This window comes from Erinaceus europaeus, chromosome 6 (genome assembly GCF_950295315.1).
Source record: "Erinaceus europaeus chromosome 6, mEriEur2.1, whole genome shotgun sequence".
In the NCBI taxonomy this organism is placed as follows: domain Eukaryota; kingdom Metazoa; phylum Chordata; class Mammalia; order Eulipotyphla; family Erinaceidae; genus Erinaceus; species Erinaceus europaeus.
In genome coordinates this window covers 27,963,957-28,108,135 of record NC_080167.1, presented here as the reverse complement: position 1 = coordinate 28,108,135, position 144,179 = coordinate 27,963,957, and the positions used below count along the sequence as shown (strand labels likewise).

General features: G+C 42.5%; 1 long non-coding RNA gene across 3 annotated transcripts; it reads right to left on the bottom strand.

Annotated features, from left to right (window-relative positions):
- Positions 1-42,699: 42,699 nt before the first annotated feature.
- Positions 42,700-138,142, bottom strand: LOC132538901 (uncharacterized). Of its 3 annotated transcripts, none has more exons than XR_009550205.1 (4): positions 137,372-138,142; positions 132,547-132,623; positions 58,986-59,098; positions 42,700-43,319 (listed from the first exon to the last, which is right to left on the bottom strand). It is a non-coding gene; the product is annotated as an uncharacterized LOC132538901 (long non-coding RNA). The 3 variants fall into 3 exon arrangements; XR_009550204.1 differs by lacking the exons at positions 42,700-43,319; positions 58,986-59,098 and adding exons at positions 119,090-119,294; positions 131,346-131,580; XR_009550206.1 differs by lacking the exon at positions 42,700-43,319 and having other exon boundaries at positions 58,029-59,098.
- Positions 138,143-144,179: the final 6,037 nt, after the last annotated feature.

Below are 144,179 nucleotides of genomic sequence, written 5' to 3'. Positions count from 1 at the left end.
CAAGCCATTACTACTTTGCTACTTCCAGCAATCTAATGCCAGTAAATAGTCACAAGTAAATTCAAAGTTTGAAAGTGAGACAAAATATGATCAAAGAAAATGAAAGCAACACTCACTCTTCATCAAAAATTTCCTACATATGGTTTTGTAATTAAATCAATTTTGTTTTCATTTTATCAATATAACTTCCTCTTTATTGAAGTATAATTGACGTAACACTATTTTATTGAATAGTTTCAGGGGCACAGCACAATGAGTCAACATTTGTATACGTTGCGAAATGGTCACCATAATAAGGCTAGCAAACACTCATCTCTAGTTACAAGTTTTTTTTCTTGCGATAAGGACTTTCATCTACTCTCTTAGCAAGTTTCAATGAGCAATTAAAAACATATAATGCAGCATTTATGGATCTGCCAACAGACAGGCACTGCTTACCACTGGCCAAGCTGTGAAAACCCACCTCTAGATTTTTCTTCCCACTAACATTGTCTTTATTTTTAATTCACTTTCAGCAGACATTCTTCCTCCTCTCCTCCTAGACACAGAGTCAGTATTTCTTTTCTTACTGTTGTTTTTAATTCCATACTAGTCCCATTACTGGCTTCCAGTCATATACCCAGCATCCTGCATGCATTCTATGGACTGTTATGTAGACGTAAAAGTGTAAGAAAGTCAGTAGTATCAGGGGACGGGATAGGATTCGGAGTTCTGGTGGTGTGGTTTTTGTCAGTGTTTGTCAGTTTTGTCCTATGGTTTCTGTCAGTGTTTCCTTTGTATAAATAATTTTTTTTTAATATCATTAAAAAAAACATCTTCCAGCAACACATTAGTGTCAGAATTATACGCCCTGTGGGCTGATACTAAAACGGCATTGCTGTCAAAGACATTTTGGTTAATTTATTTTTATTTGATAGGACAGAGAAAAGATGTGTGTGTGTGTGTGTATGTGTGTGTGTGTGTGTGTGTGTGTGTGTATGTGCACATGGTGGAGCACTGCTTCATTACTTGTAAAGCTGCCCCTCCACAAGTACAGGTAAAGGGCTTGATTCTAGGTCCTTGCACATGGTAATGTATGTTTTCAATTGCATGCACCACTGCTCAGCCACAAGACATTTGTTTTAAATGTGAGAACCAACCTGATTTGGAACAAGTTTATAAAGAACAAAGTTTCCTTAAAATATATAAATGAAATGAATAAATAACTAAAAACAGCAAAAGTGTTTGTCACCAGGAACCTTATTTTTGTACAATAAAATCATTTAAAGTTTTTTTTAAAAAAAGAAAGAAAGAAAAAAGTCATTGTTGTTACGTTATCACTGTGAGAACAAGGAGGAAACAGTGGCCCAGAGGATTAGTAATGTGCCAAAATCACATAGCTGCTCAGATAGGTTACCTGAATCTGTGTTCTGAATCGCTATCTACAATGACATGGTACCCTTCCTGCTCTAGAATGAATCGTCAGTTTCAGTACTTCCAAATGGAATGCTATTGGCAATACATATTGTTAGTTTTTACCTGAAAGAGATGTGAAGTGGGATTCTGAGCCAGGTTCAGAAATGCTGCATACACATTATCTCAAACTTTTTGGTCTCAACAATTCTTGAATATTTTTATTTATCTATTATTGGATAGAGAAAGAGAGAAATTGAAAGGAAAAGGGGAGATAGAGAAAAGGAAAGAGACACAGAGACCCCTTCAGTCCTGCTTCACCACTCGTGAAGCTATCCTCCCTGCAGATGAGGGCAGGGGCTTGAACCCGGATCCATGTGCATTGTAATGTGTGCGCTTAACCAGTTGCACCACTGCCTGGCCCCTCAACAATTCTTCATACCCTTAAAAATCTCTGTACCTGGGAGTCGGGCGGTAGTGCAGCGGGTTAAGCGCACGTGATGCAAAGTGCAAGGACCGGTGTAAGGATCCCGGTTGAGCCCCTGGTTCCTCACCTGCAGGGAAGTCGCTTCACAATGGGTTAAGCAGGTCTGCAGGTGTCTGTCTTTCTCTCCCCCTCTCTGTCTTCCCCTCCTCTCTCCATTTCTCTCTGTCCTATCCAACAACGATGACATCAATAACTACAACAATAAAACAAGGGCAACGAAAGGGAATAAATGAATATATAAAAATAATTTTTTAAATCTCTATTATTGATATCCCCTGAAAGCTTCAATTTATGTGGGCTATTCCTATAGATATTTAATGTCTTAGCAAGTGAATTTTTTACTATTTATTCACTAACAATCTCACAACAAGCTAACATAAAATTACCAAACATTTATGGAAAATTAACTATCCTCCAAAACAAGATAGAGAATGACTTTGCCTTACATCTTTTCTAAATCTCTTTCTGATTTGAGAGCTAAGTTCTCATTTTGGCTTCTGAATTTAGTCACGGCACTATCATGCAGCTTTTGTAAAATTTCACTCTGTAATTGTGAGTGTAAAAAAATTATGATAATAACATCATGGCATGCCCTAATATTGCCTTAACTTCACAGAGGCCACTGTAAACCATGCAGTGGGAAACCAAGGAAGGGACTGGACAGGTAGCGGCATGTTAGATGCAACTGTCACAACATCACATGGGTTCTGTATAGAGAAGAAATTGAAAAAGAACAAGTGTGGAAATGGAGGGACCAATTAGGAAACTCTGTTAATAGCTGGGACAAAGACAGTGGTGGTCTGAACAGAGAAACTGTTGAATTCCAGAGAACGTTAGATATGCAGCTTCACAGACCCAACGGGGAAAATGCAGAGGGCAGGGGAACCTCTGTTGTCACAGAGGGGCCTGTTACTGGCCCAGGACATGAGACAAAATGCTTTCCTAGGTGCATGGCCAGTCACGGCCAATATTCAGACAGCAGACAGACATGGGACAGGCAGAAGGACCTGGCCCACAGATGGTACCACCATTACCTGCTCTTGCCATGAGAAACCGCCTTCTGAACCAAAAAAAAATCCAAAACTATAGATTTTTCTGAGCCTAAAGATTTCTCTAAAACTGCTAAGCCAAGACATCAAAATACTCTCCAAACAGATCTATCCTTTCATCCATTTCTGGAACATTCTATAGAGAAGACCACCAGATAGCTCTTTGCCTGCAGGTAGGGGCAAACACCTGAAGTCAGCTGGAAGGAATAAAGAAAGACCCTCATCTATCAATGTAAGGAGGTCAGCCCTCCCTCACTATGGAACCTCTGCTGTTAAAGTGCCTTTTTTCAAACCCAGGACCTAAAATTAGTTAGTTCCATAGGCACGTTGAATTAAAGGTGGGGTACACACACACACACACACACACACACACACACACACACATACTCACGGTTGAGTCTTTTTCACTTGAGAAATACATCTGCATCAATGAAACTGATGGGGTGGGAGAGTGATCTGGTATCACAGGCTGGGGACTGAAAAGAACTTTAATAGAGCATCTAGAAAAAAAAAAAAAAAAAAAAGAGCATCTAGCCCCCAAAGGGCAAAATCCCTTAGGAAGGAAGGAAGCTGAGGCTTTCTCAAAGTCATAGCGTTAAAATTCAAGTTAATACCAGCCTGCCTTTTCCAAGCTCCAGGTTACAGCCTTCTTGTGGTCGAAGATAAGAAAAGCACATTCAGGACCAGGAAAATAGTTCACTTGGATAGTGCACATACTTTGCCATGTGTCTGACCCAGGTTGGAGCCTGACTTCAACCATAAGGAAGAAAGCTTCAATGAGATGGCATCTCTATCTATCTACCTATCTATCTCTATCTTGCTCCTTCTGTCTGAAAAAAAACCAGGCTACAGCCATAGCAACCATGAAACAATGAACTCTCTCAGGAGATATGGTGGTGTAGCACCAGGGTAGTAGCCATACTGCATCATCAGGCCAGCAAGGACTGGAGAGTTATATTGCAGTGCATGGCTGAAGGTGCCAGGGAGGACACGCGGGTGGAAGAGAACTGTGGTGAGGTGGAGCAGAGGCATGCACCCCGGAGAAGGCTGAATAGCATGAAGACCCACACAACTAGGTGGTCCCTCTACCTATAAAATGACTACCTGATCCCACTTACCTGGATCTCCAGCACAAGTCAAACAAGCTAAGGTGATCAAGTCAGGAAAATGAAAGCCTGTCATGCAGAGGGGCTGAACCCCAGGAAAGAGTAGCAAAAAAAAAAAATTGACAAGGAGGGTGAAATCATCTCAATTTTGATCTGGGAAGTGGTTTACACGGGTGGCTGCAAACATGAATGCTTCTTGAGTTGTGCATTTTAAATGGGCACGTTTTATGTGTATACACTGTGTTTCAGAAGAAATCCACTGGGAAAACAGAGGATGGATCAAATACATTGCTGTAAGAGGCAGAGGCTAGCCCATCCTTAGAAGCTCCAGACACAGGCTCTGACTGTTCAGCTGGATATTTAAAGCAGACATCTTCTCAAGTGAGGTCTCTCCCTGTGGTGTCTTGAGGACCAGGGTTTTGCTGTTGTCCTATGCAGAAGGCTCCCTCCCTGACTCCTTGCCTCCTAGTCAACCCCCTCTCCTTTGACACACACATATATATATATACACACAATTTGGCCTCAGGTGATGCCTCCAGCTTCTTTTCCTGCCCCTGCTCAGCCTCTTTAACTGTCTTCTCTTAGGTCTGCTGCAAGCCTTCTCAGCATTTCAGAACTCTCCTTGCTGCTTGGCTTTCCCTTGCCCAGGAAGGGATAGCTAGTTTCCAGCTCCAGACCCCACAACATGACCTGTCTTCACCCAGACAACAGCCCTTCTCCCCTGTATGGGGGGACTTCTAAAGCCCCCATTTGGACCTAAAAGTCCATGCTTTCTGTCTGGCCTGGCACGTCCTCACTGAGACTCTCAAGTATGTCCTGATAAGAACTCATACACTCAGCTCCATATCTACATGGCAAAAATCTGTGTATACATACTTATAGAATGAGGGTCAGGATCACATCACCTGGGACCCTAGTCAGGGAGTCCTGGGATTCCCACACAGACATGATAGGCCTAGACCTCTTAATAGATCCTTCTCTCCACTGCCACTGGTCATTCCTCTGTGGGCCCCCACAGCACCTTGCCCTTGATGTGGATCAACAATGGTAGGGAATGTTCTATTCTCTGAAGGGAAGGTGGGCAATATTCACCCAAAGAAGATAGGTCCTGAAATTAGTGCAGCCTGGAATGTTCCTAGCTATGACCACAGAATATAAGCTCAGACCTATAGGGATACAGAGGTTACATAGGTTCCTGTGCTGAATATGGACCCCAGATCAAATCAATAGGATTTATAGTTAACAATATTTATATATTTTTCCCATATTTGGCAGCTATTCTCTTCCCTGGTCCAGCTTTCTAGTGCTTTTTCTAACTATGACACCATCTCCCTAGACGATATCTTTGGTCCACCTGCATGTATGGCAGACTCAGGCAAAACCTAGTAAAGTCAGGGGCCCCATGGAGCATACCTAAAATAGACCTACTAGCTTTTTCCAAAACGGAGACCCCCCCAAATCTTCATCTCCAATATTCCAGCTTTTAGGTTCATGATCAGTCAGCAATTTGTTCTGCTTTATATCTTAACTTTTTTTCAGCCACCAGGCTCCAGATGCTACCATGATGCCAGCCTCACTTCCCCTGGACAGATGACTGCACCAGTGTGTCCTAGAGCCCCACCTCCCCAGATACCTGCCCCACTAGGGGAAGAGAAAGACAGGCTGGGAGTATGGATCGAACTACCAATGTCCATGTTCAACAGGGAAGCAATTCTAGAAGCCAGACCTTCCACCTTCTACACCCCCATAATGATCCTGGGTCCATATTCCCAGAGAGATGAAAAATAGGAAAGCTTTCAAGGGAGGGGAGGGGATGCAGAGTTCTGGTGTGGGGACTGTGTGGAACTATACCCCTCTTCTTCTATGGTCTTGCCAATATTTCTATTTTACAAATAAATAAAAAATATTAAGAAAAAAAGAATGAGGGCCAGTGGAAAAGCTCACTTGGATGGTGCACTATTTTGCCATGTAAGCAACCCAGGTTCAAGCCCAGCCTCCATCACATTGAAGGAAATTTCAACATTGTGATCTTTTTCATTCTCTGTCTCTCTGTCTCTATACAAAGCAAACAAACAAATAGGATGACATGACACTCACCCATCCCAATTTTTCACTGAAGTCAATTGGTCAAAAGTCCTCTCCCCTGAAAAAAATCCATAAACCTGTTGCTCAATTTCCTGACAGAAGTAAACATGAGTTCAAAGAGTTTAGCTCCAAGGTTACTCATTGGAGCATTTGAGTGTGATCAAGGATTTATCTGCAATGAAGCTGACGTGGAAAAGTTTGCAGAGAACAAACACATTGACAGTAGTAAATCAGGAACAAGAGAAGTAGCAGCCAACAGTAGTACCAGCTCTTTCTGAGGGCAGCTTTCCAGTACTGGCAGGAAGGACTCCAGAACCCCTTCTCTGAACATTTCCCAGGCCACAGGCAGCATTCCACCTGCTGTCCTCATTCCTTCTTCCTTCTCAGGGCAGCTCAGATTCCCATTCACCAGACAGAAAAGTAGCCTCATACAGCCAGTGAGTAGTGAATGGGGTGGCAAAGAACAACCAGTGTTAGAGGAATCCTAAGGATCACTGTGTACACCTGCCTTGCTGGAATCTACAGGAGAGACAATTAATCGAGCAATGCCATGTGCTAAGTGTAGGAGATCAGGGCAGGGCAGACTGGAGACCTTTGCCTAGGACCCACTTCAGTTCTGCTTACTACTGACTTCCCCCACCAAGTCCCCCACATGTCTCCCTGTCATTTTTTTCCACTTGGAAAATAATAATATTTGCAGGAGATAAATCACAATGAAAGGACCTGGATGTCTCCACTCCCATACAACCACCCTTCTGAGGGTCTTTGTCCCAGCCTCCTAGACCATGAAGAGCCTGCCTTGGGTAGGTGAAATAGCTCATTTGTTTCAGGCAGGCACTGCTTTGCCTTGTGTGTACTCCAGGTCTCTGCCATATTGAAGAAAGTTTTGATGTTGTGGTCTCTTTTTCTCTCTCCTTCTCTGTCTCTAAAAAATAAATAAAAATAGAGATCCCACTATATTTCATGAGAGAAATGCTTAATGATGCACGAATCACTTTCACATATGCTTTCTCAGTTGAGTCTTACAAACAGGCCAGATACAATAAACCCTGTCTTGTTGGGGGGGGAGGGGGAATAAAGGTGAAATGAATCAGCAGACACATGGTGAGTCAGCATAGAGGCTGAATGACCGGGTGTGTCATCCAGCAGGGCACCAAAGGCTAGAAATAAGCCAGTCTGCCTGCCACACATTCTAAGATTAACAGAACAGAGCCACTGAGGTGGAAGGACCTCCCTTCCCAGGGGGAGCTTTGTTGTTCAGTTTCTTTTAAATGTCCCCAGATTCCTCCTCTCTTCAGATTTTGGTGGTTTTCCACTGAAATTCCGGTTGGCCGCCGCCACCCTGAGGATTCTGAGGAAGTCTTGAGAATTTTCTCAGCAACAGAAAGCCTGTTTTCCTCCCGCTCAGTGCAGCAAAATCCCTGTAAATGGAGCAGCCCTCAATGCAGAAAGACACAGTGACGCACCAGACTTTTCCACAGCTGCATCAACAGAGCTGTGGCAAGGAATCAAAATGGTACAGGAGGCTTTGGCCCCAGCTCCCAGGTACCTAAGTCAGCCCCACTTTGGAAGGAAGCCACTTCAAGAGTTCATGTTAAAATAATGCTGCAATATTTCTTTTGTTTCCACAGAGGTTTCACTGAACAACAGCTGTCAACAAGTCAGGAAAGACAGTTCTCTGTTCCAAGGCTTTCTTCTTTGTGAGGGTTCTTCTGTAAACATTATATTGCTCTTTTTAGGCAAGGCAAAAGAAGCCATGTACAAGAATTTTTTTTTTTTTTTTATCCAGGATTATCTCTGGGGCTTAGTGCCTCCACTATGAATCCACTGCTCCTGGAGGCTATTTTTTTCCTTTTGTTGCCCTTGGTGTTTATCATTGTCATTGTTGTTACTATTGTTGTCATTGTTGGATAGGACAGAGAGAAATCAAGAAAGAAAGAGAAGACAGAGAAGGGGAGAGACAGACACCTGCAGATCTGCTTCACCACTTGTGAAGCAACTCCCCTGCAGGTGGGGAGCTGGAGCCGTGAACTGGAATCCTTACTTCTTACTCCAGTCTTTGTGCTATGTACCATGTGCGCTTAACCCACTGCACTACTGCCTGGCGCCCTGCACAAGAAATTCTTAAAGGGAAAATATATTTCTGCATATATTCAAATCCTGGGTTGGAGTCTACATCTGAGAGCCCAAAGGTTCTTTGTGAAGAAGACAGAGATCTTAAATATATTGTAGAAGGAGGTGTTTATTTGATACATTCTCTACTAGTTTCTAGAAGTTTCCCTTTGGTTTTTACAAAAGTTTCAGGAGACAAATGGCACTTCCCAAAGGTTGTGTAATTTTTCATTTGGGAAGATGAAACATTTCTGGTGACAATAGTTGCAAAACAATGTGAATACACTGAATGCCATTGAAACTTACACTCAAAAACTGGTAAAATGGCGACTAGCCTGGTAAGAGGATTCTAGCAAAATAAAAATCATGCTTCAAAAAAATGTTTCAGTGAAGTAAAACCCTATCACTATGATTCAAAGAATCTGAAAATATTTTTGTGAAGGTTTTGCAAAGATTGTGTGCTGTTTGGCTTCATGTTTTAAAATGTCCCAAAGATAATCACCATAGTTATCTTTGGGAGGTGGAGATTCAAAATTTTGGTGGTCAGTGTGGTGTGACATACTATTAATACCAAATAAAAAAATTTTTAAGTTCTCCCATTTGAGGGGGGGAACTTGCAGTGGAGTACCCAGTTTGTATGCATAGTACCATGCACAAAGACCCTGGTTTGAGCCCCTGCTCCCCACTTTCAGGGAGGAAGCTTCATAAGTGGAGAAGCAGGTCTCCCTCTCTCTCTTTCCCTCCCTCTCTCAATTTCTCTTGTTCTACCTAATAAAATGAAAGGGAGTGGGGAAGGGGGTGGCAACTAGAGTGATGAAGTTATCACACAGGCACCAAGCCCCAGTGATAACCTTGGCGGCAATAAAAATAAATAAATAAATAAAGCTAAAAGACTCTCCCATTTGATTGTATCTTCCTAATAGTTCTGCATTCAGAGCACCTGGTTGGTTGCATTTACTCCAAAATAACAAAAACCACCCCTCAGCCAGGCCTAAATCTGAGCTGTCTGCCTGGCCCAGTACTTGCCCTGCAGATTCCAGGGAGCTCTCTAGACACTGAGTCATTCATCTTTCAGTCAGGACAATGACATCTACCCTCAAGAGTGATCATGGCCTAACCTTGTGGTAACAAGGAAGAATTAAGGACCTGTTCTTTGATGTCTTTGCTCAGCTACCCAAAGCTTTTGCATTGTCTGCCAAGTGGTTCCAGAATAGCTGGCCAGCACCTTGATTCAGCTCCTCAATCTGATGACAGGCTGGGTGACGTCTCAATGGCCAATAGGCACACTTCCCTTCACTGGTGTCCAGAGAAGTATCAGAAGGGGAAATAATGAGACAAGAAAAGCAGAGCTGAAGAAATAGCTCACAAGACAGAGTGTATGCCCTGCCATGTGTGAGTCTTAGATCTGAGTTCCTACACCGTACCAGAAAAGGGTAGGAAGCTCTGGTGTGTGGTGTTTCTCCTTTTTGAATATCTGTTTTTTCCTTTCTTTCTTTTTCTTTTCTTTTCTCTCTTCTTAGAACAAAAAGAACACAGTACAGAAAGTTTTCTTTATCTCTGTTTCTGAATGGATAAGTGGCCTGGAGCAGTTAAATTAGGCATGAGCAAAGCCTCAGCTCGACAAGGTAAAGAGAGAGAGAGAGAGAAGAAAGGAAGGGAAAAAGAAAGAGAAAGAGGGAGAGAAGAAATATTGCTAGAAGAACTATCGCTCTTTAGTTCTAAAAACATTTTTCCCATCAAAATTTTGAAACCTACTTCAAAGTGATTTTCTTCCCAATGGCTGAGATATATTGTCTTCCCAGTGCTTTTCCAGAGGCAACCCCAAAATGATAAATAGTAGCATTTACAGATCACCCGCCAGGTATCTTACTCCACAGATCTCTTGTCATCTCCCCCACAAGGTCCCTGCAAGGATTTTTGTGTCCATTCAAATGATAATAGAACAGAAGCTCAGAGCTATTAAGGAATTTTCCTCAAGTCACACAACTAGTGACTAGCAGAGTTAGGATCCAATCTAGATCCTCCTCAATTCCAAACCAGACAATAACCAAAGTAAAAGGAGGAAATTAAAGACTCATGTTAAGACTCACTCACTTATGGCACCAAGAACCTGAATATTTGAGAAAGTCTTCATAGCTGCTTGAAGGTTACCCCAGACTCTATACCATTTAGTGTTCCTGTGGCATGACCAGCACCTAGTAGGCCTCCAGGAGTCACAGCTGGTCATTGGCCACCAGGCCAAGTGCCATTCATGTAAGCCACCTGGATGGAGCCTCATCCAATAATTCCATGAGCAAGATGATAACAGACCACATGAAAGAAGTCAGCACATCCTTGGGAAGACTGCTCAACAGAACAAGGCAACACTGAGGCATCAGGTTTCCCCTAAAATTAGAGGCTGCATATGGTACTAATATTGCTGTCTGGGCTTGGACAGAGTGAAGCTCTGGCCACACGGGTGGCTGCTATGCAAGGAGTCACTCCCATTGAGAACCTAGGTTATTGCATGCACCCTGCTGAGCTCAGACAGCCCCTCCACCTCAAGTAGAGCCAAAGCAAGAGGAAGATGCTTGCCTGAGTTGGAGAGCATCTTAAAACAGGGTGTGTGTGCTTCTGCTACTCTGCAAAAAAAGGGTAGCCCTTTAGAACAATGGAAGGTTGAAGAAGGAGGTAGGGGGTAAAAGGAAAGATGTAGTCGGTGATCCAAGATGAGAATAAGGTAGCATCACACATACCAAAGGGTTTCTCTCTATCTCTCTCTCTTCATATATATATATGAATATATATATGTATATATATATATATATATATATATATATATATATATATATATATATATATATATAAAATAAATCCTGGAGGGGCAGATGGTGGCACATTATAGTGAGCAAGGACCAGGTTCAAAGCCTCAGTTCCCACCTGCAAGCTTTAGGAGTGGTGAAACAATACTGATCTCTCTCTCTCTCTCTCTTCCTCCCTTTCTCCCTCCCTCTCCTTATCTTTCCCCTTCTCTCTCAGTGTCTCCCTGTCTCTTCCCAAAATAAATAAATAATATTTAAATAAATCTTTGAAAGAAGAACAAAGCATGTCTATGCTAGAAGGCAGATGGACTCAAAGATTGGGGGGAGGCAGGCAATATATCTCATGTGGGAGGCTGCTTTCCTTGCCACATTCATGACCCAGGTTCAAGCCCCTAGTACACTAACACTTTAGGGAAGCTTTGGCATAGTGGTGGCTCTCTCCCTCTCTATATATCACTCTTTCTACCCAGAAAACTAGGTGAAGTAGACATAGACCCAGAGCAGTGAAACAAAGGCAAAAAAAATTTTTTAAAAGATGGCAAGGGAGCTTGCCTCTTGCATCCAGGCAGGTGTTACCCAAGTAGCAGAGCCCTGACTTAATGGGTTCTCTAGTCTTTAATCCTTCCCAAATCATGTCTTATAGCAAGTGAGCATAACCAGAGAGAAGATAAGAGCAACTTTAAAAGATGATGTTTTCAATGTGCTCAATAATGGTTCAAGTTCCTAGAGAAGGTATCATAAATGGAGAGTTGGGTGGTAACACAGTGGGTTAAGTGCACGTGGCAAGAAGCGCAAGGACTGGCATAAAGATTCCTGTTTGGGAGTCAAGCGGTAGCACAGCAGGTTAAGTGCAGGTGGCTCAAAGCGCAAGGACCGGCTTAAGGATTCTGGTTCAAGCCCCTGGCTCCCCACCAGGAAGGGAGTCGCTTCACAAGCGGTGTCTGTCTTTCTCTCCTCCTCTCTGTCTTCCCCTCCTCTCTCCATTTCTCTCTGTCCTATCCAACAACAGTGACATCAATAATAACTACAACAATGAAACAAGGGCAACAAAAAAGGAATAAATAAATATAAAAAAATATAAAAAATTAAAAAAAAAAGATTCCTGTTCAAGCCCCCAGTTCCCCACCTGCAAGGGAGTCACTTCACAGGCAGTGAAGCTGGTCTGCAGGTGTCTGTCTTTCTCTCCCCCTCTCTGTCTTCCCCTGCTCTCTCCATTTCTCTCTGTCCTATCTAGCAACAACAACATCAATGACAACAACAATAATAACTACAACAACAATAAAAAACAAGGGCAACAAAAGGGAAAATAAATAAATAAATATTAAAAATATAAAAAGAAGACATCATAAATTCTCTAATTGATTAGATTTAGACCAAATTAGCAGGACAGCCTAGCAGAATGGCCCAAAGAAGAGAGCTCCCCAAAACCTAACTCTGGTTGGGTTCAACAAATGATACTCAATACCTAAACAACTGAGAGAAAATCTAAGAGAATCAGATAAAGAAAGGACCACAAAAATTGGATAAGAGCAAGAGACTGGCCCACTTAATGGCCTATTTGGTCAATATCACACGACCCAATCATCTGGGGCCCTAGTTAGGGAATCCTTGGATACTCATACACATATGATGGGCCTTGACCTCTAAAGGGTCCCTCTCTCCACTACCACTGGTCACTTCCATAAAGAACAGCATCTTGTGGGCCCTTGACCTTGCCTCTACCATAAAGCAATGACAGTAGGGATAGCCCCAGTCTCCAAAGGAAGAATGGGAATAGCCTGCCCTGCCACTTGAAAAAGACTGGTCCTGAAATGAGTGCATCCTGAAATGTTCCTCAGATGTGACCATGAGCTATAAGCTCAGACCAATAGGGACTCAGAAGTTACACAGGTTCTGGTACTAAATATAAATATGTATTTACATATGGGCCCTGGAGCAGGTGGGTGGAGGGAAATAGTTAATTTTAGCCACAGATTTTTTTCTATAAGAATGGGAGCTACTCCCTGCCCTAATCCAACTTTCCAGTCCTTTTCTCCACTCTGACACCATTCTCTCAGACAATATTCTCATCCAACCTCAGGCTAGCTACCAATCTCAAGCAAAACTAGTATAGCTGTATGCCCCCAGGAACACACCTAAAATGGTTCTCCTAGCTTTCTTCTACCCTAAAATCCCTAATCTCATCTGCTCTGATCCTACTTTTTGGTTCCTGTTCATTAATCATCTTGTCTCAACTTAGGTCATGCCACCTTCCAAACACCATGACTCTACCCTGACTTTTCTGGGCAGATGACCTCACCAATGTGTCCTGGACCCTCACACCTCCAGAGCTCTGGTCTACTAGGGAAAGATACAAACAGGCTGGGGGTATGGATAAGCTTGTCAATGCTCATGCTCGGGAGAAGCAGCTACAGAAGCCAGAACTCCTACCTTCTGCTCCCCATAAACAACCTTGATCCATACTCCCAAAAGGGGGGTAAATGATAGGATCATGATAAGAGAACTCTGCACTCCAGCTCCATCAGCACCCAGAGAGAGAGAAGGAAAAGGAGGACATACGGGGGTAGCTACAATGTTATGAGTGGTTTAGAGGGGAAGAGAAGACTGAATCAGAAAAAAAAGGGGGGCAACTATGTTTATATGTGGACAGATAGTTGTAGAGAAGATGGTTGGCCCATGTCTAAAACTTTAGGGGAACTGTGGTGGATTTCAGTGGGGAGAATGAAGATTCAGAACTCTGGTGGTAGGAATGGTGTGGATTCATATCCTTGTCAACATGTAATTCTGCAATATAAAAATATTTTTAAAAATAAAATAAAAATTTTTTAAAAGATGTTGTTTTTAAACTATTCTGAATTTCAATGCTCCCCAACATTACTGTCCATCAGAACCCCCTGGATGGCTTTGTGGGTACGCACTGCTGATTCCCAGGGCATGTGAATCTGTAGCCCTAGGTTGGATCCAAGAACATACATCTCTAACAAGTTCCAGGTGATGTTGATACTACTAGGTAGGAAAGGGGAAGGGGGGTTGTCACAGATTGAGAACCACTGTGCCCATGATTTAAAGCAAATGGTTTTGGGTATGAGAACATTGCTCTGAGTAACAAGGACATTATTATCTAATGCCTTCCCTGTGCCAGATACTTGACTGCCTTTGATATTTATAACACTCCTGCCAAAAAGGAATTAACATCCTGCTCTACAGACCAGAATTCTGGGACTAAGGACCTGCGTGACGTGCCTGACATTGGGAGGCTATTAATCAGCCAATCTGAGAGTGCAACAGAGGTAAGAGTGACTGGAAAGTCACTCTACTTTTTTCCCATCTTATCTGGAGACACTAGGCCAGGCTTTCATGGGGCAGGAGGAGTACACATGCAAAGCAGAAGCATCAGGGCCTCAGTTGGTGGTGCACCAGCTAGAGTACACACTTTGCCTGTGTGAGGACTCAAGTGTAATCCCAAGTACCACATGAGAGTGCCATGTGTGACAGTTGTGGCAGAGGAAGGCAGGAAAGCAACCACCATTACTCAGCATCTACATAACCTGGAGTAAGTCTCACATCAACCAGCCATTTTTAGGACAAGGAATGCTGGTTTAAGAGGTTAAGGGGAGACTTCCGAAGGCAGGGCACGACTTCAGGAATGCACCAAATCACCGGTGTGTGCAAATACATGTGGCTCCTGGACAGAGAGGAGCCTAGGGAGAGATTAAGTGGCTGGTAACAATCCAGCAGTTTACCAGTTGAGATACCACCTCAAGTCTGTTTCACCAACAAAAAGACTGCTGAAGGGAGGAGAGGACTCCCCTAAGACTCACCAAATGCAACTGTGAGTCTCCACTGCTACTGCCCTCAGAGGCTAGAGCAACAGGGGGAAGTCCCTGTGCTGACATTAGGGAAGAGAGAACTAACCAGGAAACTCAGGAGAAGAGCTACACCTTGGTGGTCTAACAGTGGGGCTGTGTGGTGGGAGCCTTTCTATGTTGTTGTTCTGATGTGAACATAGTGAATAGTTGCTTCAGACCTACAGACTTCAAACAGGACTTGTTTAGAAACTCACAGGGCCCAGCAGTGCTGCCCAGCTTAGCAGAGAAGCTGAATTGAGCCTGGAGCTTTGGATCCTTGGGGTGTGACAGTGCTAGCTCTTCCCCACCCTGCTTTATCTCTTGTCCAGGAGTGAGGGATTAAGCTAAGAAGCCTACTTATAGTTTAAAAGCTCTCACGCTCCCAAAGCCTACAGGGAAGAAAAAGAACAAATGAGGCTTTAAAAAGCACTGTGTCCAACTCAGGGATTAAAATAATATTGAAAAAACTGTTAATTTCCACAACTGTGAGCCCTTTAAATACCTTACCTAGACACAAGTCAATCCAGGTAAGAATGATCAGTAATTTGAAAAATACTGAGAGAGGGAACTCATAACATACTATACAGAATGGTTAAACCAACAAGAAGAAATATTGGAGAAATGAACCAGGACAAGAGTCCAGCTAAAAGCCCCCCAAAGGTTGAAGCACAAAATAATGACATCAACATCCAAATATTAGTTAAGGAAATAATAACAGGAATGAGTAAATAGTTTGAAAGAATTGTCATCATAAATGCAGAAACAACAAATGAGACTAATTATCACAAAGTTATTAGAAAGCTGAAAGCTGAAATAGCTAAGCTAAGAACACAACTAGCTGAACAAGCTAAAACAGTATCAGAATAGGGGAACAAAATAGATGAACTCCAGAAAACAGTAGAGGGGAGAGAGAATAGGATAAATGAAGCTGAAGACAGAATTAGCAAGATTGAGGACAAAATAGAGACAACTAAAAAAGAAGTAAGAGATCTCAAAAAGAGATTAAGACATATTGGAAACAGCAGAGACCTATGGGATGACTTCAAAAGAAATAATATAAGCATTATTGGCTTACCAGAGGAAGAAAGAGAGGGAGGGGAAGAAAGCATTCTTTAGGCCATAATAGCTGAGAACTTCTCTAGTCTAGACAACATCAAAGACATAAAGATTCAAGAAGCCCAGAGGGTCCCAAACAGAATTAACCCAGACTTAAAGACACCAAGACACATCATATTTAAGATGGAAAGGAATAAGGATAAAGAAAGGATCCTGAAGGTTGCAAGAGAAAAACAAAGAGACACCTACAGAGGAAAACCCGTAAGATTAGCAGCAGACTTCTCCACACAAACACTACAGGCCAGAAGAGAATGGCAAGATACCGAGTGCTCAATGAGAAAGGCTTTCAACCAAGACTACTGTATCCTGCTAGACTGTCATTCAGACTAGATGGAAGCATAAAAACCTTCCCAGACAAGCAACAGTTGAAGGAATCAACTATCACCAAGCCTTCCCTGAAAGAAGTTTTGAAAGTTCTCCTATAAACAGTCAGACCACCATAAATATGCCATATATCAGAACACTCTAAAACTCTACAATAATGTCGTTAAAATATCTTCAATCTATGATATAATTAAATGTCAATGGCCTGAATTCACCTATTAAAAGTCACAGAGTGGGAGGGCAGAGCCAAGATGGCAACTTTGGAGCCGCAGCTGCCGTGAGTTCCAAGAGGCAGCAGCTTGCAACCCAGGATTCTCTGGATAGGCCACCAGGTTCCAGATGCTAGCATGATGCCGACCAGACTTCCCTGGACACACGACCCCATCAGTGTGTCCTGGAGCTCTGCTTTCCTAGAGCCCTTCCCCACTAGGGAAAGAGAGAAACAGACTGGAAGCAAAGCCCATGTCCAGCAGGGTATTACAGCAGCCAGACCCTCAATCTTCTGCATCCCACAATGACCTTTGGTCCATACTCCCAGAAGGTTAAAGAATAGGAAAGTTATCAGGGGAGGGGATGGGATACGGAGAGCTGGTAGTAGGAATTGTAAGGTAGCTGGTGGTAGTAATTGTATAGCCCTCTTATCCTATGGTTTTGTCAATGTCTCCTTTTTATAAATTAAAAAATAAAAGGCACAGAGTAGGAAGATGGATCAGAAAACACAACCCAACAACATACTGTCTACAGGAAACCCACCTAACTCAACAAAAACTCAAAGTGAAAGGATGGAAAACTATCATACAAGCCAATGGCCCACAATAAAGGGCAGGAACAGCTATTCTCATATACAGCATAACCTGAGCTAGAAACCCACTATTAGCAGACTGGTTATATAATATAGTGGCTATTCAGAAAGGCCTTCTTGCCTGGGATACCAAAGGTTATAAGTTCAAATGACAATCCCATCAAAAGCCAGGTGGTTCAACTGATTGAGCACACATTATAGTGCACAAAGATCCAGGCTCAAGCGCCTAGTCCCCACCTGTGGGGTAGTGGGGAGAAGCTTCACATCTTTTCACAGTAAAGCAGGTGTCTTTCCTTCCCTCTATCTCACCCTTCTATCTCAGTTTATTTATTTATTTTTTATTTTTTGCCTCCAGGGTTATAGCTGGGGCTGGGGGCCTGCAATATGAGTCCACTGCTCCTGGAGACTGTTTTTCCCTTTTGTTGTTCATCATTGTTATTGCTACTATTGCTGTTATTTCTGTTTCACCACATGTGAAGCACACCTCCTAGCCCCCCACAAGTGGGGAGCTGGAGGTTGTAACCAGGATCCTTATGCCGGTCCTTGTGCTTTGTGCCAAGTACACTTAAAGTGCTGTGCTACCCCCCACACACACACACCTTCTCAGTTTATTTCTGTCTCTATCTAATAAATGAATGAATGAATGAATGAATGAATGAATGAATAAATACATAAATTTTTAAAAGAAACTCACTATTAATGGCTCTTTTGACAGGAAAGAGCTCCTCAGAGTCATAAAACACAGGTTCTGGTAGGGCAACAATACAAAACCATTCCTGCACCACAACATTCAACATGACTGAACATGAAAACAGCCCCCCAAGGAAAGCAGGTCATCAAGTACCTCACAGACACCTGTGAGCTCCTGGATGGCTTCTGTTGCACTGTCTCAGTCACTTCTTTTCACAGAAAGGTCTCCAAACTGTCCCCCAAATCTTACCTTACAAAGGTAAGATTTTAAACTAGAGAGGCCCTTAAGAGTACATTAGGCTCAGCTTGGTGACCTCCACCAGTGCCTGGAGAAACAATCTGTCCAGACAATGGGAGTCCAAATATTTTTCTTCTGTGGCATGCAGAGAGAGTCTCTTTACATCCTGCAACCGTTCACTCGCCCATGACATAGGCCTTGTCACATGTCCTCACAATGACCTTCTGCTCTGACTTTCTGCCAGACTAAACACCCAGCCCACAGCAGGTGGATGGAGAAGGCGCTGAGGCTCACAGGAGCTGCTATCTCCTACCGTTAAGTGTTGTGTCTTGCCTTATTTGATAACAAGATGGTGTGTGTCTCAATGTAAATATAATCAAAGGCAGCATATGGCTTGCAAAGCACCATTTACAACTACCCGAGTGAACCGGTTTTCGGTTTTGCAAAGCTTGCTACCCTGTGGTGCAGCAGTGGGGGTCTGCCTCCCCCTTGGCCTCCATCTGTCTGTTGAGGCTCCCACTGATGCTAATGGGAGGGAATGTGGGTCCCAGGGAAACTGATTCCAGCATGGGGTGTTAAACGAAGTCAAGCAATTGTCCAAAGTGAAATATTGAATTGAGATGAACCTGCTGTTCTGCAAGAATTCAGTTTTGACTGAGGCCATTGAAAAAAAAAATTTTAAATCCAACCAGAACAGCTGGAGAGTCATTGAAGTGGTCTCCTCAAGAACAACTGTCTTACAGTAAAACCACACTATGTTCTTCAGTATTTTCCAAATGTGTTGTTAAAAGTACCTAATTTTACCAAGTACAAGCCCCTGTTTATGAGGGAGACCAATGAATAGTAGACATTCTCACTGCCACATATTTTCCTCATGGAAGCCTGGAAAGAGCTTTTTACATTGTGAGACTCTGCCAGGGTAATCAGAGAGAAACTAGCACCACCCATACCCAGCAGGGCCAGTTGAGAAAGCCTACTACTCCTCTTCCTGGTAAGGCCCAAATGTTCTATGGACCTGATCATCAACTGGTGCGTTCTCCATTTTTTTCTTTTTTCTTTTTGCCTGTATACTCATTCTAGGTAGGAAGGTCTGCCTCGTGTTGTTAGACCTTCAAGAACTGGAAGATTTCTCCGCTTCTTTTGCTGCTAGGATGAGTGTGGTCAACTGGAAGGAAAATCTGGAGTTCAGTGAAGTATGGTTGTGGGGAATAAGTGATACATCTCAGGAGCGGGGGGGGGATGGAGACCTAGGAAATAAGAAAGAGAAATGAAGTCAGAGATGTACTTCAGACAACGGCATAAAGCACTGCTGAGCAGGTTCCCAGGATGGGATGAGGGGCAATTAGGTGGAGAGAAGGGCCTGCTGGTTTGTTGGTTTGTTTTGCCACTGAAAAAAAACCAAAGTTGTTTAAAGTATCTATACCAACCTCTCTTACATTTATTCTTATATATTTTTAATTTTTATAAATGATTTAATATTGATTTATAGAATTGTAACATAACAAGGGGATAATTCCACACCTTTCCCACCACCAGAGTTCTGTGTCCCAATTCCCTCCATTGGTAACTGCAGAGGTTCTCCCAAGATCACAGAAGACTATGGGTTGACTATATTTCTATAACTATCTATCTATATTAATATGTATTTTTCCCTCTTTTTCTATGATCTTGCCTTCTCTTCCTTTCTAAGTCACACCTACTACTTCTAAATGGCGTTCCTCCCCCTCCCCCGCCCCCTTCTCTCTCTGGGTCTTGATGGAATTGAAATTCAGACCCCCTCTGGTCATCTTCCCCTAACATTTACCTCTCTGGGAGTATGGAACAAAATTCTTTGGTGAGAGAAGAAGGTAGAAGGTCTGGTTTCTATAATTGTTTTTCCTCTGGACATGGGTGTTGGCAGGTCAGTCTGTACACTCAGCCTGTTTCTCTCTTTCCCTAGTGGGGTAGGGCACTGGAGAGGTGAGGTTCTGGGACACATCAGTCAGGTCATCTACCCAATGAGTTCAGGATGGAGTTGTAGTAACATCCACAACTTGGTGGCTGAAATGCAGTAATAGATAAAACAGGACAAGATGTTTAATAAACAGGAATCAGAAAGTATGCATAAAGCAAATGGGAATAGGAGCTAGGAAGCCTAGTTAGATCATAACCGTAGGGGCTCATGACTGGTAATTTTTTTTTTTCTGGAGCTTGATAGCTAACTTGCAGGTAGACTAAAAGTGTTGTCTGGAAAGATGGTGTCAGGGTTAAGAAAAGGTCTAGAAAGCTGGACTGGGGCAGACAGTAGCTCCCAAACCTGAAGAAAATATATAAATACAATTAACTATTTCCCACATCAATCATGCAGTCATCTGTCCAGTGTGGTCAGGATGGGGTCGTGGCAGCATCTGGAATTAGATGTCTGGAAGGTGGCAAGGCATGTAAATGTTTAATAAATGGAGAGCCAAAGAATAGGATTAAGATCAGTGAGAATAAGAAACTCAGGATGAGGGGGTTGGGCAGTAGCACAGCGGGTTAAGTGCACGTGGGGCAAAGCTCAAGGACCTGTGTGAGGATCCCTGTTGGAGCCTCCAGCTCCCCACCTGCAGGAGAGTCACTTCACAGGCAGTGAAGCAGGTCTGCAAGCATCTGTCTTTCTCTCCCCATCTCTGTCTTCCCCTCCTCTCTCCATTTCTCTCTGTCCTATCCAACAGCGAACTACATCAACAATAACAATAATAACCACAAAAGACTACAACAACAAGGGCGACAAAAGGGGGAAAAAATGGCCTCCAGGAGCAGTGGATTCATGGTGCAGGCACTGAGCCCCAGCAATAACCCTGGAGGCAAAAAGGAAGAAAGAAATAAAGGAAGGAAGGAAGAAAGGAAGGAAGGAAGGAAGGAAGGAAGGAAGGAAGGAAGGAAGGAAGGAAGGAAGGAAGGAAAGAAGGAGAAAGAAGGAAAGAAACTCAGGATGAGAGGTAGCTATGAAATCTATTTAAATATGAACACTTTTAGGATACTAGGACTCTACTGCCTTGCCATAAAGGCAGGACTGAGATATATCTAAGAGGATGACATTAGAGTAGAGTATGGGACTTGAGAACTGGATTAATGTAGAGAGTGGCTACCATACCCATGTCTATTAATATTTACCAAGGAGCCTATATGACCTCTGGGTCCCTGTCAAGGCCTGCTAGTTTTAAATATACCTTTTACACTGGGAGTATGGATCGACCTGCCAATGCCCATGTTCAATAGGGAAGCAATTACAGAAGCCAGACCTTCCACCTTCTGCACCCCATAATGACCCCGGGTCTATACTCCCACAGGGTTAAAGAATAGGAAAGCTATCAGGGGAGGGGATGGGATATGGAACCCTGGTGATGGGAACTGTATTCCTTTTATCCTATGCTCTTGTCAGTGTTTCCATTTTATAAATTAATTAATTAATTAAAAAATAAAATCATTAATAAATAAAATAAATAAATATACCTTTTACAACCTCTTGATGTAATCCTGGTAGATTGATTATCCCTGAGTGTCATACAACTACATTAAGGACAGCTGTCTACTATAACTATTATTTCCCTTTATTCCAGAAAGCATAACTTCTCCTTCAGAGGCATTGTGGAATATTCCAGTTCAGCTTTGAAATCAGCAGTGAACAGTTGAAAACAAACATGTCTGTAATTGAACTGCAAAAGCACCATTAAGATCCAGCACTGAGGTTATCAAAAAAGATTTCATACCTGAGGCTAGAATGTCCCAGGTTTAGTCCCCTGCACCACCACATACCAGAGCTAAACAGTGTTCTGATCTTTATCTATCTTTGTAGTTTTCTCTCTGTTCCTCTCTCTCACTTTAAGATAAAGCAAATAAAATATATTTAAAATGAGAGAAAGAACCAACACCATATACCCCATTTCCACTACAGGTCAGTGTTAGTCTGAGCAAAGGGTAAGGATCCAAACCAGAGTAAAGACAGATATCTGGCTCAGCCAGGAGGTCAATACCCCAAACTTTAAGATACCACCAAAAGTGGTATTGGTTTCCCAGAGAGAGTAGCATGTCTCTGCAGAAGTCCTGTGCATTCCATGATTTCATCAAAACTACATAAGAACCATCTTCTTCCAGATAAACCATTCAACTCCAACTTTGCACTGCTCCAAGGACCCACCCAGAGAGAATAAACCAAAAGGCAAGCCATACCTCTAAAAAGCACCTTGGAAAGAATAGGCCTGTCCAGCAGGATCAGACAGTAATGTACCTAGTTGCAGTGAGTACCCCCCAACACTTCATCTCCACTATTCCAACCTTTGGATCCATGATTGCTCAACAACTTGTTTGGCTTTGTATGTTAACTCTTTTCATCCACCAGGTTCCAGATGCCATCAGGATGCCGGCCAGGCTTCCCTGGACTAAAGACCCCACCAATGCGTCCTGGAGCTCCGCTTCCCCAGAGACTCACCCTTCTAGGGAAAGAGAGAGGCAGACTGGGAGTATGGATCGACCAGTCAACGCCCATGTTCAGCGGGGAAGCAATTACAGAAACCAGACCTCCCACCTTCTGCAACCCACAGCGACCCTGGGTCCATGTTCCCAGAGGGACAGAGAATGGGAAAGCTATTGGGAAGAGGATGGGATATGGAGATTGGGTGGCGGGAATTGTGTGGAGTTGTACCTCCCCATCCTATGATTTTGTTAATGTCTCTCCTTTCTTAAATAAATAAATAAATAAATAAATTTTTAAAAATAATAATGTGCCTAGTTGAGTGTACATATTACAATGCATAAGGACACAGGTTCAAGCCCCTGGTACTCACCTGCAGAGGGAGGGGTTCATAAGCTGTGAAGCAATATAAGTCCTTCAGGTCTCTCTCTTTCTCCCTTCCAACTCTATCTCCCCCCTCCCTCTCAAAAATTTCTCTCTGTCCCTACCAAATAAAAATAAAGGGTATAGTGGATTCCTTACTTTATCATCATTGGTCATTTCCATCAAGAATGTCCTCAATAGCCCTTTTGTGGGTCTCTCTAGGATGTTACTCTCACTATAAACTAGCTATGGTAAAAACTTCTCCACTTTCTGAAGGAAGGCTGGGTCCTATATAATGTGTGCAGCCTACAATGTTCCCAGCTGTCACCATGGACTGTGAGCTCAGACTGACAGGGACTCAGAGGTCATACAGATAAGTGTGCATGGGCCCCAGGTAAGATCTCTGCCCTAAACCAGCTGTTAAGTTCTATTCTACACTATGACAAAATCCTCCTAGACAATATTTCTAGTTTACCTCCGTTTTAGCTATCAAGCTCAAGCAAAGACTACTCAAGTTCTGGGATCCTAGGAACATGCCCAAAATAGATATCCTAGCTTCTTTTCACCTTAGGGTCCCTACTCTCATTGGTTCTATTTCTATTCCTTGGTCCCTGTTTATTAAACATTTTTTCCTGCTTTAAAACTTACTGCCTTTCAGTCATCAAGTTTTATATGATAATACAATCCCATCTTCACTTCCCTAAGAAGATACCCTTACCAACACATCCCAGAACCTCACCTCTTCAGATCCCTGCCCTATTAGGAAAAGATGGAGGCAAGTTTGGGGTTATTTATTGACTGGCCTACATCCTATCCAGTGGATAAGCAATTATAGAAGTCAGAACTCCTTTCTACACCCCAAAAAGAAGTTGGGTCCATACTCACAGAGCAGTAAATGTTAGGGAGAAGGGTCCAGAGGGCTTCAGATCCCAGTTCCACTGGAACTCGGAACTTTTGTGACATAGAACCTTTATTTTCACACCATCACTGAAAGAGAGAAGAGATTCTGAAGAACACCTAAGGAAGTCAGACACTATTTCTCTTCCCTGTGAGGGAAGAGGAAAAGGGAAGGACAACTATGGAATGACTTCACTTATAGGTGGTATGTGAAGAATGAAACACATGAACTTGAAAAAAGAAAAGAAAAAGAAAAAACATAAATATTCAACCCATAACTATGGTTTTGTTAGTTATGATAGTTACTGTTTGGCGACGGGTGGGGGAACACACAGAACTTTTGTGGTGGGAGTAAAGAGGAATTATACCCTTATTATCTTATTAATCAGTATTAAATCACTAATAAAACATTAAAATAAATTTTTAAAAAAGACAAGGGAGAAAAAATAATATGTCTGTCTCGAGGTTCACTCTACAAGTGGGCTAGGCTGATATGGGGGAGACAGTTATAGAAAGGTAAGAAGAACCACCACCACCCCCCAAAAAAGGGGGGGACATTTTCACTGGGATCTTGCTCTGTGAGTGATCAGCACCACCAGGAGAATCAAGAATAGGGACCCTGCCCTGAACCCTGTAACTTAGCTCCACATTTAAAATGTGTCATTTTATTATTACTCACACAAGGCCCTCAGTTGTTCAGCACCCCATGCCCAATGTAGGCAAAGCCTCATTCATAACCTGTAACTGACATCCACCCTTGTAACAAACACCGACCTGGCCTCAGAGAAATACTTCTCCATAGAGTAAAAGCGTGCTATACTCTATGTCCTTGGAGGGGAAACTCTACCTAAAAGTGCAAGAAGTCCTATGTGTTGTACTATGGCAGCTGCTATGAGGCAGGACAATATAGCAGAGAGCAGAAAAAACTGAGCAGCAGATGCATAGAGAAGAGAAAAGACAAATTAACACATCAACTCTTTCTCCTCAGATGGCATGAATGAACAGATTCTTGCATAACAAATTATCATTTCCCAGTAGACCTACTCATCCACTTCCTTGCTTCTCTTCTTGTTCCTAAAGATACTCAGGAGTCAACAATGTATTAGCACAATTGCACATGGCAGCTGAGAAGCAGGGTGCAGTGTCTCACAATTCCTGTTACACTTCAAGCAGCATCTCTGCAGGTTTACATGTAACATGTGTGATGCTAAAGCAAAAGCTTTATAATAGCAACTAGAAAAGAGGTGGAAGCTGAAATGCAAAGTATTATTTACAAGAATACTGAATGAGATCTGGCTTAGTTTTCTAAAATTCAAAATTCGGGATGACTTAAATATTTTTTAATATTTTACATCTATTAATTAGAATTTGATTTTTTGCCTTTTAATTTTGCAGTTTATGAAAAAACTTCTTTTAAAAATAAATAAAAATTTTAATTTATGATATTTTATGTACTTTTACTTTCTTGATGAAAATATATCCAAGTTTTGCATATTTAAACATAATCTACATTTTTTAATCCAAATTTTGTCATTAGGACAAAATTTTTGAAACCATTCACTAGAATGACAAAATTGTGATTGTGCTGAAGTGAAGGCAAAAAATTAAGGAAATAAATGTATAATACTATAAATTATATGTTTCTTCATTCCATTCAAGTAAAATGGAAGAGATAGCTGAGGGACTTCTGGCCAAAATGGCAGCAGACTAACAGATCTTGCTTTCTTTTGTCACCACCACTACACCATATATGGGGGGGGTGGGGAGCAAAAAAGGAGCTTGGAGCTCAGATAAGCTAACTACAAAAGAGAAAAGTCCCTAACCAAGGTAGAAAAAACAAAGAAACTTTTTTTTAAAAAAAATTTATTTATAAAAAGGAAACATTGACTAAACCATAGGATACAGGGGTACAAATTCACACAGTTCCCACCACCAGAACTCTGTCCTTATCCCATCCCTTCCCTTGATAGCTTTCCTATTCTTTAACCCTCTGAGAGTATGGATCCAAGGTCATTGTGGGGTGCAGAAGGTGGGAGGCCTGGCTTCTGTAATTGCTTCCCCGCTGAACATGGGCATTGACAGGTCGATCCATACTTCCAGCCTGTGTCTCTCTCTTTCCTTAGTGGGGTGGGTTCTGAGGAAGCAGAGCTCCAGGACACATTGGTGGGGTTGTCTGTCCAGGGAAGTCTAGTCGGCATCTGGAACCTGGTGGATGAAAAGAGAGTTAACATAAAGCCAAACAAGTTGTTGACTAATCATGAACCTAAAGGCTGGAGTAGTGCAGATGAAGAGTTGGGGCGGGGGGGGGGGGTGTCTCATTCTGTAGATAGCTAGCAGGCAATAACTAGGATCCACCTGCATATCAGATTTCAGGCTCAGGGGAAAAAAAAAACTAGTGTAGCCACAGATATAACTAAAATATGCCTACTAGCTATCTACAAAGAAACTTTAATAACATAGGTAAAGATGACTCCAATGTTCCAGCTCTTGCTGATTCCCACTCCCAGCTTGGATCCCAACTTCTTCCTAGCTCCTAGTCTCCACCAGCCACTACCATTCACTATTTCTTAGCTTACGAGATCGGTGTGTTCAGGGTGGTATGGCCGTAGACCCATTCACTATTTCTATACCATCATTGACATGGTCCCCTACACATACTACTGACCCTGGTCTTCATGGAGAACCAAACATAATGAGAAAAAAATAAAGGGCCAAAGAAATAGCTTGAAGCAAACTTCAGCTTCAATAGAGCCATATAAACCTCATTTTTTTTTAAAGATTTCAAAGTTATGGTCCTTGTGGTGCTCACCAAATTGAGAAGCTATGTGGAGGAAGACTACAGCAAACTCAGTACTATGGTAGCGAAATTATAGACACATTTATATCACTTGCCAGAGGAATAAAGAGTGCAGTGACTGAACTAAAAAGCAGGAATACCTGGAGGAAGAGAGATGCCAAGGACTAAAGAGGAGGGCAGGAAGATCAAGCAAAAACAGTCAAACAAACCAGCAAAAAGGGCTGGCAAGACAGCATAACGCTTATGCAAATGACTTTCATGCTGTAGCTCCAAAGACCTAGGTTCAATCCCCAGCACCACCATAAACCAAAACTGAGCAGTTCTCTGGTTTCTCTCTGTATTTCTCTCATTCGATAAATAAATAAATAAATAAAATATTTAAAAGAAAAAAATAAACCAAATGAAAATACATGAGAGTTCTGGGACAACATCCAGAGAAAAATTGTTTATATCATAGGAGTACAAGACAGAGAAGAAAGAGAAAAAGGGACCATATTCATAACTGAAGGAATAGTAACTGAAATTCCCCCAAAATTAAAGAATGAAATATACCTCAACACACACATGCAGGAAGTACTAAAAGCTCCAAGCTAGATAAATCCAAACCTAAATTCATCAAGGCACAAGATAATTAAAATAGAAAACATCAAAAACAAATCAAGGACTCTAATGGTTGCTAAAGAATAGCAAAGGATCACCTATAAGGGAAATTCTACATAACTATCAGCTGATTTCTCAAAAGAAACTCAAAAGTCCAGAAAGGATTGTCAGTTATGTTGAGCAATTTGAGTGGAAAAGCCCTCCACCTAAGAATAGTTTATTCAGCTAGGTTATCAATCAAGTTTGAAGGAGAATAAAGGGCTTTTCAAACAAGCAACAGCTTAAGTATTTTATTACCACTAAGCCAGACCTATGAGAAATACTAAAGTGACTTATATAAAATGAAAATATAGAAATAATTGACCTATGAGGTGCAAAAAATAAATAAATAAACAATATCTAGTGAAGACTATGGATTATACCAGCAGAACTGGGATTAGAAAAGGGATTGTGGGTGACTGATAGACTTTGGTGGAGAGATAGTGGTGCTTTGGTAAAGTAATGCATTTTGAGGCACAAGAAATTGTACTTCTAAAACATGTATAGGCTTGTAAACTAAGGCTTCTTCAAAAACAAATTAAAACTATCATTTTAAAAGTAGAGCAAAAGAGCAATTAAATATGTGGTAATAATTCAGTTATCATTGATAACCACCAACTTCTAACAATGTGAAAATTAAGCTTTTGGACTTCTGACAAGATGGCCATCTGGTATGCAGCATCACATCTGACTTACAGCAGAAACTTTGAAAAAATTACATGAAAAAGGATAACTCAGATGAGAGCTCCAATAGTAAGACAAATGAATAAGCTGTCATTCAAGAGAAAAGGAAACAGAAAAACAATCTACTAGCAGGTGAACATCAGAACCCATCCCAGTCAATAGCAACAGCTTTGCCTCCACAAACCATGCATACAGAGGATAACTTATTCTAAAGAGAACCTTCTCCTGCTAAGCCTCAGTCAAAGTAAGTGATCCAAGTACAGAAACACTGAAATATAGCAAACTTATTAAGAATACAAAACAAATAGCCTTCATAAAGAGGTAAAGTCAAGCACCCTAAAAAATCCCCTAAATACAAAGACTTCAAAACTAGTCCTCATGATACTCACTGAAATGAAGAAATCAATCAAGTAAAGTCCCTTTTCAATCACCAGGTTCCAGATGCCATCAGGATGCTAGCCAGGCTTCCCTGGATTGAAGACCCCACCAATGTGTCCTGGAGCTCTGCTTCCCCAGAGACACACCCTACTAGGGAAAGAGAGAGGCAGACTGGGAGCATGGACCGACCAGTCAACGCCCATGTTCAGCGGGGAAACAATTACAGAAGCCAGACCTTCTACCTTCTGCAACCCTCAATGACCCTGGGTCCATGCTCCCAGAGGGATAGAGAATGGGAAAGCTATCAGGGGAGGGGGTGGGATATGGAGATTGGGTGGTGGGAATTGTGTGGAGTTATACCCCTCCTACCCTATGGTTTTGTTAATTAATCCTTTCTTAAATAAAAAAAAAAAAATTAAAAAACATGTAAAAAAAAAGAAAGAAAAGTCCCAACAGAGACAAAGAAATGATGGGAAAAATTATGAGAGAAAGCAAGAGACAAATCCAACCAGAAAATAAAAGCTAAAGGACACAGTAGTTGAGCTAATAAGTTTAATTGAGGAACTCAACAACAGAAAAATGAGAGTTTGGGGTGAATAAGTAAACTTGAGAGTGAAAGAGAATACTAAAGCAAAGGTGAAAAACAAGAGGAGAGAACAAGAAAAAATAAAGATGACATAAAAAAATTATGGGATAAGATTAAAAGGAGAAACATTCAACATCACAGGTGTCCCAGAAGGAGAAGAAAGAACACTGAAAAAGAATACACATTAGATAATAGCTGAGGACAAAAAAAAAAAAAAAAGATTTCCAGGAGATCAGCTAGGACTGCAACAAGACAGGATTAGAACGACTTCAGGAACCCACCAAATAACTGGTGAGTGAAAATACATGTGACTCCTGGACATAGAGGAGCCTAAGGAGAGATTGAGTGGCTGCTAACAGTCCAGCAGTTTAACAGTTGAGACACCACCTCAAGACTGTTTCACCAACAAAAAGACTACTGAAGGGAGGAGAGGACTCCCCTAAGACTCATGAAATGCAACTGTGAGTCTCCATTGCTACTGCCATCAGAGTCTGGAGCAGAGGGAGGAGGTCCTGTGCTGACATCTGGGAACAGAGAACTGACCAGGAAACTCAGGAGAAGAGCTACACGTTTGTGGCCTAACAGTGAGGCCATATAGTGGAAGCCTGTCCACATTGTTCTGATAAGAGCATGGTGAATAATTGCCTAAGAACCTACAGACTATAATTGGGACTTGTTTAGGAACTCCCAGGGCCCAACAGTGTTTCCCACCTTAGCAGAGAAGCTGAATTGAGCATGGAGCTTTGGATCCTTGGGGTGTGAGAGTCTCTTTGCATAACAACAGGGCTAGCTCTTCCCCACCCTGCTTTATCTCTTGTCCAGGAGTGAGGGATTAAGCTAAGAAGCCTACTTATAGATTAAAAGCCCTCAGGCTCCCATAACCTACAGGGAAGAAAAAGAACAAAAGAGTCTTTAATAGTCAGTGTGATACAAATGAGGGATTGAAATAATATTGAAACAACTGTTAATATTCACAACTGTGAACTCTTTCAGTACCTTACTTAGACACAAGTCAATCCAGGCAAGAGTGATCAGTAATATGAAAAGTACTGAGAGAGGGACCTCATAACATACTATACAGAATGGTTAAACCAACAAGAAGAAATATTGGAGAAATGAACCAGGACAAAAGGCTACATAAAATCCCCCCCAAGGGTGAAATACAAAATAATAACATCAATATCCAAACACTAGTAAAGGAAATAATAAGGGCAAGAGACTGGCATACTTTAATGATGACTTTTTAGTCACTACCAAGCCATGCCATCACCTCAGACCCTATTCAGGAAGTCCTGGGATTCCCATACAGACATGATGGGCCTAGATCTCGAATAGATCCCTCTCGCCACTGCCACTGGTCATCTCCATCAAGAACAACCTAGTGGACCCCTTTGTGAGCCCCTACAGCACCTTACCCTGAATGTGGATCAACAATGAATGGTAGGGAATGCTCCATTCTCTAAAGGGAAGGTGGGCAACATAGTCTACCTACCACCCAAGGAAGATGGGTCCTGAAATTAGTGTAGCCTAGAATGTTCCTAGCCATGACCACAGAATATGAGCTCATACCTTCAGGGATGCAGAGGTTACATAGGCTCCTGTGCTGAATATGGACCCCAGATCAAATCAATGGGATTTACAGTTAACAATATTGATATACTTTTCCCATATTTGATAGCTATTCTCTTCCCTGATCCAGCTTTCTAGTGCTTTTTCCAACCATGACACCATCTCCCCAGACAATACCTTGGGTCCACCTGCATATTAGATGTAAGACTCAGGCAAAAACTAGTCAAGTCATGGATACCTTGGAATATACCTAAAATAGACCTACTAGCTTTTTCAAAAATGGAGACCCCAAATCTTTACCTGTAATATTCTTTACGTTCATGATTAGTCAACAACTTTTTCTGCTTGATATCTTAACTCTTTTTCAGCCACCAGGTTCCAAATGATACCAAGATGCCAACCAGATTCCTTGTGCCGCGGACCCCACCATGTGTCTTTGAGCCCTGCGTCTCCAGAGCCCTACCCCAGTAGGGAAACAGAAACAGGCTTGAAGTGTGGATCAAGCTGCCAACACCCATGTTCAGCAGGGAAGCTTTCCGAAAGTTCCATCTTAGTTTCTCCGAGCACAGAATCAGTGGGAGCTGGAGACCAATGTGGATGATAGCTGGGCAGTGATGACTGTGTGGGAAGATCTTGAGAACTTGTCTCGTAGCGGGAAAGGCTTGGCCGTTGACTGTGCTAATCCAGCACAGGTCGGGTGACAAGTCTTTATTCCATCTAGCACTGTGAAAAGAGCCTGGCTGTTTGGGATCATATAATAGGGAGAGGTCATTCGCTGAAGCCCAGTCGGCTAAGATAGAGCCGTCAGCACGAGTGGAGGAATATCCCCAGTCTTGGTGATGACTATTAAAGTCTCCAACATAAACGGCTGGGTGATTTGGGCTAGGCAGGATTCCGGGTACATCTGGGTGACAAGTCTAGCAGATGGAGACTTGTCTCAAGTGGCCTCCCCCAGGGCTCTGTTCTGGCTCCTACGCTATTTAATATTTACATCAATGACCTCCCAGAAACTTCTTCAAGGAAGTTCATCTACGCCGATGACATCTGCTGTGCAACTCAGGCATCAAAGGTCGACATCCTCGAGGAAACACTCACGAAAGACATGTCTCTGATATCTGATTACTGTAAAAAATGGCGACTAATCCCTAGCACTGCAAAAACGGTATCATCTGTTTTCCATCTACACCATGCCTCGGCCTCGCGTGAGCTTAATGTGCAGCTTGGTGATACGAGAATCCGGGATGAAGCCCAGCCAGCCCTTGGCGTTACTCTCAATCACACTCTGTCATTTCACAAACATCTCATAAAAACTGCAGCAAAGGTGGGCGTGAGGAATAACATCATTGCAAGACTGGCCAGCTCCTCATGGGGCGCGAGCGCTTCCACACTACGATCATCATCTCTGGCATTATGCTATTCCACTGCAGAATACTGTGCCCCAGTATGGTTCCATAGCCCCCATGTCCACCTGGTCAATTCCAAATTATATTCCTCCATGAGGATAATTTCTGGAACCATCCGTTCCACCCCGGTTCCATGGCTGCCAGTTCTTAGCAACATCACCCCGCCAGATATTCGTCGGGATGCGGCATCATCTAAGTTCATTTCCCACGTCTACGCTCAACCGGACCTGCCAATATACATGGATATCTTCGTCCACCCTGTCCAGCGCTTGACGTCTCATCACCCAATCTGGTCCCCTACGCCTACACTGAACTTCTCTGTTCCAGACTCTTGGAAACAGAGTTGGCAGTCAGCTGAGGTAAAGAACAAACACCTCATCACAGACCCCTGCAAGCGTCAACCCGGCTTTGACCTGGCATGTTATGATCGGGCCCTCCTCAATCGCTATCAAACAGGCCATGGCCGGTGCACCGCTATGTTCCACCGCTGGGGAGCCAGAGATGACCCGAACTGCCCCTGCGGCTACAGACAGACTATGACCCACATAGTCAATGACTGCCACCTCTCCAGATTCAAAGGAGGTCTCGAAACTTTACATCAGGCTCAACCTGATGCTGTTGACTGACTACGGAAGAAGGGCAAACGCTAGAAGAAGAAGAAGCAGGGAAGCAATTCCAGAAGCCAGACTTTCCACATTCTATACCCCCATAATGATCCTGGGTCCATACTCCCAGAGGGATAAAGAATAGGAAAGCTATTAAGGGAGGGGAGGGGAAATGGAGTTCTGGTGGTGGTAATTGTGTGGAATTGTACCCCTCTTATCCTATAGTCTTGTCAAAATTTCCATTTTATAAATAAAAATTTTAAAAATAGAAAGTCTCACTTTTTTACTTATAAAATGGAAGTATTGACAGACTATAGGATAAGAGGGGTACAATTCCATATAATTCCCACCACCAGAACAGGACTTCTTGATTCCAGTTCAGGTGGTACACTTCTTTAAAAACCTCAAAACCTATATATAGATCAGGGCCCATGAGATAGGGCATATGTACATGTACCCATAAGGAAAGTTTCACTTTTTAATGACAAGGAAGAACTGGGACTTATATAATCCTTTAACTGCTTTGACTCATTCAGTAAAAAAATGCTTAGTATGGCGCTCTGGAGTGGGCAATGTATGGAAATGTACCCCCTTTATCCTGTGGTCTTGATAATGTTGCCATTTTATAAATAAAAAAATTTTTTTAATAATTAGTAAAGAAAAAAATAGTAAAGTCATGGGCCCTTTGGAATATGCCTAAAATAGACTTCTAGCTCCTTCCAACATAAAGACCCCAAATTTCATCTACTATACTCTTACCTTTTGCTTCCTGGTTATTAAATAAATTGTTCTGCTTCCTATCTTAATGCTTTTTCAGCCACAATGTTGCAGATGCTACCATGATGCCACCCTGACTTCCCTGGGCAGACAACCTCACCAATGTGTCTTGGATTCCCATGTCCCCAGAGTCCTACCCTACTAGGGAAAGAGATAGGAACAGGCTGTGAGTATGGGTCAACCTGTCAATGCCAATGTCCAGCAGAGAACCAGTTACAAAAACCAGACCTTCGACCTTCTATATCCCATAAAGATCTTTGGTCCATACTCCCAGAGGGGATAAAGAATAGGGAAACTTCCAATGGAGGGGAGGGGATATGGAACTCTGGTGGTAGGAATTGTATGGAATTATACCCATCTTATCCCACAATCTGGTCCATCATTATTAAATCATTAAGAGAGAGAGAGAGAGGGAAAGAGAGAGAAAAGGGGGAGGAAGGAAGGAAGAAATGTGCTCCTGAAATCACTAAGGCTTTTGGAGTGGTCTCAATGGTCACCACCTTACAAGTCAGTTAATCAAATTGCTCCTCTGAACAAAGTTTGTGAGCATAAAATGAAAATGATAACTAAAAAGAGATTTTTTTATTTGCTTAGCTCTGATTAAGATGTAAAAGTACATAGCACATCAGACACCCAGAGAGAATTAAAAGAAAAAAGAAAAAAAACCTCTCACTACAATGGCCCACTTTGGCTGCAGGTGTGGTGTGGAAATATACAGTCCAGAAATTCTTCTCCCAGGTATCTATATAAAGACCAAAAAGGCACTTACTAAAACATATTTATGCACATCTATGTTCATCACAGTACTATATGCAATATAGACCATTTTAAAATTTTTTATTATCTTTATTTATTTTTGGATAGACACAGGCAAAAACTGAGAGGGAAAGGGGAGATAGAAAGGGAGAGAGACACCTAAAGCACTGCTTCACCACTTGTGAAGCTTTCCCCCTGCAGGTGGGGACTGGGGGCTTGAACCTGGGTCCTTGAGCACTGTAATATGTGCACTCAACCAGCTGTGCCACCACCCAGCCCTGATCATTTTTTTTTTTATTTAAGAAAGGATTAATTAACAAAACCATAGGGCAGGAGGGGTACAACTCCACACAACTCCCACCACCCAATCTCCATATCCCACCCCCTCCCCTGATAGCTTTCCCATTCTCCATCCCTCTGGGAGCATGGACCCAGGGTCATTGTGGGTTGCAGAAGGTAGAAGGTCTGGCTTCTGTAATTGCTTTCCCGCTGAACATAGGCGTTGACTGGTCGGTCCATACTCCCAGTCTGCCTCTCTCTTTCCCTAGTAGGGTATGTCTCTGGGAAGCTGAGCTCCAGGACACATTGGTGGGGTCTTCAATCCAGGGAAGCATCCTGATGGCATCTGGAACCTGGTGACTGAAAAGAGAGTTAACATACGAAGCCAAACAAATTGTTGAGCAATCATGGACCCAAAGCTTGGAATAGTGGATAGGAAGTGTTAGGGAGGTACTCACTGCAAACTCTAGTGTACTTCTGCTTTCAGGTATATATTTTGCAGTAGTTTATAGATACGTGTGAAGATATGCTCTCTCTCACAGAAACTGGTGTATATCTAGGTTTTGGGACTTTGTTAGAAAGTGAACAACCTGAGATGAAATTAGAGCCCAACCATTTTTTAAAGGAGTATGATTTAGCACAGGATTGGAGAGGTAAACTGCACCCAGAGTGAGCATGGATGGTTTGATTGCCATGAAATTACTTTTAAAGTGAACTGTGTAGCTGGGTAAGCATACACTGGGGGCCCAACTGCATACATCTGAAAGTTGTCCAAATCACTTTCCATCAAGAATACAGTGCTAATTAAAGGACAAGAAATACAACTAATAACAATATACTCGGATATTTACATATGTTTCATTAAAACTTAACAGCAATTGTACCAGTTGTTACAATTTGGATTAACAGATTTAAGATTTAAGTTTTTGTGAAGATGATAATTTTATCACAGATACTGTTTTAAATTGCTGCACATAAAGATAAAAGGTAGATCAGTTCAGGTTTCATTTTATTCTTATTTTTACTCTTTTGCTTACAACCAGAGAAATATCACTTCCACTACCCACTACCCCTCTCACTGTTCTGCTAACCGTTGCATTGCTGGAGACTGTTCTTGATTTCAATACAAACTCCAGCCCTATATTCATGAAACCTGTCAAGTAAACTTATTTTGAAATGAGACAACAAAAATGAGTGGCAGAGGCTTTTTCTCTAACAAATCCTCTACACCAACACCAGACAACTACCATAAAGGTTATAGACCCTGGAAGGCACAAGAGAAAGTCATACTTAAAAATTTCAAAATCCTCTCAGGTCCCCAGCACTGAAGAACTTACTGCAAGCCAACCACTGACCTAAGAACAACATGCTCCTCATTTAGTCAATTTGCCCCAGTCTCACAGCTAATAAAGCACAGAATCCTGGTGTCTACCCAGATGTATCAGCTCTGAATCTTCAACCCAGACCACGCAAGGTAGCGGTGAAGCATTAAATTCCCCAGATTATGGAATGAATATCTTTATCAGGGCTATTGGATTTTTCTCTCTAACTTGAGGGATAAGAACAGTAAAACTGTACTAAGACTCTGGCAAGGAAGCTGGGTTTTCAGTTATCTCTGAGTACAGCCAAGAATGAAGGATGAATACAGAACAAAGAAGCAGGGGTGCCAAGTGCCACTTTCCCTACACTGTTTGGAGAAGAGCATTATGAATATGCCCTTTTCACTGATATTTGCTAAGCTCCTTGTTTATACCAAGAGTCACTCCAGGTGCTAGAACAGAAGCTTTTTCAGTCCATCCAAAATGGGGCCACTCAAAGAAATTGTCACTCTGAGGGAATCTATGATTCAGTTTGGGTTTTAATGTACCTGCATTCTGTGTGAATAATGAGGAAAACATCAGCTGTTTCTACAAACTGGGAAACAAAAAGGAGCTTCACCTAGGTATGTGCTTCCTCCTTTAGAACTACTTTTCCGATAAAGATACACTTAGCTTTGGGATTGGCCAACCTCCTACAATGCTGGCCTAGGGATTTTGCATCAGGATATTCATTGGTCCAGATGTAACTCTTTTACTTCCTCAGCTGCTCTCACTCAACAGCTCAAATATTTCCAGAAAGCCTGGCAGTTTCCCAAATACAAAGTCCCTAGTTTCTAAGATTCTCTAGTGGGTCAGGCATTAAAATTTCCAATCCATGAACATCATCACAAGTTCCATGTTCCATGTATGTCTATGCATTGCTGAAATTAGGACCTTGAGCTTGGGGACATCAGATATATCCCCCAACTCAACTCAATTCCAGACTGACCTCTGGCACAGCCTTCTCTCACATTAACCTTGGTAGGAGAGGTCTAAGTGTTTTACAACTAAATGCTATGTGTGGAAATTTATGGAGAACATCAAGGTCATTACCTGGTTAGATATGAGCCAAAAAAAAAAAAAATACATTTACTCTGTGACACTGAAAAGCTGAGACCTTAAAGGTCTTTTCTTGCTTCTCCCCCCCACACACACTTGAAATGATCCACATGAGGGTCATGATTCCTCATTTTTCTCTGGACCACTAAAGTAACTTATGCCCCATCGACTCAAAATTCCTCACAGACCCCAGAGCCCTATGAAGGTACTTCTATGAGACAGAGTTAAAGCTGTGAGCATTTCTCTCCTACTTTCCTAGGTCCACTAATGCCTGTGCCCTCCCCACTATGCAGTGCTTGTTCAACCTCAGAATCTTCATATTCTGAAAAAAATCAACATTTCTCTGGCCAAATCTCTTGAATGGAAATCACCAATCACATATTTGAGGATTCTGCCACATCTAGTGACCCTAGAGGCTGTCAGAAATGGTTCATTAGTTTTTCACTGGGAGTTTGGCTCCTTTGAAGACACTGCTCTGGGCCCATTCAAGTAGGCTTTCCTGAAGAAACTGAGGCTTGAAGACTAGAAATGGCTTATCCAAAGGGGCTAAGAGGTGGCACACCAGGTTGAGTGTACACGTTGCCATGTTCAAGGACCTAGGTTCAAGCACCTGACCTCCATCTGCAGAGGGGAAGCTTCATGAGTGATAAAGCAGGTCTATAGGTGTCTATCTTTCTCACCTTCCCCCTCTCAATTTTTCTGTGTCCTATCTAATAAAAAAAAAAAAAAAGAAAGGAGAGGAAATAACAGTAATACTAGTAATAGAAAAAATGGCTACCAGGAGCAATGGATTTGTAGTGTTGGCACTGAGCCCCAGCAATAACACTGGTAGCAATAAAATAACAAATAAATAAAATGAAGACTTAACCAGAATCATCAGGCATGAGCAGAAAAATTCCCAGCTCCATGCCATGTTGTCTGCCCACCACAGTTGTGTCCTGATTTTGAGACATCATTTAGCTAAGGCTGGATTTTGGCCTCTACCTGAAGACTTCAATGAACCACAGAATGCATCTGAAACACACCTCCTCCTGAATGCATTTAATTAGTCTATGACTCTTTCTTTTCCCACAATAGTCTATCCACATCAGTCACTCAGCTAAGACTCACAGAGACATCGCCATCAGTACAATAGACATGTGGTCATCAATTTGAATGAGATTTCCACTGAGTAGAGATGCACCAAGAATGCCCCATATACTCAGAATTCTTCCTAGACTCCAGAGCCCCCTGAAGGTGACCTGATATGAAAATAAGTTGGTTGATGTAACCTGGGCCATGGCAGACCCAGTAAAGCACACACATTACCATGTGCAAGGACCCAGTTTCAAGCCCCCACTTGCAACCCAGAAAGCCTCAAAAGCAGTAAAGCAATGCTGCAAGTGTCTCTCACTCCTTCACTATTGCCCCTTTCCTGCTCAATTTCTCCTTGTCTCTATCCAGGAAAAAAAGAGAGGGGGGAGAGGAGGAAGAAGGAGGAGGAGGAGGAGAAGAAGAGGAGGAGGAGGAGGAGGAAGAGGGTGAGGAAGAAGAGGGAAGAGGGAGAAAGGGAAGGAAAGGAGGGAGTCCATTGGGAGCTGTGGATTTGTGGTATAGTCACCAAGCCCCAGCAATAACCCTGGTGAAAACTAGAAAAAAAAAAAAAAGAAAAGGAAAGGAAAAAAAAAAAAAAAGAAGAAAGGAAGAAAGAAAAGAAATCTGTATTGCACCAAAGTAAAAGACTCTGCAGTGGGGGATGGGGAGAATACAGGTCCAAAAAGGATGACAGAGGACCTAGGAGGGATTGTATTGTTATATGGAAAACTGGGAAATGTTATGCATGTACAAACTGTTGTATTTACTGTTGAATGTAAAACATTAATTCCCCAATAAAGAAATTTTAAAAAGAAACAAAAGAAATCTGTTGGTTGGGTTTATATGACCTTTCTAAGGAAGAGACTCAGTAGAAGCCAAACACTGCACTGGATACTTTCTACACATTGTCTCTTTTAATCTTCACAACAACCCCATGAAGCTGGGACTGCTATTTAGTTCCATTGGGGAGTCAGTAGAATTCTGAAATTGCCTTTGCTTTTCCTCTGGGTGCCAAATCACTGAACTGCTGAACAGGAACAGAGTAATCCTGGTATTTAGTCCTAGTGAATAACTTTGCCAAGGTATGTTTAAGCAGCTGGAAAAAGTGCTAGGAGAGACACAAGTACTTGCCAAGGAAAAACTCTTGTGGTTGGTAAATAATGCAGGATCTTTATGGTAGGTTCCAGACAGAAAGGAAGATTTAATTTCTCTTTGTGCATTTTTTATTAAAAAAAAAAAAAAAGGTTTCAGCACTGAGGGCTCCAATCACAGCATCATGGCATACGTGTTGTACCCACATCTGGAAATATTTAACAGTACTACAAACAAACAGTTAAGAACTTCACCCAGATCATCAACTAAAAATTTGATTCTAGCCCAGATTCATAGCAGCAAGATGGAAGGAACATAAAATGCCTGTCTCAGTTATCTTTTTCTCTAACAGGAACAGATAGGGTGGTTGTTTCCTCTACATAAATAATTTGGGGAAATGGTTTTCTGGTACGTACCCCAATGCCAGACTCTGGATTCCAGAAGGAATGAGGCGATCAGAATGGATGAGACCAGGAAGTGATCCAGACAGGCTAGCAGACATTCTTCCCAGGGTTCCAGAACAAATGGTGGATGGATGGGCACAGGATTAGCAAAGGTCAAGACTGAATGGGCAGCACCACACAAAAGATTTGAGAAGTGGGTGTCCAACCACAAATAGAGCCTAGCAGAGGCTCAGTGACTGGGCATTCAGGAGGTCAGGAGCACAGAAAAACACAAAATCCAAGCTAAGAAAGCAATACTAGAGCTAGGGACCTTCCTATTGGGTACTTAAGGAGTTGGACTGGGCTGATCCAGGTGGGGTTCACATTGGTGTGCGCACATACATGCACACGCACACGCACACGCACACACACACACACATGCATAGACTGCTGGGCCTTCTTCCCTTCTGGTCTGTTCCAGCACTTACCCGATCTCTCTAAAAACCAGTCTGCAGGCAGTCTCCTTTCTTCCTTCCAGAGGCCCAGGCTTCATTATCTCCTGGCTGTGATTCATCCAAAGAACTTTACCTCCGTTTCTAACGTGCCTGGATGGAGAAGGTGTCCAGGATCTTTTAAGCATTCCTGTTGCCTAAGAATCACCAAACTGTTTCACCAAGAAACATACCTACTTGACTGCAACATGAAGCACCCCCCTGCCCTGCTGGACCCCAGCAAAGCCCCAACTTGACCTTTTAGTGTCACAGAAAAGGAATGTTGAAAGATGACATGGGGTCACTGGACACAACATACTCACCCATGTCCCTTAGCTTTAAAACTAAACTATTACTCAACCCCAAACTTGCTTCATTTCACTTATTTATTCCAGACTCAGTGATTAGCATCACTTGTCCATTTACTGCTGGAAACCCAGCAACTAGCTCCAGATCCTTCCTTCTCCCTCATCTCCTCCCCTATCTATCCAAACAACAAACCCAAAGGGCTTTTGAATCTTAAAAATGTCTCACAGCTGTGCCTTCCAACCTATCAGACTTTACTATCTCTCAAGCAATTGTTACAGTAGCCTCCAGGTCAGACTTCTGACCTCTAGGGCTTCCAGAACAATCTTCCTAAAAGAGGTCATGAGTTTCTCCTCTTTGAAAAACTCCACCAACTCCCAGTAAGGAACAGATGCTCTTCTCTACTCATGAGAAAAATCAAGGTTCTAGGAGATACAGAATCCACCATCTCCTCCACTTCCTTTACCCCCCCACTCTTCTGGGTTTTCTCTCCAGAACACAGCCTTCTAACTAATGTGGCACTAGCCTACAAAGCCCCTCATCTACTGAGACGATGCACAAAATGTCAAGTCCATGAATGTTCCTCAAGAGTCCATGAATCAAAGACAAGGTAAGAACCACTGGCTCTGGGGAAGTCATTCCTGCACATGCCAGCCTCAACTCCTCACACACAGTCTGTTAGAAATAATCAGGCATCATTGGCCTGTGAGACAGTGTAAGAATTTAGAGAAATCGATGCCGCTAAGGAAGCTCCAGCCCTGCACCAGCCAACACAGTGATATAGCCCTAGAGCCTGCCAAATGCCACAGAAATGATCCAGGCCCAGGGATGGAGAACAGAACGTGGGCAAGACTGGAATCAATACCAGCAGTTCATGTTCAAGTGGGAGTTGGCAGCACCCTGCAGCTCCTTCCCCAGCAGCATTGGTCTCTGCCTCACCACTCCCCGGCCCACCCCACACTGACCACTCTGAATGAGGGTGATTCACCTTCTGGATCCAGAAAAGAAATGTCCCTGGCTCACATCCTGCTCTTATTCAAAGGCAAATCTACTTTTCTGCTGTCTCTGGTCCAAAGGCCTGCCTGAGAATAGGAGGAAATGTTCAGCTGGGCATACTTTCATGAAATGAAACAAAATAAACTCAGCTACAAGGAGTTACAAAACCACCCTCAGGGGAGCAGTTGCCTGCCTCTGGCACACTCCCCTGAGGCTCCCACTTTTAAAAGATTTTCAATTCCCACCCTACAGTAAATGCTTGATTTTGCTCACATTGCTGCAAAATGGCTAGCCACCCGCCACAATCAACTGTGGTCCTGCCCTACAAACAGGCTTCTTCCTTCCCACTGCTGCTTTTGGGTTCAAAGAAACTCCTCTGGGACTTTGGGCAGTTGAAGGAAGGGAGAAAGTCTGCGTGTTTTCCCAATGCATTTAAGTGAAGCCTCCTCCCAGTAATTTTTAAATACGTTTGTCCACCTGAAGAGGGGAAGCTTACAAGTTGTGAAACAGTACTACAGGTGTTTCTCTCTCTCTCTCTCTGTGTCTATCTCTATCTCTCTCTCTCAATCTCTCTCTCTCTAATGTCCTTCCCTCCCAATTTCTCTGTCTCTGTTAAAAAGAATAAAGATAGTTATTAAATACATTTGTGTGAAGGTAATATTGGTTGTGGCATTGTGTAAGTTTCAGTTGTACAATACTATATTTCAACATCTATATATACTACGTGTGTTCACCACAAAGAGATTAGTTTCTATCCATTAACATGCTCTTGACCATCTCCCCTCTCCTTACTTGTTTGATCCACACATCCCTCTCTCTCCCTTTCCAGTAACCAACAATCTGCTTCTGTATCCAAAAGGTGAATTTTTTGTTTTGCTTTATTTGTTCATTTACTCTGTTTTTTTTCTACATTTTACTAGTCTTCTTCTTCTAGTGTTTGCCCTTCTTTCGTAGCCAGTCAACAGCATCAGGTTGAGCCTGATGTAAAGTTTCGAGACCTCCTTTGAATCTGGAGAGGTGGCAGTCATTGACTATGTGGGTCATAGTCTGTCTGTAGCCGCAGGGGCAGTTCGGGTCATCTCTGGCTCCCCAGCGGTGGAACATAGCGGTGCACCGGCCATGGCCTGTTCGATAGCGATTGAGGAGGGCCCGATCATAACGTGCTAGGTCAAAGCCGGGTTGACGCTTGCAGGGGTCTGTGATGAGGTGTTTGTTCTTTACCTCAGCTGACTGCCAACTCTGTTTCCAAGAGTCTGGAACAGAGAAGTTCAGTGTAGGCGTAGGGGACCAGATTGGGTGATGAGACGTCAAGCGCTGGACAGGGTGGACGAAGATATCCATGTATATTGGCAGGTCCGGTTGAGCGTAGACGTGGGAAATGAACTTAGATGATGCCGCATCCCGACGAATATCTGGCGGGGCGATGTTGCTAAGAACTGGCAGCCATGGAACGGGGTGGAACAGATGGTTCCAGAAATTATCCTCATGGAGGAATATAATTTGGAATCGACCAGGTGGACATGGGGGCTACAGAACCATACTGGGGCACAGTATTCTGCAGTGGAATAGCATAATGCCAGATTTTTTACTAGTGATTTATAAAATCATAAGATAATAGGGGTATAATTCCATACCATTCCCACCACCAGAGTTGTTTCCCCATCCCCCCCAGCAGAAACTGCAATAGTTCTCCCCAGATCACAGAATATATACATATATATATATATATATATATATATATATATATATATATATATATATATTCATGTGTGTGTGTTGCCCATTTTTATTCACTTCTTCATCCCTCCCTTCACTTATTTTCTTCTGAGATAGGATAAGATGTGTGTTGGGTGTGTTCAGGGTGGTATGGCCATAGACTCTTCAGTTATTTTCCAGGTTATACCTACAACTATTACTACTTCTGAGTGTCCTTAATTTTACCTCTTCACTCCCAGATAAGAGAAACAGTGCCTGATTTTTTCTGATATTTCCAGATTCTCTTCTCTTTCAGTGACGGTATAATAACAAAGATTCCTGGTAGCAAATGTTCCAGGTCCCAGTGGCACTGATATTCAGAAACCCTCTGATCATCTTCCTCTAACACTACCTCTCCTTGGAAGTATGGATCAAAATTATTTTTGGGAATGAAGAAGAAAGGAGTTCTAGCTTCTTTAATTGCTTCTTCTTGGATTAGGATATTGGCCAGTCTATCCATATCCCCTGTGTTTCTTGATCTTTCTTTAGTGCAGTAGGGCTCTGGAGAGGTGAGGTTCCAGGACACATTGGTGAGGTCATCTGCCTAGGGAGGTCAGGATGGGGTTGTAGTAGCATCTACAACTTGGTGGCTGAAAGGCAACAAGATATGAAGCAGAAAAAAATATTTAATAAACAAGAACCAAAGAGTAGGACTAGATTTTTGTTTCTTCATCTTCCACATATGACTAAAATCCTACACTGTTTGTTTTGTCTGTCTAACATTTCACTAAGTTAAATACCCTCTAAGTCTGTTCATCTTGACACTAATGATAACACTGCATCTCTTTTTACAGCTGAATAGTATTCTGCCATGTTTTGTATCTAGAGAAAACTGTACGCAGTTGGCAGAAATAATCCAGTCACAGTGCTGCTATCATTAAGCTCCTTCTCTCAGAAAAGCAAAATATTACCAAGCTCACTGTGATAGAGTGCCTAGAGTCTCCTACCTGTGAAAGAAGGAAAAGGAAGTCACATACACTCTCCAAAATACAACTATGGCAAAAAACTGCTAGTGATCTGACAAAACCATCCTTCATTCTTCCATAACTGTAATGCTTCTACCTGGGCACTCAGATGCCCAGATTAAAGGATCTGTTCCAGTCTCCTTTGCTATTAATTATGGTCACATGAGTAAATGCCAAGTAATGGATTATAAGCAGAAGTATCCCATCATTCCCCCCATCTTTCCTGCAGGTTGAAATGTGGATGTGGCCATCTTGGACCAGGTAAAAGAGGTCACTCCCCAGGTAGGGCAGAGAGCTGAGTTGAGGTGAGGGAACCTGAGGCCCTGGGGATTCTGTGGACCACTTTCAGCTGGGTTAAGTTTGTGTGAGAGAGAACTTGTTTAAGTTATGTTGGATTTTCTGTACCTCTTGGGATTTCATCCTGCACTTCCACCACTAAAAATGACTCATCTACAAAGACATTGCACAAATCACCACCACAGCCATCTTAACATGGCTTCCAGACATGGAGAACTGCCATGCCAGTTCATTCCTGCATTTAGCATCTATTGCTGTGTTGGGCTGGAGGCACAGTTGTAATCAGAAAGGCTGGCCCTGTCCTCTCAGTCTGCTTCCACTGTCACCAAGACAAGAAAGCCAAAAACCAGCAATGTGACACAAGGTACTTAAAAGTACACAAAAGACTTAGCATATATGATGGGCACAGTGTGGGGATTCAACATGGGAAAATGCACAGTCACAGCATGACCTCAACATTTGAGGGGAGGACACATGTTGAGGACACACAGGGGCAAAAAAATGGGCACCTATTCCAGAAGCCAGAGGCTCTCTGAGATTCCCACTGAGGCCATTGCCTGCAGGACACCTCCCTGCCAAAGCAGCAGGTAGAGCAGCATAGCTCCCACAGAAGCTTCTACTTTCAGCTTCTCCAAGTCCTGTATCAGGTATGAGTGCAGCCTCATGGTAAATGATGGCCCTTTCCCTATAAGTACAGATGAAAGAGGTAGGTCCCTGCTCCCCATGGGGACCAGTGTGCCCTTGGTCCCCACTGCCCACCCTGATCACCTATAGAGACTTCAGACCAGTGACCTGAAAGATATCACAGCAGGCAGAGTGCTGGACTTTCAAGCCTGAGGTCCTGAGTTTGACCCCTAGCATCACATATACCAGAGTGATGCTCTGGTTTTTCTCTTTATCTCCTTCTCTCCTTCCCCCCCCTTTTTTGTTTGTTCGTTTGTTTTGTTTTCTCTCACCTACTCATGAAATACAATTATTTTATTTGTTTATGGACTTAGGTTTGCCTACAGGATTAGCTGGGACTTGATGCCTACATGATGATTCCACTACTCCTGGCAGCAGCCTTTTGAGTGACATAAAGGGAGGAGAGAAAGATGGGGGGGGGGTGGAGATACCTGCAACATTACTTCACCATTTATGAAAATTTACCCTTTGCAGGTGAGAGCCAGAGGCTTGAACCTAGGTCCTTCCACATGATAATGGGTGTACTCTACTGAATGTGTCATGCATCATTCAACCCAATAAAATAAATCTCATAGAGAGAAAAAGAGAGACCTCAGGGCAAGGCTTTGATGCACCTGGTTAAGAGCTCACATTACAGTGCTAGAGGTCCCAAGCCCTGGTCCCCACCTGTAGGGGGGAAGCTTCATGAGTGGTGAAGCAGCACTACAGGTGTCTCTCTGTCTTTTTTCCTTTCTATTTCCCCCTTCTCAACTTCTCTCTGCCTCTGTCCAATAAAAAATATATATAAATATATATATATGTATTAAAAGAGAAAATAAAGAATAAATAAATGAAAAAAGAAAGGAAGAACAAAAGAGAGAGAAAGAAAGAAAGACCTCAGAGCAATAACCTTCCACAGACAGCTCCTCAACCTCACTGAGAGGTCTCAGAGATAGCACTTTTCTCTGATGTCCCAAATGTCCTCTTCTAAGACTTTACTTCCATTTCTCCCACAATAATGTAAGGGTTCATCCCACTCATAAAGCTCTGATTCCATTGCAGACCTAATTACTCTAGCCCCCCTTTGCAGATTCCTTTCAAGTACTCATCACAAAATTCAAAAGAAGATATAGAATCTGTGCAGAGTAAAGGAGAGGACAGAAACAGAGCAAGTATTGAATAGATTCAATGATCTGGATCTATCATGGGTGGAGTGAGGGAGGACATTATGGAAAGGTGACTGGGACAATTGGTGAGATGTGAGTGTGCACTTTGTGGCAGATGAAAGAGCTGAGTAAGATCACCATATTGTGGTTATGTAAGAGAAATGCTTTCTCCTTTGGAGCCACTTGCAGATATAGGTGAGAGTGAAGAGCCACACTGTCTGCAAGCTAATACTGAACATGTGAGCAAAGCATATGCATAATATGTAGCGAGAAATAAAGCAAAATGTTAAATTGTAAATCTGTTTGAAAGGAGTACAGGTGTTCCTCCTACTACTATTGCCACTTTCCTGAGGTGTGAATTTTTTTTTTTCAAAATACAAAGTGAAAAACAGATTCATAAAATATCACCCTCAGGTCATGGAAAGAGCCACCAAACTTGCATGTCTGAAGCCCAAGAGACACCAGGTTCAATCCTCCATATGGTCATATACCAGAGCCAGGAGTGCTCTGTTCTCTTTCCTTATCTCTTTCTTGTTAAATCAAATTAATATGGGGCCGGGCAGTGGTGCACCCAGTTAAACACACATGCAAAGATCCAGGTTCGAGCCCCAGCTCCCCTCCTGCAGGGGGGATGCTTCACAAGCAGTGAAACAGGTCTGCAGGTGTCTTTCTCTCTCTTCCTTGCTATCTTCCTGTCCTCTCTCACTTTCTCTCTGCCCTATCCAATAAGATTGAAAAAATTATCACAAAAAGCAGAAGTGCCAGTACCAAGACCCAGCATAACCCTGGAGGCAAAAAAGTAATTAATTAATTAATCTTTGAAAAATAATTTCTCATTAAAAATAATCAGCCTGATGACACATGTGGTTGAGTGCATACATTATACTGTACAAGGACCCAGGTTCAAGCTCCTGGTCCCCACCTGCAGGAGGAAAGCTTCACAAGTGATAAAGTAGAGCTTCCTATATTTCCCTATTTCCCCCTCCTTTCTCAATTTCTTTTTTATCTCTATCCAATAAATAAGTAAGTAAATAAATAAATTTTAAGTAATAATAGTAATCAGCCTGGGAAATGGCTCAGACTTACAGATTTGAAACCCTGCTGTGAACCACAGCACAACCTATACTAAAGTGATGTCCTTTCTCTCTCTCTCTCTCTCTCTCTCTTTTTCTCTCTCTCTCTTTCTCTGCCACCCCCCCCCCATCCAGGGTTATCACTGTGGCCAAGTGCCTGCACAACTCCACCATCTCAGTGGCTTTTTTTTCTTTTTCTTTGATAGTATAGGTGAGAGAGAGAGAGAGAGAGAGAGAAGAGAGAGAGAGAGAGAAAAAGAAGGAAAGACACCTTCAGCATTGTTCCTCCACTCGTGAAGTTCCCCCCACAGGTGAGGACCAAGGCCATGAACCTGGGTCACCTGTGATGGCAACACTCTACTAAATGAGCTACCACCCAGCCTCTGCTCACTCTTAAAAAATAAAATTAAGAGGAGTCGGGCAGTAGCGCAGCAGGTTAAGCGCAGGTGGTGCAAAGCGCAGGGACCAGCGTAATGATCCCGGTTCGAGCCCCCGGCTCCCCACCTGTAGGGGTGTCACTTCACAAGCAGTGAAGCAGGTCTGCAGGTGTCTATCTTTCTCTCCCCCCTCTGTCTTCCCCTCCTCTCTCCACCTCTCTCTGCCCTATCCAACAATGACAACAACAATAATAACCACAACAACAAAACAAGGGCAACAAAAGGGAATAAATAAATATTTTTTAAAAAATAAAATGAGCTTGGAGCCTCTGAACACTCATAGGCAGTGGAGAGGAAATCTAGTTTGAAAAGCCAACCCCCTCCTTACACACTCACACTAGGAACAGAGTCTCAAGGTTTCCTTGGCCCCTGCCTGTGCACATGATGACAAGCACCTCCCTGACTTTGTTTGCCCCGCTATTTATAGAGCGGCTGCTTTCCTGCACAACGCCTTGAATAGAAATGTTAAAAGAGCAGCAGCCGGTGCCTGGCAGGAACCTAATAAAGCGTCTGTTTCCAAACAGTCCTGCTTTCTTCTGTCATAAATATTCTTTAGTTCTTGCTCCTTCCTTCTATATTAGCAGCATATTTGCATAAAAACAGGGCTCACTTTGTTCGGAATTTATTTCTCCCTGCTGTTTACCGCCTGCCTGAAGATTCCCAGGGCAGCCTGTGACATTGCCAGCCATGGAGTCACTATAGCCCAATGGTGAGGGCTGTGTGACCTACAGGTGTTGAGAAGATATAAAGGAGGTGACGCTCTCAGGTGAACGCAAAAGCTGACATGCACACACACACACACACAAACACACACATGAATTCACTTATCACATCCTTGAGTGGAGTCTTGGTGGAGCCTGGGAGGCATTGGGGAGTAGCCCTTATAAACTGCATAAACAGATGCCTTTTGGCTCTATTTCCTAGTCCTTTCATCTTTCTGATTTGGATGATGTCTTGGTCAGCTTAGGCTGCCATAACTTAACAGTATCATGTTGAGTGACATAAGCTTAAAAGAGAAGAACATCCCAAAACCTAGATATAGACCAAGTTCTGTGAGAGAGAGCATATGTTCACACTTATCCATAAACTAGTGCAAAATATATACCTGAAAGCAGAAGTACACTAGAGTTTGCAGTGAGTACCCCCCCAACACTTTCTCTCCACTATTCCAACCTTTGGGTCCATGATTGCTCAACAACTTGTTTGGCTTCGTATGTTAACTCTCTTTTCAGCCACCAGGTTCCAGATGCCATCAGGATGCCAGCCAGGCTTCCCTGGACTGAAGACCCCACCAATGTGTCCTGGAGCTCAGCTTCCCCAGAGACCCACCCTACCTGGGAAAGAGAGAGGCAGACTGAGAGTATGGACCGACCAACCAGTCAACGTCCATGTTCAGTGGGGAAGCAATTACAGAAACCAGACCTTCCACCTTCTGCAACCCACAAGGACCCTGGGTCCATACTCCCAGAGGGATAGAGAATGGGAAAGCCATCAGGGGAGGGGATGGGATATGGAGATTGGGTGGTGGGAATTGTGTGGAGTTGTACCCCTCCTACCCTATGGTTTGGTTAATTTATCCTTTCTTAAATAAAAAATAAATTTTAAAAAAAAAAGGAGAAGGACAAATACTGAATATCTCACTCATAGGTGGAAAGCAAAACAGTAAAGGAAAACAGAAGGTGAAACTTGGGCTGTGTGTGATGTATTGCACTGACACAAAGGATTCTGGGGAAGGAGGGATAGGAATTGGGTGGAGAGGGCCTGGGACCATGGTGTATGATGGTGGAAAAGCAGCTAAGTTAGGGGAGAGAGTGTCTTGCAGATACCTATCATGGAAAGATGAGAGGTTGTACCAACAACTGTACTGTAAACCATTAATCCCCCAGTAAGGTGGGAAAAATTAATTAATTTTTAAAAAAAGATACCATAGACTGGAAGATTTTTTTTTTACTTTTTTATTGACGATTTAATATTGATTTACAAAATTATGAGATAACAAGGATATAATTCCACACTGTTCCCACCACCAGAGTTCTGTGTCTCCATTCCTTCCATTGGAAACTGCAGTAGTTCTCTCAAGACCACAGCTATGAGTTGACTATTACTTCTGTAACTATTTATATCTATATATATTTGCCCATTTTTATGGTCTTGCCTTTTCTTTCTTATTTTTATCTTATTGGCTAGAGACAGAGAAATTGAAAGAAGAAGAGGAGGTAGAGAGGGAGAGAGAAAGAGAGAGATAACTGCAGCACTGCTTCATCATTCATGAAGTGTCCCCTCAAAGGTGGGGGCTCAGGGATTGAACCTGGGTCCTTGTGCACTGTAACATGTGCAGTTTTACCAGGTATGCCACCACCCAGCCCTTAGACTGGGGGATTTAAACCACAGATGCATCTCTCAGATTCCTGGAGGTGACTGGTAAGAGCCCTCTTCCTGGCTTTCAGAAGCCTCATTCTCACTGAATGAGCCTCACTTTTGGGAATGGGGGTGAGAAGAGGGGAAAGAGAGTGAGAGAGCTCTCCCTTATGTCTCTTACAAAGACACTAGTCCTACCAATCAGGACCCCATCCTTATCTCATTTAACTTTACCTCCACAAAGGAAAATCACTTTAGGGTTTGGGACTTAAGGAAATAAACTTGGAAAGAACACAGTATTCAGCCTGTAAAAGGATTGCTATCACTGGGATCTCCCCAACCCTTCTTTTGGTGACAAGTGAAGACTTTCCACCTTTCTCAGCTGCATTTGGCCCAGAACTACCGCCTCCTCCTCAGAGTCAGATACAGCTTCCTCTCAGGCCCAGGACAGACATAGGTCTCAAAATGGCTGGGAGCTCAAGTTACCACAAGAAAGCAACTAACAGAGGATAAACCCTGGCCAGGTGGGGGTCTGTGTGTGATGAGCATGAGCTCCATCTGGGTCTGTCCCTTCTCCACATAGGTGGCGGCCTCCCCTGAGAGCCAACTGTGACAAAGCTACTGTGTGACCCCAAGAACGGGCACTCAAGCCCTGAAGGTTCACCCTGAGCCTGGCTGCCCTCACATGTAAATGCCATTGAGCTTTTTTTGTTCATTGTTGCATGTCTAACAATTGGGAATGTTTTACTTGGAACTGAAGCGTAATCCCATCATGCTGTACTTCCTTTGTACTGAACAAGTGTTATTTAATGGGGCCGTTTTGATTGTTTTGGAGATAGGCACATATTTGGAAAGAGGAGGGGTTTGTGAGAGTTGATTATATTGGCCAGCTTCCTTTATTTTTTCTGGGAAATCCTTTTTCCCGTGTGTATAGATGTAAGTCTCGCAGAACCACACAGCATGGGTGTGTGAGACCCCTAGCTGGCTTACCTTCAAGCCTGCATCCCCCAAAGGTCCTGGGAGGCCATGGAGTGGGTGGGAACTGACTCACTGGCACCTCATAAAGTCACACTCAGGTAAAACCATCAGCGTGAGCTTGCCTGTCTCCAAATGCAGCTCCAAAGGCCCTTTGCAGGCATCTGGGGCCCCTTTCCGTTCCTTTCCACAAGCTGTTGCCCCTCCACAAAGAGACCTTTTCTCTCTTAAGGAACATCAACCTTCCATGGAAGAATGGACATTGTCTTTCCTCAGAGGGAAAGAGGCCTCCATCACTTCTGTCCTTCCTTGTATCCGGTTCCTGCTTTCTAAGTTCCTTGAGCAAGCAGCCAGGGAGCTTCTCCCACCTGAAGCCTCCCCTACTGCCACTTATTCCCCCCTCTCCCCTCACTCCAGGAGCCAGCTAGCCCCTGACCTTTCTCCTTCCTGACAGCCAGATTCCCCAGGGGCCACTTCCTCCCTCCCCTGCCTCTACAAACAGCTCTGCTTTCTCTTTCCTCACCTTCAGGTTCTGTCACAGGATGTATTTGTCCAGGATCCGGTATCAAAAGCGACCCAGTAAACTCCCTCAGCAGCATTCTTGGCATTTTGGGGAGGTAGCTTCATGTGGGGTGCAGACCTCAAAGTGTTTGTTAACAGAATCAAGAAGGAGATTGACTTGTCACCCACACGTTCACAGCAAAAGAAAACCTAGACAGTGATGCTGCCAGCCTTCCCTTCCCAGAGCCATTTATTTCCTTCGACTGACTAACACCTCAGGACATGCTCTAGGGACAGGCCTGTCTCTTGCCCCACCTCAAGGCCCAACGAGCAGCAGTATGCTGGTTGACTTGGAAGCTAGAATCCAGAACATTCTTCATGGCTTTTGCAGTCACATTTTCTAGTCACCATCTATAACTTCAGTTCCTTCTAAATCCTGGGGCGGGGGGGAGACACCTGTTTACCTACACAGGAAAGTGCATAAACATGGGCACTAAACCCAAGAAACTTAAACCAAAAACATGAAAACTGCAAGCTGGCCCTGAGAACACAGACCCCTGGGTCCCAAAGCTCTGTGCCTGCCCAGCTTCTCTCTCTCTTTGGGGCTATAGTTGGAGGGCCATTCTGATCACAGGGCCTCCCCCTGCCCTCTGCTATCTTATCCCCATCACTTCTACCAGGAGAGATAAAGAAGTGAGCTCCACTAACTTCATAATTTCATTCTCCTGGGCTATAAGATGTCCTAATAAACTTCACACTTAACCCAACTTTAAGGAAAAGCAGCAGTGTTCTGACTTGAGAGCAAAGGGCACCCAGCTTGAGAGGTGGGCACTGCCCAGCTCAAGTTCCTGGCCAATTCCTCTCCTAATTCCAAAAACTCTTTCCTGATCAATCTTCAATGCCCCCTCCCCACTCTTGGGTTATCCCAGGTAAAATCATCCCTCCTCCCAGCTCCCATTACCCATCCAGTGTTCCCCCAAGAATCAGTCTGCTCCACTTTCCCAGAGGGGCAGTCAGGGAGGGGTAGGCCTGCCTCATCCAAGGGGGCTTCTGCCTCCTCCTATCCCTATGCCCAAAGTAGAAAAGTCCCCTTGTGTGAGCACTTGGTGGGTGATCCTGCAGTCATAGCTATGTGTTGGGAGGAGGGGGTTGTCCAAAGACCAGGGTTTTGGGTTACATCATCTCCCTAGGACAGAAAGATACTAGGCAGACCAGGAAAGCAAGATGGTAGCCATCTTTGTCTGAGGTCTCCCCCAACACTTTCAAGGATGAAGTAATTTGTACTCAAAGGCCACTAACTCTCCCATGGCCACTATGGACTCACGCATGGGGGTGTGCACACACAGGAATCTCCTCTCTTGAGTACACATGTCCTTGAGTTTTTGCCTGTATCAGTGCCCAGGGAAGCCAGCAAATCCACAGGATGGTTTGCTCCCATTCTCAGAAACCTGTCACCAGCCTGGGTGGTGGCTCACTGGTAGAACGTATATATTACCATGTACAAGGCTCTGGATTTAAGGGTTAAAACACCTGCTCCATACCTGTAGGGAGGAAGCTTCACATTCAATGAAGTAGTGCTACTGGTATCTCTCCTTATCTCTGCCTCCTCTCTCTCTCTCTCTCTCTCTCTCTCTCTCTCTCTCTCCATTTCTCATCCCCTAGCCAAGAAAAGGGGGGAAATTATCACCAGGAATGTTGGAATGGTACAGGCATGGAGTCTCATCAATAACCTTGGTGGCAAAAAAAGAAAAAGAAAAGACAAAAGAGAGAAAGAAAGGAAAAGAAGGAGAAAGAAGAAAAAAAAAGTATGGGGGAAATAGTATAGTGGTTATGCAAAAAAACATCATCCATGCACGCATAATATCCCAGGTTCAATCTCCCACACCACCATAAAGCAGAGCTGAGAAGTGCTATGATAAAAATAAACAAATGAATAAGTGAAGAGGAAGAAAAAAAAGAGAACCTGTTACCTAGTGAACCTACATCATTTTACTATCTAACTTCTCCCTCTCACTGTGTAGTGAGAATTAAATGAGATGATACATCAAATATGCCAGCACTGGGTGGTGGTTCACTGGTAGAATGTATACATTACCATGTACAAGGCCCTGGATTTAAGGGTTCAAACACCTGGTTCCTACCTGTAGGGAGGAAGCTTCACATTCAATGAAGCAGTGCTACTGGTATCTCTCCTTATCTCTGCCTCCCCCTCGTTCTCTCTCTCTCTCTCTCTCTCTCCATTTCTCATCCCCATACATGTTCACATACATGTTCACAGACATACATGTTCACAGGCATGTAGACATGTGCTGGCTTCAGTCCTACCTTTGCCCTCAACATTAATTCAGGACTAGATCTGAGGCCTGCACAGAGCAATCTATGTAAACCCTTAAATGTTCCCACAGATGCTCATTCTTGTTAATAATAGACTATGGCCAGCCACTAAGCTAGCTAAAACCTCCACAAGAATGTCCTCACATCTGGCTCTAATTTCCTAAACCCCCCCACAATAAAACATTTTTCTAAAGAGCAAATTCCAAAATAGACCTGTCAGTATACTTACATCTGGAAGGTTTGTTAATAGGCATTATTTGTGTACTTTACATGCTGACCTTCCCGTCCCTCAGAGTTTCATGGGGAGCTAATTGTACAACTCTCCCTCCAGATCTGGGTCCTGAGAGTCACCACTCCCACCTGCCTCTGACCTCTTTCCCCTCCATCCAAGTCAGTTTGTGCATATGAAGTCTGGACTTCTGAGTGGACCCAGCCAAGCTGCAGACTCAGAGAGCAAGTGGACCTGCCTCTAGGGTACTTTCCTCTGATAGCCCAGAGCCACTGTCCCCTCAGACACAGTATGCCTGGTTGGCATGAATCAAACTTTGTGGGATCCAGCCTCATGTCAGAAATCACAGTGGTAAGCCTATTTCTTAGAAACAAAGAAACCCATGGCCTCTCTGATGTAAGGCTCAAGTAAGAGCACCTGCAGGCAAACCAGGCCATGTGTTAGTGGGCTTCTTTCGACTAAAAGATGGAACTAAATAACTGGAGATGCTCCCGTCCCCCCCCCCCACCTCTCCTTTAGCCCAAGTGACATCTGCAATGGAACACAGAGACAACCTCAAAGGAAGGACAGTGCTATCTTTTTAGTAGAAATCTTCCTAAAAAACGTTATGGGACATATACTCAACAGAGTATTACGTAGCAATAAAAAGGGGTGATATTGTGTCTTTAGGGATAAAGTGGATGGACTTGGAAGAGATTATGCTCAGTGAAGCAAGTAAAGAGTTGAAGGACAACTACAGAGTGGTTTCATATCATATAGACATTTGAATATACAGATGTGGGGAAAAATATCAATCTATTGAACTATAGTGGAGAACTATAGTGGTTACCTATGGGGGCAAGGATGGGGACACAGGACTTTGATGAAGGGAATGGTGAAAAAGAAAGAAAGAAAGAAAGAAAGAAAGAAAGAAAGAAAGAAAGGAAGGAAGAAAAAGAGAAAAAGAAAAAGAAAAAGAAAGAAAGCTTCCCACCATGACCTGTGGTTGTCAGAAATGATTTCTTCCTCCATCTTGCCTGAGCTCCTCCTTCAGGCTTCCAGCTCCAGTCTTGGACTGCTTCGGATGGCCAATTCCTCCAGCCCAAATTTCTCATCTGCACTCCAATGTCAATTTCCCAGTTTTCTGTTGGATAATAGATTCTCAACATCCCCTAAAGCTAACACATCCCTTTCCATTTACTGCTCCTCTGAGAGTAGGCTCTTCACATAAACCAGCCACTCAGGGGCTGTTCTGAATAGTTCTTTCTCTCCCCCACCCCTGAATTCACTCATTCTTCAAGTCATAGAAGTTCGTTCCATGTTTCCACCCCTTCCTCTCTACTCCAATGGCAACCACCTCCTGGTTGGCCTCCATGGTTGCTTCATCTACCCTAGCAAAGCCTCCAAAGTGTCTTCTTGCTTACTTACATTAGTTCCCAGCTTAAATCCCTCAGTGGCTCTCTCCAGCCCTTTGATGAGTCACCTCCACCTTTTCCCACCATTGGGACCCCTTTATTCCTCACCTCCAGCTGTACTGAACACTAATGTGCTCCTAAGCCCGCCATGTTACTTCCCACCCATCTCTGCCCACCCTGCCCTCTCCTCATCCTCCCAGCAAATCCACCAGCAGATACCTTCTCTCACTCGAGTCTTTGCTTAAGCAGTTCCTCTCCCTCAGAAGCCTTCCTAGTATAGCAGAACACTCCAATTGCACATCCTGTTTCAGGGCAAGAAGGCAAACATTTTGTGGCTTTGTTTTCTCCTTGTTTGTCCTCCTCTTAATGGACAATTAGATTGCTCCCAGTTTAGGACCAGTACCTAATGCTTCTGAGGTCATTCTTGTGCTTGTTCTGATGCATGCATGGCTACATTCCTGAGGTATTACCTCCAAGCTTTAAGTTTTCTTTGTGGCTAGATCTTTTTTTTAAGGATTTTTTTAAAATTATCTTTATTTATTTATTGGATAGAAACAGCCAGAAATCGGGAGAGAAGGGGAGATGGAGTGGGAGAGAGACGCCTACAGCACTGCTTCACCACTTGTGAAGCTTTTCTCCTGCAGCTGGGCTTGAATCCAGGTCCTTGCCCATTGTGCGCTCAACCAAGTGCACCACCACACAGCACCTGGAAAGATCTTTAATTATGGATTCAATCTATTTAACGGTTATTGTCCTAGTTATGATTCACATTTTTCTTGTAAAGGTTTTGACCAATTGCATTTTTGGGAATTCATATATTTGTCTACATTTTCAAATGTATTAATAGAAAGTTGCTCACAAAATGATCATTGGCAAAGGTGGGCTCTGTTGTAATGCCTCTTTATCACAGCTGACACTGATCATTCTTATTTTCTTTCCCTTCTAATCAATCTTGCTAGGGTTTTAGTTTTTCAGTAAATTTTACTGCTTTTCCAAAAAAAAAAAAAAAACCAACATTAGGTTTTGTTGATATTCTCTACATTGTATCTGTTCTCTAAGTCACTGAATTGCTGTACTTCTCTTAATTTTTTTTTCTTTTTACTTTCTTCTGGGGGTTTAACTACCAGAATATGGGTAACCCTGTATATTAAGACTTTGGTCATTATACTTAGCTGTTATTTAGCATCTAGCACAGATGGGAATATATAGTATTTAGGAAACTCCACAATGAAGAGGAAGAGAAAAAAGGAGAGAAGGGGCAAGGAATAAAGGCAGTTAAAAAGGATAACAGAATTGGAATATAAACTGTACAAATAACTGGACAGTTTAAGATACTTACAGATCATTCTCTATGTAATAAGGAACTTTAACTTTAGGAACTTAGTATTGTAACTCCAAGTACAACTCAAAGTGTGAATTATAAATATTCCTAAAGACTCACAGTGTTTTCCCTGAAAGATTTTTATGGAGTATTACTCAGCACACAACACTGAGGACTTTGCCATGAATCAAATCCCACACACTCACTAGAGAGACAAATATATTTGTCTTTTTATCCTTGCCCTTCAGAAACTCTGTGTATGGGGAGAGGTGGATCTAGACAGTAAACAGATGGGTTCTATCTAACTAGTACCTGTTTAATTTTTTAAGAAAGTTTAATTGAAACACAGCTTTATTGTTCACCTTGACTACTTTCACAGTTCACAGATCAAATTAGATAGTTGCCACAGAGACATATAGCCCAGAAGGGGGAAATATATACAGTTTGAACCTTTACAGAGGAAGTCTGTGACCCTGCCCTAGATATTAGGTCCTGGGGAGGTAGGACTTGGCCTTTTCCATCACGGACAGCATGGAACCTGGCCTGTAGACAAATTTCAAAGCCCTGGAAACTCTCTGGAATTGGACTCACTGGTAGACAAGAATTCTTCCTTGTGTACACATTCTCCTCTGAATATCACTGACCTCTACATAAACTTGTCGACTCATGTCTGGGATCAGCACCTTCCACAGAGACCTCACTTACCACCTTCCTGGTGGGTGGCCAGTGATGAACAATTCCTGAGGTTGAACAATCCACAAACAGAAACCTAAATTCCTGTCAAGAAGTGGAGCTGGTGATTTGAGTCACAGCCAACACCGAGCTTATCTTACATCAAAAATTCCACCCAAAGAAAATTTCACCTTTGGGGCCAGGATTGTGTTAACAATAGTCTTGGAATTTGTGCCCACGATGAATGAAAAAGACATTTTGTTCTCTTGCTGTGGACATTAAATGGTCATCAAGGTGGACAGAAAAGTGAGAACAAATGTGGGGATGGGACAGGCCCAGAGGAATCCTCCAGGGTGGAGACAAATGTCTGTCCCCAGCCACACCAAAAAGCTTGCTAAGGCTTTATTTCTGCTCCAATCCACTCAACCACTTGTCTTCTTCACAACACTCTTGTTTTGTTTTGTTTTATTTTGTTTTGTTTTGTTTTGTTTTGTTTTGTTTTAAAATAGAGATGGCAGGTCTTGACAGAATAACTATGTGAGGTTTCCTTCCTCTGAAGCAAAGCATTAACAGCTTATTTGGGGTTGTAAACTATTAAAAACTTAAGCTGAGTTCGTCAGTGAGGCGGTGCATTTTTGCCCTGGCCATGCTCTTGGAGGGCGAGCAAGCTTTGTGCTTAGTCAGCTCTTATACAGGGTTTGTTGTTTTGTATGTCTCCCTCTCCCTCCCCCATGTGTATGTGTGTGTTTAACTTTTTTTAAAAAAGTGTGGTTTCAAAAAATTTTTTCATTTTTTTTAGTTGCTCAGTAAGTCAAAGTGTCAAAACCGTCTGGGCTGAGAGTAGGCACTAACAGGAAGGCAGGAAACGCAGTCTGTAAGTTTAGAGGGGAAAGGAAACAGAATTTCCATTCAACACCAGCCCTTCTGTACTATCCTGACAACACAATCCAGACAAAGCCAAATGTCCTTTTATTCATCTTAATTTATTGATTTCTGCTAGGCAGTCGGAAGTGCTCAGGGGAGGAAGTTTGGTGAGCCCATAGTTCATACTTTTCATTGTTCTCAAAATTCATGTGGGGGGAAGTTGGGGGAAGGACTGAGGTAGGGGACACAGAGCACATAAACATGGGCATTGGGGGTGGGAGGGTGTGTGTAGAATAACAGGGTGCGCAAAGCAACAGCATGTGCTCTGTGTCTCCACTGCTTTGTGAAAGTAGCCCGTGCAGTTATGTGAAAGCCAACTCAAACCAAAAAAGGAGACACCATAGCATCCCTCACTCGGTCAGTCATCTTGAATCACCAGCCATCCCTGAAACACCTAACTATTGACAGAGGGTGCCCTCCCCCCACCAAAAAAAAAGAAAGAGAGAAAGAAAGAAAGAGAGAAAGAAAGAAAGAAAGAAAGAAAGAAAGAAAGAAAGAAAGAGAAAGAAAGAAAGAAAGATCACTATCCCCAGAGAGCTTGTTAAGAAGTCTATGATAACAAAAACAGAAATCGCCCAGCTGGGTGGAAAATCTCCACCCAAATGTGACATCCTCCTCAGGAAAAGCCAGGTGGGGGAGTCAGGGTGTGGCGAGGAGACCCAGAGATCACCCTGCATGAGGGAAACATTTGGCCCTGAGAAGGTAAAGATAGTTGGGTTTTTCAGAGATCAGTTTTCCATTCAGCTGCCTCCACAAGGCCTTTGGTTGTCACCAAGTTGGTTATTTTCATGAAGGCTCATTATGAAACTGAAACCTACCTCAGAGGACGATGAGAAATCAGCAGCCCATTGCACAAGTTCAGAGTTGTGCAGAAGGCCTCCAACATTCTCTCCTGTGTCTGTGAAGTGACCTCCCACTGTGGGCTTCCCTCTTTTCTAGTTGCTTACCTCTCACTTGCAGGTCCATCAGCGGTCAGAGTCCCTTCAGTGCAGACAGTCCCAGGACATGCACCAACAACCTTGTCTGCTTGGTGTTCCCCCAGGTGCCTGATGCCAGCAGCCTATAGGACATGACTACCCTGAGCCCCATCACCACCACCACCAATCTCTCCCAACTCTGCCTCCCATTTCTGGTCCACTGCTGACTTCACTGTCTCTGAGATTCCTGTTAGTTCTTCTGCACAAGGTAGAGCATATGGTTTGCTACACAAAGGCCCTTTGCTACACATTTGGGCCCTTGGCACTACACAGAGCATCAGGTCACCAGGGGAAGCTCCTGTACCATGGTACCTCTGTCTCCCCACCTTTCTCCATAAATACAATATATATATATATATATATATATATATATATATATATATATATATGAAGAGAGAGAGAGAGCACACCAAGCAATGGCATATCTGGTAAAGTATATACACACACACCCACTTGCAAGGGAAAAGCTTCATGATCAGTGGAGCAGTGCTACAGGTATCTCTCTCTTTCCATTTCTCTGTCTCTATCATTAAAAAAAAAAAAGACAGACAGACAGATAAATATTTAAAGAATTTAAAAGTCAGTCCAGAATCTGTGAACTCATACATGCATGATGTCTGACTTCCATCACAAGAAACTTAACCTGATAGCCCCATACCAGGCCCTGTGTTGACCTGGGCTTCATCTCAGGAGAAGTCCTTCTGTTAGGTATCTTCCTTTGCGGTGTGTCCCTCTTCTCCACCTATACATAGGCCTCCTGGTCTCTAGCCTGGCCTGTTAGAGGCTCTCAGTCCCTTCAGATCAGTTGTCCAGTTTTCTCTCTCATTAACTACCAAACAAAGCATCAAAGCCGTCAGAAGAGATGCTATGTTCTTCCACAACACTTCTATAAGTATCCCTCCTCTTACCCCTCATCCTAAACCCACCTACACATCCATCACCTTCTCATCTGCCTCATCAATGCTTCAAATTCCAACCCAAGCTGGCCTCCTTGCTATAACTTTTCCTGAATCCCTATCAATTCTCCTCTCCCTGAAATCTGTTGACTCTTACTACCCAAATAGTCTCTTGTTGGTTTGTTTTGCAATGGTCTCTTCTCTCTATTTTATTTATTTACAGGGCATTTTTAAATTTGGGATTTACTGTGGTTTACAAAATTGTAAGATTACAGGGTGTAGTTCCACACCTCACCCACTGCCAAAGTTCTGTGCCTTCACTCGCCCATAGTTCTCAGTCTGATCCAGCTTTCTGGTCCTTTTTCCAACTGTGACACCATCCCCCTAGACAATAGCTTAGGTCAACTGCATATTAGATGTCAGGCACAGGCAAAAATTAGTTGGGTCATGGGACCCTTGGAATATACCTAAAATAGACCTACTAGCTTTTTCCAAAATGGAGACCCCAAATCTCCATCCGCAATAGTCTTGTCTTTAGGTTCATGATTAGTCAACAATTTGTTCTGCTTTATATCTTAACTCTTTTTCAGCCACCAGGTTCCAGATGCTACCATGATGCCAACCAGACTTCCCTGTGCAAATGACCCCACCAATGTGTCCTGGAGCCCCACCTCCCCAGATCCCTGCCCCACTAGGGAAAGAGAGAAACAAGCTAGGAGTATGGATCAACCTATCAATACCCATGTTCAGCAGAGAAGCAATTAAAGAAGCCAGACCCTCCTTCTGCACCCCATAATGACCCTGGGTCCCCTCCTATCCTATGGCCTTGTCAGTGTTTCCATTTTATAATTAAAAACTTTAAAAAAAAAAAAAAAGTAAACAAACTGTCACTGAATTTTTACTTATTACAGTGGGCCAGCTTTTTTTTTATTACCAAGACTTGACCTCTCCAAACTGAATTTTTCAGATGACAGACAGAGGGAGAGAAGGGGAAGATAACCCAGCACAAGAGCTCTTTCCACTGTGGAAGGGGTTGGCATCCAACTGGGGCATGCCCATGACAAAGCAAACACATTAACCAGATGAGTTACCTTGCTCATCCAGGGCCAATATCTTTTTTTTTAATTTTTAATTTTTATTAGTGATCCCCTCCATTGAAGCTTCCCTATTCTTTATCCTTTTCTGGGAGTATGAACCAAAATTATATATATATATTAATTATAAATACATATAATTAATTATATATATATTCTTATTAGCAATATAATAATGGGGTATGATTCCATACAATTCAATTCCCACCACCAAAGTTCCATATCTTCCCACTTTAGAGATTTCCCTATTCTTAGGGCCAGACAGTTGCACATGTATTACAAAGCAAAAGGATCCCAGTTCAAGCACCTGGCTCCCCACCTGCAGAGGAGTTGCTTTGCAGGTGGTGAAGCAGGTCTTCAGTTGTCTTTCTCCTCCCTCTCTATCTTTCCCTCCTCTCTCAATGTCTCTGTCCTGTCCAACAACAACAGCTTTAGCAACAATAATACCAACAACAACAATGAAAAAAAAATGGTTGCCAGGAACAGTGGATTCATAGTGCAGGCACTGAGCCCCAGCAATAACCTTGGAGCAAAAAAAAAAAAAAGAAGAAGAAGAAGAAGTTATTTCTCTGCTCTTTATCCCTCTGGTAGTATGAAACAAAGATCTTTATGGGAAGCAGAAGGTGGAATATCTGGCTTCTATAACTGCTTCTCCACTGGACATGGGTATCTACCTTTCTCTCCCCCTCTCTGTCTCCTATCCAACAACGGCAACAACCAGAATAATTACAATAAAACAACAAGGGCAACAAAAGGAATAAATAAATATTAAATAAATAAATAAAATTTTAAAAGATAGGATAGACATTACTAAATGCTCAGTGGATCAGTCAATCAAGAGGACTTACTGATTATTCACATCTACACACCCAATGAGAGGCCATCTAAATACATCAAACATCTACTGAAATAGCTACAGCAATATATTAACAGCAAAATAGTAATAGTAAGGGATTTCAATAACCCTTGGATGTTAGACCAGAAACTATCAAATACTTAGAGGAAAATGTTGGTTCTTTTCCATCTAAATTTTAAAGGCATCTTCTGTGAAATAAATCTAATTACAAAAAAAGTTGAACAATAAATACAAAGCAGAACTTGGACTGGGTCTGGTGTATTGCACCAAAGTAAAGGACTCTGGGGTCATGGAGGAGAGTTTTGGGTCCTGGAGCATGGTGATAGAGGAGGACCTGAAGGGTGGTTGAATTGTTATGTGGAAAACTGAGAAATGTGAACAGGGGCAGATGGCATAATGGTTATGCAAAAAGACTCCTATTCCTGAGTCTCCAAAGTCTCAGGTTCATGGTGAATGAACCCATCTTGGATAGTGCTCGAAGAAATTATGTTAAGTGAGATAAGTCAGAAACAAATGGATGACTATAGGATGATCTCACTTATAGACAGAAGTTGAAAAACAAGGTCAGAAGGGAAAACACTAAGCAGAACTTGGACTGGAGTTGGTGTATTGCACCAAAGTAAAAAACTCTGGGGTTGGGGGGAGGGAGAGTTTGGGTCATGAAATATGATGGCAGAGGAGGACCTAGTGGGGGTTATATTGTTATGTGGAAACATTGTGCATGTATAAATTATTGTATTTTACTGTTGACTGTAAACCGTTAATCCCTCAACAAATAATTTTTAAAAAATAGAATAGGCAAGTTTCCAATGGAAGGGATGGGACACAGAACTCTGATGGTGGGAACTGTATAGAATTGTACCTCATGTTATCTTAAATCTTGTTAATTGCTATTAAATCACTAATAATTTTTAAAAGAAAATATAGAAATTATTGTTGGAGAGGGTGGGCTCTTTAATTAGAGCACACACATTTTCATACAGGAGGACCTTGGTTCAAACCCCATGTCACCACAGAGGACTGCATGCAGGGGGAAGCTTCATGAGCAGTGGGGCCATTCCTCCTCTCTCTCTCTCTCTCTCTCTCTTTTTTATCTTTTTCTATGTAGAGTAGAAAGGAAAGGAAGGCAAGAAAAAAAGGGGAAAAGGAGAAAAACATGGTCCCCAAGAGTGATGGTCCTTGTGGAAGTGGAGGGGATTATTTCCTATACTTCCTTGTATCAAAAACCAAGGTCCCCTGCAAACTCACTTGCAAACTCAGAAAAGGTTTTTCTTCCTGAAAACACCACTTTCAGATTACTGTTACAGCACATTGGAGAAGTCTGCAATGAATGTGACCACCAAGAATGCAGGTGCCAGCCCTCCCAACCCCTCCCAGCACCTTCCCCTGTGGTTCAAGCACAGATCACTTCCCCCCACTGTATACTCCAAGTCCAAGGTCTTGGTCTTTATCTCTCAGGAAGACTCCACCTACCTCTAGCAAAAACAATAGTCTGAAAACTAAAGCAAAAGCCACACTATATTGAAAAAAAGATTTATCTTAAACTTCCAAAGAAAAGTCTTTAAATATCTAGAGCTGAACTAAATAGTTATGAGAGGAGACAGAGAATTTGGGTAGTGCAGAAAATATATTTTTATGGACCCCTCTCCAAGAGAAAAAAAGGTATTATGGATTTTAATAGTAGAAGACAAAAATCCATAAGAATATAATTTAGACACTGGGGGAATGTTTTCAAAAAGTTTAACCCACACTTCCAGTAAAAATGCCAGTAGGATGAGGCAATGGGAATTTCAGAAATCCCAGGTGAACTGGCAAAAAGTAGAGAAGAGAGAATATCTTTTAAAAATATCATTAGGGAGTTGGGCAGTAGCACAGCAGGTTAAGTGCACGTGGCGCAAAGCTCAAGGACTGGCCTAAGGATCCCAGTTCGAGCCCCTGGCTCCCCACCTGCAGGGGAGTCACTTCACAAGCAGTGAAGCAGGTCTGCAGGTGTCTTTCTCCCCCTATCTGTCTTCCCCCCCTCCATTTCTCTCTGTCCTATCTAACAACAACGATATCAGTAACAACAACAATCCCTACAACAATATAACAACAAGGGCAACAAAAGGAAATAAATAAATATTAGGATATATATATCATTAACCATATTATATATTTCTCACTTGTGGGGCTGCATCTCCTCAAATGAGTCAGTTTCTTGGGACCAAATAATGGCAGACATGTACATGGGCCTCATAACCACATAACCTGCTAGAAATAAAACATGAAGGGGACAGGTGATAGAGCAGCAGGTTAAGTACACATGGCACAATGCGCAAGGACCAGCATAAAGTATCCCAGTTCGAGTCCCTGGCTCCCCACCTGTAGAGGGGTCACTTCACAAACAGTAAAGCAGGTCTATCTTTCTCTCCCGCTCTCTGTCTTCCCCTCCCTTCTCCATTTTCCTCTGTCCTATCCAACAACAATGACATCAATAACAATAATAGTAATAACCACAACAATAAATGATAAAACAACAAGAGCAACAAAAGGGGAGGAAACAGCCTTCAGTAGCAGTGGATTCGTGGTGCAGGCACCGAGCCCCAGCAAGAACCCTGGAGGTAAAAAACTAAAATAAAATATATTTAACTCAAAAGTCACTCCTTTATTATCTGCCTCTTCACACATATAAAGCTTTTGAGAGATCATATTTGAGTCGAAATGTGGGAGAATCTGTTAGACTCTATTTTAATTTTCAATGCTTTTTGGAGCAATTCTATTTATGGGCAAGGGCTGTTTCTTGCTTGATTTGTTTGATTGAGGATGTGTGCATGGCACCAGGTCTTCATATGTGTACAGTTCCACTGCTCCCAAGTCAACATTTTTCTTTCATTCTTTTTCAGACAGGGAGAAGAGATAGAAAGAGGGAGAGACATCACAGCACCCTCCATGGAGCACCCCTCCGGTGCTCCAGGTTATAAATCCAGAGCCTACTTAGTGTTTGATAGGCACAAACTCTACCAAGTATGCTATTGGCAGGTACTTGACTCTTAGAGGACTTGCATACCTGAACTCTCCCCCTAACCCCACCTCTACCCCAGTCCCGAAAGGTACTGCCAGAGCTTAGCAGTACCTAGTTCTATATATCTGTCCTCTAGCAGTCTCTCCTCATAATAAATATTTTTTAAAAGAAGCCATTACCTTCCCCACCTAAAATAGTGAATTTCATTATATATGTAAATAACAATTGGGCCCTTTTATACATTTAACTTAGATTTGTAATCTAAGTTGGGTCTTTTTTTCCCCATTTCTTAAAAACATGTTTGATATTTCATCATTACCCATAAGGCATAACAAATGGTATTTTGGGGAACTGGGCAGTAGCAGAGGATTAAGTGCACATGGCATGAAGCACAAGGATGGGTGTAAAGATCCTAGTTCAAACCCCAGCTCCCCACCTGCAGGGGGACGCTTCACAAGTGGTGTGCAGGTGTCTATCTTTCTCTCTCCCTCTCTGTCTTCCCCTCCTCTCTCCATTTCTCTCTGTCCTATCCAACAACGACAGCAATAACAACAAGGGCAACAAAAGGTAGAAAATGGCCTCCAGAAGCAGTGGATTCTTACTGCAGGCACTGAGCCCCAGTGATAACCCTGGAGGCAAAAAAAAAAAAAAAGGGCATTTTCTTTCATGAAGTAGAAGGAAAAGGAGGAAGGTGAAATGGCCAATATTAAGATGATGATACAATAGGGGCATAAATCATCAAAAGTGCACTGTAACTTTCTTAATTGCCTTGGAAAAAAATATGGCATCATCTTTAAAAGGGTATAAAATGAGGCCAGGAGAGACCTCACCCAGCAGAACACACACTTAATCATGCTAGAGGACCTGGGTTCAAGATCTTGGCCATCACATGGGAGCACCATGCAAGGGGGGAGGTTTTAGGATCAGTAGTGCAATCCTGCTGTATATTTCTTTCTCTCTCTCTCTCTCGCTCTCTCTCTCTGTGTGTGTGTGTGTGTGTGTGTGTGTGTGTGTGTGTGTGTGTGTGTGTGTGTGTTTCTCTCACCCATTATCTAGAAAGAATTTTAAAAGGTGGGGGGGCAGTGGGGCTGGGAGGTGGTGCACAGGCTCAAGCTCCCGGTTCCCACCTGCAGGGGGAAAGTTTTGCAAGTGGTGAAGCAGTACTGCAAGTGTCTCTCTTTCTCCCTCCCCATTCCTTCTCAATTTCTATTTTTTTTTTATTTTTAAATCTTTATTTATTGGATAGAGACAGCTAGAAATGAAAAGGGGATGGGGTGATAGAGAAGGAGAGAGACTGAGAGACACCTGCAGCACTGCTTCAGCACTTGCAAAGCTTTCCCCCTGCAGGTGGGGACCGGGGGCTTGAACCCAGGTCCTTGCACATTGTAATACATGCACTCAACCAGGTGCACCACTACCCAGCCCCACTTCCTAATTTCTGATGGTCTCTACACAATCAATAAATAAAGATAATGTAAAAAATTTAAAAACAAAACAGTGAGACTTGAGCATCAGGAAAAATAAAGATACAAAGGCAGATTAGGGACACCATCTTATTAGTGATTTATATCGATTTACAAAATTACATGTCAACAGGGGTATAAACCCACTCCATTCCCACCACCAGGGTTCTGAATCTTCAGTCTCCCCACTGAAAGCCACCACAGTTCCCCTAAGGTTATAGACATAGGCCAGCCATCATCTCTACAACTATCTATATCTACATTTATACATAATTGCTCCCTTTTTCTTCCTGATTCAATCCTCTCCCACCCCAAAGCCACTCATGACAATACAACTACCTCTATATGTCCTTTTCCTTTTCCTCCTCTCTCTCTGGGTGCTGATGGAGCTGGAGTTCAGAGCCCTTCTATCTTCATCCTATCACTTCTCCCCTGCTGGGAGTATGGACCAAGGTTGTTTTTATAGTGCAGAGGTAGGAGTTCTGTCTTCTGTAATTATTTCTCTGCTGGACTTGGGTGTTAGCAGGTCGATCTATACCCCCAGCCTGTTTCTATCTTTCCCTAGTGGACCAGAGTTCTGGAGAGGTGAGGTTCTGGGACACACTGGTGAAGTTGTATGCCCAGAGAAGTCAGGGTGGAATCATGGTAGCATCTGCAATTTGAGGGACACCATCTTTGTAGCATACATTTGCTAAAAACGCATAGTTTCACTTTCTGTTTGTAATGGCAAAAAGTACAAATAAAGGAGTTTCATAATCCACAGATGAGTCAGAGAGTGGAGGCTGAGACAAGCAAGGCTGCAGACTCCACTGACAGTGATGAAACTGGTCACAGATTTGAAGACTCATGCCCTAAGTCTTCAGAGAACGGTAGCCTCAATGCCTTTTCTCAAACTTCAAATTTGGTACATGGCTGTTATCTTTCCGTGGACCATAGGAAAATGTTATTCTCTGGTCAACAATTTGTTTGGTTTTGTATGTTAACTCTCTTTTCAACCACCAGGTTCCAGATGCTAGCATGATGCCAACAAGACTTCCCTGGACAGACAGCCCCACCAATGTGTCCTGGAGCCCTTCCCCACTAGGGAAAGAGAGAAACAGACTGGAAGCAACACCCATGTCCAGCAGGGAAGCAATTACAGCAGCCAGACCCTCAACCTTCTGCATCCCATGATGATCTTGGGTCCATACTCCCAGAGGGATAAAGAATAGGAAAGCTATCAGGGGAGGGGATAGGATACGGAGAGCTAGTGGTGAGAAATGTGTGAGGTTGTAGCCCTCTTATCCTATGGTTTTGTCAATGTTTCCTTTTTATAAATAAAAAAATTTTTTTAATGTTATTCTCATAACCATGCCATCAGCACTGACTCATTCATAGTATTTTGTCACAAGATGTGTTTGTTTGCTATGTTATTTCATTTTTTATGATACCTAACCCTGGCAGTCTACATGAGTAAACAAATTTAAGTATTAAAACAGAGGTGAATGGAAATAAAGAAGCCTGTTAGTCTGATCATCCTAATTGTTTTATAAACCTAAAAGGGAAAAATTCTTCACAATTGCAAAGCAGAGAAGAGGGACACCCTCTCTTCATCAGAATTATGCATTTATTAAAGACTTCAATCTCTGTCTTTCTATATTTTGATGAAGCAGATGAAAAAATTAGAAAGCGTGATAAGCTCGAGCCTACCAGAGATATGTTTAAAATCTGTAGGGGGCCAAGGTAGTGTTGCACCTGGTTAAGTGCACACACTGCAGTGTGCAAGGTTCCAGGTTCAAGCCCCTGGTCCCCACCTGCAGGTGGGAAAGCTTCATGAGTGGTGGATCAGGGCTGCAGATGTTTCTCTGACTCTCTCCCTCATTGTCTTCCCTTCCCCTTTCAATTTCTCTCTTTCTCTTTCCAATAATAAATAAATAAAAACATTTAAATTTTTAAATAAAATAAACAAAAAAGAAAATATGAATCTGTGTTTACAAAAAAAAAAGATATTCCAGAGTCATGTGTGATGCTGATGGACTGTTAAGTGGGATTCAAATGGTGTCATTTACCTCAGACGCAGGCATATTGAAAATCAGAAATAGATGGAAGAAAACTTGGAATTCTTGTATGTAGGTCTAACATCTACATTTCTGGAGGAATTGTTTTTTCATCTCCCTTCCATCCTTCTACACATTGTTTGCACAATGACTGAAAATTATTAGTTGGTGAATAAATAAGAGTTACGAGAGGGCAAAGGTAGACAGCATAATGGTTATGCAAAGAGACTCTCTTGCCTGAGGCTCCAAAGCCCCAAATTCAGTCCCCTGCACCACTGTCAGCCAGAGCTGAGCAATGCTCTGGCAAAATTTTTTTTTAATTATTTTTTTTTTTTAAAAAGTAGTTATGGGACATATACTCAATGGAATACTACTAAGTAATTTAAAAAGATGATCTCGTATCTTTTAGGACAAAATGGATAGAACTGGAGGTGATTGTGGTTGGTGAAATAAGTAATAAAGCAAAGGAGAACTACTGGATGGTTTCATTCATATGTGGAATATAAAGAATTGGAACATATGAAATTGATTAAAAAAAGTGATAATAATCAACTCAACCTTGAGAAAACTCCAGTTTATAGTCATACCAACCTGAACAAGCCTGATCTCAAGAAAACTCCAGTGGTTACTTGGGGCAGGGCAGAGGGCACAGAACTTTGGTAGTGAAAGTGGATAGAACTACACCCATATCATCTGATAATTTTTGTAAATCACTATTAATTTACTAGTAAAAAGTAAAATTTTATAAATGAAAATTGTTAGATCCAATTGGCTAATAAGAACGGCTATTTTTCCTAGTACTGAGAGGTATGTAAGCAGAGATTTCTCAAAAGGAATATTGCAGGGCACTGTTTTGTGTGAAATGTGTTTGAGAAACAGTAACTGAACCATAGGTGAGATCTTATATGTATGACCTCTCTGAATTTTTGATAATGTGAAATGTCCAAAATTGCTTTGATTCAAAATTAATTTGGGTGCAGAATATTTCATGGGACTGTGGTCTATAAAGACTCTAAATTCAGAACTGCATTAAAAGATTATAAAAAAATATATATATATATATAATAAATTCTAAAAATAGGGAGTAGGGCAGTAGCGCAGCTAGTTAAGCAAAGAACACAAGGACCAACGTAAGTATCCCAGTTGGAGCCCCCGGCTCCCCACCTGCAGGGGAGTCACTTCACAGGCAGTGAAGCAGGTCTGCAGGTGTCTTTCTCTCCCCCTCTCTGTCTTCCCCTCCTCTCTCCTCTCTGTCTTCCCTTCTCTGTCTTCCCCTCCTCTCTCTGTCCTATCTAACATAACGACATTAATAACAACAATAACTACAACAATAAAAAACAAGGGCAACAAGAGGGAAAATAAATATAAAAATTAAATATTATAAAAATAACAAATCATATTGTTAACTGAGATTAAGTTTATGAAGGTGTTATCCCTTTGAGAGGGAAAAATTAAAGAAATTCAGCTACCTGAGAGAAACTCCACATGGTACCGAAGTAACGGGAAAGGGGGTCCCTAAGGGTGTGCCTAAAGTGTGTCTGAGAGAGCTCTACTGCAAAAGATAAGGACACAGTCAGGTCCCCACAGCCTCAAATGAATAATCTGTAAACTATTTTGAAAAGGAAGAGCAAGAATTACCCCAATAGTCTGGGGACAGGGAGTGTGATCACATCTTTAATATTTAAAGGATTTAACAAAGACACTCCCAGACTCCTGCATAATTCCTGAGGGAATGAAGTTTGTCTGTGAATAAGGGTGGGGGCTGTTGAGGGAAGAAAGTAAAGCAGTAGTTCTAAATCTTCAAGGGAGTTGGAGAATCTCTTTTAAAACATTTTTTGACACATAGTTATGGACTCTTACCATTTGGATGTTCTGATATAGATTGATCCAACTACCTACTTGGGGGGAAGGGGCTCTTACAAGAAGAGAACCCAGCCTTTACTGGGTCTTAAGTTCATCACCCCCCACCCCTTCCTCCTGCCACAGCTTCCTCCACCAGCCACGGCAGCAGCTCACGTCCACACACAGAGCTGCCTTCTTTTCATCTCCTCAGATGTAACAGAACAGTTTCCCCTGAGCTACTGCAGTCCACTCACACCACTCATTCCCTAGATGTTCTCACAGACACTTGTTCTGCCATTCCTCCCTTCTCCCCAACCCCCACCCCCATGCTTCCTTTCAAAGAGATACTCCTCCTAAGAGTTGCTCAGAGTGAACACCACCAACTTCTTTCCTGCTATTCTCTCCTCCAACTGTTCTAGTCAAGTGTTTATCTCCACTTCCTTCCGGCAAGAGGTCACCAAAGACCCACATCAAGTCTATCCTCACCTTACTACAACCCTCAACAGCATTCATGGCTGATCACTCTCTCCTAGAAACACTTTCTTCTGGTGATTTCTACAACCCCACCTGTGACTGGGTTTTTTTCCTAAGCTCATCATCTACTTTCTCAGACTCCTTTATCTCTACCAGATCTCAAAATGTTATTTGAATGCCCCAGAGTTCTGCCTGCCAGCTCTTCTCTCATCTTTTTCCACTCTCTAATTCAGCCATCAAAGACTTTACATCTCACCTATATGCTAATGGCTTTCAAATTTCATCCCTGGCATTGTTTCTCCCTAAAGCCCTAGACCAGTAAAGGCCAACTGCCCAGCTCAGCATCTCCACTTAGATTTCATGTAGGCATCTAAAATTTAACATGACCAAACTGACCAAATCAAAAAGCTGGTAGTGCACCAGACTTGAATGCCAGAGGCTCCCAGTTCAATTCCAGGTGATACATGAGCTAGACTGGTGCTTCGGTTTCTAGACAGATACATATATACGTACATCTGAAATGAATAAAAATAAAATTTTTTTGATATTTTTATTTGATAGGACAGAAAGAAATTGAGAGAGGAAGGGGGAGATACAAAGAGAAAGACAGAGACCTGCAGACCTGCAGACCTGCTTCACCACTTGTGAAGCATCCCTGCTGTAGGTGGGGAATGGGGACTTGAGCTGGTCTTTTGTGCACAGTACTATCTGCACTCAACCAGTTATGCCACCTCCTGGTCCTTTAAAAATAAAGTCTTTAAAACTTAACATGACCAAATCGTAAGTCTCAATACCAACTCAACTCTCAAGGCAGCCTCATCTCAACAAGTCATAGCAGTTGATAGATCACAAACCTGAGTCCATTTAAATTCTCTTCCTCATTTCCCAGTCCTCTCCCAACATTCAATTCAAAAGAAAAGCTTGTAGATTCTACTTCCCTAATTAATGCCTCTTGAAACTGAAAGTTTTTCACATTTACCCAGATGCTACCCTAAGCTGAGCTACGTCACCTCTGACCTAGACCTAACACCTAACCCAAACAGGCCTCAACGCTATTGTGGGTCTTAACACTGTGAAAATTCATCTCCAGATAGCCGCTCAAATGGTCATTCCCAGCACTAATTAGAGCTCATCACCACTCCTGTATTTTGTGTCTTATGACTATGACTTAAAAAAATAAATAAATAAAATACCACAAATTGAAGTGCCTTGCAACAACAGAAACTTATTCTCAGAGACCAGTGGTGGCACACCTGGTTGAGCACATATGTTATAACACACAAGGACCCAGGTCCAAGCCCCTGTTCCCCACTTGTAGGGGGAAATCTTTGTGAGTGGTGAAACAGTGCTGCAAGTGTCTCTCCTCTGTCTCTCTCCCTATCACCTCCTTCCCTCTGGCTGTCTCTATCCAATAAATGAAAAGAAAGAAATTTATTCTCTCATATCTGGATGTAGTAATACGGTTGGTTATGTGTGTTTGGAGGGGAAGAGAGGATTGGACCTGGAAGAAAAAGGGGGCAATTCTGTACAAATGTAGACAGATAGTTGTAGAGATGACAGTTAACCCATGTCTGGAACCTTGGGAGAACCGCGATGGAGGGACTTGGGATTCAGAACTCTGGTGGTGGGAATAGTGTGGAATTATGACGTGTTGACATGTAATTTTGTAAATCAATATAAATCGCTAAATAAAAAAAAATTTTGTAAATCGCTAATAAAAATAAGTATTTATTCTCTCAGAGTTTAAGAAGCTAAAAATCAAAAATCCAGGTGTTAGCAGGACTACTCCTAAAAAACTCTTGAGATGCTGCCCCATGCCTCTCCCCAAACTTCTGGGGCTTACTGACATAACAGTCCTTCCTATTCTTGGGTTATAGACATAGCACTCCTATCTCTACCTCCACGTTCACACTGCAGTTTCTTTGTGTGACCCTCTATGTCTTTTTCTGTCCATCATTAAAAAAAAAAAGCCTTCTTGTTGTATTCAGAGCCCACCTAAATCCAGGATAACTTCACCACAAGTTTTACCTTAGTCACAACTGCAAAGACCTTATTTTCAAATAAAGTCACTGTCTGAAGTTCCTGGTGGGCGTAAGTCTCAGAGGACAGCCCTCACTTTACTATCCTTGTTTACACCTTTCCAGTGACTCCTGTTACAATGAAGACAAAGTCCAAACTCCTGCTAACTCCTTATTTCACCCTTATTTTTCTCTCTCTTTTATTCACTATATTCCCATTTCTGGCCCTTTTCTCTCTCCACTGGACATGCCAAGTTATCCCTTTCTTTAGGCCTTTGCACTTATTGTTCCTTCCTTTTAGAACACCATTTACACTTACTTCTGTGTGGCTTTTCATTCAGAACTTCAATAAGTTGTCACATCAAGATTATCTTCTCAAAGTGCAAGGACCTGTGTAAGGATCCCAGTTAGAGCCCCCAGCTCCCCACCTGCAGGGGTGTCATTTCACAAGTGGTAAAGCAGGTCTGCAGGTGTCTATCTTTCTCTCCCCCTCTGTCTTCCCCTTCTCTCTCCATTTCTCTCTGTCCTATTCAACAATGACAACATCAATAACAACAACAACTACAACAATAAAACAAGGGTAGCAAAAGGGAATAAATAAATATTTTTTTTAAAAAAACTTTTTAAAAAGGGGGGAAAGCTTTTTTTAAAAAAAAAAGATTATCTTCTAACTAGAAGTACAAAAGATATGTATTTCTGAGGCCCCAGTGGTCCCAGGTTCAATCCCCAACACCACGATATGCCAAAGTTGAACAGTGCTTCATGAACTTGCTATCTACACCTATGGGAAAGTCAGTTCCTTGAGTACAGACTCTGCTTCTTATATGCTTAGAGCAATGTCTAGAGCCTAGTAGGTGTTTTTGTTAGAAACTGTGGCTATCAGAGGATCAGGCGGTAGCGCAGCTGGTTAAGCGCACGTGGCACAAAGCGCAAGGGCCAGCGTGTAAGGATCCAGGTTCAAGGACCCCCACCCACCTGCTGGGGAGTCGCTTCACAGACAGTGAAGCAGGTCTGCAGATGTATATCTTTCTCTCTCCCTCTCTGTCTTCCCCTCCTCTCTCCATTTCTCTCTGTCCTATTTAACAACGACGACATCAATAACAACAACAATAACTATAACAACAAGGGCAACAAAAGGGAAAATAAATAAATATTAAAAAAAAGAAAGAAAGAAACTGTGGCTATTGCTGAATGATCCACAGCAACAGGAGTGCAGCACCCGACACAGTGGGAGCTACCTACCAGGAATGTGAAGATCAGAAGGCTGAAATCCCCACTCCTCAGACTCTCCTGCAGTGGAAAACCTAGTTGTAATTTAAATCCTCTAGACAACAGGGAATCCTACCAGATTTGCATTTGGAAGTGGGATCAGAAAGGAGAAAAGTATGGCTCAAAGCATCGACTGATTTTGAGGGACAGATTGGAGAACAGTAGAGCAGTTTTGCAGCCCAGAGGCAGCTTCCTGGTAATGATGGAGCATCGCCTTAGTGGACTCGTCCCTGAAAGCTCAGCCTGCGTTGCAAACTATTTTGCTAACCATAATGTATTGTATTGCAACAACTAAGTTCTGCCTGAACTGACTAGGTGACTTTTGTACTCTGCAGCTTAACACCGATCAAAACATTGCTGAGTAAATACCTACTGATTTAGGATGACATAACCAGGTATGAATTGGGGGTGGGAGGGGCTTTCTGCCTAGAAATACTGTGCAGTATTTACCTCTGCTATCACCTGTTACTGGTAATATTGTTCTCTTGTGGCTGCTGTAACAAAGTACCAAAAACTTGGAGGTTTAAATGTATTTAATTTATAGTCTCACAGTCCTGGAGTCCCAAAGTCCAAAATCAGTACTAAGAGTCAAATGGTGGGGAAGGAGGCAGTAGCACAGCAGTTAGGTACACATGGTGCAAAGCAGGAGGATTGGCATAAGGATCCAGGCTCCAGCCCCCGGCTCCCCACCTGCAGGGGGTCACTTCACAAGCGGTGAAGCAGATCTGCAGGTGTCCATCTTTCTCTCACCCAATTTGTCTTCCCCTTCTCTCTCAATTTCTCTCCATCCTATCCAACAACAACAGCAATAACAACAACAACGGCAACAAAAATGGGAAAAAAAATGGGCTCCAGGAGCAATAGATTGATAGTGCAGGCATTTGGCCTCAGCAATAACCCTGGAGGCAAAAAAAAAAAAAAAAAGTCAAAGAGGGCCTGGATAGTGGCTCATGCAATAGAACACACACATTACCATGAGTGAGGACCTGGATTAAAGGCCTCGCCCATAGGGAGAAAGCTTTATAAGTAATGGAGCAGTGCTGCAGATATCTCACCTTTTCTCTGTCTCTCTTTCTTTCTCTAATTTACTCTGTCTCTCACCCTCTATTAAAAAGAACAGAAAAGATAAAATGGCCACCAGGAGTGGTGGAGTTGTGCAAGCTTTGAGCCCCAACAGTAACCCTGGTGGTGAAAGAGTCAAAGAGCTGTGGGTTGGGCGGTAGCACAGCAGATTAAGCGCATGTGGCACAAAGCTCAAGGACTGGCATAAGGATCCCACCTGCAGGGAAGTTGCTTCACAGGCGGTGAAGCAGGTCAGCAGGTGTCTTTGTCTCCCCCTCTCTGTCTTCCCCTCCTTTCTCAATTTCTCTTTGTCCTATCCAACAACGAACGACATCAACAACAACAATAATGACCACAACAAGGCTACAACAACAAGGGCAACAAAAGGGGAAAAAAATGGCCTCCAGGAGCAGTGGATTCATGGTGCAGGCACTGAGCCCCAGTAATAACCCTGGAGGAAAAAAAAAAAAGTCAAAGAGCTAAATTCAAAGTGTGAACAGAATCACTCTTAACTGTGGAGAGTCTGCAGGAGTGGTGGTACCAGCATTCATTGGTTTATAGCACCATCACTCCAATATTGACCTGTATTTTCGTGTATGTGTTGTCATTGTTGCTGCTGTTAAATCTGTCTGTGTCTCTCTTATGATAACACCTATGGTGGAATTTTAGCATCACCTAGGTAATCCAGAATGTTATCTTCATCTGAAGATTCTTAAATTAATGACATTTGCAGTTCTTTTTTAAAAAATAAGATATTATTTACAGGTTGTAAGGATTAGGGTCTGATGTATTTGGAAGCCATCATTCATAACAAGAAAACTTTGGACAAACTTTCCATTATTTGAAAGTTCCACCATGTGCTCATACTTCCATTTATTTCTCTCTTAACGGACTTATCTCACAGGAAAGAACAACGGAGAATAGGAGCTAAGATATTGCCAAACATGACCTGTCAATAGAGGTAGGAGGTGCCTTAGCCAATCTCTGACCAGGTGGTCTATACTCAGCTAAGAACAGAAAATGAATAATCACATTGCCAGAGCTTTCGCCAAGTGTATTCAGCTGTAACTGATGGGCCAAGAGGGAGATGAGTGCTCAGCATGTCCACTCTGGAAGACAGGTGTATTAGAACTGATAAACTCTTGGAAAAAGGCCACATCCCAGCTGAGAATTGATCTCCTAAGTCAACTAGAGCCAGATTCACTCACCTTTAAGACCAAGGATAAGGAAAGAAGGTCAAAGAGAAAAATGAGTGGATGAGTAGGAACAGATGACTGGTTGAACTCAATGGATGAGTCAACAAAAATCAAAAGTGTAGAGTTGGAGCAATTATATGGATAAATTAAGAAAAAAAAGGTGAGGGTAGATAGCATAATGACTATGCAAAGAGGCTCTCATGTCTGAGGCTCCAAAGTCCCAGGTTCAATTCCCCGCACCATCATAAGCCAGAGCTGAGCAGTGCTCTGTTCTCTCTCTGTTCCTCTCCACCCCGACCTGCCTCTCTCTCTCTATGTCTCTCTGTCTCTCTCTGTATATATATATATATTAAAATATTTTTTAAAAAAGAAAAAAGTGTGTGATATAGAAATCTTCAAAGCAAGTACAGTTGTCTACACCATTCAACCATCTTGACAAACTTCCCTACTCTTGTGAGAGCAAAAACATGGATGCTATTGAAAAAAAAATGTTCCTCAATTGCACAATAGACTGACAGGTATGTCTGCTGTTCCTGCATTTTGGCAAACCTAGGGGAATAGAAATGTAACTAATTGGGTTAAATCATTTCATTTCCCAGAATGTAGCCAACCAAATTGTATGATTCATTTTGTATTCACTAGCATCTTGGCAGCCAGATTGGGTGTGGAATGTAACCAATCCACCTCATCCTTTGTCTTATATTACCTTGATGACTCACAATGTGACCAATCCATTGGCACATTACCCTTGAACATACCTGATTGGTGCACCTTGTAACCAATCATATGTACCACCTTGTAACCAATCAGTGCATGCCTCTAACAGCTTGAAAGATATATAAGCACTTTCCAAATCAGGCAGTTGATCTAGCATGGCAGGAGTTGCCTAGATTCTCCTGCAGATGTAGTAAATTATCTCCCTGCCCTCAACTTGGTCATGACTTCAGACTCATCCTTTGAATCTGCTGTACCCTGGAGCTGTAACACTCAGAGCTGGGACCCTCGGAGCTGTTCTGCGGGTATTTCTGTAACACTATAGAAGGCAGCCATGCTAACCATTATACCACCAATGACCTTATTCTGTAACACTGATAAGTCTAGAGACCCATAATTGTTTAACCCATCTTGTCAACCATCTGACTTCAAATCAATGTACTTATTAGTTCAAAACAGGTAAGAATATCAAAGTAGTAAGTTCATATATTCAGGTGATATTGAACTGAGCAAAATTTGGTGGGTTTGATCTTTTCAACAGATTAATAAAATGCCAACATTATACCATGCTGCAATAATATGTTAGTTCATTCAGTTAAAAACTATTTATGATGTGCCTGGGGTAGACATTAATATTTCATGTAAGAAACAAGTAAAAGAAATAAATACAATTATAAATAACTCAATCCTTTCAGTAGGTAGATGGCAAAACTTAAGTTCATAGTACTTAAACACCTTAGATAGAATCACACAATGACAGAACCCATATTTGAACTAAATTTCTCACTGTTCAAACTCATACTTGTTTCACATGAGTTTTCCATAATTTCTTGAAAAGGAGACTATTAAACTGGTCTGGTCTTTTTTATTATTATTTCTTTATTGGGTTTACAGTTGACAGTAAAATACAATAGTTTGTACTTGCGTAACATTTCACAGTTTTCCACATAACAACTCAACCCCCACTAGATCCTCTTCTGCCATCATCATGTTCCAGGACCTGAACCTTGCACCCCATCCCAGTGTCTTTTCCTTTGATGCAATATACCAACTTCAGTTCAGGTTCTGCTTAGTGTTTTCTCTTCTAAACTCGTTTTTCAACTGCTGTCTATGAATGAGATCATCCCATATTTATCCTTTTCTTTCTGACTTATCTCACTTATTAACTTGATTTCTTCAAGTTCCATCCAAGAAGGGGTGAAGAAGGTGATCTCACCATCTTTAATAGCTGAGTAGTATTTCATTGTGTATACAGACCACAACTTAAATCAACCACTCATCTGTTGTTAGACACCTGAGTTGCTTCCAGATTTTGGCTATTACAAATTGTGCTGCAATGAACATGGGTATACACAAATCTTTTTTGGATGGGTAAATTTGATTCCTTAGGCTATATCCCCAGGAGAGGAACTGCAGAGTCATAGAGTAGGTCCATTTCTAGCCTTCTGAGGGTTCTCCAGACTGCTCTCCCCACAGGAGGTTGGAGTAGTTGACATTCTCACCAGCAGTGCAAGAGGGTTCCCTTGTCTCCACAACATTTCCAGCATTTGTTGCTGCTATTTTCTCTGATGTTCTCACAGGAGTGAAGTGATACCTCATTGTTGTCTTTATTTGCATTTCTCTGACAATTAATGACTTGGAGCATTTTTTCATATGTTTCTTGACCTTTTGGATCTCTATTGTAGTGACTATTCTGTTCATATCCTCTCCCCATTTTTATTGAGTCATATTTTCTTATTGCTGAGTTTGATGAGTTCTTTATATATTTTGGTTATTAGCCTTTTGTCTGATATATGGCATGTTAGATCTTCTCCCATTCTGTGGGAGGTCTCTATGATTGGATGGTGGTTTCTTTTGCTGTGCAGAAGTCTCATTGCTTTACTTTTTATTTAGTCTTCTTTGTAATTGGATTTGTTTCATTGAAGATGCCTTTAAAATTTATAAGGAAAAGAGTTCTGCCAATATTTTGCTCTAAATATTTGATAGTTTCTGGTCTAACATGCAAGTCCATTTGGAGTTTACTTTTGTGTTCAGTGAAATAATAGTGGTTCAATTTCATTCTTCTCATGTTTCAACCCAGTTTTTCCAACACCATTTGTTGAAGAGACTCTCCTTTCCCCAGTTAATAGTCTGAGCACTTTTGTCAAAAATTAAATGTCCATAGATGTTGGGGGGGTATATCTGGGCTCTCAATTCTATTCCACTGGCCAGTGTATCTATCCATGCTCCAGTACCAAGAAGTTTTGATGACAGTGGCCCTATAATACAATTTGAGATCTGGGAGTGTGGTGTCTCCAGTTATGTTCTTTCTTCTCAAGATTGTTTTGGTAATTCTAGGTCTTTTCTGGTCCCAGATAAACATTTGTAGCTTTTGTTCTATTCTCCTAAAAAATTGATTGGGTTATTGATGGGGAGTGCATTCAGTTTGTATATGGCTCTGGGTAGTATATTCATTTTTTGTAATATTTATTTATAAAAAAGAAACACTGACAAAAAACATCAAATAAGAGGGGTACTACTCCATATAATTCCCACCACTAGAACTCCATATCCTATCCCATCCCCTGATAGCTTCCTTATTCTTTTTCCCTCTGGGAATATGGACCCAAGGTCATTATGGGGTGCAGAAGGTGGAAGGTATATTTATTTTAATGATGTTAATTATTCCAACCCATGAACATGGAATATCTTTCCACTTCTTTGTGTCTTTTTCTATTTCCTTGAATAGTGACTCATAATTTTCAGTATACAAGTCTTTCACTTCTTTGGTTAGGTTTATTCCTAGATATTTTATTGGTTTTGTTGCTATAGTAAAAGGAATTGATTTCTGGATTTCTTCTTCTTCTAACTTAACATTTGCATAAAGGAATGCCACTGACTCATTGCTTTACTTTTTATTATACTTGTTAATTTTGTGATCTGGCAACTTACTATATTGCCTGATAATTTCCAAAAGCATCCTACTGGATTCTCTAGGCTTTTCTATATATACTATCATATCATCTAAAAATAGGGAGAATTTGACTTCTCCTCTTGCAGTCTCTATCTCTTCAATTCCTTGATCCTGCCTGATTACTATGGCAAGAACTTCCAACACTATGTTGAATAATAATGATGAGAGTGGGAAGCCTTGTCTAGTACGTGACCAAAGGGGGGGTGCTTCGAGTTTTTCACCATTGAGTATGATGTTGGCTATAGGTTTGCTATATATGGACTCCACTAACTTGAGGAATTTTCCATCTACTCCCCCCCATTTTTGTAGCATTTTGATCATAAATGGATGTTGGATATTGTCAAAGGCTTTCTCTGCATCTATTGATATAACCATGTTGTTATTGGTCTTGCTTTTATTGATGTGGTGGATCACATTCATTGATTTACATATTAAGCCAACCTTGCATCCCTGGGATAAACCCAACTTGGTTATGATGAAGAATCTTTTTTTAATTTATTTTTATTGAGGGATTAATGTTTTACACTCAACAGTAATACAATAGTTTGTAATGCATAACATTTCTCAGTTTTCCACATAACAATACAACCCCCACTAGGTGCTCTTTCATCTTTTTCTAGGACCTATACTCTCCCCTCTACTCACTCCAGAATCTTTTACTTTGGTGCAGTACACCAGCTACAGTCCAGGTTCTACTTAGTGGTCTTGTTTTTCAACTTCTACTTGTGAATGAGATCATCCCATATTCATCCTTCTGTTCCTGACTTATTTCACCTTACATGATCTCTTTAAGCTCCATCCAAAAGAATGAAAATGGTGAACTCACCATTTTTAATAGCTGAATAATATTCCATTGTGTATACAGACCACAACTTGTTCAGCCACTCATCTGTTTTTGAACACTTGGGTTGCTTCCAGGTTTTGGCTACTACAAATTGTGCTGCTATGAACATGGGTATACACAATTTTTTCTGGATGGGTGTATTGGGTTCCTTAGGATATATCTCCAGAAGAGGAATTGCTGGGCCATAGGATAGGTCAACTTCTAGCCATCTGAGAGTTCTCCAGACTTCTCTCCATAGATGTTAGACCAATTTACATTCTCACCAGCAGTGCAGGAGGGTGCCTTTGTCTCCACAACCTCTCCAGTATTTGTTGCTGCTACTTTTTCTGATGTATGACATTCTTATGACAAACAATCCTTTTAACATACTACTGTATCTAGTTAGCTAGAATTTTATTCAATATTTTAGTATCTATGTTCATCACCAATACCAGCCTATAGTTTCTTTTTTGGTTGTATTCCTGTCTGCTTTTGGTATCAGGGTGATGTTGGCTGTGGTCTGAGAAGATGCTTGGGTTGATTTCGGTGCTCTTAAATTTGTTAACACTGTCTTTGTGGCCTAACATATGGTCTATCCATGAGAATGACCCATGTGGACTTGAACATAATGTGTATTCCAGTTTCTTGAAACTAATGACTCTGAAAATGTCCAATAGTTCTAGTTTATCTATTTCTCCTTTTAGCTCCCTCATTTCTTTATTGATTTAATGCCTGAATGACCTGCCAGGTTGAGAAAGTGGGTTATTGAAATCCCCTACTATTACTGTGTTGCTGTTTATGTATTTTTGTAGCTATTTTAGTAGATGTTTGATGTATTTTAATGGCTTCTCATTGGGTGTGTAGATGTTAATAATCAGTAAGTCCTCTTGATTGACTGATCCACTGAGCATTTAGTAATGTCCATTCCTATCTTTTTTAATTTTATTTATTTTAAAGTTTATTGCATCAGATATGAGAATAGCTGTTCTTGCCCATATTTGTGGTCCATTGATTTGTATGATGGTTTTCCATCCTTTCACTTTGAATCTGTTTGACTTATTGAGCTAGGTGAGATTCCTGTGGACAAAATATGATTGTGTTGTATCTTCCTGCTCTATGCCTTTTAGTAGGTGAATTCAGGCCATTGACATTTATTAATATTACAGAATGAACATATTTTAATGCCATTATTCTCAAATTTTAGAATGTTCTGATATATGGCATGTTTATGATGATGTGATTGCTTATAAGAGACCTTTCAGAACTTCTTGCAAGGCAGGCTTGCTGATAGTTGATTCTTTCAACTGTTGCTTGTCTAAGAAGGTTTTTATGCCTACATCTAGTTTGAATGACAGTATAGCTTTTACAGTTTTCTGTAAAAATACAGTTTTCTTGGTTGAAAGGTTTTCTCATTGATGACCTGACAGATATTTTGCCATTCTCTTCTGGTCTTTAGTGTTTGTGTGACAAAACCTGCCGCTAATCTTAGGGGTTATCTGTAAATGATTCTGTTTTTCTTTTGCAGCCTTCAGGATCCTTTCTTTATCCTCACTCCTTTCCATTCTAAATATAATGTGTCTTGGTGTCTTTATGTCTGGGTTAATTCTGTTTGGGCCCCTCTGAGATTCTTGAAACTTTATGTCTTTTATCTAGACTAGGGAAGATCTCAGCTATTATGTCCTGTAGAATCCTTTTTCCCCTCCCTCTCTTTCTTCCTCTGGAAAGCCAATAATGCATATATTATTTCTTTTGAAGTCATCCCATATGTCTCTGTTGTTGTTTTCAGTATCTCTTAATTTCTCTGATATCTCTTACTTCTTTCCTAGTTTTCTCTAATTCACCCTAGATCTTGCTGATTCTGTTTTCTACCTCACTTATTCTATTCTTTCTCCCCTCTGTTGTTTTCTGTAGCTCATCTATTTTGTTACCCTGTTCTGATACTGTATTAGTTTGTTCAGCTAATTGTACTCTTAGCTCAGTTAGTTCAGCTTTCAACTCTCTAATTACCTTGAGATAGTTAGTGTTTTCTTTTAGAGTCACACTTGTTGCTTCCCCATTTCTGATTATATTATTTTCAAACGCTTTCTTCATTCCTGTGCCTAATGCCTCAATTACTGTTTGGATGCTGTCCTCATTCTTATGTGCTTCTACCTTTTGGGGGGGCTTTTATCTGGCCTTTTGCCCTAGTTCATTTCTCCAATGTTTCTTCTTGGTTTAATAACTGTATATGGTGTGTTATGAGGTCCCCCTCTCAGTACTTCTAATCTACTGATCACACATGCCTGGATTGACTGGCATCTAAGTAAGGTACTATAAGAGTTCACAGCTGTGGAAATTAACAGCTGTTTCATGTTATCTCAGTCCTTGAGGTGAAGCATGGTGGCTGTTAAGCCCTCTTATGTTCTTTATCTTCCCTGTTGGCTATGCAAGCCTGAGGACTTTTTGACTAAAAGTAGATTTTTAGCTTAGTCACTCACTCCTGATCAAAGAGATGAAACAGTGGTGGAGAGATAGCACAGTGGTTATGCAAAGAGACTCCCATGCCCTGAGGGTCCAATTCAGCTGTTATGACATCAGCCAGACCCAAGCCAGGCAGCAGGCAGCATTCCTTGGCCCTGTGAGTTTCTAAGAACAAAAAAAAAAAAAAAAAGATCCTTTTTATACTCCATGGGTTCTGTGGCAATTATTCACAGTGTCTCCCAATTCATCAGGAGAATAACATGGAAAGGTTCCCATTATACAGCCCCACTTCCAAACCACCAGGCATGTAGATCTTCTCCCGAATTTCCCAATAAGTTCTCTGCCCTCCAATGTCAGTACAAGGCCTCCCCACTGCTACTCCAGCCTCCAACAGACAGTAGGAATGGACTCACAGTTGCATTTGGTGAGCCTTAGGGGGTCCTCTTCTCCCTTCAGCAGTCTTTTTGTTGGTAAAACTCAGATTGGAGGTGGCGCCTTAACTGGCAAACAGCCATAGTACTGTTACCAGCCACTCTGGAGTAAATATGGGCTTTTAGCCCCAGGACTCTCTCCTTAAGCTCCTCTCTATCCATAAGCCACATGTGTTTGCACTCACCAGTGCCTTGGTGGGCTCCCAAAGTAGACCTAGTCTTGTCTTGTTGCATTTTCAGATGATCTTCTTTGCTATTCCTTGTTGACTGGGAGAAGGAGAGAGACACAACTGCTGCTACATCTTGAGATGAAGGGAAGGACAGTTAATGAAGAAGAGAAAGTGGATAAAGGGGTGTAGTCAGGTGATATAGCTGATGGATTAGTAATTTTAAAAAAGGACATTTATGGGTAGAAATTATGACCTCCCTTTTAAAAGTATTTGTGAAGATAATAATAATCAGTTATCATTTAATCAGTTATCATTCAGAAATGTAAAGTGGTGAGATTCAGGAAAGAAGGGATAGAAAAGGAGGAGGCATGAGGCCAGGTAGTAGTGCAGCAGGTTAAGCACACATGGCACAAAGAACAAGGACTGGCAAGGATTCCAGTTCAAGCCCCTGGCTCCCTACCTGCAGGGCAGTCACTTCACAGGCGGTGAAGCAGGTCTGCAGGTGTCTATCTTTCTCTCCCCCTCTCTGTCTTCCGCCCCTCTCTCCATTTCTCTCTGTCCTAGCCAACAACAATAACAACAACAATAAGGGCAACAAAATGGGAAAAATGGACTCCAAGAGCAGTGGATTCATGGTACAGGCACTGAGCCCTAGTGATATCCCTGGAGGCAAAAAAGAGAAAGAAAGAAAGAAAGAGAGAGAGAGAAAGAGAAAGAAAGAGAAGAGTGGGGAGGAAGGAAGGAGACATGAAGAATGTGCTAAACTAGGACTCTACTAAAGATAAGTATAGGAATTATAAATAAGAAGAAGAAGACAAAGAGAAACCAGGCTGTGGTGCACCCAGCTGAGCACATATATTACAATGTGCAAGGGCCAAGATTCAAGCCCGCAGTCCCCACCTGCAAGGGGAAAGCTACATGAGTGGTGAAGCAGTGCTGTAGGTATTTCTTTTCCTTTCCTCTTCACTGATCCCATGTTCCCTCTCAATTTCTCTGACTCCATCCAATAAATAAAATAAAAACTCAGCTAAGTGGAGCCAGTCAGTGGCGCACTTGGCTGAGCACTCACACTACAGTGTGCAATGCCCCAGGTTCAAGCCCCTGGTCCCCACCCGCAGGGTGAAAGCTTCACAAGTGGTGAAGCAGGGCTGCAGGTGTCTCTCTGTCTCCCTTTCTTTTTTTTTAATATTTATTTATTCCCTTTTGTTGCCTTTGTTGTTTTTTATTGTTGTAGTTATTATTGTTGTTATTGATGTCAATGATCACTGTTGGATAGGACAGAGAGAATGGGGAAGATAGAGAGGGGGAGAGAAAGATAGACACCTGAAGACCTACTTTACCGCCTGTGAAGCAACTCCTCTTCAGGTGGGGAGATGGGGGCTTGAAACGGGATCCTCACACTGGTCCTTGCACTTTGCGCCACCTGCGCTTAACCCGCTGTGCTACTGCCTGACTCCCTTATGTCTCCCTTTCTGTCTCCCCTAGCCCTCAATTTCTTTCTGTCTCTGTCCAATAAATAAATAAATATTTTTAAAAACTCAACTAAGCAAGTACAATAAATTCAATGCCCAGAAGAATCAAGTAGGCCATGAGTAAGCTGTGCTGGGGATTAGGGAAGAAAAACAGCCCTTGAATGATGATCTATTACACTTGAGCTACACATCCAGGCAGACATTTTCTACTGTGGCAAGGTGGAGAGTGATGCCACATGTCGAAAGGGCAGCTGCCTCTTCAGTCCAGAGTACACAAAAATCCAGTCCTGCTGGCTCTCCAGTTTTGCAAGTAAAACTAAATTATGGGATTTTCTGTGTCCTGTTGTCTCTTAAATGCTGACAATTAAATCCAACTATTTGGGGGGGGGCCAGAGCAGATAGCATAATAGTTATGCAAAGAGACTCTCATGTGTGACTCTCTTACGTCCCAGGTTTAATCACTCACACCACCAGAAGCCAGAGCTGAGCAGTGCTCTGGTTTAAAATAATAATAACAATAAATAAAAATTATAAATACATAAACCCAACTATCTGAAATATCCTTCAAGCCAAACAAAACCCATTTTATGTTTCCAACAAGGTCCATGGAATTTAAGAGCTCTGGGTGAGCCACTACTAAATTGGCATGGAACCCATCAACATAGCAACATGCCATAGCCATATAAGTAATTTATGTCAGGTTGGGGATGTAAGAAGACTGAAAGTTAGAACAAAAAAAGGAAATCAAGGGAGAAGAGAGGGTGTCATTGAAAGGATTCGTTCCTGGCTCCAGAAAGCCAGAGGGTTCACAGGCAAGGCCTTGGGAGAGCTCAGAAACTTAAAGCCCATGTGAGAACAAAGCACAAGTTACAGGAAGTGGGAGAATCAGAAGGAGTTGCAGAATCCAAGAGCTCCCAAAATAAACTGTTCCCTTTTATCACTTTTCCCTTTCAACTTGCTATTTTTTTCCCCTTTAATTCTAACAATTCTACAGGCAAGCAGAAGTGTGAAGGAAATAAAGCAACTATAGGCTTTTGTGGAGCAACCCTGTTCATTCTACTTTTGGCCTACTGGCTTCAAAGGTGCACACACACACACACACACACACACACACGCACGCACGCACACACAAACACACACACACACCCCAAATACTCCAGTCACAGGATCAGACCCCAATCCAAGGCCACAGGCAACAGTGCTTGTGCTCCATCTGTCTCGATCCCCAGTGGCTGCCTTCCAAGAAGTGCTGGAACAACGGAAGCAGCTTGCAGGGTGCAGCAATATGAGTAAGAAGTGGTCAGCACTCAGGAACAGCTGGAGAAAGGGGCCAGTGAGCAAAATCAGAGTTTGGGAAATAAGGTTTTGGCTGAACAAAGTTCACTCTTGTTTTCCAAGAAAACAGAGCCTAGTTGTACCACCCCCTAAGAACAGGCCAAAGAGCAGTCAATTGAATGCTAGTTCTCAACTTCTAAGGCACAGGACGCTTGGCTGCCCAACAGCAACCAGGGCTTCTCTTGTTACCTTGGGGCAGAGGGCAGCTCAGAGGAAAAGAAGAAGATGGATATCATTCTGTATGCAGCCCAAACTACAGATATGGAAAGCGAATTGAAAAGGAAAACAATTAAAAAAAAAAAAACAGGCAACAAAAATCCTTTTGGCCTTCCCAAGAGCTACACAAATTCACTCAAATTAATCTCCCATTCATTATTCCATCCTGAGGCCTGCAGGTACCTTTTGAAGTAGTGAAGTCTCCATTCCTAACAGACTCTGAACAGAGGTTCAACCAGTATTGATCAGAAACCCCATTAAAAGGATGAGAAGTTGGACCTGGTAACTTCTAATTCTGAAAATTTTAATTTAGCAGAATTCAGTAATGCCTAACAACTAAATCACTAATGGAATATATATGCGTCATGACTGAAAGCCACTTATACAAATCACATTGCTTGTAAAGAGGTCTGATTATCTACAAATCAGTTGATTGAATTTCTCAGGTAAGAAGCAGGACTTGTTTTGAGAAATTAAGTTAATCTCAGTAATGGCTGTATCGAAAAGCAATGTGTTTCATGAACCAATTAGAAACCAGATACTTTCCTTTTGTAACTCTATACATGCTGTATTGCTTATTAAAAACCTTAGGCCCATCTGTTAAGACAGTTTCTTGGTGAACTAATAAAATACTCTTGAAAGTCATTATTAATTAGAAATGCATTAAGAGTTCATTCTTAGAGCATATTAATTTCTACACTTTCCATGTTCGTGCCCCTCCAACACCCATCCCTGAACATGGAGCATATTAGTTAGTCGGTAGAGGTTTGCTGAATCAATCGATTGCAAAGGCAAAGCATATAAGCTGTTCATTTCTGCATACTGACAATAATAATAGCATTTTGAATGTTTGCATTTTTAATTATTTTTATTTCTTAGTTTCTTTTTTTAGATAGAGGCAGAGAAGCAGAGAGAGAGATAAGGAGTTCACAGAACCAAAGCTTTCTTCAATGCTGTGTGGCTTGCTCTCAAACCTGCATCACACACATGGCAAAACAGTGCTCTATCCAAGTGATATTTCCCCAGTCCCATTCTGAATGTTTCCCATGTACTAATGACCGGACCAAATAAATTGATTATGTGCTAGCAATTGGATCACACAAAGGGATATATAAATATGTATATGTGTACAGTATAGATTTCATAACAGTCCCTAAGACGTGGCTGCGGCAAACGCTAGAAGAAGAAGACGTGGCTGCAATGATTGTCCCCACATTCCAGATGATTCAACTGAGGCAGGCAGGTAGCAGGACCAGAATTCAAGGCCACAGTCCTGAGCTGAAGCTCTGAGCCATTGTTTTTGGTAGGAACCCCAATTCCCTGCTCCTGGTATGTGTGTTTAAGTGGCATGTGCAGCATGCTCAGCAGATGGACACCACAGTCACCATAAAGGCCTGACAAAGCCCACTCCCCCCATCCCTGGGTGTGTGTACAACCTGCCTCCCCAGCTGCCACTCTACCGGTCAGGCCCGCAGCTCAGAGCAGCCTCCCCTCCCCCAGACCCTAAATCACTCCCAGGCCCTTTGTTCTTCCCACAGCTGCTCAGCAAATTCCTTGATTTGAAATTATGATCACAGGTTGGAGTGCTACTTAAAATAATTTTGCCAAATGTTCCATCTCTCCGCGTTGATGAATATAATGGATGGAAATTTAAAAGGGGGGGGGGGGACTTAAAGAATGCCCTTTGTTGAAAACCAAAAAAAAAAGGAAGGAAGAAAGAATGAAATGATGAGCAGTTGCATCACAGCAAGCATTAGCTGAAGAGTCTCTCCTGCAGGAAGCTGACGAAAGGCTGGACTCTAGGTGGAGAGAGTGGGCCATTGGTGGATCCGGCCAGGCCCAGATGGAGGGGGCAAAGGTCAGAGCAAGGATCAAGTTTGTTTAAGTGTGAGGCAAAGGCAGGGGGGATGGGGGGACGCTGAGTCTCCAATTTCCAATTTCCTGTGCAAGTCACTGGTGGGGACTTCTCTGTCCAGCAGCCTTTGTACACAAAGGCAGAAGGCGGACACATAAATCACAAGAACAGGGCAAGTCTTCCTGTTTGCTGTTAGATATCTTTCTGTCCCCCCACCCTTCTCCACATTTGAATAAGTTTAGGTTCAAAGTAAGACAGGCACAAGGCAAACCTCATTGCCGAGCACAAGAGTGAGGCTTAATAGCTTGACTCCTGCCCTCCCTGTGACACAACCCTGAGCAGAGCCCCATGCTAGTGCATCCTTCAAGGCCGGCCCTGCTGCTTAGGGTCTAATGAGTGGGGCCAGTCTCTAGTTGTTTGGAGTTCCAGGAATCCAGTAAACAGGCCTCAAAAAGTCAAAGCCAGAGGTTCTTTCCCACACATCACATCAAGTGAACCTTAAGACCTGTACCCCTTTTATCCTATGGTCTTGTCAATGTTTCCATTTTATAAATAAATATATTAAAGAGAGAGACCTGGGCCCCGTGTTCTCAAGCTTTTGCATGCTTGAGTCTGAAGACTTAGGTGGGGAAAGATAAACCAATCTAGAACAAGGAGACAGTGGGAAGAGTCTTGCATTTTTAGTTTTTGCATCTTTTGTCATTTATTTATTTTACTGGCACCTGAGTCACCACTGGGGTTCAGTACCTGCACAACTCCATCATTTCTACTGGCCTTCCCCCCCCTTCTCTTTTTGTTTATAAAGGATGAGAAACAGAAAGGAAAAGGAGAAAGAGAGACCTGCATGCCTATTCCACCACTCATGAAGTTTTCCCCCTGCAGTTGGGAACCAGGAGCTTGAACTAGGGTTTTTAAACACGGCAACATGTGCACTCTACTGAGCCTTTCTTTCTCTCTTTTTCTTCCTTTCTTTCTTTCTTTCTTTCTTTCTTTTTCTTCCTTCCTTCCTTCTTTCCTTTCTGGAACTGAGGCTTCACACAGGTAGAGAGGTGGGAGAATGAGAAAATGAGGATACCACAGTACCAGATGAGGATACCACAATACCAGAGCTTCCTCTGTTGCCATGACATCTCCTATGTGGTACCAGGGTTCCAACCTGGGCAATGCAGGCACCCTCCCCTGTGAACTGTCTCTCCAGTCCCTGTCTCATATATTCCATATCCCAAAACCATTGCAGTGAGAAGCTGCTTGAGTTCACCAGGCCCAGGCATCAGGCCTGCCTGAATGAGGATTTCAGGAATCCTGTGAATAAAATGTAGCTCCAAGCTAGCTGCTCTCTCAGAACCAGCTGTGGCAGCTACTCTGGGGGCCACTCGCCCTACACAGACATCATAAGCCACTCTGGAAACAGTCCCTGCCCCTTGAGGATCTGTCTGTCTGTTTGGCACTGAGAGATCCAAGATATCTTAAAGGTGACTCCCCTTCAGATGTACTAAACACAAGCTGGTCTACTGAGCTGGGGCATGGGGTAGGGGACCCCCCCTCACCCCCACCAAAGATAATCTTCCACAGCACAAAGCACTCCTCATTTTCAAAGGGCAGCGAGACCATGGGGCAACAGATTGGGAAAAATAATTCTGAGAGTCATCACTGCCCAAGCTAATGATACTAGGGTGGTTCCTACCTCTTCTGGGCCTCAGTTCCCTCCTTGTATAAGCCCATAGTGCTGAGCGGGTGGCTTTGACAGTGAAATGACACACAGGGGCCTTTAGAGCCATTTACAATAGAAGTGACAGGAACATAATAGAGCAGAAAAGCCTATCTCCCAGTCAAGATGGAAGAAGAGGACTTCACATGCAGCAATGCAACAGTTCCTGGCCACACTCTAAACATCAGAACAGGCTGACTTGCTGTGAGGCCTGCTGTTTGTCTCCCAAGCATGATGCCCTCAGCCCACCTGGGGTGGCAGGGGGCATCACCCCAGGTTCTGCTTCCCTGACCCATCTGGGCACATCTTGCCATGCAGCAGACACTTAAGCTTCTTTCTCTCTCTCTCTCTCTCTCTCTCTCTCTCTCTCTCTCTCTCTCGTCACTTCTGACTCTCAGGATGCTTCTATATACCACTTCTCTAGCCTCCCTTGGAAGAAAGAAATGCCTGGTTTCTTTTGACTCTGAGCCCTATCATCTCATTTCCACCCTGCTTAGCCCACCTCAGGGCATGCCAAGAGGGAGCAGAAAGTGTGGCCACCCAAAGGAAAGAGGATTTTATCAATGATGTCTCAATTATGAGTGCATGATGTTTACAAATGCAAAAAGCAATAAGCTCTCTAACAGTTGGGTACCCCCCTCATCACATCTTTGGCACATCTGTCCCCAAGCCCCTGGCCTCCTGGGTGACCACCCTTGCCTCATCTTTTGTTTCTGATGCTCTGATCCTGATTTGTACCCTTGTTCACATCTCAACTCTGACACCAACTTGGAGGAAGGCTTGCTAGAACTCCCCCTCCATAGTAAGCTCTTTAGCCAGAAAAATATAATAATTTAACCCCCAGAGATCACCACAGACATATGAGAAGGGTCTGCGATGCCTCTTATTTCTTCTTGTCTTTTCCTTCCTTCTTTGCAGATCATTCCCTGCAATGAGGAAGTGCCCTCAGCACAAATGAGAGGAAACCTTCGCCCAGGCCACTCCCAGGACATTCTTTGATTCCTAGCCCTTAAAGCTCCATCCAGTCATGTGGCAACTAGTAGGAAAAGCACAGAGGATGAAACCACTTTTTTTTTTTAACCTTGCATGGGTGACTCCCTGGAGAAACTTCTAGAAAAGAGAAAGCAAATATTTTATTCCACACAATAAAAAATGGCTGAGTGATGCAAAGTCCTCACAGCTTGCACACTGAGTGCACAGTCCACATTCCCAGTCAGCACTTGGCATGTCTTCTTATGGACTGCTTTGATCACTTTCTCCATTTTACAGTTGAGGAAATCAAGGTCATAGGAGTGAAGGGGTTCCCAGAAGGCACAGTAAGTGATGGAGACTTGGAACCATGATCTGTCTTCATTTGGTGTTATGGTCTCTCCAGAGTTTCCACAGTGCCAGGGGACACCCCTGTTACAGCACCTGCCTGTTAAGGATGTCAAAGTAACTTATCAATAGGGAATTCTCCTTTCTTGAAAACCGACTTTTCCGAAAGCAAATACATTTCCAAACTTGGGGTTAATGATAAAGCTGGAAAGGCGCAAAAAGACTCACTGTTCCCTCTCCTCCTTTATCAATATGTGCCTTAGATTTGGATGCCAAGTCAAATTTCTCTAGAACAATATCCTTCATGGTAACTTATTAAAGAGTAAATCAAAGTTTGTTCTAAGAGAAAAGCAAACACACCCAACTTTCCATGAGATGCCAGACCCTGAATCCACTTCCTGGTTTCACTGTTGACTCAGGGTGTAATCCTAGATAAGTGATGGCATACTGACTAGCCTGGAGTGAGATTCTGGGTATCAGGGTAGCCCTCAGGAATATCAGGGGGTAAGTGGGGGAGTATAGAGGCTATTGTCCCTGAGCTTGAATGATCCCAAAAGAAAAAAAGCAGGCAAAGAGTGATACGGTACAGTGCGCTGCATAGTACCACATGCACAGGTAACAGCTGCCTGTCTTTGTGTCTTTCATTGTGGGGAACAGGGACACTTCTTTGTCACATTGCCAGTACAGCCCTGCAGTTTGTGGGCTCTGAACTCACCTATAATTATTGGGAGTACAGTGGGCTGGGTTGCACTTCTGGACTCCAATGGCAGGGAGGCAAAGTCAACTCTAATCACACAGTAAGGGTTTTCAAGAAACAAATAAAAATAGCCAGAAGTGGGTCAGCACTAGCACTGAGGTTAGAGACAGGAAACTGGGCACGGATCTGGATAGAGGGATGAGAGTTTTCTTATGAACACAAATGCACACTCTTTTTGCTATTCAATTCCAGGGTTTTCTTCCCCCTCCTTGTTGTCTTTTATCTTTTTTTTTAGACACACAGTGGAAAAATAACAGAATGTTGAAGTCTTGCTCCATCTCTCAGTTCCAAGATTCCTTCCATTTCCTGAGGATGAAAGGTGGGGGGGGGGGGCAGATAGGAAGGAAAAAGTGAATTCATATTTAACCTATCTCTAAGAGTTCTGCAACCTCAGTGTGGGTTGCTCAAAGTGAAAACGGCAGAAAATGAGCTGAAAAGGCTTTATCCTGAAGTGACTTCCCTGTTCCCAAGTAGGCTGTCTCATACCAGCATCCTCCCTGTTTCTGTCCCCATGGATTGTGGTATGTGGTTTGTCGTGCACGCCAAATACAGGCACATCTATAATAACACACATATCCACTGCTTGTGTTCACACAACATATACACACTGTACTCACACATACAGCATAGGCGGGTACACACGGCAGACAAGCAAAGACAGCAGAAATGTACACACACAGTACTCCTACACACACACAGGAGACATGCATAGCCCAGAAGTGGTTTTTGCACTCAGTATTAAGTTTTAACAGTTCATGTTAGTTCTTACAGTTGGCAGGACTGAATTTCTTTGAAGCTTTAGTGCTGTGACTGGGGCAGATTTATTAAGCTGACTAAAAGAAAAGAAGAGAGAGAAAGAGGTGAAATCTGACATGCCACTGACCCAGACTGACCATCAGGGCCGGGACAGCAACAACCAACAAAATAAGCTCATTGGTCAGTATTTGACTAGGAATTTGCTGGTGCATTAAATACACACTTCTCCCCCCAATTTATCCTCTTTGGATTTATAGAAAGAAAGAAAGAAAAAAAAAAAAAAGAGAACTCTCAATCTGGACTAGAATAATTTAAGTAACACACATGTATACATACATGTATATATCTATGTACATACTTAAATGTAGAACAAAGGATATAGTGGCAAAGACTATGAGAGAAATTTGAGCATTGAAGTAGATGCTACCTTTTTGCCCTCTTTCTCTCCTGAAGAGGGATTAGGAGAAGAAGTCACATAAAGTGGTGTTTAGCCTACTGGGCCTTAATGCTCGAATCTTTTCCAGGACAATCTGAAGTTTAGTTTGAAGGTAGAATGTTTTCAAGGCCTCAGACAGCTCCACACATCTAGCCAGCAGAATTTTCTTATTGTAGTCTTACCTATGTCACTCAGGTATGGCATATGCTTTCATTTACTTCAGAATGTGAACATGGATACTGGGAGCATTTGCCCAGTGGAGTCTCCAGGCAAGTTGTGAGAAGGGCAAGTTTCCAGAAAGGTAAAGTATTTACCTGGACTTCAAATTCCTAATAAGTTGAGGGGATGGAGATATTTCAGAGTGCTTTCTTAAGAGATATACTTTGTAAATATCTGCTTGTTATGGGCCTGGCCTCAAGGCAAATTAATTAAATATATACTCACTGAAAAGTCTACAAGAATAGATGTGGCTTTTTTTTTTTTTAGATTGGGGTTTTCAGGGTGGGATTTTTAGAGAGTAGGAGGTAAGCTACCCCGTCAAGATAAACTCCTTAAGAGTACGGGAAAAATTCCCTTTCAAATAAGCTTTTTTTGTTAATGATAAAGTCACACGAGAGGGGAAATGAAAAGGGAAATTTTTAGACTTCTCATCCGTCCAGAAAGCCCCGGCTTGTTTCAGAACCCTGTCAGAGTAACTGTCGGGCCTGCGGTCACAGCACTGCAATCCCAAGAGGCCTTGCGTCACCAGCCATTATATCAATAAGGAAGTAGAATCACCAAACCACAAGCCAGCTTTTTTCTAAGCTCACATGTTGCTTTAGAGGATTTTTAAACAAGAGATTTTCCTGTTTTTGAAACCCTTGAATCCACAGATCTTACAGGTTACTCAAATTATCTTATCACTTATAGCAACCAGTGCACAAATTTCAAAACTGCTTACTCCAGCTCTTGTCTTCTCCTCCCCTCATACACACACACACACACACACACACACACACACACACACATCCATTTTCTCACCAGAATCTTTATTTACAGTATTGAGTTGCCAACTGCTGACACAGAAGAAAAACATACTAGTTATACATTAAACTTTATGGTTAAAATATCTGTGCCAGAACTTATCCAAATGCCATTGATCCTCTGGCCAGAAACAGGATAATGACACTGGAAAAATACTCAACAGAAAATATTTTGTGGTTAGATCCATGTTCCTTAACTATATTATTTTTCACATAAACACATATACACATGTGCAAATGTAGAGTACAAAAATAATCATAATCCATAGTAAACTATTATATTCATCACAGGACCTGCAGTAAATTTATTAGAATTTTTTAATACAACCAAAAGACACCCCAAACTTTTTTTTAAGGTTGATAACCAGATTTCTAGAAAATAAATGTAAAAAGGAAAAGCATGGTTGGATGAATAAACATGAGCTCCAGATCAGATCCATGGGGTTTATGGTTAATGGTATTTATATACCTTTCCTATATTTGGGAGCTACTTTCTGCCCTGATCCAGATTTCTAGTCCTATTTCCAACTCTGACACCATCTCCCCAGACAATACCTTAAGCACACCTGCATCTTAGCTGTCAGCTCAGGAAAAAATTAGTAAAGTCATCGGCCCTTTGGACTATGTCTAAAATAGACTACCTAGCTTTTTCCAAAATGGAGACCACAAATCTCATCTGCTATATTCTTACCTTGAGGCTCCTTATTATTACACAATTTCTTCTGCTTTATATCTTAATGCTTTTCAATCAAGTTGCAGATGCTACTATAACACCAACCTGACTTCCCTAGGCAGACAACCTCACCAATGTGTCCTGGAGCCCCACCTCCTCAGAGACCTACCCCACTAGGGAAAGATAGAAACTGTCTGGGAATATGGATCGACCTGCCAACACCCATATCCACTGGAGAATCAATTGCAGAAGCCAGACCTTCTACCTTCTGCACCCCATAATGATCCTGGGTCCATAGTCCCAGAAGGATAAAGAATAGGAAAGCTTCCAATGGAGGGGATGAGATATAGAACTCTGGTGTTGGGAAATGTGTGGAATTTTACCTCTCTTATCCTATGGTCTCATTATAAAAATCATTTTTCAAAAAAGCATGACTGGGGAAGAAGCTCAAGTGGTAGAATATAGGACTTGTATGCCAAGATTCCTGATTTGGCCCCCAGTGTCACATGTATTGCTCTGGTTTCTTTCTTTCTGTTTCTCCATTGTGAAACTCTCTCTACATGTATATAAAACTGTATTATATCATATAAAATGAGTCATTAGAAGGAAAGAAAAGGGAGAGGGGCCGGGCAGTAACATACTGAGTTAAGCACACATAGTGCAAAGTACAAGGACTGACTCAAGGATCCTGGTTTGAGCCCCCAGCTCCCCGCCTACAGGGTGGGTCACTTCATAAGCAGTGAAACAGATCTGCAGGTATCCATCTTTCTCTCCCTCTCTGTCTTCCCCCTCTCTCTCAATTTCTCTCTGTCCTATCCAGCAGCAACAACAATAACAGCAGCAACAACAACAAGAAGAACAACAATGAGGGGTAAAAAATGGCCACCAGAAGCAGTGGATTGAAATGAATTTATGGTGCAGGCATCAATGATAACCCTGGAGGCAAAAAAGAAAAGAAAAGAAAAGGAAAGGAAAGGAAAGGAAAGGAAAGGAAAGGAAAGGAAAGGAAAGGAAAGGAAAGGAAAGGAAAGGAAAGGAAAGGAAAGGAAAGGAAAGAAGGAAGGAAGGAAGGAAGGAAGGAAGGAAGGAAGGAAGGAAGGAAGGGGAGGCTGGGAAGATAGTACAGTGGAAACACAGCAGACTTTCATGCCTGAGGCTGAGGTCTCAGGACCCATCATATGCCAGAGTTAAGCAGTGCTCTGGGACCTCTCTCTCTCTTTAAAATAAATAAATATAGGGGAAGGCAGTGGCACAGCTGGTTAAGTACACACATTTCCACATTTCCACACACAAAGACCCAGGTTCAAGCCTCTAGCCCCCATCTGCAGAGGAGAATCTTCACAAGTGGTGAAGCAGTAACCAAAAAAAGATGACATTGTGTCCTTTGGAACAAAATGGATGGAACCGGAGATAAATTGTGCTTAGCAAAATAAGTGAAGAGATAAAAGACAAACTACTAGATGGCTTCATTCATATGTGGAATCTAGAGATCTGATTTACATGAACTTGCAAAAAAAAAAAATCCAAACAAAACAGAAGCAGACAAACTGTAAAACTTGTAAGAACTATGGTGTTTATCTTTGGGAGGTGGGGAGGTGAGGTTACAGAACTTGGGTGGTGAATGTGGTATGGAACTAACCATACATTGTAATCTTACAATCTGGTAGTATACTATTAAGAACAAATTTTAAATTATTTTTAATAATTTATTTCTTTATTAAATTAAAATTTATTAATTAAAAAGTGGTGAAGCAGTGCTTCAGCTGTCTCTCTCCATCCTTATCCCCCTTCTCTCTCAATTTCTCTTTGTCCTATCAAATGAAAGAAAGTTAAAAATATCTAAAACTAAAATAAATAAATGGATTTTTGAAAATAACACTTAAAAAAGAAAACAAGAAAATCGTAGATAGGGCCCTATAAGATATAGGTTAAAGATGTAAACTGTCAGGCTGGAAAGATAGCATATGCTTACGTAAAAGACTGTCATGCCTGAAGCTCTGCTGTCCCAGATTCAATCACCTGAACCATCATAAACCAGAACTAAGCAGTGCTCTGGTGTCTCTGTCTCTCTCTCTCACCATACAAATAAATCAAATGCTTTTTCAAAATATGTAAACTATCCAAATTTTCTATGCAAAATAGACTTGGTTTTCTCTTAAGCAAGTAAAAAGATTTACATGAAAGAGAGCACAGAACAGATAACTAAATCCACAGACATCTTTTTTTCCTTCTCAGCACACCAACTCAAGAAAATGTTCCAAACCCAAGGCATTTGATAGCCATCACCTGGTTTAACTTCTACCCCGGCCAGTGGCCACTTGGCATTGCCCAAGCAATGTCTGCAGAATTCATCCTGAGATCCCTTTCTAGAGGCATCTGCCCTCACAAGCACAGACCTGAAGTTAGCAGAGGGCTTGCAGGGCTTCCAGAAGGCAGTACAGGTTCTGTTTTTGGTAAGTACCCAATCAGAGGCAGAATGAACAACTAGTGAACTTTATTCCACAGCTCAACTTCACAGAATCCACATGGCAACAATGAATCTAGCTGACACTTATCTAACCTCACACTTTTCTGTCTTTGGGGATTAGAAACAACACTTAGCTCATTAAAAAAGAAAAAAAGAAAATCCCAAAAAGAACCTGGTCTCAATTTGAACACTGAGATGAGAATACAAAAAAAAAAAGTGTTTTGTTTACCTGATTTTATTTTTATTCTCTGCATTCTGATAAATCTACTGGTACATAAATGGGGAGATGGGCCCCTTAAAGCCATTTTTATGTTTGAGACATGATGCCTTCAAAATATTTTTTAATGTTGTCACTTTTGAAACACTGGGCATGAACAAGCAATGTCAAAATGTGCCAACAGTCAATCTCTCAAAGATTCTGACAGGTCTACTGTGGCCTAGCATAACACAATCTTGAGGAAGAAACACAACAAAAGAAAAGAATTCCAGAAAACTCCAAATTCCTCATACAGGCCAAGTAGATCTTTTCAATCTTAGTACTCATCAACAAATAATCTACAGAGGCAGGGCTAAGGAGCAGCAGCAGCTGTGTTTCTCTCCTCTCCTCTCGCGGGTCAACTAGGAATACCAAAGGAGACCACCTGGGACTGCAACAAGACAGGACTAGAATGACTTCAGGAGCCCAACAAATCACCAATGAGTGCAAACACATGTGGCTTGTGGAGGAGCCTAGGGAGAGATTAAGTGGCTGGTAACAGTCCGGCAGTTTACCAGTTGAGATACCACCTCCAGTCTGTTTCACCAACAAGAAGACAGCTGAAGGGAAGAGAGGGACTCCCCTGAGACTCACCAAATGTAACTATGAGTATCCATTGCTACTTCTCTCAGAATCTGGAACAGTGGCTGGGAGGCCCTGTGCTGACACCAGGGGACAGAGAACTAGAGGAAACTCGGAGGAAATTCTATACCTCTGTGGCCTAGTGGTGGGGCTCTGAAAGTCTCATTGCATAACCACTGGATTATCTCTGCCACGCCCTGTTTTATCTCTAGTCAGGAGTCAGTGCTTAAGCTAAGAAGCCTACTTATAGTTTAAAAGCCCTCAAGCTCCCATAGCCTACAGGGAAGAAAAAGAACAAAAGAGGCTTTTAAGCCACTGAGCTCCAACTCAGGGATTAAAATACTATTGAAACAACTGTCAATTTCCACAACTGTGAACCATTTAATTACCTTACTTAGAGTCAATCCAGGCAATAGTCATCAGTAATTTCAAAAGTACTGAGTGAGGGATCTCATAACATATTATATAAAATGGTTAAACCACCCCCACACTACACTGCTGGTGGGAATGTAAATTGGTCCAACCTCTGTGGAGAACAGTCTGGAGAACTCTCAGAAGGCTAGAAATGGACCTACCCTTTGACCCTGCAATTCCTCTCCTGGGGATATATCCTAAGGAACCCAACACATCCATCCAAAAAGATCTGTGTACACATATGTTCTTGGCAGCACAATTTGTAATAGCCAAAACCTGGAAGCAACCCAGGTGTCCAACAACAGATGAGTGACTGAGCAAGTTATGGTATACATACACAATGGAATACTACTCAGCTGTAAATAATGGCAACTTCACCGTCTTCAGCCAATCTTGGATGGACCTTGAAAAATTCATGTTTAGTGAAATAAGTCAGAAACAGAAGGATGAATATGGGATGATCTCACTCTCAGGCCGAAGTGGAAAAACAAGATCAGAAAAGAAAACACAAGTAGAACCTGAAATGGAATTGGCGTATCGCACCAAAGTAAAAGACTCTGGGGTGGGTGGGTAGGGAGAATACAGGTCCATGAAGGATGACAGAGGACCTAGTAGGGGTTGTATTGTTATATGGGAAACTGGGGAATATTATGCATGTACAAACTATTGTATTTGCTGTTGAATGTAAAATATTAATGCCCCAATAAAGAAATTTTAAAAATAAATAAATAATACAAAATAAATAAATAAATAAACAAACAAATAAAAGCCCTCAGGTTCCCATAGCCTACAGGGAAGAAAAAGAACAAAAGAGGCATTTAAGCCACTGAGCTCCAACTCAGGGATTAAAATACTATTGAAACAACTGTCAATTTCCACAACTGTGAACCATTTAATTACCTTACTTAGACACAAGTCAATCCAGGCAAGAGTGATCAGTAATTTCAAAAGTTCTGACTGAGGGATCTCATAACATATTATATAAAATGGTTAAACCACCCCCACACCTATGGACATCTAATCTTTGATAAGGGGGCCCAAAAGATTAAATGGAGGAAGGAGGCTCTCTTCAGTAAATGGTGCTGGGAAAACTGGGTTGAAACATGCAGAAGAATGAAACTGAACCACCTTATCTCACCAGAAACAAAAATCAACTCCAAGTGGATCAAGGACATGGGTGTTAGACCAGAAACTATGAAATACTTAGAGGAAAACATTGGTGTAACACTTTCCCACCTAAACCTCAAGGACATCTTTGATGACACAAACCCAATTGCAAGGAAGACTAAAGCAGAATCAAATCAAATTTAAAAGCTTCTTCACAGCCAAAGAAACTATCACACTAAGAGACCCCCTCACAGAATGGGAGAAGATCTTCACATGCCATACATCAGACAAGAGACTAAACGCCAAAATATACAAAGAGCTCAGCAAACTTAGCAACAACAACAACAAAAAAATAACCCCATCCAAAAATGGGCAGAGGATATGAGCAGAACATTCACTACAGAAGAGATCCAAAAGGCTAACACATAAAAAATTGCTACAGGTCACTGATTGTCAGAGAAATGCAAATAAAACAACACTGAGATACCTCCTCACCTCTGTGAGAATGGCATACATCAAAAAGGACAGCAGCAACAAATGCTGGAGAGGTTGTGGGGACAGTGGAACCCTTCTGCACTGCTGGTGGAAATGTAAATTGGTCCAATCTCTGTGGAGAGCTGTGTGGAGAACTCTCACAAGGCTAGACATGGACCTTCCAAATGATCCAGTAATTCCTCTCCTGGGGATATACCCCAAGGACTCCATAACACCCAACCAAAAAGATATTTGTACACCTATGTACAAATATTTTTACATAGCCAAAACCTGGAAGCAACCCAGGTGCCCAAAAACAGATGAGTGGCTGAGAAAGCTGTGGTATATATACACAGTGGAATGTGGGAATACTATGTAGCTACTAAGAACAATGAGCCTACCTTCTCTGACCAGTCCTGGACAGAGCTAGAAGGAATTATGTTAAGTGAGCTAAGTCAGAAAGATAAAAACAAGTATGGGATGATCCCACTCATCAATAGAAGTTGAAAAAGAAGAACAGAAATGGAAACTAAAAGCAGGATTTGACTAAATGTGGAGTAGGGCACCAAAGTAAAATCCCTGGGGTGAGGGTAAGGGTGGATATTCGGCTTCCCAGGGAAGTGGGGGTAGGGTGGGTAGGTGAGTGGGATGGGACATAGTCTTTTGGTGGTGGAAATGGTGTTTATGTACACTCCTATTAATTTGTAGTCATATAAATCACTATTGAATTAATATGAGAGGGGAAAATTGATCATATGTCTCAAACTGTTTAAAGCACAGATTGAGTTTTTTTAATACATAGGTTGAGCCTTTGATATGTTGACTTTCTCAAAAGCCTAGACCAGGGAGAACAGAAGCAACCAGTGGCACAGCTATATACAAATAATGTCAAAGGACATAAATTATGGTGATGTTGGGTAATGTACAGCAAATCCTAACAGAGGGATTTTTCAAAGTTAACCCAATTAACAAATAATGTGATTATAACAATGACTATCTATTGTCTTCTTGAACCCTAAGACAGCAGGAACCTCACATTTCCACTACAAAGCCTATATTTCCCCCAGTCCTGGAACCTTAGGGTGGGGCTCACTTTCCTGCATGCTTCTCTCAATTCGTACCAAATAATATTGCATCCACCGATCACAACCTAATCAATGCAAAGAGTACCACCTCTGTATGATTCATTTCAGACTGTGTCCAGAGACTTCAGGTGTGGAATGACAACCCTTCAGCTTCATTACTTTGGTGAGACCTTTCCTTTCATAGGATTCTCTAATTCCATTCCAGGTGATTCACTTCCTAACAAACTCCTAAAAACCTAGATATAGACAAGGTCCCGTGAGATAGAGCATATGTTCATACATATCCATAAACTAGGGCAAAATATATACCTGAAATCAAAAGTACACAATAGTCTACAGTGAGTCAGTATAAAGTTCCTGATGAAATAGTATCTAATTAGAGTTAGATACCCTCCTCACCTACTTCCTATTATAGTTCTCTCACTCACTCCAAAGCTAACCTTAGCAAAGTAAGGACTGCAAAAGCTGAATAAGGGAAAAAGACTGGCTTACTTTAATGATGCCTCTTTAGTCACTATCAGGCCACCCCATCAGCTGGGGCCCTATTCAGGGAGTCCTGAGATTCCCAAACAGACCTGATGGGCCTAAACCTCAAATAAATCGATCTCTCTATTGGTACTGGTCATCTCTATCAGGAACAACAAAACAGACCACTTTGTGGGCCCCACATAGGACCTTACCCTCAACTTGGATCAACAATGGTAGAGAATGTTCCATCCTCCAAATGGAGGATGGACAACATACTCTATGCTATACCTGAGGAAGATGGGTTGATAGTGGGGCAGCTTGGAATGTTCCTACTCATGACCACAGAATGTGAGCTCAGATCACATAGGCTCCTAAGCTGAATATGGGCCCCAGACCAAATCAAATCAATGGGGTTTACAGTCAACAATATTTATACCCTTTTACAATATTAGGGAGCTACTCTCTTCCATGATCCAGCTTTCTGTCCCTTTTCTAGCCATGACATCACCTCCCCAGACAATAACTTGGATCCACCCGCATATCAGATTTCAGGCTCAGAGAAAAAAAAACTAGTATAGCCACAGGCCCTTTGGAATATAACTAAAATATGTCAACTAGCTATCTACAAAGTGGAGGACCCCCAAAAAACTTCAACTGCACTATTCCAGCCTTTAGGTTCATGATTGCTCAATAATTTGTTTGGCTTTGTGTTGTTAAAATTCGGACGGCTCCTGCTGGCCGGGCTAGCTTCACGGGCGGGAAACAGAGACGCGGAGACAACGGCTGGGCAGGGAAGCTGTATTTCTTTATTCAGGAACAACGATTCATAAACTAAGACAAACTAATCACCAAACAGAACTCTGCTGTCTCTTTGCGGCGGCGCAAGCACTCTCTCTTACTCTCGAACTCAGGAACCCTCTCCAACTCTGGAACTCTGGAACTCTCCAACTCTGGCACTCCCAAACTCTGGCGGGGTCCCTAGGGGCGGGGCCAAGCAGCCCGTGAAATTAACTGGACTGATCCAATTCTCTTGGCGGGGGAGAACTAGAACCCAATGTAAAGCATACAACAATTCCCCCTTTTCTTTTTAACTAAATGACTATAGTATCAAGGGTGTGGGGTGAACAGAAACATATATCATACACACATTTTTTTTAAAAAAGAAACTGGCACAAACATGGAGAAACATGTAAGTAACAAGAACCAGTGTACTGCTAAGGGAAGGCCTGAGGGGGCCATATCTGCCTCTGTGGGCTAAACTTTATCAGCTTAAAAATATATATATTTCTTGCCTCTGGGGGGCTACTTGCCTCGATGGGCATTTGCATGGGGGTGGGGAATGGCCTAGAGTCCCAAAGGCAGCTGGCTGCAACTTACTTACTATGAAACAAAACTTGTTATTAGCATATCTACTGCACGATCCAATGTTTCTAATAGAGAAGGAATTTGAGACTTTTACATATCAACAACGTCTTTTAACCTTTTGTTACACCCATTCAAGATGGAGTCACGTTGTACTCAGGAAAGGAAACCTCAGGCATGAAAATAATTAGCATAGCCATTGTGCGATCTACCATTTCTAATAGAGAAGGTAATGGAGAGTTTTACATATCAACAAGTCTATTTAACCTTTTGTTTAGACCAACTTAGTTAAAATATATTGCTTGTTAACTAATTTTTACCTTAGACTTTAAATGTAAGTTAATTTTATCTTTATGAGAATTACGTTGAAAACCTTTTTCATTTAACTTTGACTAGTAAGAATTTAGCCTTAAAGTTACTGTTTACCAAACTTTAAACATATACATAAACATGGTCATTAATACACAAGGAGAGAAACCTTTGTTATGAAGACATGTCATTTTAAACACGAATTTAGATATGTACTGTCTTAGTTGTTGGGGGGGGTTCATCATCTGGAGGTGGCTTCCCGTGCAGCTTCACTTTTAGGAATTGCAGGTTGCGATCTCTGCACAAATCTCTGCATACTCCAGCTTGTCTGCCTTCAGACCGGACCGGCGGGATGGTTCCAGAATTTATAGCAAGAGGGCAGGCAGGCCAGTTTTGTAGAAGGTGTGGGCCTAGGTGCCCAGGGGTGGCGGCCATGATAGGCGGCCGTGGCCCTGCCCCATGGCCCTGCCATGTCTGCTGCCCTGCTCACAGTGGCCGAGCAGTGTGGAGGGATCATGCGTCCAGTGCCCTGCGCCACACGGTGGAGAGCCGGCTCCTGTGGGCTGGCCTCGGGCTCTTGTGTATTGGCATCGGGCTCTTGTGTGGTGGCATCGGGCTCCTGCGGGCTGCGGGGCTGCGGGCGCGGTGCGCGGGGTTGTCTGGGCGCCGCCGGCTGGCTGGCTGTTTAACCAGGTGGAAACGGCAGCTCCGCGCCTCGCCTCCCTCCCGCTGGCTCTTCCCACTGGCTGTTCTGAGTTCGCCCGAGCGAGTGGAAACCACAGAGTGGTCCAGAGATAAATGTTCCAGAAACAGCAAAACAGTCTCGTGAAGAAAGAGCAGAGGCCTTTGGAGATCTCTTCACAAGCAGAAGAGAAGGCCATAGTGCATAGGTAGCCAAATTGTCTTTACTTATCTGAGAGATGCGCAGGTCAGGTCCACGTGGGCACCATTTGTTGTTAAAATTCTGATGGCTCCTGCTGGCCGGGCTAGCTTCACGGGCGGGAAACAGAGATGCGGAGACAACGGCTGGGCAGGGAAGCTGTATTTCTTTATTCAGGAACAACGATTCATAAACTAAGACAAACTAATCACCAAACAGAACTCTGCTGTCTCTTTGCGGCGGCGCAAGCACTCTCTCTTACTCTCGAACTCAGGAACCCTCTCCAACTCTGGAACTCTGGAACTCTCCAACTCTGGCACTCCCGAACTCTGGCAGGGTCCCTAGGGGCGGGGCCAAGCGGGCCTGCGAAATTAACTGGACTGATCTAATTCTCTTGGCGGGGGAGAACTAGAACCCAATGTAAAGCATACAACAATGTTAACTCTCTTTTGAGTCACCAGGTTCCAGATGCTAGCGTGATGCCAACCAGACTTCCCTGGACAGAAGGCCCCACCAATGTGCCCTGGAGCTCTGCTTCCCCAGAGCCCTTTCCTACTAGGAAAGGAGAGAGAGAGGCTAGGAGTATGGATCGACCTGCCAACACTCACGTTCAGTGGGGAAGCAATTACAGAAACCAGACCTTCCACTTTCTGCATCCCACAATGACCTTGGGTCCATACTCCCAGAGGGATAAAGAATAGGAAAGCTATCAGGAAAGGGGATGGGATACAGAGATCTGGTGGTGGGAATTGTGTGGAGTTCTACCCCTCTTATCCTATGGTCTTGTTAATGTCTCCTTTTTTAAATAAATTTTAAAAATAGTTAAACCAACAAGAAGAAATATTGGAGAAATGAACCAGGACAAGAGTCCAGCTAAAAGCCCCCCAAAGGTTGAAGCACAAAATAATGAGGTCAACATCCAAACACTAGTTAAGGAAATAGTAACAGGAGTGAGTAAAGAGTTTGAAAGAACTGTCATCAGAAATGCAGAAACAACAAATGAGATCCTGGAATATGACACTAATTATCTCAAGGTTATTAGAGAGCTGAAAGCTGAAATAGCTAAGCTAAGAACACAACTAGATGAACAAGCTAAAACAGTATCAGAACAGGGCAACAAAATCGATGAACTCCAAAAAAACAGTAGAGGAGAGAGAGAATAGAATAAATGAGGTGAAGACAGAATTAGCAAGATTGAGGACAAAATAGAGACAACTAAAAAAAGAAGTAACTGATCTCAAAAAGAGATTGATAGATACTGAAATCAACAACAGAGACCTATGGGATGACTTCAAAAGAAATAATATATGCATTATTGGCTTACCAGAGGAAGAAAGAGAGGGAGGGGAAGAAAGGATTCTTCAGAACACAATAGCTAAGAACTTCTCTAATCTAGATAACATAAAAGACATAAAGGTTCAAGAAGTGCAGAGGGTCCCAAACAGAATTAACCCAGTCTTAAAGGCACCAAGACACATCATATCTAGGATGGAAAGGAATAAGGATAAAGAAAGGATCCTGAAGGAAAGAGGAAAACAGAGTCACCTACAGAGGAAAACCCATAAGATTAGCAGCAGACTTCTCCACACAAACACTACAGGCCAAAAGAGAATGGCAGGATATCTATTGAGTGCTCAGTGAGAAAGGCTGTCAGCCAAGACTACTGTGTCCTGCTAGACTGTCATTCAGACTAGATGGAGGCATAAAAAAAAACTCAGACAAGCAACAGTTGAAAGATTCAACTATCACCAAGCCTGCCCTGAAAGAAGTTCTGAAAGTTCTCCTATAAACAGTCAGACCACCATAAATAGGCCATATATCAGAACACTCTAAAAATCTACAATAATGGCATTAAAATTTCTTCAATCTATAATATCAATAAATGTCATTGGCCTGAATTCACCTATTAAAAGGCACAGAGTAGGAAGATGGATCAGAAAACACAACCCAACAATATGCTGTCTACAGGAAACACACCTAATTCAACAAGACAAACACAGACACAAAGTGAAAGGATGAAAAACTACCATACAAGACAATGGCCCACAAAAAAAGGCAAGAACAGCTATTATCATATCTGACATGATAGGCTTCAAAATAAATAAATTTTTAAAAGATAGGGATGGACACTACTTAATGCTCAGTGGATCAGTCAATCAAGGGGACTTAACAATTATTAACTCTATGCACCCAGTGAGAATCTATCTAAATGCATCAAACATCTACTGAAAGAGCTACAGAAATATATTAATAGCAACACAGTCATAGTAGGGAACTTCAACACCCCACTTTCTTAACTTGACAGATCATCCAGGAAGAAAATCAATAAATAAATGAGGGTTAAGCTAAATGAAGAGATAGATAAACTAGAACTATTAGACATTTTTCAGAATTACTCACCCCAAGAAACTGGAATACACATTCTACTCAAGTCCACATGGGTCATGCTCAAGGATAGACAATATGTTAGGCCACAAAGACAGCATCAGCAAATTCAAAAGCATTGAAATCATCCCAAGCATCTTCTCAGACCACAGTGGAATGAAACTAACACTTAACAATCAACAAAAGATTAATAATAGTCCCAAAATGTGGAAGCTCAACAGTACACTACTTAACAACTACTGGGTCAAAGAGGAAATAAAGGAAGACATCAAAATGTTTCAAGAGTTCAATGAAAATGAAGACACAGCTATCAAAATATTTGAAACACAGCTAAGGAAGTACTGAGAGGGAAATTCATAGCCATACAAACACCATTAGGAAACAAGAAAAAGCACAAATAAAAACCCTGATTGCACATCTTAAAGACCTAGAAGAAGAAGAAGAAGAAGAAGAACAAAGGAACCCTAAAGCAACTAGAAGGACAGACATCATTAAAGTTAGGGCAGAAACAAATAGCATTGAGAATAAGAAAACCGTAAGATCAGCAAAAGTAAATGTTGGCTCTCTGAAAGAGTGAACAAAATCAATAAAACTTTAGCCAGACTCACAAAACAAAAAAGGGAGAATACTCAAAAAAATCGTATCATAAATGAAAGAGGAGATATCACAACAGACACCGCAGCAATTCAACATATCATGCGAGGCTTCTATGAACGACCAAGCTAGAGAACCTGGAAGAAATGGACCATTTCCTAGATACCTACCAACTTCCAAAACTAAGTAAAGAGGAACTAGATAACAAGAACAGGCCCATCACAGCTAATGAAATTGACACAGTTATCAAAAATCTTCCCAAGAATAAAAGTCCTAGACCAGATGGTTTTACAAATGAATTCTATAAAACCTTCAAAGAAGAAGTAATACCTCTACTTTTAAAAGTCTTCAGAAGACTGAAGACACAGGAATACTCCCTTCCAGCTTCTATGAAGCCAACATCACTCTGATACCAAAATCAGACAGGGACACAACCAAAAAAGAAAAACTACAGACCAATATCTCTGATGAGCATAGATGCTAAAATATTGAACAAAATTCTAGCCAACTAGATACAGCAGTATATTAAAAAGATTGTTCATCATGACCAAGTGAGGTTTATCTCAGGCATGCAAGGTTGGTTTAATATACATAATCAATCAACATGATCCACCACATCAACAAAAGCAAGACCAAAAACCACATGGTCATATCAACAGATGCAGAGAAAGACTTTGACAAAATACAACATCCCTTTATGATCAAAACACTACAAAAAATGGAAATAGATGGAAAATTCCTGAATAGTGGAGTCTACATATAGCAAACCTACAGCCAACATCATACTCAATGGTGAAAAACTGGACGCATTTCCACTCAGATCAGGTGCTAGACAAGGCTGCCCACTATCACCATTACTATTCAGCATAGTGTTGGAAGTTCTTGCCATAGCAGTCAGGCAGGAGCAAGGAATTAAAGGGATACAGATTGGAAGAGAAGAAGTCGAACTCTCCCTATTTGCAGATGACATGATAGTATACATAGAAAAACCTAAGGAATCCAGCAAGAAGCTTTTGGAAATCATCAGGAAATACAGGAAGGTGTTAGGCTATAAAATTCACATTCAAAAATCAGTGGCACTCCACTATGAAAACACTAAGATAGAAGAAGTTGAAATCCAGACATCAATTTCTTTTACTATAGCAATAAAAAACAATAAAATATCTAGGAGTAAACCTAACCAAAGAAGTGAAAGACTTGTATACTGAAAATTATGAGTCACTACTCAAAGAAATTGAAAAAGACACAAAGCAGTGGAAAGATCTTCCATGTTCATGGGTTGGAAGAATTAACATAATCAAAATGAATATACTTCCCAGAGCCATATACAAATCTAATGCTATCCCCATCAAGATCCCAAGCACATTTTTAGTTGAATAGAACAAATGCTACAAATGTTTATCTAGAAACAGAAAAGACCTAGAATAGCCAAAACAATCTTTAGAAGAAAGAACAGAACTGAAATTCACAGATCTCAGATTGTAATATAGGGCCATTGTCATCAAAACTGCTTGGTACTGGAACATGAATAGGCACACTGACCAGTGGAATAGAATTGAGAGCCCAGAAGTAAGCCCCCACACCTATGGACATCTAATCTTTGACAAAGGTGCCCAGACTATTCAACAGGAAAAGGAGAGTCTCTCAACAAATGGTGTTATAAAAAATGGGTTGAAACATGCAGAAGAATGAAACTGAACCACTTTATTTTACCAAATACAAATGCAAAAGTAAATTCCAAATGGACCAAGGACTTGGATATTAGACCAGAAACTATCAGATACTTAGAGGAAAATATTGGCAGAACTCTTTTCCACATAAATTTTAAAGACATCTTCAATAAAACAAATCCAGTTACAAAGAAGACTAAGGCAAGCATAAACCTATGGGCCTACATCAAATTAAAAAGCTACTGCACAGCAAAAGAAACCAATACCCAAACCAAGAAACCCCTCATAGAATTGGAGAAGAACTTTACATGCCAGACATCAGACAAGAGGCTAATAACCAAAATATATAAAGAGCTTGCCAAACTCAACAACAAGAAAACAAATAATCCCATCCAAAAATGGGAGGAGGACATGGACAGAATATTCATGAGAAAATACTTTTTGATAGTCATAGAAATGCAAATAAAGACAACAATGAGATACCACTTCACTCCTGTGAGAATGTCATACATCAGAAAAGGTAACAGCAGCAAATTCTGGAGAGGTTGTGGGGTCAAAGGCACCCTCCTGCACTCCTGGTGGGAATGTCAATTGGTCCAACCTCTGTGGAGAGCAGTCTGGAAAACTCTCAGAAAGCTAGAAATGGATCTACCCTATGATCCTGCAATTTCTCTCCTGGGGATATATCCTAAGGAAACCAACACACCCAGCCAAAAATATCTGTGTACACATATGTTCTTAGCAGCACAATTTAAAATAGCCAAAACCTGGAGGCAACCCAGGTGTCCAACAACAGATGAGTGGTTGAGCAAGTTGTGGCATATATACATGATGGAATACTACTCAGCTATTAAAAATGGTGACTTCACCATTTTCAGCTGATCTTAATGGACCTTGAAAAATTCATGTTAAGTGAAATAAGTCAGAAACAGAAGGATGAATATGGGATGATCTCACTTTCAGGCAAAAGTTGAAAAACAAGATCAGAAAAGAAAACACAAGTAGAACCTGAACTGGAATTGGTGTATTGCAACAAAGTAAAAGCCTCTGGTGGGGGGGAGAATACAGGTCCAAGAAGGATGACATAGGGCCTAGCAGGGGTTGTGTTGTTATATGGAAAAACTGAGAAATGTTATGCATGTAGAAACTATTGTATTTACTGTCGAATGTAAAACATTAATTCTCCAATAAAGAAATTAAAAAACAATAATAATAATAATCTACTACAGTTTCACGAAATGCCTCCTCTTCTTAAAATGTTTTAAAGCTGAAAACTTTTTTCTTCACTCCTTTGGGAAGACTACTGCTACGAAACTAGCATAAATATTGAACAGTTCCCTGATGCCTTGCATGGACTGTAGTGACTTTAGTCTCTTAGGCTTAACCACTCTTGCCTGACTTTGACTGAGCTTTCAGGACAATTCAGCCACCCCTCTCTTGGCTGCCTAGACCACAGCTCTGTGTTCTCTCTTCTAAGGATAAGTACTGCCCAGGAAAGAATCTGTTGACTCTTCCTTTTTAAACCACCACTGACACCCCATCTCCAGGTCTATGCCACCAGGCCTGCATCCAGGACTTCATGTTCCCTTCTATCCTGAGTCTTTCAGCTCAGATGCCAATAAGGGCACTAGGTAATGGGTACTTTGGCGAAGGATACTATAATTGGTCTTCTCGTGACTATAGAAGTTCTCCATTTGTGGTCATTACCAAGCTTATCCACTCCAACCAACAGAGCACAGAGGGAAACAATATGCAGGAGGCAAACAATATGACCTCACCTTCAACAGCTGGGGCTGATGTAAGTTCTTCATTATAGAGTGCTCACACAGGACTTACTTATTTTAAATAACAAAATAGCCCGAGAAGAATTCACTAGGTTTCTTAGAAGAATCAGTTAGTGTTGTTGCTGTTGTCAATCAGAAAACTGTAAAAGGGTTTGCAGTTGTTTTTGAGGAACATCCCCCTACTATATGTATTAGATGTTATATGCGGTCTTTTTTTAATGAATTGCCAGAGAATGAATTTAAAATCATAGTCCCTCTGAGCAGTCTTGTCAACGCAATTCTTTGTTATTCTTTATTTATTAACTTATTTATTTTATTTTATTTTATTTTATTTTTTGCCTCCAGGGTTATTGCTGGGACTCAGTGCCTCTGAGTTTTCGTGTGTTTTTTTTGTATTTTATTTATTTATTTTCCCTCTTGTTGCCCTTGTTGTCTTTTTTATTGTCATTGTAGTTATTATTGCTGTTGTTACTGATGTCATTGTTGTTAGGACAGAGAGAAATGGAGAGAGGAAGGGAAAACAGAGGGGGAGAGAAAGATAGACACCTGTAGACCTGCTTCACCGCCTGTGAAGCCACTCCCATGCAGGTGGGGAACCAGGGGTCTCGAACCAGGATCCTTATGCCAGTCCTTGCACTTTGCGTCACGTGCAGTTAACCCACTGCGCCACCGCCGACTCCCGCCTCAGAGTTTTCTTAAGGCAAATAAATACAACTAGGTACATGTAAGTGTCTAATTTAAAAGATATGGGTAATTGAATCAATAAATTTTATAGGCAGAAATGACGCTGTTTCATTTGTATCATTGAAAGTGTTTATTTTCGGGAGCTGGGTGGTGGCACACCTGGTTGAGTGCACATGTTACAATGTGCAAAGACTCAGGTTCAAGCTCCCAATCCCCACCTGCAAGAAGGTGAATCAGTATCTTTCTTTCTTTCATTCTCCCTTTCTTTCTCCCCTTTCCTTCTCAGTTTCTCTGTCTCTATTTAATAAATAACTTTAACTGTTTGTTTTCAAGAAGGCCAGAAAGAGAGGAAGATTTTTGTAACCTAATCATTGAGAAACTAAGATTGCCTCATATTTGGAGCTGCAAAGATAGTACATTCAACCCCTTGCCTACCAGCCATTGCCAGGCCTATTATTCTTCATTGCAAGAGCTTTTCTTGAGTGTCTGCTGGGTGCCAAGCACCATGCCAAACTCTGAGCACACATTTCCCTCACACGCATGCCAGCCCTCTGATAGATGTTCTCCAATACCCTCATTTACCCAAGGGGGAAAAATGAGGCTTCAAGAGTGAGTTATTTTCCAAAGATGACAAAAATGGAACATAGGTTCTGCTGCCTCTAGTCAGTCTCTCTCTCTCTCTCTCTCTTTCTTTCTTTCTCTCTCTGTACCACATTAGATTCACCCTTAACCATGTAGCAGTATCCATGTTTCTATTACATGTTCAGATTAAAGAACTGAGAGGCTAAGGGAAGGACTCGAGACCATGTGATTCACAGTTGAGCTGGCGCTTCACTTTGTCATTGCTGAATCATTATTCTGACTCTGACAGTCTGGTGATACACGATAGATGACACCAGAGAATGGTCTCTGTAATTCTGCTAACATAACAAAACTAGCCAAAGCACTTACATAAAGGGCCTGGCTGGCTAGGCAGCTGGAGGGACTAGTGTTTCAATCGCATCTTTACACACATTCTTTGTTTATGTCCTTTACTGTGACATCTTCCCATGCAGGGTTCTTACCTCCATTAGAGAATGTCTGTGCATCTCTAGTGTTAATGTTCCCTAAGAAGAGGTGAAGAAACACAGCCAAGTCAGCCCAGCCTTCCAGCCTGGGTTTGTACTGCACGTAAGTCACACATACACACACACACACACACACACACACACACAACTGAAGTTGCTGGTTCAGCAGGATCCTTCCATCATCTAACTCTTCTTTACTGCAGATTCTTTCACCATGCAACCTGGGGGCTAGGGAGGTTGCATAGTAGTTATGCAAAAAAAAAAAAAAATCCAACAGGAAAATACTACCTGGGCGGAGAGGTTGTGGGGTCAAAGGAACCCTCCTACACTGCTGATGGGAATGTCAATTGGTCCAACCTCTGTGGAGAACAGTCTGGAAAACTCTCAGAAAGCTGACCCTGCAATTCCTCTCCTGGGGATATATCCTAAGGAACTCAACACATCCATCAAAAAAGATCTGTGTACACATATGTTCTTGGCAGCACAATTTGTAATAGCCAAAACCTGGAAGCAACCCAGGTGTCCAACAACAGATGAGTGGTTGAGCAAGTTGTGGTATATATACATGATGGAATACTACTCAGCTATTAAAAATGGTGACTTCTCCATTTTCAGCCGATCTTAATGGACCTTGAAAAATTCATGTTAAGTGAAATAAGTCAGAAACAGAAGGATGAATATGGGATGATCTCACTCTCAGGCAGAAGTTGAAAAACAAGATGAGAAGAGAAAACACAGGTAGAACCTGAACTGGAATTAGTATATTGCAACAAAGTAAAAGACTCTGGGGGGGGGGGGAGTACAGGTCCAAAAAGGATGACAGAGGACCTAGTGGGGGTTGTATTGTTATATGGAAAACTGAGAAATGTTATGCATGTACAAACTACTGTATTTAATGTTGAACATAAAACATTAATTCTCCAATAAAGAAATTTTTTAAAAGGGGGCAGCAAAATGGAAAATAAATAAATATAAAAAAAGAAAGAAAATACTACCAGGGAAGACCAGAGCAGAAATAACCGAATAACAGTTGGCAATTAAGGTGCAAAGCGCCCCAGAAACGTTACAGAGGCTAGGACTTACCCAGTCACATATGGTTTCATGAAAAGCATTCCAGAGCATCGACTAACAGTAAAAACACGCAGGAGGGAACCGATCTGTCTGGAAATGAACTGCAAATTGATAAACATTTAGTTGCTAATGCTGTGTTTATTATTTTTTACTAGGATAAAAATTAACTTGTGCGACCTTGGCCAGAAAACACACCGAACCCTACCATGTGGGAAGAGGAACCGGTGTTTCTTTAGCCTCAGGTTACTAACAGGTTGTCCTAGCTGCCAGCTCGCATTTTATTTGTAAACAGGCCCTGGGTCTCCAGACAACAGGGATGCTTCTGGGAAGCACGATCCAAGGGGCCAAGGCAGTAAAAGGGGGTTGGATGGGGAGTCTCCTGAGGATGCTTAGGAAATAAGGGCCCTCACCCCCATCTTCCTCAGAGTCTTGCGTTTCCCAAGATAGAGGTTGCCACACAGACTGGAGAACTGTCAGCGAGCGCTGGCTGCAAGGCGGTGGCCTCAGGGCAGGGCTGGGGGAGCCATGGGGTTGGGGGGCGGGGTGCAGAAGCCGGAGCCGAGCCAGCACTGCGGACCCGGCCACGTGATACCGCCCGCAGCTGCAGATGTCGTCCTGTCCCCGGGGCACTTTTCCATCAGCTCGCTAGCAGCTGGATCAATTTACTCTGGCTCCGGCGCCCTGCACAAGCACTGGCTGAATGATTACTAGTGGAAATCCCCCCTGTTTCAGGGAATCAGGTAACTTTTAAACTCCCCAACAGTTAATAGCCCTGTTGGTCCAGGGAGCAGAACATAGAAGGAAAAAAAAAAGGAGAAAGAAAGCCCCCAAACAAAATAACAGGCTGCAGGCTACAGGTTTCCAAACAAGCTGTTTGGTTTCTAGTAAATTAGAGGGAGTGGTCGGTGAAGGTTCTGCATAATGGTATCCTGTGCCGTGTGGTCTTCTTTGACGTCAGCAAACTGTTTCTCTCTCTCCCTTTTCTCCTTGCTTTCTTTTTCCTCCTCCTCTCTTTGCCCCGTCCACACCCTCCTCCTCGCTTCCTTCTTTAAGGCCGAGCAGACAGATGACAACGGGTAGCTCTTGGAAAAATTGCTCATGGTTTTGCAACCGAGCTCACAGGCTCAGAAAATTCCCACATTTGAAAAAAGAGATAGGGAGGGAGGGAGGTGGAAGACAGAAAGAGAAAGGAAAAGAGAGAGAGATGCCTTTGGGGCAGGGAGGCGTGTATTCAGCCACCGTCTAAATTAGCAAGCCAAAAATACTTGTGAGTCAGTGAAGGCAGAGGGAGAAAGGCTGCTGGAAAGCAGACAGTAACCACTCCTGCCTCAGCCACCCCTCCCTTCAGCTTGCCCGCTTAGCAGTTCTGTCTGAGAAAACAGTCTTCCTGTGGCAAAAGAACACATTCTTGTCTTCAGTCGACTCAGATAACATCCAGAGAGTTTGAGCCCTGCTTCCCTGCTACAAAGTGGGGTGTGGGGGTGGCCACTGTGCAGTGATTGCTTACTGGTCCCCAGACCTCATCAACAGATGTTCTTTGACTCTTCCTCATTCAAGACAACTACTGCCCACCCCCTGCCCAACACAGAAGTAACTAGAATAATGGTTCCAAGACTAGGCAAGCATTTGTAGCCTCAGCTTGCTGTATTTATGTGCCTTGTAGGATAGTTTCCATTGGCCCTGTTATTTCAACAATGGTCACCATGAGCTGTCAGTGGCAGGTTGCCCAGGTTGTTCATGTGATGAAGGCTGTGGGGAATGGGCAGGTCTGTCTGTCTGTGTGACTCTTAATTGCCATGTCTCTTCAGCAAGACCTGGTTTCCAGAGGAATCTGACTCAGTCACTCTTTGCCCAGGCAGCTCTTTAAAAGCAAAACATTGTCCCTAAACATGCACAGGGAGGCCTGGTTCCTGGCATGATAGGGGATTAGCCAGGGCCTGATTGTCTCCCTCAGGGATGGTGGTGGCTCTCCCCTTGTCACTTCTCTGATTTGGACAGCAAAGGCCTCAGAGGACGTTGGCTCAAGAAGGACATGGAAATCAAGGCCTCCAAAGATTCTCTGGAGGCATGAAGTTCTTGTGAAAAGCATAGAAACAATGCGGGAAAAAATACAACCACAAAAAAATATTTTAAGTAAGTTCACATGAAGCTATTCAGAAAGTAGTCCTCGGCTGTGGTAGATAGCATAATGGTTATACAAAGAGACTCTCATGCCTGAGGCCCTGAAATCCGAGGTTCATTCCCCTGCACCACCATAAACCAGAGCTGATCAGTGCTCTGATGAAAAATAAAATGAAAGAAAGTAACCCTGACAGATGACTGGACAAAGAAATTATGGGATATATATTCTAAGGTACACTACACTGCAATCAAAAAGATGATGTGTCTTTTGGGATAAAATGGATGAAACCGGAGGTGATTATGCTTAGAGAAATAAGTAAAGAGATGAAAGATAACTACTTGATGGTTTCACTAATATGTAGAATCTAGAACTGATACACAAGAACTTGCAAAAAAATTTACAGAAGCAAACAGACTATTTCTAAGACTTTGTGGCACTTATGGTGGTTATCTTTGGGAGGGGACAGGGTAGAGACACAAAACTTTGGTGGTGGGTGCAGTGTAGAACTAGATCCTGTAATCTTATAATCTTGTAACACATTATTAATCACACATAAATATTTCAAAAATAAAGGGGCCAGGCGGTAGTGCAGTGGGTTAAGCACACATGGTGCAAAGGACCAGCTTAAGGATCCTGGTTTGAGGCCCTAGCTCCCCACCTACAGGGGGGTCACTTCACAGGTGGTGAAGCAGGTCTGCAGGTGTCTTATCTTTCTCTCCCCCTCTCTGTCTTCCCCTCCTCTCTCCATTTCTCTCTGTCCTATCCAACAACAACAGTAAGCAACAAAAGACAATAAATAGCCTCCAGGAGCCCTGGAAAAAATAGCCTCCAGGAGCAGTGGATTCATAGTGCAGGCACTGAGCCCCAGCAATAACCCTGGAGGCAAAAGGAAAAAAAAAACCCTCTAGAGGTGACTTCAAAAATGGCAAAAAAAAAAAAAATAAAAGAGCACTAGAATTCTAGTGAGGGAGAGACAAAAGGAAGAAGGAAGGTAGTTGGTTGGGGAGGGACCTGGAAAAGAATCGTGCATGTGTATATATTGGTGATGGAGGGGGGTGTGTGTGTGAGTAAGCACATACCACGAAAGGTCTGGCACACAGTAAGTGTTATGAGGATGGATGGGCGGGTAAATGAATGAGTTAGAGGAATGAATTTGTCCAGAACTCAAAGCAAGCATAAAAGAAGCCCAAACTTTCTGCAAGATGTGAAGGCTGGGGTGGGCGTCTGCAGGAAAAGAACCATTTTGTTTGAAGAAGAACATTTCTAAAGTGTAAATGTAAAGCAGGAGTCTGACATGATAAGTGACAATAACAACAGTCGATGACAGGTATTAAGCACCTTCCACATACCAGATATGAAAAGCATCTTGCAAGACTTTTATTTACTTTTTTTTTTCTTTCTGTTTATACCAGAGCACTGCTTAGCTCAGGTTTATGGTGGTGCAGGGGATTGAACCTGGGATCTCGGAGCCTTGGACACAAGAGTCTGTTTGCATAACTATTATGCTATCTCCCCCACTTCAAAGAGCACCTTCTTGTTTAGTTAATTAGCATGCTCAGGAGGTGGGAAGTAGCTTGCACGGAATTCAGCTCTTCAGGGGCACCAAAGAAGAGACTCCTGGTCTTGAAGAATTTAGGGGGCCTAGAAGCATACGTGTGCAGTCTAGAGCAACTCACACATACCTTCAGTTGGTCAAACCGGGCTTTCCTGTGAACCTACTTCCCTAGTCTCCCGCCACTGTAATTTCTACCTTAGTTGTCACTCCTCAAGGGAACACTTGTTCTCCTATTAACTTACCACACAGAAACACTAAGAGAAGAAAGAGAACTGATCTCCAGGCCGCGGAAGCCAACCTGGCTATCTCTACTCTGCAGCTCCTCCCTCTCCTCAAAAACACCAGACAGGTCATGGGAGCCTCATATGTGCTCATAGGAACCTTCCTGAACCCAGCCCTGCTGGGTGACTTCTGAGCTCTCAAAGAAGCATATTCCAACCTTCTGACACATTAAATAAGGTACTTGAGTCAGCAGAAGTAGCACGAAGGGGACCTTTCCTCAGTAGGCCTCCAGGGACCTCTGTCACTATTGAGAGAAAGGAGAGGACATGAATTTCACCCTACTGAAGTATTTGGGTCTAGAAGCTCTTCAATATAAGCAGGCTTTCCTGGCACATCTCCACAGGAACCCTTGACTCCACCACTTCAATTTCCCTCTCCAGGAAGCTCACCCTCTCAATTCCTCTCTGTTCCCATCCAATAAATAAAACACAAGTATTTTTTAATATTTATTTATTTATTCCCTTTTGTTGCCCTTGTTGTTTTATTGTTATTGGTGTCATCATTGTTGGATAGGACAGAGAGAAATGGAGAGAGGAGGGGAAGACAGCGGGGGGGAGATAGACACGTGCAGACCTGTTCACTGTGTGTGAAGCGACTCCCCTGTAAGTGGGGAGCCGGGGGCTCAAACCAGAATCCTTATGCTGGTCCTTGTGCTTTGTGCCATGTGCGCCTAACCTGTTGCACTACAGCCTGACCCCCAACATAAGTTTTTTTTTTTTTTTTGCCTCCAAAGTTATTGCTGGGACTTGGAACCGGCACTGTGAATCCACTGCTCCTGGAGGCTATTTTTCCCCATTTTTGTTGCCCTTGTTGTTATTATTGTTGTTGTTATTGATGCCGTTGTTATTGGATAGGACAGAGAGAAATGGAGAGAGGAAGGGAAGACAGAGGGGGAAAGAAAGACACCTGCAGATCTGCTTCACCGCCTGTGAGGCAACTCTCCTACAGGTGGGGAGCCAGGGGCTCGAACCAGGATCCTTACGCCAGTCCTTGTGCTTTGTGCCACCGCCCGACCCCCAACACAAGTATTTTTTAATGATCTATCAGGAACCTGAGGGAAAGTCTCCCAGTGGAGTTCACACTTTATTATGCTCAAGGCTCTGGGTCAGAGTTCCTGCATCACATAGGAGCACCAGAAACTACAGCAGAGATGCTCCAGGGATGATAGAATGTCTCTGTGGCTCCTCTTTTCTCTGTGTGTCTAACCAGCTCTCTCTCTTCCCCATCTGAAAACGAATGATGGGGGGCAGGGATGTCCTCAGGGAGGTCACTCGGCAATGGTATCCTCCATGCATGAAGTCCTGTGGGCTCTCAGCAGCTCTGGAGCAATGCTCTGCGGTTTGGCAGGTGTGTAATCTACCGGAACAAAAGGACAGAACACTCAGCTTCTGCCAGGTAATTAAGCAAGAGCTTTTTGAAACTGTTCAGCTAACAGTACATAGGTCAGTCTGTGCTCTGTGTGGTGGGGCAAAGATGAAGCAGATGCCCTGGTATCCTCCTGACACAGAAAGTTGCCAGCCTGCAGCAAAAACACACACATAATCATGACCTCCAGTGTCCCTGAGAAATGACATAGGTGATGCTCTGTGCAAGGTCCCCACAGGCAGAGACACACCTGGCTCGAATTCTAGCTAGCTAGACACCTGAGCCTTGTATTCCTCCTCTGTGAAATGAGGGTGAAATACATGCAACCTACAAAATAGGTGTCATCAACTCTTCTTAATCTTATTTACTTGTTTGTTTTAATGAAAGATATATAGAGACCAGAGCCCTGCTTAGCTTGGACTTACAATGCTGCTAGGAGTTGAACTTGGAACCTCAGAGCCTCAAACATGCAAGTCTTTTGCAGAACCACCATTATGCTGTCTCTCCAGCCTATTGTTTATCAACTCTGTATGTCATCAGTAAGTCTCCTGGTCAACAGCAGGAGTCAAAAGTGATACGAAGATCTTTAACTATGCCTTTAAGCCCCGCATCTTTGGGCATCAACTATGCATGGTCTCAACTCAAACTATCCCTGAAAGATAGGTGTTAGCCCCATTTTACCAGTATGGAATCTGAGACTCTGAGCAGCCCAGAAACTTGCACACAACCCACTAGTGGCAGAGATGGCTTACATGAGGACGATGGATGCATCATTTCAGACTGGCTCTGGTGTGTGCTATGTTCACAGAGCTGTGATGCCTCTGGCAGTCAACGCAAGCAGAGCTCAGTTCTTATGGCAAGGCAACACAGAGTTAATGCCAAGAAAGAGCACAGAGGACTACAACCGTGTGTGTGTGTGTGTGTGTGTGTGTGTGTGTGTGTGTGTGTGTGTATGTGTGTGTCCACCTTAGACCAAAGGCATAGCTTTGAGCTGGCATGGCAGTCTCCCAGAAGCCCATGTTCAAACCCTGTCTATTGAAAAGTTCACCTCTGATTTGGCAAGACAGACCCTTACCCCAAAGTTAATGTAGGGTCTAAACAAGGGCCATTCCAAAGGACTTTGATTCCCAGAAGACGTTCTTGTACAGTAATAAAAACTCAATAAATTTAACAGCCAACTCCACTGGAAAGCATGGTAGTAGCCAGCCAGGTAATAGTACATTTATATTAATGTTGAATAGAAGAATATGAGGTATATAGCCAGTTTCTCTGTAGACTGAAGTGTCTAAAGGCAAAGCCAATAAACCCAAAAGGGGTGACTTACAGAGATCTGTGGCCACTAGTGAAGAAATAGGCAGCCAGAGGTAAAATGTAACAAAATGTGCCTACAGAATAACACACCAGCTCTAAATAGTGAGAATCACTGTTCCCACCTTCATCTCTCCATCCCCCTTTTAGTGTCTTAATGATGGGAGATTCCTTTTAAGCATTTCCTTTTTGGCAAAAGCCATGCTTGTTAAGTCAGTATCCTAGAAACTGGAGTTGCCTTGGATGTTGTTCCTTCCTGTGGCAGACCAAACTTTCCTTGCTGAGTCAGACCCTGTAATAGATGAGCTATGAGTCACACACAAGCCAATTAGCCACTCTTAAGAAGAGGGATCATGAGGTGATATTTATCAGTGATTGAATCTCAGCAAATGGCATACACAGCCTGATCGCTGGTCACACGTTTGTATTACCTTCCAGATCATTGCTTGGTAACTCTAGGGATGGTTTCTGTCAATATTTACAGAACCAGGCACTTAACAACACAGGCCAAGTGGGCTGGATGTCTCCAAGGATGAGTCATGCCAAATGAAACCTTTTATCTAAGGGTCACCGCTCCGTCCTCATTGGCTGGCATAAATTGGAAGCTGTCAGTTGATTGAAAAGCATATGCATGGTTGTGGGCTCAGTTGGCTCTCTGGAGGAAGTGATTTTTTTTTTTAATCAAAGCCTGGGAGGAGAGAACATTTGTTCAGAAGGAAGCCTACAGAGCCCATGGTGGTTTTGTTGTTGTTGTTTGGTTTGGGATTTTTTTTTTTTTTTTATCTGCTAGCTAGTAAACAGAACTCTGGGACTAGAGGGGGTGGCAGAAAGCTGGCACCAAGAACTCAAGTTCATCACCTCTTGTAGCAGACACATAATGAACATCTTGAGTAACTGTCGTCTTGACTGAAGAGTAGAAGGTCTCTGCTTTATGCCAGGAACACATTGAGAGGAAGAAGTGCATGCTGGACTCTCCACTGTTCTAGTGATTTGAATAAGGAAAGTAAGCCTCTCTGCCCTGCTAGTCCAGGTAGAAATCCTTATCTTTGCTCATTTATTTTGAGTTTTGAAAGCTTGGGCATTCAGTAGGTACTCATTTAAAATTTAGTCAGATATCCTCCAAAAAAGAGTGCAGGCAAAGTCTTATCAAGTAGTATGGTCCTACATGGCACTTAGCAGGGAGAAAGAAAGGGGGGAGAGAAAGACCAGCCAAGGAAGAGGGGATTCAGCACACTGTGACTTTGGCACACCTTCTTTATGGGCTGGCCATCATAACCATCACTGAAATGTGTTCACTTGTCTCTATGTAGAAAAGAAAGGAAGAGGGGATCAGGCACAGCGGGTTAAGTGTACATGGCACACAGCACAAGGACCAGCATAAGGATCCTGGCTCCTCACCTGCAGGCAGGGGTTGGGGGGCCACTTCACAGGTGGTGAAGCAGGTCTGCAGGTGTCTATCTTTCTCTCCCCCTCTGTCTTCCCCTCCTCTCTTGATTTCTCTCTGTCCTATCTAAAAACAATGACAGCAATAACAACAACAATTATAATAACAGCAACAATAAGCAACGAGGGCAACAAAAAAAGGGAAAAAGTAGCCTCCAGGAGCAGTGGATTCTTAGTGCAGGCACTAAACCCCTGCAATAGCCCTAAAGGCAAAAAAAGAAAAAGAAGAGAAAAGAGACAAAAGGGGGAATGTTTTAACATAATTATTTTTAATGCCACTATGCTCAAAAAATGCCACTATCAGGACAAGTGACCGTGATGTGCCAACATCACTAGGCAGCATGCGCACAGCAGCTGACTACAAACGCATCTGGTGTCACATCTTTACCAGAGTCCTTTGGGGACCTGGTACTACGCAACATGGGACAACACTGGTCAACACTGAGCTCCTGGAATCCCAGTTCCTTTGAAAATCAGTGAGCTAAACTCAGATTATGAAAGGACCCATTCAATGAACAAAATGACCACAATGATAATGATTGAGTTGCATGATGGGAAATGTCTTCAGTCAAAAATGGTACACACCAGAGTAAAGCAAGAAATTGCAAGTCAGACACATAGAACCATTAGGTATGGCAGCTCAGAGGGGTTGCCAGAAATACCAAGATCACTCCATGAAGAAATCAGCTTGTGGTTTCCCTGAGGCAGTTACAACCCACAGCTATCATCCAGGGTTATGTGCCAGAATACAATCCTCAGAGGGCAACTGAGTGAAAGCATGACATCAGCATCATCTTTACTCATAAAAGGCAGAGAAAGATGTAATTCTTGGAACAGGAAAAGCTTTAGTTGTGCACCTTCCCAGCCACTATACACCCAAAAGCTAGGGCAGGAGGACCCACAGGGAATGCACTGCCAGCAGCACAACACCGGTGTCCATAACAGCTGTGGACCCTGCTCCCAGTCTCCACCAGGCTTGCACACATGCAAACACGTGCGGACCCACATACATGCAAACACACATATACACATGGATGCTCAGATGGGTCATGCATGTACTCTGGCTATGTTCATATACAAATGTGAGCTAATTAAGAATCTATGAAGGGGTAGCTCAGCGGGTTAAGCGCACGTGGCACAAAGCGCAAGGACCGGTGTAAGAACCTGGGTTCGAGCCCCCGGGTCCCCACCTGCAGGGGAGTCACTTCACAGACAATGAAGTGGGTCTGCAGGTGTCTATCTTTCTCTCCCCCTCTCTCTGTCTTCCCCTCCTCTTTCCATTTCTCTCTGTCCTATCCAACAATGATGACATCAGCAACAACAACAGTAATAACTACAACAACAACAACAATAATAATAGTCTATGAGGGGATAGAAGCACCCAGGGGGAGGGGAGGAAATATGCTTCTGATTCTCTATTAAATGACTTTCAGACTAGCAAAATAGTTCACATGGATAAGCAAAACAGCTTATCCATGCACACACCCCAGGTTCAAACCCAGCCATCACTGCATTGAAAAATGCTTCGGTGGTATGGTTTCTATCTATCTCTCTATCTCTGCCTCTCTGTATCTATCTAAAAGAGAGAAGATCATTCTATTCCAAAACTTTTTTTAGGGAAGCACCTGCTAAGAAACCCTCTGTTTCATTTCCCCCTAAGTTTCCTCTTTCTGCCTAGGGGAAAGGTAAGGAAAGGCTGTGTGTAAGGAGTCTGAGAGGAGAGAATAAAGAAGAGAGAATGGGCCCCTCACTGTTCCTCTTTCCCCCAGATTTCTCTACTTTGTCACCAGACCACCTAGAAAACTTTGTATATAGTTACTTGCTCAACAAAAATGTTGACCACTTCTATCTGTTCCCTCAGGTGACCAGAGCAAAATACTACAAGCTGGGTGATTTAAACAACAGAATTTTATTTTCTCAAAGTACTGGCAGCTGGAAATTCAAGACCCAGGTATAAGGTAGGTTTTTTCCAAGGACCACAAGAGAAAGCTCTGTTCCAGGCCTCTCTCCTTGGCATACAGAGGTCCACCTTCCCACAACATTTATTTTCATCCTATCTTCCCCCACCCTGAGACACTGTTTTAATCTCCTCCTCTAATAAAGACACTAAGACGACTGAATCAGAGCCTCATTTTAACTTAAATCTCTCTCCCACCAAAGCTTAATTATCTCTTTAAGGACCTTGTCTCCACATGATCACATTCCCAGGTCCTGAGGTTAGGATTCTAACATCACCAGCTTCAACATGGGATTTTAACACCCACAGAGGTAAAGCAGGAGAAGGGTCGACCAGCATGTGCAGAACCCCTGCTGTGAGCTTGGCACGGAGCTAGGCAGTAAAGTACAGATCCAAAGTCATCACCCCACTGTGAATGAATGACTCAGTGACAGCCCTCATCAATGAGTGAGTGGATGACAGATCAATGGTGAGTGAATGGAAGGAAGAAGCATCAAAACTATTCCCAGAGCCCAGAGGGAACCATATAGAGTCCAGGTACATAACAGAGTCCAGAGATGGCAACCCACTCTCACCCCAATCTGCAGAGGTAGCTTGGGAGCTAAAGTGACATGGAGGCCACTACTCCATGTCCAGAGATACTCTGCAGACTTGTCCACTGAGCACAGAACCAGCAGCAATATAGAAGAGTGGCACCCCAAAATGAAAGACAAGGTATCCTTCATTCTCACCTAGGTCAGAAAGAAGTTCCCACTCCCTGGGAACACTGAGGCCCATTCCTACTGGGTGGGACACAACAGACCAAGCCCACATTGCAGATGGAAAGCCCCCATGAGCAAGCAGCAGCTAAGGTTAGCTGAGCCACAGACCACAGCCAGCTGCTGTGTGGTGACAGTGTAGTGCTCTCTCTGTCCCTATAGCATGAAATGAGAGTGAAAGTCTCCACATCCTCAACTCCATCTCCTACACACACACACACACACACACACACACACACACACACACACTGCATGTGTGTGAGTGTGCATATGTGCATGTGTCTCCAAAGCTGCAACCAACCCTCTATGAGGAAGCCCGGTAAGAGGAACAGAAAGGCAACATGCCTGCTGGCTTTAGAATCAGTGTGTTCTTTCTTCTACAAATACTTTGACGTCACTCCATTGTGATTACCGTACTGTGAAAGTCTACTAAATTATTCTCCCGAAGAAATTTGCAAATGGATCTTTTCTGTGACTGCATAGGAGTCAGAGCTTCCTGGACAATCCATCTCAGCCTGCAGGGGGGCAGGCCTGCTGACAGTTATCTGATCTCAGCTGCTGGGTGCACACTTTGAACAAGTTCCTGTAACGTATCTCTTTCAGGCTCTCCATGAACCCTGGCCATTGGTCAGTTCCTGAATTGCAGCAATACACCCCAGAGCTCCACACAGCTTGGGCGATTTCTTTTTATTGTGTTCTAGCATATTCTCCCTTGAATCCAAACATTATCACCTCAGCACAGCCTATCCTTGAATCTTTTCTTTATTACCGAGTATGCAGCTCAAAAGCATTGGGTTGATATTTCCTCTGCCTCAGTAGGGATTTTTATGGGGTTTTTATTTGGTTTCATTTTTGACATGCTTCTGAGAATGTTTCCTTTGTTCTTTCCTTTACTCACTTCTTAGATCCTCCAAGTCTGTCTCCTCAGAAAAATCATACAATTGCACTGCCCCAGATGTGTACCCCCACCCCACACACACAAAAAATGTAACTGAAAAGAAAATGCACTCTTTTACAGGTTTTCAAGCAATAAAATAATGAGCCTTGGAACATACAAGGCACCTGCCCAGGACATGGTCCTCACTGCCTTACCCAGGTGAGGCAACTGAAGGTGGGCATCTCTAGGAAACACCCAGTAGGAGTGGGCCTATTGTTTTGTCTACTTGGGTCAGAAGCCCCAGCTCCTGGAACATATTCTCTCCCCAACATTCTTTATAGAGTGCAATTATGAGCAGCCACGTGCTTCAAGATCCTTCCCTCACCACAGTCATTGAGCCAGTGAACCTAAGGAAGACCATTAAGGCTTCACTCTCTGAACCTTTGGAACTCTCCATCCTTCTCTGGTGATGAAGTCATGTAGTATGATAAGTAGGAGTTTCTGTCTGTTATGTGGAGGAAGCTTTTCGAAGGAATTATAATCAGTTGACCCAGGAAAATAACTCAGCTGGTAGAATGTAGGACTTATATAGCTGCAGATTGTTTGTGATCTTTCAGTCTTTTCCTTCTTTCTCTCTTTCTGTCTCTCTCCCCCCCCCCCGATGAAATAAATATATCTTTTAGAACAAAACATTAAAGTAAATATGTGGTGCAAGATGATGTCAGAGAAAAGGCAGGGTCAGGTTCACTTGTAGGTGTCTTCAAAACCTCTTCTCCACTTTCACAGTCATCAAACAGAAATCTCTTCTAAAGCCCCAACTGGTTTGAGTCACATTTCTCCAGCATGTGGCTAAATGAAGTCCCTATGAAATACACTGGTGAGGGGACACTGGTTACCCTGACTGGGCTAGACCAGCCAGTCTCTGCTCCAATCATGAAAATGGGAGGTGGAAAGAAGGAAGTGGGAATAAACTAAGTTGCAAGAAGAGACCATTTTTCTTGGTTGTTTAGAGTAATGGAATGCAAAACCCCTGCAACAATTTGGGAAGATTTCTAGGTCTTTATCAAGTCTACTTTTTTTTTTTTTACTGCCACCAGAGTTATCACTGATGCTTGGTGCCAGAAGCCTTTCTCTCTCTCTCTCTCTCTCTCTCTCTCTCTCTCTTTTATAGTTTATTTGATAGAACAGAGATAAACTGAGAAGGGAGAGAAAGACAGAGAAGGCAAAAGGGAGAGAGACACCTGAAGATCTGCTTCACTAATCAGAAGTATCACCGCTATAGGTAGAGAGCAGGGGCTCAAACTTGGATTCTTGCACATGTGCACTCATCTGGGTGTGCCATCACCTGACTCCCAAGTGCACATTCTTATGACTAAATATTCCTAGACAGCCACAACTGATTGGATAAGTGACGTGTTCTTAGTACAGATTTTAGGTGACAGGAACTATGGCTACTGAGGCAGCACACTAAAAGCAGAGCTCTGGAATTAAGAGCCTATCATGACTCTTGCTGTAGCAGTCATGCTTATCTGGTGCTCTCCTCTCATGTAAGTGACTTCTGGTACTCTCCTGTCATGTGACTGCCTGGACAGATGGACTCCAGAAGAGCTAACAACTCCTTCAGGCTCATGCCAAGCCCCTTAGAACCTAGTAGACCTCCCCTCCAGTAGTAGGGGACCCCCCCAAGGTGGGCACAGACCCAGGAGATGTCCTGACCCTCACTTCACTGATGCCTATGGAATGAACCCTAGCTGAAAGGGCTTACCCAATTTGAGGAAGACCACAGAATCCAGCTTAATCCCCTTACTCATCCAAAAGGGCCAAAAGAAAGCTTGCAACCACAGGGAGCAGAGCTCAGTTTAAACTCTGAGGTTGAGGAACCTAGCTAAAGCTGCACGGAGGCCCCTGGCATCACCCTAAGAAACGAATCCAATCCTGAATCAGAGAGGAAACCGACACTCACTGAATCACCACGTCTGCTTCCTCCTAGCCAAAGCTGCTTAGCCAAAGACCTGCAGCCACTTCCGAGAGACAATTTCATGACCAATGCCTGGAAAAATTGATGCCCTAAAGAAAAGTAAACACTCCCGCAGCATGGACCACTATGATTGATTTCACTGTGGTTCCTCCACCAATACCACCACCCCCACACACATCTTCCAAAGAACAGTTTGTCACATCTTGTGACAGTCCCGGTGTCCTGCACTGCCCTTGGCGGCATTATTTTTCACTTCCTTGTTCAAAACCTAGCCATCCTTCCAAATGTCATGAATCATCACCACAAAGCAACGGCTACTCAGCAAGGCAGGAAACCACTGAGCAACCAGACCCAGAGAAAGAGTGGCTTTCTGCTCTAGCCTTTTCCTGCCCAGGCTGGTCACCACATCATAAGGCCACAGCAGAGGCCACCAGACAGAGCTGCCACTCCAGCACTCAGCTTCCCCCATCACCCCCAGCATCAATCCTGGACTCTCCCAACAAACCCTTGCACTAGGTCACAGGCACCATGAGGCATTTCTGACTTTCTTTAAAGGCCTACAGTAAAAGATGTTGTCTTCCAGTCAACAAAGAAGAAAAAGGAAGAGGATGAGAATGAGGATAGATGAACTCAAGTTCAAAAAATACAAATGGGGGGTGGGCACAGTGGATTAAGCACACATGGCACAAAGTGCAAGAACCAACATAAGGATCCCGGTTTGAACCCCCAGCTCCCCCACTACAGGGAAGTCACTTCACAAATGGTGAAGCAGGTCTGCAGGTGTCTTTCTCTCCCCCTCGATGTCTTCCCTTCTCTTGATTTCTCTCTGTCCTATCTGGCAACAACAATAACAAGAATAATAACAACAATAACAATAATACCAAGGGCAACAAAATGGAAAAAAATGGCCTCCAGGAGCAATGGATTCCTAGTGCAGGCACTGAATCCCAGCGATAACCCTGGATGCAAAAAAATAAAAATAAATAAAATAAAAACTAATGGGTGGATGCTTGGAGAGCAGATTTCCCATGGAGAATCATGTATGAGGAATCCAGTGTTTGCCTGCAGGTAGCTCCAGTATATGATACAAATATCACCCATGCCATTAAAGCCTCTTTTTGAAAGAACCCATGTGGCCTTATAGATGCCATTCAACAAGTGCCCAAAATAAGTCATCAGTAACTATAGTAGTTATGTAAGGAACCAGTGAGTAATTCACTGGATATAGCACATGAAGACTTGAGTTTAATATCCACAAGTGGTGGAGTGATGCTACAGTGTCTTTCTTTTTTTTTTTTTTTTTTTTCCTGTTTCTTTTTATCTCCCTCTGTCTCTATCTAGAGGAAAGACAAGCAATGATCAATGGGAAAGGTGAAGTCAGGAAGACACTGATCCCCAGTGACAACCTGCATGGGGAAAAAAAGAATATAAATAAATGAAAGATTATTATCCTCAAAGAATATAAACTCTCTTATGCTGAATTTCTGGCTCCTCTGAATAATATCTGTCTGCCTACTCTCATGCCAATCTTGGTTTCTCATGTTAGGTATGAAGTCACTATTTCCACATGTATTTAATCATAGGCAGTGCCATTCAGAAGTAAAATAATCTAAGAAATGTGGGGCAGTACAATAGTATATCTATTGTTTTTTTATATTTATTTATAAAAAGGAAACACTGACAAAAACCATAGGATAAGAGTGGTGCAGCTCCACACAATTCCCACCACCAGAACTCCGTATTCCATCCCCTCCCCCGACAGCTTTCCTATTCTTTAACCCTCTGGGAGTATGGACCCAGGGTCATTAAGGGGTGCAGAAGGTCTGACCCAGCTAGTTGGCCTTGAAGTATTGACAACAGCACAGCCAGTGTTGGCCAGAGAGTGGGAAATGTGGTGTTCTCCTATACTCTTGATGGAAGTAAAGTGCTATACAATTGCACTTAGCAGTCAGGTCCTGTACACTGCCATTATTAATAATCTTTGACTCCCTAATTTCAAGAGGAGGAATTAAAAATGAACAAATCTCCCTCCTAAATGCACAAAAAATATAGTCACATAAGACATAGTCATCACATGCTAGTGATCCAATGCTCTGGATCCTCCCCATAAAACAAATACATGTTGTTTTTTTTTAATCAAAATATTGAAGTAGATCATAACTTTGCAATCTCCTTCTGTAAAGAAAGTTTTCAGAGGTGGTAGCCTACCTAGGTGAGCACACGTTACATGTGTAAGGACCCAAGTTTGAGCCCCTGGTCCCCACCTGCAGGAGGAAAGCTTTGCAAGTGGTGAACCAGAGCTACAAGTGTCTTTCTGTCTCTCTCCAATTCTATCTCCCCTTACCCTCTCACTTTCTGGCTGTCTCTATCCAATAAATAAAGATAACAAAAAAAAAATTTAAGAATTAAAAAAAAGTTTACGGAGAAACTATTTTGGCTTTGCAGACCATATGATCTCTGTCCCAACCACTCGATTCTATCTGAGCTGTGAGAGCAACCATAGATGGTATGAATAAATGGACAAGCTCGTGTTCCAATAAAACTTTATTTTCGAAAACAGGACATGGGCCAGATTTGACCACCTGGCCAACTATGTTTCTTTGCTTCATATTCTGTTTTAGGTCATATAATCACTTGCCTCCTTCTGTCTTCAGGTGAACTGACTGACAGCCATATTGGCTGCCAATAGACCCAGCTCTTAGCCAGGGACCACCAAGGAAGTGGGGAAACACATAAAAGGAATTCGTTTCACTTTTTCATTAAACAAGTTCCTTTGAATCCCTAATTGGAAACTTTCACACATGAATTGAGGTTGCTGCGACTCATTTCCTGCGAGCCTGCTTGCCAGTTTATTTTGAGCAAGATAATTGTTGAAGGGGAGGGTGACCTTTGACCTCCAGTGGCTGCCTGCAATATACTTTACTGGCTCATTTGCATTTAAGACGAAAGTAAGATCTCAAGACACAGCAGAGTCAGGAAGGAACTGGAAATTTCTTTCCCCTCCTGCTGTTGGCAAAGAATCTCTTCAATTCAGGAGCTATCTAATGAGCCCCTTGTGTAGCTCTGAGCTGGACCCTCTCAACTGTTATCTAGAAAATGAGATTTACCAGCCACAATAATGACTCCTATCTTTCCAATCAGGACCTGTTACTGCCCGCCCCAAAGACCCTCAGTCATTACTAATGAGAAGGCAGAGATGGAGAGAGTTGGAGCAGTGGTTTAAGGAAGCCTACTCCTTCCTACCCTGGGTAGGAGAGACATAGGATGGAGAGAAGGATCCAAGCTGCAGAAGTACAACAGTACAGACTTCCTCCGCTTTGCCCAGTCCCATTTCTGTTTTGACCCTTTCCAAATTCTGCTAGTAAAAGGACTAAGTCAGTTGTAAGTCAGAGGCAGGTAAAACGTAATTTTTCCATTTGCATGACAGTAAGCTCTAAATATAATATGCCCACATGCATCCAAAATGTCCTATGTGACACATATGGGAATGCCTTTTCTGGGCTCAGAAAAGACTCCCTTTCACATAACATTATTACACAGAAAACAGGCCTCCCTTAGGAACACAAGAAGTGACAAACTCATTCCCAGTGGAGAACAGAAAAAGTGAGAGATCTGGTGGCATGCCAAGGATGAGCCAATGCTGAGTCTAGGGCTTGGTTTCCCATCTGGTTATCCCAGTCTCCCCACACACACTTCCATCAAGCTGGGTCCAGCCTCATACCCGATTTCACAACTTCTCAAGCAGCTGCCAGAAGATTCTGTGGTGCTCGATTTCTTCCTTTTTCTCTTAATATCTGGACATGTTTCCCAGCCTTCCATGGAAAATCCCTGAGCAGGCTACTTCCTGTTTTTGTTTTGTTTTCCTCACCCACTGGTATACCCTTTGACCTTTTGTCCTTTGTCATGATCGTTCAAACAGGGAAACAATCCCCAGTTCCAAGCAGTCCTTTCAGCTACTGAAAAATAAAGAGAGATTTCTATCTCAGTTCTGCTCACTCTATGCATGTGTCTAAACAAACTCTTTCTCCCAAAGGTTGTGAGTTCCTTCCTTACCCAAAAATAGAATGCTAAGAAGACTTAGATCTGCTTGTGGTGATACTTGCCCACACAGATCCAAATTTGAGTGACAATTATTCTGCAGTTCTGATCCATTTTCATTTGGGGCTCGGAGGCTCATTTTGATTTGTTTTGACAACTGGACAAGCGAGAAGTGCCTGGGTGATCTGTTGATTTATTTCCCCCTTCCTTCTTTGCACTGTGTCGTCCCCTTCCTCCCGGCCCAGCATTCCTGGCATATTTAGAGAAGAGTAGGAGTTGGCCTGAGGCCACTTTTCTATATCTTCCCAACTCTGCAGCCCTGTTTCCAACAACAGTCTCTTTGCTTTGTTTATTCTCTGCTTCCCACTCCCAGGCAAGGGCAGATGCTGACAGGTCCCCAGAGGCAGGCCTTCTCAGCCCAGGTCACAAACCAAGTGGCCCCAGACCAAGTCGTCTGGAAACTCCAGATCCCTCCCGCATCTCCAGAGGAGAAACACATGAACCGGTCAGACCAAGAAGGTGTTAACTGTGGTCTTCTGGGGAATTTCCCCAAACACATCTGGCACATACAAAATAAAAAAGAAGACAGACACCATACAGTAAACCCCTGCTGTCTGTGTTTGGAGAAGTTGTCCACTGCAGCATAATTAAGGGTTTTCCCGTTGACCATTTCTTTCCTTCCGTTGCTATCTCCCTGGGTGACCTTTGCAAACACTTTGCACCACTCTGGGGCTCAGCTTTGCTGTTCTCTGGAGACACTCTACCAGTCTGCACACGTGGGTGTTAAACAGGCACTCCCGCTGGAAAGAATGATGGAAGCCTAGGGGTGCAGTCTAGCTCCATCATTATCTGTCAAGCCCAACTAGGTCTCCCTTAAATCTTACCTCCAAGAAAGGTCAACCAAATTCATATCACAGGAAGATCTAACGTTTACTCTTTTCTTTGAATTGTTTTCAGTTTCCTATGGGGGGGGAAAGAGATTGATTCATTTTGTTAATAAGCAAAGGTCTGATTTTTCCACCTCTGGTCATATCAACGTCAAAGGGGGGGGGGCTTCCTATTGAGTCAAAAAACTGTTGCAGCATTTCTCTAAAGTCAAATAGGATTAAACAGATGATACACCACAAGCAGTCTTTGCACAATGGCAATAGTTTAAATTATCTAATGTTTACGCTGTCAACAAAGACCTTATAGAAATGTTAGTTGAGGTACAGGAACAAAAAACACAGACTCCAGGTTTCTTGCATCCTAAGATGGATCAAACTCCTGGACAGAGAAAGCCCAGGACAATGAAGGAATGCACTGAAGTAAAGACTTTTTTTTTTTTAAGATTTTATTTATTGATTGATGAGAATGATAGGAGGAGAGAGAGAAAGAACCAGACATCACTCTGGTACATGTGCTGCCAGGGCTTGAACTCACACTTGAGAGTCAAACGCTTTATCTACTGCACCACCTCCCAGACCACCAAAGTCAAGTCAATATAAAACCTCTCGTGGGCAGGGGTAGATAGCATAATGGTTATGCAAAGAGACTCTCATGCCTGAGGCTTCAAAGTCCCAGGTTCAATCCCCTGAACCACCATAAGCCAGAGCTGAGCAGTGCTCTGGTAAAATATATATAGCGCCTCTGGCTCAGATTGCACACTCATGTCCACAGTCACACCATTCTCAACCACCAAAGAGAAGCAATCAAGTGCTCACTGACGGACGAACTGATACAGCACCACTCTGTCATTTTTGTCAGGCATGTTACGCAGTGTTAGGGACCAAACTCAGGGCCTTACACATATGAGACATATGCTCTGTCACTTCGCCACCTCTCTGACCTCAAACCTGAGTGACTCATAAAGAACTTATACTAAGTGAGATAAGTAAGTCACAAAATGACAAATAGGCCCAGGAGATGGTACTGTGAACCCTCAAGCATGAGGTACTGAGTTTAGTCTCTGGCATTGAATGTGCAAGAATGATACTTCGACTCTGTCTCCACCCCTTCTCTTTTATGAATAATTAATCTTCAAAAAAAAAAAGGACAAATCCTGTGCAATCCACTTAATTGCATATCAAAAGCTATTTAATTCACAGAGACAGGAAGTAGAATAGTGATTGTCAGACCTGAGGGAAGAGACCTGGGGAGATATTGTTCAATGAGGAGAGGAGAATTGCAGTTTGAGGAAATAGGTAAGTGCTGGAGTTGTACAGTGGGTAGGCTGCACTACAGTTTAGGCGTTCCCCAAGATACTCAACTGTGCACTTGGAAGTGGTAAAGGTAATAATGCTGTTGTATGTATTTTATCATAATTTTAGGAGCTCAGAGTCAAAGAGATAGCTCACCAGGTAGAGTGCATGCTTTGTCATGTGTGCAACCCAGGTCCAAGCACCCAATGGACAACATGGAAGGTGTTATGGCACTGAGAGAAGCTCTGGTGCTATGGAGCCTTCTCTCTCTCTCTCTCTCTCTCTCTCTCTCTCTCTCCTTCTCCTAGTGAAAATGCTGCCCAGATGTATGAGAGCCAAAAGAGATAATATGACATATATGTCAATTGGTCTGACTTCGCAAACCAAAAAAAAAAAAAAAAAAAAAAGCAAAAAATATGTAATTTTTAAAAATCAAAGTTCTGATCTCTAAACCTTCATGAGAACTATGGTGTTACTGTGAGGGGTTGAGGGAAGGCATAGAACTTTGGTGGTTATGCACGTTAAGTACCTTGCTCAAGGTTACACAGTTCACAAGATCCAGCTGAAAGTTTCTGGTGAAGCCATCTCCAGATTTATAATCCCCCAAGGGACTGAATAAACAGAGACCAAAACCAATGTTGGTAAGTGGAGAGATGAGAGTGCTAGAGCCAGTTTTCCAGAATGCTGGGTAGTAGAAGATGCACTATGCAGAGTGCAGAGATGGAGACAATGAAGAGCATGGTTAGTGCTCAAAGAACTTTATAGTCACCTCCTCAACAGATCAGCAGCCTATTTCAACTGAGGCCTGGTCTGTAGGGAAGCAAAGCAGTGAGTGGGGCCTGGCTGAGGGTACGGCCTGGGCAAGAGAGCAGGGCATGAGAAGAAAGGGTTCAGATGTGCAAAGACCCAAGACACAAAGAACCTAATCTTCTCAAAGACCCAGTTATTTGCTCTTTCACATTTCTTCTGCAACCCAGGGTCATTCCAATTAACCTCAAAATGTTCTGTTCTATTTCCCCTTTCACAGGACCCCCATGAACCTTGTGTCTACATCCAATATCTCCTCATACTAGTCTTCTTGGTCTGCCCTAACAAAGAACCTCTACACTGAGTAGAGGGAACACCTTGCCATATGAAAGGACCTAGGTTCAAATCCCTGGTTCCCACCTTCAAGTAGGAAATTTCATGAGCAGTGGGCCAGTGCTATAGGTGTCTTTCTCTCTGTTTTTCTGTCTCTATCAGAAAAGAAAGGAAAAAATTGGCCGCCAAGGATGGTAGAGTCATTGTGTAGGCACCAAGCCCTAGTGGTAAACTAGGATGGAGAAAGAAAAGAAGGAGGAGGAGGAGGAGGAGAAGGAGAAGGGAGAAATCCAAGATCAAATTATGGGCAGGAATAGTTCCTGCTAAGGGTTGTAAGGAATGCTTATTTGACGCCTCTCTCCTGATTATGTCAAGCTTAGACATCCCCAGATGATAGGTGGCTGTCTCCTCCCCATGTCTTTCCACATTGTCTTCCTTTCCTCGGTATCTGTGTGTCCAAACCTCCTCTTTCATCAGTCACGTTGCATTAGTGCCCACCCTGAGGATCTCACCTCAGTTCCAAATAGGGTCATAGCCACAGATACTAGGGGTTAAGAGTACATCTTTTGTGGAGGACACAATACAATGCATAGTAGTCCGTGTTTACTTTTTTTTTTTTTACTATCGTTAGAGACAGCCAGAAATCAAGAGGGTAGGGGGAGAAGATAGAAAGGAAGAGAGAAAGAGAGACACCTGAAGCACTGCTTCACCACTTGCAAAGCTTCCCCCAAATGTGAACAAGGTCCTCAAACCCAGATCCTTGCACACTGTAACATGTGTGCTCAACCAGGTGCACCACCACCTGGCCCCCATTAACCCATATTTCTCTGCTTCCCATTGTAGAAACAAGCCCAAAAGAATCATCTAGGTTAAGGAAACTAACCATGAGACCAAACATTCTCACTCTGTGGTCTTAAATATCTTCCTGATGACGCTTAAATTTGTATGAAGCCACAGACTCACTCTAAAATCACCTCCCATAGATGTACCTTGTTCCTCACTTCAGCATACGAAGCTTCTCTATAGTGAAGTACCCACAAGCCTCTTTCCTTTCACTCAACACACACAAGGATAACTCTCTGGAAGTTGGCAATCCAAAATCAAATCAAAATGCACAATCACAATGCAAATCAAAACCACAATGACATACTACCTCACATATGATAGAGTGGCTTTTTTAAAAAAAAGCAAAAGTTTCCAATGTTGTAGAGAAACTGAATCCTTGTACACCACCAGTGGAAATGTAAATGGTACCTTCTATGGCGAACAGAATAGTAGATGCTCAAAAAATTAAAATAGAATCACCAGATGATGGAGCAATTCCATTCTGGGTATGTTTCCAAGATAAGTGAAATCAAGATCTCAAAGAAGTATCTGCATTATATTCATTGCAGCACTATTCACAGCCTCCAAAATATGAAAACAACCTAGACATCCTTCAACAAATGAACAGATAAAGTGTGAAATATATGTACAATTAAACACTATCCAAGTTCAGAAAAAGGAAATACTACAACAGGGAAGGAATTGGATAAACATGAAAGATAATAAATTATCTTCTGTGGGTGGATGGGGAGAATACAGGTCCAAGAAGGATGACAGAGGACCTAGTGGGGGTTGTATTGTTATATGGGAAACTGGGGAATGTTATGCATGTACAAACTATTGTATTTACTGTTGAATGTAAAACATTAATTCCCCAATAAAGAAAAAAATGGCAAAAATAAGTAAATAAATAAATAAATAAATAAATTGTCTTCTGTAGCATTTGAGAACAAATGCCCTTCACCAACAATTTTGCTACCTTGTCAAGCAGATACTTTGATGTTGGCCTCCAAATAAGAAGGAAACAGTATAGGACCAAAGGGGCTCTTGTCCTTTCCAGAACTAGAAACTGAAAATACTGACCAGTTCTGGTGAGGTGGATCCTAATCCAACCACTGCCAGCAAACCATAGAGATGGTGAGGAGAACATAAACATGGGAAAGAATCCTTGGGAATTGTCCTCATGATCAGTTGGCCACCACTGTCACTTTACAGACATTTTCTTGTAAATCTCCATATCCTCAGACTTCATTTTCTCATTTCTTGATGGGCAGATATCAAACAGAATGATAAAAGATTTCTCAGGCTTTCAAACCAAATAATCCATCACCCTCCCCCCCCCCCCCCAAGGCCACCAGTTCTATTTAAAAAGGGCTCTGGAGGCCTTGGAATTTGGACCTTCAGGATCCCTGGGTGAACTGAACTCTGGTCAAAGATCCTATTAGCCCCAGGCCCTATTGATCTGGCCCCAAACTTGGGTCATCCACCACTGTTATTGTACCACAGACCATCAAGGTGTGTTGGGCACAGAACATTCACACAAGGACTGGCAATCATGCTAGCTGACTTAGATCTAATGGGTTGTTTTTGTACTACATATGAGTAAATATGCATAAATACTCACGTGTATCTGCTTGTCTACTTCATGTCCTCTTCAAGCTGCTCACAGAACCAGCAAGAAAGCAAGCATCTCTTATTGTGCCTAGAGCCTCTCATTGTGGATGGAGAAACCAAGACCCAAAGAAACTCATCAGTTATTTAATCCACAGCAGTGAAATCAAGAGTTGCCCTAAAGCCCACCTCCTCTCTTCCAGCTGAGGGTTATTTCAATGAGTTCCCTTTCCCTTTTTTACCAGTACATAGCCCCTCTCTCCCTACAGAGCTTTGAGCTTCCTTCTACCAGAACTCTTATCTCTCTGGGACCAGACCCTTGGTAACTTCTAACATGCTAGTTCTCAGAGTAAGTACACACTGGACAAACCTCCCCAGCAGAAAAAAAAAAAAAGAAAAGGAAGTAGTGCCTTCCTGTGGACCAGACCCCTACACACTCAGTCCTCTGCAACCCAGGACAGCAGCAAGGGTGTCCTGTTTCTTATGTTCTAGTGAAAACCCTCAGGAGATAGAAGTTGCCCTCAACACTTTTAATCTGGTTCCCACCGCCTAAGGCATGTTCTATTAAAAATAAGTGCCCACCTCTCTCAGAGGCCAGGGCAGCTTTAGGGAAACTTTGGCACCTTTGGAGGGGTGTCATCTTGTACCCAAGGCCCACCACAAGAGTGCTGAGTTCTAAATAGAACTTGAACTGGAGTTGGTGTATTGCACCAAAGTAAAAGATTCTGGGGTGGGTGGAGGGCAGAGTACATGTCCTGGAAAAGGATGACAGAGGACCTAATGGGGGTTGTATTGTTATGTGGAAAACTGAGAAATGTTATGCATGTACAAACTATTGTATTTACTGTCGACTATAAAACATTAATCCCCCAATAAAGAAATTTTTAAAAGAGAGTGCTGTATTCTAAAAGGTGTTGGTTCCCTCCACCCACCTCTTCCACTTAGAAATCCACCCAGACAGCTGACTTCTATCAGTAACTGAGCTCCCAGGCAAGCATTGCTTGGAGGAGGAGTCCTCTGTCCATAACATAACATAACATAACATAACATAACATAACATAACATAACATAACATAACATAACATCTACAGAAGATATTTGTGTCCACCAATGTGTCCTAGAGCTCTGATTCCTCAGAGCCCTGCCCAACTAGGGAAACAGAGAGACAGGCATTGACATGTGAATTGACCTGTCAATGTCCATGTTTAGTGGGGAAGCAATTACAGAAGCCAGACCTCCCACCTTCTGCACCACATAATGTCCCTGGGTCCATACTCCCTGAGGGATAAAGAATAGGAAAGCTATCAGGGGAGGGGATGGGATATGGAGCTCTGGTGATGGGAATCATACCCCTCTTATCCTATGGTCTTGTCAGTGTTTCAATTTTATAAATAAATTTTTTAAAAAATTAAAATAAAATAGATGATATTGATGTGTGTATTTCCATTTTATAAATAAATAAATTTAAATAAAAATAAAATAAAGATGATATTTATGTGTGTATGTTTGTAAACTGAAACCAGTCCTGGGCCTGTTTTTTGTTTTTTTTTTCCTCCAGGGTTATTGCTGGGCTCGGTGCCTGCACCATGAATCCACCGCTCCTGGAGGCCATTTTCCCCCCTTTTTGTTGCCCTAGTTGTTGCAGCCTCGTTGCGGTTATTATTGCCATTGTTGACGTTGCTTTGTTGTTGGATAGGACAGAGAGAAATGGAGAGAGGAGAGGAAGACAGAGAGAGAGGGGAGAGAAAGATAGACACCTGCAGACCTGCTTCACCGCCCGTGAAGCGACTCCCCTGAAGGTGGGGAGCTGGGGGCTCGAACCGGGATCCTTTCGCCGGTCCCTGCGCTTTGCGCCACGTGCGCTTAACCCACTGCGCCACCGCCTGACTCCCTGGGCCTGTTTTTTTGTAAGTAAAGTTTTATTTTACTAGAGCCACACCTGCTCATTTACATATTTTACATATTATCTTGACCACTTTGAAAATAGAACTGCATCAATGAGTAGTTGCAACAAAGACCATCTGACCCACAACAACATAAACATTTCTAATCCAGCCAGTCTTTACAGAAAGTTAGCCAATCCCTAGGCTAAAATATGATTCCTCCACATAGAACTATTAAAAATGATCTTCAATCTGTAAGTATGACTATGGAAATTCTTCTTACATATTACTATGCCAGGAAATCAGTTGGGAAAAATGTTGGCTTGGTCCCATTCTTATAAAAGGAAAATATGTGAATACATTTGTGTAGTAAAATGCATCTATTTCCTCTAGAAAGTTATGGGAGAAGAAAGATCATAGGTGACTTTTTTATTTCTTCTCCTATTATGTTAGTCTACCATACTCTTTTTGTTTAAGTAATAATAATAATAAAGTTCCTTATATTCTGGACTAAAACTGCTCACACCCACTATACCTATAGTTGACAAGACTACTAGTGTTCCAAAGTTTCCATGCCAGGGGGAGAGCTTGGCTTCTGTGAGAAAGGAACCAGCAAAGGACCTGGAATGACAGCCCTGCCAGGAAGTTGACCCCATGCCCTTGGAGAAGTGTCTAGCCTAAGCAGCCCATTTCCCAGCTCCTTCTCCTACAAAACCCTACTGAGATCCAGGCTGACACAGAGAAACTCATCACCAAGCACTGCCTCCATTGTACCCAACCTGGCAGGGAAAGGGTCAAGAGAATATTCTCTCTCCTGTGCCAATTCCTGGCCTTGACTTGACATGCAGAGTATCACTGGAGTGGGCCTGGTGCAAAGTGCCAGGTCCCTAAGGAGACAGAAACACAGTGTCCAAACATGAATGATTTATTTTTAGAAAAGTCTGCCCTCGTGTTCTGGACCAACTCCAGGGTGAGAGGTGGCACTCCCTCTAACTCAACTCCCCAAACTGACTCAGTTTCAAGTATCTAGCTAGTCTTCCATCACCCATGTGAGCTATGGGCAATCCCAGTCCTTCAGGAAAAATGCCTACAGCACTTCCGAATCCTTCAGGGCCTGTGCAGACTGCTTCTAAAAAGAATACAACCATTTCCTTCATGGTTTGTGCTTTAGGACAGACTGCAGAAAGATTTGCACTAGATCTCACAGATTTCCATTTTCCCAGGGAATAGGTGACAGTTGACTTTGTTCTGTGGTATCTCAGCTTAGAGGGATAGCCCAAGAAAACAAGATGGCTCCCTTCATCCTCCCTCTTTTGCTGCCACACAGGGAGCAAGGATCCCCAGTCCTACAGTAAGTCCTATTCTTGAACTGGGGTCTGTTTCTCAGGCCTTTCTCCATCTCCCTATCCAAGTCCCATGCTAAGTTCAGCGAACTAGAGAAGCAAAAGGAGGAAGTCTTTATTTTCAGCAAAAGCATGAAAACCTCTGGCCTGCTTTAATTTATTAGGTAGAGTTGACAGGGTGACATGTCATCAAGATTGAGGAAAACAGACTCATTATGGTTATCTTGCCAGAAAGGCACAGATCAGGTGGTTTTGTGGGCACAGAGTCAAGAATATATGCAAGTGGGAGACTATTTTCCTTCCCTAGGCATTTCCAACACTCCAAAAGAAGCAGACACAGTTGTCCCTCTCCAGTTGTTTCTGAGTGAGAGAACCTGCAGGTGACAGTTGTCTCAAAGTAAGGGGAGCCGAGTCTATATATTATCAAATCTTCAGAAAGAGGAGATCTCCAGGGAACCAGACAGTGGTGTACCAGATTAAGCACATATGCTACCATACACAAGGACCCAGATCTGAGCCCCTGCTCCCCATCTGCAGAGGGGGACATTTCATGAGCAGTGAAGTAGGTCTGCAGGTGTCTCTCTTTAATTCCCCATTCCCTCTCAGTTTGGCTCTATCCTATCCAATGAAAATAGAAGAAGGAGGAGGAAGAGGAGGAGAAGTAGAAGGAGGAGGAGAAGAGGAGAAGGAGAAAAATGGAGGAATGGTGAATTTGTAGTGCCAGCACCATGGCCCAGTGAAATCCCTGGTGGCAGAAAAAGAATGGAAGGAAGGAAGGAAGGAAGGAAGGAAGGAAGGAAGGAAGGAAGGAAGGAAGGAAGGAGCGAGCGAGCCTCGGTTCCCCTGTACACCACTTGGATTTCTCATTTGCTGTCCTCTCTCACACTCTGCCTCCTACATCCAGGGTGGTGTGAGCAGCCCTGGCCCCACTGAACAAGTCAAGGCCTTTCTGGGTGAGGTCAAGAGCTTGTGCTGCTCCTTATTTTGTTTGTAGGCACTGTGCATCAGTCTTTATTCATGCCCTATAAAGCTGTAGCTTTTAAGATTAGTCTCATCCACACCTATAATTCTCCACCAGAGCAATTTTCCATGGAGAAAGAGCCCTCCAGCAGGTAGTATCTCTGAGTCATTGCTTCCTCATGGTTTTCACCCACCCATGAGGGGTTGAAATTAACAGGCACTTTTGATCCTCATGTTGCTCTGGGGCATGGAAGAGTTGATTGAAGCTTACCTGTGTTCACAAGGTCGAAGAGCTTCTCACAATGGATATGAACAGCACAGCCCTCTAGATCATGCCCTTGGTTTACCCCCTTGATCTTTTTCTCCTTATGCAGGGGTCACATCTTTAAACTATGCCAAGTGCCTTTCAGATAATCAGTTCCACTCCGGGCAAGAGTCTCGATTCCCTCTGAGTGGCAAGATGTTCCTCATCTAGAAGTTGTTGAATTATGTGGAGCCCCAGAGTCACCTTGCAAGAGATGTTGCCCTCTCTAGAGGACAGAGTCTCTCCAGGGCGTTTCTCAGGCTGTTTAAATGACCCAGACCTCCCTTCTCTAAGACTTAGTTTCTTTATCTGCCCAGTGTGAGAGTTGGAGTAAATATCTGTTGCTTTTTCATCCAGCTCTAACATACTAAAAGTTTATGACTACATGGATTTTCTTATTTTCATTTCATAGTCCTACTCACCTTTCAATGTGACCATCACACTCAGGTTCTCAGAACCAACTCTTTTTTTGTTTGTTTGTTTGTTTGTTTCATTTTTCAGGTTTTTTTATTTTTATTTATAAAAAGGAAAACACTGACAAAATCATAGAATAAGAGAGGCAAAACTCCACACAATTCCCACCACCAGAACTCAGTATCCCATCCCCTCCCTTCATAGCTTTCCTATTCTTTAACCCCCTGGGAGTATGGATCTAAGGTCACTATAGGATGCAGAAGGTGGAAGGTCTGGCTTCTGTAATTGCTTCCCTGCTGAACATGGGCATTGACAGGTCGATCCATATTCCCATCCTGTCTCTTTCTTTCCCTAGTGGAGCAGGGTTCGGGAGAATTGGAGCTCCAGTACACATTGGTAGGGTTGTATGTCCAGGGAAGTCTGTTTGGCATCATGCTAGCATCTGGAACATGGTGACTCAAAAGAGAGTTAACATATAAAGCCAAACAAGTTGTTGACTAATCATGAACCTAAAGGCTGGAGTAGTGCAGATGAAGAGGGAGGGGCGTCTCCATTCTGTAGATAGCTAGTAGGCCTATTTTAGTTATATTCCAAAGGGCCTGTGGCTATACTAGTTTTTTTTTTCTACCTGAGCTTGAAATCTGATATATAAGTAGATCCAAGTTATTGTCTGGGGAGATGATTTCATGGCTGAAAAAAGACCAGAAAGCTGGATCAGGGAAAAGAGTAGCTCCCTAATATGGGAAAGAGGTATAAATATTGTTGACTATAAACCCCATCGGTTTGATTTGGTCTGGGGCCCATATTCAGCTTAGGAGTCTATGTGACCTCTGCATCCCTGTAGATCTGAGCTCACATTCTGTGGTCATGAGTAGGAACATTCCAAGCTGCCCCACTATTGACCCATCTTCCTCAGGTGTAGCATAGAGTATGTTGTCCAGCCTCTCTTCGGAGGATGGAACATTCTCTACCGTTGATGATCCAAGTTGAGGGCAAGGTCCTACAGGGGCCCCACAGAGGGGTCTATTTTGTTGTTCCTGATACAGATGACCAGTAACAATGGAGAGAGGGATTTATTTGAGGTCTAGGCCCATCATGTCTGTTTGGGAATCTCAGGACTACCCGAATAGGGCCACAGCTAATGGGGTGGCCTGATAGTGACTAAAGAGTCATCATTAAAGTAAGCCAGTCTCTTTCCCTTATTCAGCTTTTGCAGTCCTTGCTTTGATAAGGATACCTTGGGAGTGAGTGAAGGAAGTATAATAGGAAATAGGTGAGGAGGGTAGCTAACTCTAAGTAGACACTATTTCATTATGGACTTCATACTGACTCACTGTAGACTATTGTGTACTTTTACTTTCAGGTATATATTTTGCCCTAATTTATGGATACATGTGAACATATGCCCCATCTCATGGGACCTGGTCTATATCTAGATTTTGGAACCTTGTTAGGAAGTGAACCACCTGGAATGGAATTAGAGAATCCTATGAAAGGAAAGGTCTCACCTGAGTAATGAGGCTGAAAGGTTGACATTCCATGCCTGATGTCTCTGGACACAGTCTGAAGTGAAGCATACTGAGGTGGTACTCGTTGTATTGATTAGGTTGGGATCAGCAGATGGCGATATCATTTGTTATTTGTTATTATATCATTTGAATTGAGAGAAGCATGCAGAAAAGTGAGCCCCACTCTAGAGGTTCCAGGACTGGAGAAATATAGGCTTTAAATAGGAAGTGGAAGGTTCCTGCTGTCTTAGGGTTTAAGAAGGCAATAGATAGTTATTGCTATAATCACATTATTTGGCAATTGGGTTAACTTTGAAAAATCCCTTTGTTAGGATTTGCTGTGTCATACACAATGTCTATCACCATAATTTATGTCCTTTGATATTATTTGTATATAGCTATGCCACCA